Source organism: Lampris incognitus, chromosome 3 (assembly GCF_029633865.1).
Source record: "Lampris incognitus isolate fLamInc1 chromosome 3, fLamInc1.hap2, whole genome shotgun sequence".
Lineage (NCBI taxonomy): Eukaryota > Metazoa > Chordata > Actinopteri > Lampriformes > Lampridae > Lampris > Lampris incognitus.
The window spans coordinates 114,956,485-115,076,484 of record NC_079213.1 but is presented as its reverse complement, the minus strand read 5'-3'; the positions used below and the strand labels follow the sequence as shown (position 1 = coordinate 115,076,484).

Below are 120,000 nucleotides of genomic sequence, written 5' to 3'. Positions count from 1 at the left end.
TATTCTACTGTTGTCATCAACCATCTGCTTACTGCCTGCAACAGGCTCAATGCCAGCAGCTCACAGACTGTAGTTACATGTTAGTTACGTATATATGACATGTAGACCTGCTGCCACTGCTGCAGACACTCAACCACTTGGCCACGCCCGCCTGGATGGAGCAGATCTGCTCACACTGAGCACGCTCAGTCTCCCTCAGCTGCGACATGAAGGCAGTCAGCTGATCCTTCCACTGGTCCATCAGCTGCATGATCTCACTCAGGTCTTCAGAATCCTGCAACCCCATACAGGCAAGGCTTATACAGCTTAATAGCAATTCCAGACCCCTGAATTGCTATTCAGCCATCCATCCATTATCCCAACCACTAATCCTGCTCGCAGGGATGCTGCAGCCTATCCCAGCAGTCATTGGGCGGCAGGCGGGGAGACATCCTGGATGGCAGCCAGCTCATCACAGGGCTCCCACACACACACACACACACACACACACACACACACACACACACACACACACACACACACACACACACACACACACACACACACACACACACCTAGGGACAATTTAGTACGGCCGATTCACCTGACCTACATATCTTTGGACTGTGGGAGGAAACCCACAGACAAGGGGAGAACATGTAAACTCCACACAGAGGACGACCCGGGACGACCCCCAAGGTTGGACTACCCCGGGGCTCGAACCCAGAACCTTCTTGCTGTGAGGTGACCGTGCTAACCACTGCACCACTGTTCCGCCCCCAAACAGACCACAATAACAAAAATAATAACGGCCTTGTATGAAATAGACACTGCTGTCACAGCCATTTTAAATCATGTAGTATGTCTTGTGTCTCTTTCTTGTGTGTGCCTGTCTGCTTGTCATGTCATTAAAACAACTACTTTCTTCAACTCTGACAAATGTTCACTACCATTTGGCAAAAAAACTCTTGTGGAATAGACAGCCGGTCTATTTGTGAAAATGACTCCAATATCCCCAAACAGTTCATCCGCAAGTTTTACTTTGGCATTTAGGCTGAATATAGTAGTTCTTGGATTTACAGAATAGAATACAGAATACACTTTATTTGTCATTTGTACATACAGTGGGGAGAACAAGTATTTGATACACTGCCGATTTTGCAGGGTTTCCCACTTACAAAGCATGTAGAGGTCTGTCATTTTTATCATAGGTACACTTCAACTGTGAGAGACGGAATCTAAAACAAAAATCCAGAAAATCACATTGTATGATTTTTAAGTAATTAATTTGCTTTTTATTGCATGACATAAGTATTTGATACATCAGAAAAACAGAACTTAATATTTGGTAAAGAAACCTTTGTTTGCAATTACAGCGATCAGACGTTTCCTGTAGTTCTTGACCCGGTTTGCACACACTGCAGCAGGGATTTTGGCCCACTCCTCCATACAGATCTTCTCCAGATCCTTCAGATTTCGGGGCTGACGCTGGCAACACGGACTTTCATCTCCCTCCAAAGATTTTCTATTGGGTTCAGGTCTGGAGACTGGCTAGGCCACTCCAGGACCTTGAGATGCTTCTTACAGAGCCACTCCTTAGTTGCCCTGGCTGTGTGTTTCGGGTCGTTGTCATGCTGGAAGACCCAGCCACGACCCATCTTCAGTGCTCTTATTGAGGGAAGGAAGGAAGGAGGTTGTTGGCCAAGATCTCGCGATACATGGCCCCATCCATCCTCCCCTCAATACGGTGCAGTCGTCCTGTCCCCTTTGCAGAAAAGCCTCCCCAAAGAATGATGTTTCCACCTCCATGCTTCACGGTTGGGATGGTGTTGTTGGGGTTGTACTCATCCTTCTTCTCCCTCCAAACACGGCGAGTGGAGTTTATACCAAAAAGCTCTATTTTGGTCTCATCAGACAACATGACCTTCTCCCATTCCTCCTCTGGATCATCCAGATGGTCATGGGCAAACTTCAGACGGGCCTGGACATGCGCTGGCTTGAGCAGGGGGACCTTGCATGCGCTGCAGGATCTTAATCCATGATGGCGTCATGTGTTACTAATGGTTTTCTTTGAGACTGTGGTCCCAGCTCTCTTCAGGTCATTGACCAGGTCCTGCCATGTAGTTCTGGGCTGATCCCTCACCTTTCTCATGATCATTGATGCCCCACGAGGTGAGATCTTGCATGGAGCCCCAGACCGAGGGAGATTGACCGTCATCTTGAACTTCTTCCATTTTCTAATAATTGCGCCAACAGTTGTTGCCTTCTCACCAAGCTGCTTGCCTATTGTCCTGTAGCCCATCCCAGCCTTGAGCAGGTCTACAATTTTGTCCCTGATGTCCTTAGACATCTCTCTGGTCTTGGCCATTGTGGAGAGGTTGGAGTCTGATTGATTGAGTGTGTGGACAGGTGTCTTTTATACAGGTAACGAGTTCAAACAGGTACAGTTAATACAGGTAATGAGTGGAGGACAGGAGGGCTTCTTAAAGAAAAACTAACAGGTCTTTGAGAGCCGGAATTCTTACCGGTTGGTAGGTGATCAAATACTTATTTCATGCAATAAAATGCAAATTAATTATTTAAAAATCATACAATGTGATTTTCTGGGTTTTTGTTTTAGATTCTGTCTCTCACAGTTGAAGTGTACCTATGATAAAAATTACAGACCTCTACATGCTTTGTAAGTGGGAAAACCTGCAAAATCGGCAGTGTATCAAATACTTGTTCTCCCCACTGTACATACAATGAAATCCACTCTCTGCGTTTAACCCATCCTAGCTGTGTAGCTAAGAGCAGTGGGCAGCCGCCGTGCAGCGCCCGGGGAATGATTTACCCTTGGTTTGCCCTTTCCAGGTACTGACCGCTGGGTAGACTGTGCCCGGGGATTTGAATTCAGAGTTACCTCCTCCTAGGCTTTGACTAAACAGGTATCAACTCACAAGGCAGCAGGTGGATTTGAAATCCGAGTTCCCTTCTCCTATCCCAATGTGTTGGCTGGACAGGGCAAGTACCATACAGGCATGCAGGAGGACCAGATCTATCACTAGGGACGTCATCCTTAGCCAAAGGGCCCTTGCTGAGATAAGGTGCTACCCCGCTACAGCCTGCGGTTGCAGTTTAGCGTCTTACCCAGGACAGGGTAAGATGCTAGTTTGTTGATTAATAATTTGTTATTAATCAACAAACTGTCTCTTCATAAAGTATATTCTTATCAGCGTTGAGTGACATAGTGATATTCTGGGTAAACTTGATTCAGTTTCCTAAATTTTCTTTTTTTGTGTGTCAACTGAAAATGAGGTCAGAGCAGCAGGATATGTCAGTCACTAGTGATCGGTTTGGAAAAATCTTCCCCTAAAAAGACGCAAAAACAGATAACGAGGAGGCATTTTAGACTGTAAAATAGAGTGGTGGTGAAATGGCCATTCAGTCTGAATATCAGGCTGCCAGCCAACAGCAGATTTACAGCATCAACAACACAGATCATGTCTTTTCAGAGCTGTGAGTGAATGTAAATTGTGTGTGTGTGTGTGTGTGTGTGTGTGTGTGTGTGTGTGTGTGTGTGTGTGTGTGTGTGTGTGTGTGTGTGTGTGTGGACCTGGGCAGACAGTAGGACTGTAAGGTGTTCTGCTGTCTTGGTCCAGGTCTTCTCGCTGATATGGAGTCTGTTCACCAACTGCAGTTTCTTCAGACTGATCACCTGAAAACAGCCAGACATGGTCACCCAGCTGCTGTCTCTGAGCAGCAAACACAACACACATGTATATATAATACCTCTCTCTCACCCTTATTTTGGTTGGCGTGTGTCTTCCTCAAGCTCCAGTCCTCTACAAGAGGCCTGGGAGTTTGAGGGTTCTGCACTGTATCTTAGCTATTCCTAGGACCGCACTCTTCTAGACAGAGACTTAGACTCAGGCGGCTTTGATTGTAATGACCTCATATGCATGTCTCATATGGACGGTTAAAGCACTTGGAACTTGCTTACTTGTGTCTTTACTCACACAAACACACTGCACGTTACACTCGGCTCTAGCCAGTTTACTCTTGGAGTGTTTTGTTGTTCTCCTTTGACGGCTCTGTAGCTCTACATATTTGCAGGCATTTGTCAAGTGTCAGATTCTCTTGCCTGAGTAATCTCTCCCTCAGTGCAGAGCTGTTTGTGCCAGACACCGTTTGATCTCTTATTAATGAGTCTCTGATGTCTCCAAAAGTACAACTGCTGGCCAACACTCAAGATGCTGGGTATATTGGGAGAAGGATGCTGAATATGGAGCTGCCAGGGAAGAGGAAAAGAGGGAGGTTTATGGATGTGGTGAGGGAGGACGTGCAGGTGGCTGGTGTGACAGAGGAAGCTGCAGAGGACAGGAAGAGATGGAGATGTGTGTCTTGCTGCATGACCCACGTTCTCTTGTGATTCAGTTCACGGACAGATGTGCTGACATTTTCCTTAAGAAGTCGCTGGTATAGTTCAGAATTCATTATTCCATCAATGATGGCAAGCAGTCCTGGCCCAGATGCAGAAAAACAGGCCCAAACCATGACACTACCACCACCAACACCATGTTTCACAGATGGGGTAAGGTTCTTATGCTGGAATGCAGTGTTTTCCTTTCTCCAAGCATAACGCTTCTCATTTAAACCACAAAGTTCTATTTTGGTCTCATCCATCCACAAAATATTTTTTTCCAGCAGCCTTCTGGCTTGTCCACGTGATCTTTACCAAACTGCAGATGGGCAGCAATGTTCTTTTTGCAGAGCAGTGGCTTTCTCCTTGCAACCCTGCCATGCACACCACTGTTGTTCAGTGTTCTCCTGATGGTGGACTCATGAACATTAACATTAGCCAATGTGAGAGAGGCCTTTAGTTGCTTAGAAGTTACCCTGGGTTCCTTTGTGACCTGGCCGACTATTACACGCCTTGCTCTTGGCGTGATCTTTGATGGTTGACCACTCCTGGGGAGGGTAACAATGGTCTTGAATTTCCTCCATTTGTACACAATCTGTCTGACTGTGGACTGGCGGAGTCCAAACTCTTTAGAGATGGTTTTGTAACCTTTTCCAGCCTGATGAGCATCAACAACGCTTTTTCTGAGGGCCTCAGAAATCTCCTTTGTTCTTGCCACAATACACCTCCATAAACATGTGTTGTGAAGACCAGACTTTGATAGATCCTTGTTCTTTAAATAAAACAGGGCGCCCACTCACACCTGATTGTCATCCCATTGATTGAAAACACCTGACTCTAATTTCACCTTCAGATTAACTGCTATTCCTAGAGGTTCACATACTTTTGCCACTCACAGATATGTAATATTGGATCATTTTCCTCAATAAATAAATGACCAAGTTTAATATTTTTGTCTCATTTGTTTAATTGGGTTCTCTTTATCTACTTTTAGGACTTGTGTGAAAATCTGATGTTTTAGGTCATATCTATGCAGAAATATAGAAAATTCTAAAGGGTTCACAAACTTTCAAGCACGCCTGTAAATATGTCATTGTTTTAAGTTCTTCTCTTGATGATAACATGGAAATAACATAGAAACTGAATCATTGAAAGTAGTTGTTAACTTTACTGTCATGTCAGATGCTTCTGTCAAATCCATAGACTTGTTAATTGATAAGCAAATCTCAACCACACCATCCAATTTTCCCCAACCAACTCATCTCTGAGGTTGGCTCAGATCATACAGCCCATAATGTAATCCTGAATATAGTGTATGGCTCTACAGTCTGAGAAATGAAGATGACCCCTGACCTTCAGAGTGAGGCTGTAGGTGACTTTCTTCCAGAGATCTCTCTCATTGGTCAGCCTCCCAACCTGAGCCTCCAGACGGTGTCGCTGCATCTCGTACAGTTGGTGGTACTCCTGGACCAGCCTGGACACAAAACCTGGTCAGACCTGGAGCCACTGCCTAGCCAACTGGTTAAAAAATAGTTCAATCTTTTAATATCATAACATCTTCTAATACATATATTGTTTATAATATTTTTCTCTGGTGTACCTTTCAGGGAAGTAGTTTAGGATTGATAGAAAATAAATATATGAAACAAAACTTCGATTATGTCTCGATTGTACATCATCAAAAGTCAGATAAGTCTTTACCATCTTGGGCAGGAGAGATCCCATGACACATATCTATTCTAAAAATGAAAACCACACTTTAAAAAGCATCCATGCAGATACATTTTTAGTGGACTCTTCTCATTTATTTGCTATGAATTTGTTATGAATGATATTTTCACTGAAAACAATTTACCGCTATGGGAAGATAATTTTAATTTCTTTCAACAGAATCATTTTTTTCTTGACGTTGGTTAAGTCACCTACCTTTGTCCACCTTATTTCAAAATACTCTAGAAATTTCCAAAAAAAACAGTAAGCCTACATTTGAAAAGTTTGCAATTATCTTTTTTTCAGACTCTAAACTAAATATAAGAAGTTGAGATTGATGTTTTTGGCATTGACGTGCAGGTTTGGCTTGACCAGGATGATGCAGTATTAATGATTCTATCAAGTCCTAAACAAAACAGCTGACTGGAGAAAAGACTTGTGGACCATCACAGAGAGAACATGGCCGCCGCGTTCACTGTGGACCAATACCAGTTTTGGACAGTGGGACTGAGCCATGGGTTTGGACTCACTGAGTGTTCTTCTGGGCCTGATCCACAGACCGAACCAGCTGCTCCTGAACCTGCCCAGCCTTCACCGAGACAAAGTCATTATGGTCTCTGATCTCAGACAGCTTGCTGAGAACACACACACACACACACACACACACACACACACACACACACACACACACACCTTTTCACTTATATCTGGCTTTTATTCAGTTTGTCATTTAGTAAATTCAGGGAATCACTTTCCTAAATTGCAACAAGTGAAATTCTTTCACAGCAAAAATGTTTTTATATTAACCTTGAAAGACAAAAGCTCCTTCCATGCTGTTATTTCAACTTAAATTTGCAAATGATTACCCCTGGCTGACCCCTGATGACCCTGACCTACGTGTTGAGCTGCTGAATGAAGTGTTTCAGGTGGATGATCTCCTCAGTGAGCCTGCGGTCCAGTGCTCTCTGGGCCAGGCCTTCTGCATGCAAATTCTTCAGCTGCCGGGGGATTCGGTCCAACAGAGCCATGTATTGCTGTCTGGACCATCAAACAGGGATACAAGGGACCGCATGAGAAGATGAACTAGTAATGTGGCTTCTCCACAGCTATCGGGAATTTAGAAACTTCCAGTAGAAGCAGGGAGATTGATGATGGTAATACTTCTGATTAGTTGACTAGATATGGTACTCATGGTTATTATTCATGACAGTGACGGCTGGTTTACAGCCCCCCCCCCACACACACACACATACATGACATGTGCAGAAACTTCACTTGTTGTACTGGCAGGCCAGAAAATCATCAGCAGTCTTTTAAGTTCAAGAATTTTAGAATCAAGTAAGACTAGCTAGTAGAAATTAGTTGATGTCCAAAGTGTCTGATAGAATATATCCAGTACAGAGGTCATGTTAATAGCACCCACAAAGTTTAAAACGTGTACAGAAACTTTAATTTCAGTTTTTTCACATCAGCCACTTACCAAACAAACATGCAAATGTTTCAGCTTGTTGGGTTTCATCACAGCTTATAGTTCCCCGGTTTAAACTTTGTGAGTGCTGCCTTATCCTTCCTGTAAGGACCTGGCACTGTTTGACCTTGCTGCTTTGGGACCATTCAAAAGAGATACTGGGAGAATTATTACTGTCCCAGTACAACTGAAGCAGAAGCAATGCGGGTTCTGTGTGGAGGTGTTGGCTCTGACCTGAGCTTGGCCAGCAGTGCTCCTCTCTCGGCACACTCCACGCTGACCTGTCGGATCACCTCATGAAAGACAATGTTGTAAATGTTCTGCTCCACCTGCAGCAACTCCACCAGACCCTGCATCTGAAGAGACAACTGGTTAAGCTCAATAACCAGTAGGACCAGTTTAGACATAACTGGTTAAGCTCTCTAAACCAGTAGGACTCATTTATACATTACTTGATAACCTCTCTCTTGTTATAGAGGACCAGCTCCAGAGCCAGTAGGACCAGTTTAGGCATAACTGGTTAACCTCTATAACCACTAGCACCGGTTTAGAGATAACTGATTAATAATGTAAAATTGACTTTGCAGTAATTTATTCAACAATAAATTAACAGCGAAGCCATTTCTTTCTGTGGAAAAATTAAGTACACCCTTGGCTCTAATAGCTGATATTGTCCCCTTTGGCATAAAAAACCTCAAGGAGGTGTTTCTTATAACTGTCTACCAGTCTCTGACATCGACTAGGAGAAAGTTTTGCCTACTCCGCCATGCAGAGCTGTGTGTTTATGATCCTGACTGCTTGTGGGTAGAAGCTGTTTAGCATTCTGCTGGATTTAGCACAGATGCTCCTGCACCTCTTTTCAGACAGCAGGAGGGACAACAGGGTGTGAGAAGGATGGTGGAGATCCTTATTGATGGTGGAGGCTCTGTGAACACAGCATTGATGGTAAATCTCCAACAGGAAGGGGAGAGGGACACCAGTGATCTTGCTAGCTGTCTTCACTATCCTGTTCAGCTGGTGTTGTTCTGTCGCTTTGCAGTTACCGTACCAGGAAGTGAGACCATAGGTTAGAATGCTTTCAGTAGTGCCCCTGTAGAAAGTGGTGAGGGCTGGAATGGGGAGATGTGCCCTTTTAAGGCTCCAGAGGGGATGGAGCCGTGGCCTTTTTAACAATGGCCAAGGTGTGACTGGCTGAGGTCAGGTCGTCCAGCAGGTGCACTCCCAGCAACTTAATGTTACTGACCCTCTCCACAGTGGCGCTATTGATGGTCAGCAGCATATGATGGTGCCTGCTGGCCCTCCTGAAGTCAGTCACCATCTCTTTTGTTTTATTTATATATAGAGAGACTGTGGGATTCGCACCACGCCATTAGCAGCTCCACCTCCATCCTGTATGCAGATTCATCATCATTGCTGACGCGAACCACTACTGTTGTATCATCTGCAAACTTGATGATGTGGTTGGTGTCAAATTTGGCAGTACAGTCACGGGTTAGCAGGGTGAACGAGAGGGGGCTAAGGACACAGCCCTGGGGTGAACCTGTGCTCACTAAGATGGAATTTGATGTGTGGCTGCCCACCCTGACTGTCTGCTGCCTCCATGTCGGGAAGTCGAGGACCCAGTCACAGGTGCCAGAGTCCACGTCCAGCAACCTCAGCTCTTCCACCAGTTGATGTGGTACAATGGTGTTAAATGCCAAGCTGAAATCGATGAAGATGATCCTGGCATAGGTGTTCTTCCCTTCCAATTGTGACAAAGTGACCTGGAGTGTGGTAGATATTGTGTCTTCTGTGGCTCGGTTGGCTCTATTTGCAAACTGGGGGATCTAGGTTTGCAGTGAGGCAGGCCTTGATGTGTAGCATGACACAACGCTCAAAGCATTTGATAACTATGGGAATGAGGACCACAGGGCAGAAGTCATCCATGCAGGCTGGGTTTCACTTTTTGGGCAGGGGAATGATTGTGGTACTTTTGAGGCAGGTGGGCAGTACTGCTTGAGTTTATTGTGCCCCACCAGGCTTTCCATGCCAGAGATGCCAATGGATTCACATACAAATTCTTTGAGTGAATCTCAGCTTGGGGTCATCAGAGGAACTGCAGTGGGGCTCGGCAGCTTTAAAGACTGATCTGCAGTTATAAATCTCTAGGATTTGATACAGTCTGGTTTATTTCACAGTATGTGTTACCCGTTCCATATTTACCTCCGAACAAATCCAATTCAGCTCAGTCAGAACAATCAGTTTACCTGACAGAGGTCAGTGTGTATTACTGTAGTACTATCAGACAGGTCAGTTTACCTGACAGAGGTCAGTGTGTATTACTGTAGTACTATCAGACAGGTCAGTTTACCTGACAGAGGTCAGTGTGTATTAGTGTAGTACTATCAGACAGGTCAGTTTACCTGACAGAGGTCAGTGTGTATTACTGTAGTACTATCAGACAGGTCAGTTTACTGACAGAGGTCAGTGTGTATTAGTGTAGTACTATCAGACAGGTCAGTTTACCTGACAGAGGTCGGTGAGTTGGTCAGAATGCTGTTTGACTCCGGCTTTCTCCAGCATGTCGTCCATCACTGTCATCAACTGTACTGCCTCCTGACGACCACTGGGCTTCCTAGACACACGCATGCACACACAAACACACACACACACTTAGACAAAGTCACATCAAAATTTCCCAAACCAAATATCATCCAGATGAGATGTTTCACACCACATATTCCACATTCAGGCTCTGAGATTTTAAAGCTCTGAACTCACAGCGAAGGGAAAACTCGGAATCTCTGGTCGTCATCCATCAGCTGAACCGTGAACTTACTGAGGGGAGCAAAAGATGAGGGAGGAGAAACATTTGATTTCATTCCAGAAAGTTGAATCAGTGCATCCGGACACAAAGTTTAGTTGGAGAAACATTTCTTCACTCGTACACACTGTCAGTCTCAGCTGACTGCAGGTATGCCCATCCTGGGGAGTCACTTCGTCACATCTCAGTGACTTTGTGACTCATCATGTCTCTCATCACTCAGATGAGAGATGAAACATTTCTCCCACTAAACGTTGTGTCCAGATGAACTGATTCAACTTTCTGGGATCTCCTTACCTGGATTATTGAGCATGCATCAAGACATTTTGATTTCATTCATCTGACAGCATTAAAACCACAGGTATCATGCAGACAATATGTTTGAGAAGCAACTCAGACATGTGAGATAGGAGAGAAGATCCAGGACTCACTTGTCATACAGTGCCAGGCTCTTCAGTCCTCTGTTTCTCACCAGGTGATATTCTGCTGGAATCAGACTCTCTACCAGACCCCCCCTCTGAATACAGACAACAAACACACCGGGAAACAGACAGAACCAGGCCCACACTGTATCATTCCCCCAATATAAACCAGCGGGTATGGTGCTGACAGGTGAGGCAACCTGCTCGTAAACCCCAGCTGATCAAAAACAAAGTGTTACAGAAGACAACGCCACACTCATGGAGTTGGACTTTTTACACTCATGACAACAATCCAGTCAGACAGGAGTGTATGAAGTGTACGACAATAATCCAGTCAGACTGGAGTGTACGAAGTGTACGACAATAATCCAGTCAGACTGGAGTGTACGAAGTGTACGACAATAATCCAGTCAGACAGGACTGTATGAAGTGTACAACAATAATCCAGTCAGACAGGAGTGCATGAAGTGTACGACAATAATCCAGTCAGACTGGAGTGTACGAAGTGTACAACAATAACCCAGTCAGACAGGAGTGTTATGATGTGTACAACAATAATCCAGTCAGACAGGAGTGTATGAAGTGAAGAAGGGAAATGGTAAATGGATCTGCCTGTTTCATGCAGTCGTTGCCCTGCTCTGACAGGGGTGGGAGGGACTTCCTCCTCCTCTGGGTTGCCATGGCGTCACAAAGGAAGGAGATGTCCCTGCACCAACACACACAAACACACACAAACACACACACACACACACACACACACACACACACACACACACACACACACACACACACACAAGCCGTTCATCAAACAATTATTATCTAATCAACAATTTTTACTTAAATATTTTCATTTGTGATGTTACGTGTGTCACTGTCAGAAGCTGAACTTGGGGCAGAGTCATGTTTGCACCATGTAGTGACATCTGACACCACAGCAAACCAAAACAGTCTCAACAGTCTCTAAACGGACTGTGAGACTTTCAGCTGCTCACTGAACAAACTGCCCGAACCTCAACGCTGACGTGACACGCCACAGTAAAAGTATGATTTCATAACCTGACTTTGCCATTTTCCATGACCTGAATGATATTTGCAGGACATGAGTAAGTGAAAGCCACTTTATTTTGTCCTTCTATTCTTACAATGAACTGTATTCTTACAACAAAATTTGTTCCGCCCACAATTATGAGGATGAGTGTCCTCGTCCTCATACTTGTGGACGTTACTTGATATGTACAACTTGAAACTTTTCACCCGTTTGCTGGTAGGTGCAGGTGAAAGTGTGTGGACAGTTGTGTGCATGTCGTTGACATTTATCCATGGTAAATCTTGCAGGCATCGGCAAAAATAAGCCATTGTCAATAGGACACACCAACACACAGGAAGCTGGTGTGACCACTGCAGTAGAAACTGGAAGTCAGTGGACTACAGTTATGCACAGAGTCAATTGGCTGTGTCTGCGGGTGGGAAGCCGGATGTGGGTGTGTGTCCTGGTCGCTGCACTAGCGCCTCCTCTGGTTGGTCAGGGCGCCTGTTCGGGGGGGGACTGGGGGGAATATCGTGATCCTCCCACGCGCTACGTCTCTGGTGAAACTCCTCACTGTCAGGTGAAAAGAAGCGGCTGGTGACTCCACATGTATGGGAGGAGACATGTGGTAGTCTGCAGCCCTCCTGGATCAGCAGAGGGGGTGGAGCAGAGACCAGGACGGCTCAGAAGAGTGGGGTAATTGGCCAGACACAATTGGAGAGAAAAAGGTGAAAAAAAATTGTTCACTGCATGCAACCATGCTATTGTATAGGAACAGTGGGCACTTGCAACACCCAGGGATCAATTCCACTTCTTCCTTCCATTGCCTTGCTCAGGGGCACAGGCAGGAGTATTAACCCTAACATACCTGTCTTTTTGATGGTGGGAGGAAACCGGAGCAACTGGAGGAAACCCACGCAGACACAGGGAGAACATGCAAACTCCACACAGAAAGGACCTGGGACAGTCTGGGGTTCAAACCCAGGACCTTCTTGCTGTGAGACAACAGTGCTGCTAATCACTGGGCCACTGTGCTGCCCTCGACATGATCAATTTGATCATTTTCCAGGTGTTTTCCATGGCTGGAACACTATGCACTATATTTCCAGGATTTCCAGGACATGTGGGAACTGAATATTCTAAATGAACAGAGGCGCACTTAAGGCGCTGGACTCAATAACCAAAGTCCAACTATGAAGCTGTGTCCTTGTTATGTCATGTTCTATAACACACTTTCGAACTCCGTATGAGCAATTTCACATTGTTATTTTAGTTTTCATTATTACATTGAACATATTTAAATTGTCCCGTACAATCTTGTCTGTCACCATACCTGCCCGCTCCTCTCAGCGATGGGGGCTGTTCCAGGAAATGCTTGTATTTGTGGCGGCCATGCGCATGATGCCATACAGTGTCTGGACGTCTGACCCCTGAACCCTTCAGAAAACAAGTTGCACTTTTAAACAGGATTCAACCCTAAAGAAACCCACAATCAAAACAAAACTATTTAAAAAGGACAAACAACATGCCCAAATTCTCATCTGGACACAGGTCTATAAAGCTTTTGTTTGCCCCCCCTTTTCCTTCCCAATTGTACTTGGCCAATTACCTCACTATTCCAAGCCGTCCCGGTCTCTGCTCCACCCCCTATGCTGATCCGGGGAGGGCTGCAGGCTGCCACATGCTTCCTCCGATACATGTGGAGTCACCAGCTGCTTCTATTCACCTAACAGTGAGGAGTTTCACCAGGAGGACATAGCGCATGGGAAGATCACGCTATTCCCCCCAGTTCCCTCTCCTTCCCTGAACAGGCGCCCTGACTGACCAGAGGAGGTGCTAGTGCAGCGACCAGGACACATACCTGCATCCAGCTTCCCACCTGCAGACACGGCCAATAGTGTCTGTAGGGACGCCCAACCAAGCCGGAGGTAACACAGGTATTTGAACCAGCGATCCCCATGTTGGTAGGCAACAGAATAGGCCACTACACTACCCAAATGCCCCAGTAAAGCTTTTAAACAGAAAACAGAGCAGTTCTTCGGTGACTTCAGTTGAAGTTATTGACATCCTGACCAGGTCTTCTTTAAGCCAGTCTTAAAGAAGATCTGGAGACATTTATATTCCTCTGGTACTACCTGAAACTGTAAACTATCTGTTCTGAAGGCCTCAGTAATGGCCAGAAACAGAACCTGGCTATGGTGTGGACTAGCCCAGTGGAGGTACCTTGCTGTGTTTGTGATGAACTGGTCCCAACTGGTCACTGGTGCGGAGCGTGGAGGCAAGACTGACCAGCAGCTCCTCTGGAACCAGGTCTGTCTGAGCAGGAGGCAGCTCAAGAAGCTCCGCTGCCAAGAAAAACCATTTTACACTCCATCTGTGCTTATGACAGAAGTCTGCAGAGTTCTACTTCTTAATGACTTTGAGGTAATGAGCTGCCTGTTCTGTTGTTTGAGATGAAGCCTCAAACCCGCTGCAGAAGTAGATGAGACGCAGGACAGTTACATCACTTTTCTTTACACCAGCCCAATAAATGTCAAAATCTTAGAGTAGAATAAAATTACTTTTACTTTCTGAAGGGAACTTCATATGTAGTTGCCGGTTTGAAGCGGGGAAACAAATTATGTTAATAAAACTATGTAATATCAAAGAAGGTTGAATCAGTTCATCTGGACACAACGTTTATTGAGAGAAACGTCATCCTCATCTAAGTGACCTCTTCAGTCTCACCTGACTGCAGGTGTCCCCACCCTTATAAACAATACAGTGACTGCAGGTACCCCACCCTTATAAACAATACAGTGACTGCAGGTACCCCACCCTTATAAACAACACAGTGACTGCAGGTGTCCCACCCTTATAAACAACACAGTGACTGCAGGTGTCCCCACCCTTATAAACAACACAGTGACTGCAGGTGTCCCACCCTTATAAACAACACAGTGACTGCAGGTGTCCCCACCCTTATAAACAATACAGTGACTGCAGGTGTCCCCACCCTTATAAACAACACAGTGACTGCAGGTGTCCCACCCTTATAAACAACACAGTGACTGCAGGTGTCCCACCCTTATAAACAACACAGTGACTGCAGGTGTCCCACCCTTATTAACAACACAGTGACTGCAGGTGTCCCCACCCTTATTAACAATACAGTGACTGCAGGTGTCCCACCCTTATAAACAACACAGTGACTGCAGGTACCCCCACCCTTATAAACAACACAGTGACTGCAGGTGTCCCACCCTTATAAACAACACAGTGACTGCAGGTACCCCACCCTTATAAACAACACAGTGACTGCAGGTGTCCCACCCTTATAAACAACACAGTGACTGCAGGTGTCCCCACCCTTATAAACAACACAGTGACTGCAGGTGTCCCACCCTTATAAACAATACAGTGACTGCAGGTGTCCCACCCTTATAAACAATACAGTGACTGCAGGTACCCCACCCTTATAAACAATACAGTGACTGCAGGTGTCTCCACCCTTATAAACAACACAGTGACTGCAGGTGTCCCACCCTTATAAACAATACAGTGACTGCAGGTACCCCACCCTTATAAACAACACAGTGACTGCAGGTGTCCCCACCCTTATAAACAATACAGTGACTGCAGGTGTCTCCACCCTTATAAACAACACAGTGACTGCAGGTGTCCCCACCCTTATAAACAATACAGTGACTGCAGGTGTCTCCACCCTTATAAACAATACAGTGACTGCAGGTGTCTCCACCCTTATAAACAACACAGTGACTGCAGGTACCCCACCCTTATAAACAACACAGTGACTGCAGGTGTCTCCACCCTTATAAACAACACAGTGACTGCAGGTGTCCCACCCTTATAAACAATACAGTGACTGCAGGTACCCCCACCCTTATAAACAATACAGTGACTGCAGGTGTCTCCACCCTTATAAACAATACAGGGACTGCAGGTACCCCACCCTTATAAACAACACAGTGACTGCAGGTACCCCACCCTTATAAACAATACAGTGACTGCAGGTACCCCCACCCTTATAAACAATAGAGTGGTGTAACGACCCAAACCAACCACCAGTTTCATATGCAGATATGGGTGGGACCATTAACTAGAGTTACAATGGTCCTGTGTACTATTCACAGAGGATTTGGGAATGGTTGCAATCACATCATTGTAAGATGGTGACAGATGTACTCTTAAGCCCCCTCTCGGTTCAGGGATGGTTGTTCCCTCTTCACACAGATGGCCTCTTTGACTTCCCATTCAAGCCAGCATTCCTCCCTATCAGGGATGGTCACATCTTCATCCTTGAAAGAGTGACCACTGGTCTGTAGATGGTGTAGACTGTGGAGTCCTGGTCTGTAGATGGTGTAGGCTGTAGAGTCCTGGTCTGTAGATGGTGTAGACTGTAGAGTCCTGGTCTGTAGATGGTGTAGACTGTAGAGTCCTGGTCTGTAGATGGTGTAGACTGTGGAGTCCTGGTCTGACATGTTATCTCTCCTGTGTTGTGTCATCCTCTTGGCCAGCATCTGTTTAGTTTCCCCGATGTACAAGTCACGGAAATCCTCCTGGCACTTCACAGCTACACTATATTGCTCTGTGCTGGAGACCCGGTCCTTGGGGTGGACCAGTTTCTGGTGCAGGGTGTTTTGGAGTTTGAGAGCAACTGGGACACGGAGTTTGGAAAATATGTGTCTCAACAGTTCCCGACACCCCCACCACTTACAGAATCACCACTGGTTTATGCTTAGACAGCTGTTGTCCTTCTCCTCTCTCCTGTTGTGTTGTTGTTAAGCCCACTGAGGCAAATTTGTAATTTGTGATATTGAGCTATACAAATAAAATTGATTTGATTTGATTCGATTGGCTGGTGCACTGTTTGGGGTCTTCCTGGCTTTGACAAACACCCAGTTAGGATAACCACACTTAACCAGGGCCTGATTAATGTGGGATTTCTCCCCTTCCCCGGCAGCTGTGTCGGTGGGGATGTTGTCCTAGTTTGTGCTCCAGCGGATGATGAGAGTCAAACTTTATCGGGGGGGGGGGGGTTGCTAAGAGTAACTCATAACTCTGTTGCCATCTTACAATGCTGTGATTGCAACCATTCCCAAATCCTACACATGGCCATTGAAGCACTAGTTAATGGTCATGCCTATTTGCATATCAGAATCATAATCATGTTTATTGGCCATGTAGGTTTGCACATACATCGAATTTGACTCCAGTGTGGCTCTCTCAGTGTACTTAACAGAGAATAACAACACGGGAACACAACAATCTTCACATATATACACACTTTAATGGACTGTGTTGTACTTGAATGGACTGTGTTGTTAACTGCGTTTGTTTTGGGGGTTTTTTTGTTCTCTGTTTTTATGTTTTTAGTGGTATCGTTTTTAGGGAATTTTTGGATGTGTATTTTTGTCTGCTCTGTTGCACTGCTGTGGGCTGGGAGAAACAGCATTTCATTTTTTGTTATGTGCGCAGGTACATAGTGAAAATGACAATAAACTAAATCTTGAATCTTGAACCTTGAAGGATCGACTTATATAGGCGAAATAAGAGGTGATAAAGTACAATGGTGCAGAGAATATATCAGAGATGCTGAAATGCTGATATGAACCTGGTCGTTGGTTTGGGTCGTTATGCCACTGTATGTTTATAAGGGTGGGGGTACCTGCAGTCACTATGTTGTTTATAAGGGTGGGGACACCTGCAGTCACTATGTTGTTTATAAGGGTGGGTACACCTGCAGTCACTATGTTGTTTATAAGGGTGGGGACACCTGCAGTCACTGTGTTGTTTATAATGGTGGGGACACCTGCAGTCACTGTGTTGTTTATAAGGGTGGGGTACCTGCAGTCACTGTGTTGTTTATAAGGGTGGGGACGCCTGTAGTCACTGTGTTGTTTATAAGGGTGGGGACACCTGCAGTCACTATGTTGTTTATAAGGGTGGGGACACCTGTAGTCACTGTATTGTTTATAAGGGTGGGGGTACCTGCAGTCACTATGTTGTTTATAAGGGTGGGGACACCTGCAGTCACTATGTTGTTTATAATGGTGGGGTACCTGCAGTCACTGTGTTGTTTATAAGGGTGGGGACACCTGCAGTCACTGTGTTGTTTATAAGGGTGGGGACACCTGCAGTCACTGTGTTGTTTATAAGGGTGGGGACACCTGCAGTCACTATGTTGTTTATAAGGGTGGGGACACCTGCAGTCACTGTATTGTTTATAAGGGTGGGGACACCTGCAGTCACTGTATTGTTTATAAGGGTGGGGACACCTGCAGTCACTATGTTGTTTATAAGGGTGGGGACACCTGCAGTCACTGTATTGTTTATAAGGGTGGGGACACCTGCAGTCACCGTGTTGTTTATAAGGGTGGGGACACCTGCAGTCACTGTATTGTTTATAAGGGTGGGGACACCTGCAGTCACCGTGTTGTTTATAAGGGTGGGGACACCTGCAGTCACTGTGTTGTTTATAAGGGTGGAGACACCTGCAGTGAGGTGAGACACTGTATTGTTTATAAGGGTGGGGACACCTGCAGTCACTGTGTTGTTTATAAGGGTGGGGACACCTGCAGTCAGGTGAGACACTGTATTGTTTATAAGGGTGGGGACACCTGCAGTCAGATGGGACACTGTATTGTTTATAAGGGTGGGGACACCTGCAGTCAGATGGGACACTGTATTGTTTATAAGGGTGGAGACACCTGCAGTGAGGTGAGACACTGTATTGTTTATAAGGGTGGGGACACCTGCAGTCAGATGGGACACTGTATTGTTTATAAGGGTGGGGACACCTGCAGTCAGATGGGACACTGTATTGTTTATAAGGGTGGGGACACCTGCAGTCAGGTGAGACACTGTATTGTTTATAAGGGTGGGGACACCTGCAGTCAGGTGAGACACGGTATTGTTTATAAGGGTGGGGACACCTGCAGTCAGGTGAGACTGAAGAGGTCACTCAGATGATGGTGATGAAACGTTTGGGTCAGTAAACATTGTGTCCAGATGACCTGGTTCATACTATTGAGAATGCATAAACACAAACTACGTAATGCATTTATAATAACAAATTACAATTAGTATATGCAATAATACTGATACATGAATACTATCATAAAGTAAAATATTATATTAATATACAGTAGTGTACTGTTGATATTCTGAAAGTAATATACTAATGCTAAGGTACTATGATATATCATACTATTGAATCCCAGCAGTTCATGAATACTTCATAAAGTATAACACACTGACAAACATCACCCATCTCGGGGACGAGGTGGCAGCGGGGGGGGGGGGTTGCACCTCCCCTGCTGGGGCGAGTTTGACTGGAGGCGCTGGTCGGACTGCTGGAACGTGAGTTTAGGGGGTTCGGTGGGTTGTGATCTCTGCTTCTACGCTGGGTTCTGCTGGTATTTTCTGGCACGTTCGGTTTCGTTTCGCAGTGTTTGCTGGTCGTATGGATGACGTCAGCGTGTCTCCTTACCTCTGCGTTCCGGCCGAAGCGTCCGGACGGGTCTGGCCCTCCTCCTCGGTACCGCTTGCGCTGAGCTGGATGTCATGGTAGAAATAAGCGGGCTGGACTCTGACCCGTCCCGTCCACCGCCGCCACACTGCGACCCGGAGCTGCCTGACTTTCAACCGCAGCAGTCCCCCGACCGCTCGAACTCATAAACTGTTCTAATACGTCACGACGACGTCACGACGACGTCACGACGACGCGCTCCAGGCTGTTCGTATGTAAACACCTTCCTTTACCATTACGCTGTCCCCACCTTGACCTCGTTACGTTTTGTTTTCTCGTCTCGTTGCCACGGAAACGCGCTGCGTAGCCAAGTGGCAGTGCGCATGCTCGCGGCTTTCAGCCACTTTCTCGTTTCACTTCCCGCCTCCTCCTCCTCTTCCTCCTCTTCCTCCTCCCTCTCCTCCTTCCGGCTTGCTCCCTTGTCCCCAGGGGTCGCAGCTGATGTGTGGTGTTACGGAGCAATGGCGCCTACCTACCGTAAAGCCGCGTTATCACAGGGCACTGCAACATGTGCTGCCAGCGCTCGACAATATTGTAACGTGCGTGGATAAGAAGACACGCTGGCCGCTGATTGCCGGGTCTGACCCTTTAGTCTGGCGGTTAGCGATGCCTCCTGCGGTGCGGGAGATACGGGTTCGCGTCCCGGCCGCGGCACTTTCTGTGATTGCGTTGTCCCCCGAATTCGCTATGATATATTCTCCCCGCTTCTGCTTTTATGAAGAAAAAGATTTTTGTTAAGATAATGGATGAATATATATATATATATATATATATATATATATATATAGTCTCTGGTAATTCAGATTAGTTACATCCTGATATAGGGGTTAGGCTCATATTGCGTCACATGTCACGTGACTGTGCCGCCGGCGTCACTGCGCGGTGCTGAACGTGTTGTAAACAGCCGGACTGCCAGAACCGGTTCCAAGGTTTGCTTCTACAGAACCGCTGTGGCGGTCCATACTTCACAGGGGTTCGTTTCTGCGCTGTTTCCGTGGTTGGGATCGGATCCTTTGCGCCGTCAGGCCAGAACTTTGTGAAACGTATTTGGCGAACAGGTTTCTCCCAGCTGCGCGGTTTGGTCTCCCTCCGTCTGTCCGGTACTCGCTTAAAAGGGCGGTTGCTAAGGCGTAGCTGTCCTCCAACATGGCAGAGCTGCTCGTTGGCAAGGAGAGGTCACGTGGTTGAGAATGACCTATACAGAGGAAGGGGTTCATTATATAGCACGTCACCAGACATAACCCGTGGTCTTGTGAAACGTCTGCACTTGCTGACGTTGCTCTGGGCGAGCGAGCAAGGCCCCATCGGATTACTTGAATGCAGACACTTAAACTGACGGCCCACTCTGCTGCAGGCACAGGTCCCTAAAGTAAAGACTTCTGTGTTGTGACAACACTACCATAGGTTAAACTCGTGTTGTTTTCCTTCATTATCCACTGCCCACCTGGAGGATGCACAGCATTAGAACAACCAGGAGGCAGGAGCTGTGGCTCAGCCAAGGAGCCCAGCAATGACTCATAAATCAGACAAGTTCCATGTCATATAGCCATTTTATACACAATATGGAAGTCAACATGTACACCCATAACAAACAAAACTTAGTGGATTAAGAGCATTACTCCTGCAAATGAATAAACATCTCCAGGACACTCAAATGATGAAATGCGACACAATGTCGCAACAAACCAGGGTTATTATTTGTACTTCCCTGTTGTAAAATACAAGTCCAATATGAATTTAACACATTTCCAAGCGTAGTGCAACAGAATTTAAATAGTACTGATACACAGCTCAGTACACAGGTAAACAAGAAAGTGTGGGAAAGTGACTGCATTTCACGTTATGCTCCAGAATTGCAATAAAAAAATGTTCTCAAACCTAGAAAATATAGAAATTAAATGCATGACACAAAAGATCCCTTTATTTTACAGTTGTTCTTCTATTTCCCGTATTTACATTCTATACAGGGAAGGCACCTTGTTGGCGAGCTTATGGTGGCTGGGTCCTGGCCCATGTGGCCTGGTCAGGCCCAGCCCAAAAAAAGCAACATGGAGCCACAACCCCATGGACCCAACACCCACAGAGATAAGCATCGGGGTCGGGTGCAATGCAAGCCTGGCAGCAGGCAAAGGTGTCACTTGGATGAGTGATGAAACGTATCTGTCAATAAACGGATCCAGGTGAACTGATTCAACCTTCTTTCATTTGAACTGTTAGAGCTTCTCACATAAATTCTCATGACTATCCAAGATAATGAAACCTTAAGTTTATTCAAAATTCACCTAAACTCTAATCTGCATATACTACTCTGTATATGAGTAACTTCAATTGATTAGTTCATTATACTGCCTATTTAACCCAGCCATTAAGGATGCACAAGCCAGTACATACTTAGTGCCGGTCCCAAGCCCGGATAAATGGGGAGGGTTGTGTCAGGAAGGGCATCCGGCGTAAAACCTTTGCCAAATCAAATATGCGGATCACAAATCAGATTTCCATATCGGATCGGTCAAGGCCCAGGTTACGAATGACCACTACCTGTACTCTTGGCCAGCAGGGTGCCATTGGAAACTATGCTACTGTTGGGCAAATGAGAAGGAGAGGGGGTAAGCATGTCCAGAGGCAGTGAGAGGAGGAAGGGTAGGAGTGTGGAGGTAAGAGTTGGAACTTTGAATGTTGGCACTATGACTGGTAAAGGGAGAGAGCTGGCTGACATGATGGAAAGAAGAAAGGTAGGCATACTGTGTGTGCAAGAGACCAGATGGAAGGGGAGTAAGGCCAGGAGTATCGGAGGAGGGTTCAAACTCTTCTACCATGTGTTGAGAAGGTGGAAGGAGTACTTTAAGGGGACGATGAATGAGGAAAATGAGAGAGAGAGAAGGTTGGATGATGTGGGGATAGTGAACCAGGAAGTGCGGTGGATTAGCAAGGAGGAAGTGAGGGCAGCTATGAAGAGGATGAAGAGTGGAAAGGCAGTTGGTCCAGCTGACATACCTGTGGAGGTATGGAGATGTTTAGGAGAGATGGCAGTGGGGTTTTTAACTAGATTGTTTAACACAATCTTGGAAAGTGAGAGGATGTTTGAGGAGTGGAGAAGAAGCATACTGGTACCGATTTTCAAGAACAAGGGTGATGTGCAGAACTGTAGCAACTACAGAGGTATAAAGTTGATCAGCCACAGCATGAAGATATGGGAAAGAGTAATAGAAGCTAGGTTAAGAGGAGGAGAGGTGGTGATCAGCGAGCTGCAGTATGGTTTCATGCCATGAAAGAGCACCACAGATGTGATGTTTGCTTTGAGAATGTTGATGGAGAAGTATAGAGAAGGTCAGAAGGAGGTACATTGTGTCTTTGTGGATTTAGAGAAAGCATAGGACAGGGTGCTGAGAGAGGAGGTGTGGTATTGTATGAGGAAGTCGGGAGTTGCAGAGAAGTATGTAGGAGTGGTGCAGGATATGTATGAGGGAAGTGTGACAATGGTGAGGTGTGTGGTTGGAATGACAGATGGGGTCAAGGTGGAGGTGGGATTACATCAAGGATCGGCTCTGAGCCCTTTCTTGTTTGCAATGGTGATGGACAGGTTGATGGACAAGATCGGGCAGGAGTCTCCATGGACTATGATGTTCGCAGATGACATTGTGATCTGTAGTGAGAGTAGGGTGCAGGTGGAGGAGAGCCTGGAGAGGTGGAGGTATGTACTGGAGAGAAGAGGAATGAAAGTCAGTAGGAGCAAGACAGAATACATATACGTGAATGAGAGGGAGGACAGTGGAATGGTGAGGATGCAAGGAGTGGAGGTGATGAAGGGATATGAGTTTAAATACTTGGGGTCAACTGTCCAAAGTAACGGGGAGTGCAGAAGAGAGGTGAAGAAGAGAGTGCAGGCAGGGTGGAGTGGGTGGAGAAGAGTGTCAGGAGTGATGTGTGACAGAAGGGTACCAGCAAGAGGTAAAGGGAAGGTTTACAGGATGGTAGTGAGACCAGCTATGTTGTATGGTTTGGAGACAGTGGTGCTGATGAAAAGACAGGAGGAGGAGCTGGAGGTGGCAGAGATGAAGATGATAAGATTTTCACTGGGAGTGATGAAGAAGGACAGGATTAGGAACGCGTATATCAGAGAGACAGCTCAGGTTGGACGGTTTGGAGACAAAGCAAGAGAGACAAGATTGAGATGGCTTGCACATGTGTGGAGAGATGCTGGGTATACTGGGAGAAGGATGCTAAATATGGAGTTGCTAGGGGAAGAGGAGAAGAGGAAGGCCAAAGAGGAGGTTTATGGAGGTTTATGGCTGTGGTGACCCCTAATGGGGGCAGCCGAAGCTAGTAGTAGTAGTAGATTGTACTGCCTGCTTAATTTGTTCAAAGTTTGGACACAGTTGAAGTAGGTAGCCAATGTACATCAACTAGCAAGCTATTGCCAATAATTTCTGGTGAAACGTTAGTGAATAAATTGTTAAAATTACATAGCACTTGGTGTCAATCTGGGATGGCGGCTGTATTTCACTATCTCTGACAGCTTAAGTTTGCTAAGGAGTACAACAAATGAACACTTCCAAGTCGGAGAAATGGGAAGTCTTCCTATCTCCTTGATTTCTCCCACATGACATGAGTGCAGCATTAGCAGCAGAATGAAATTGGCTAGTCTACATACTGGATGTCATATGCAAGGGGTCCATTGATAGCAAAACCAATATAGAAGGAAACTTTCTCGGTACTAAAGCCACTTCTTATTCCGCCAAGAAAAGCTGGACGTACCGGGATTTTTTGGTTCCCGTAGTTTGCAAACACCTCTCCTAACTCAACGATTCCATTGACCCGATGAAGGCGGCTGATGATTTCCTTTTCCTTAAAAATGTCTCCACTTTGCCAAAGCTGTGCCAAGGTATTTCGAGATATCTTGGCAAAACACTCATCAAGTTTGGGTTTGGGAACAAGTCTCCCAAGCTCAGAGTCTTTTCCTAAGTAGAAGTGGGCAACTGTGCTCCTCTTTTGAAACAACATCGACAGACGCTTTCGGGAGGACTTTCGAATTGCATTCACATACGTTCTAATTTCTGTGTCTTCCTGAGTCGGATCTGGCCAGAAGAACAGCAGGGCTAAGTAGTATGGGTCTGGGAAGGAATAGTGTATTCCAATTTCTTGAAGGGTTCCAGAAAGAAGAGCAGTGAGTTCTTTGTAGGTCTTCACATATTTGGACTTTGGTTTCAACATGTAGAGAATGACGTTTGACAAAATGTAGTTTATTTTGTCCTTTGTCTTTTGTTTTGGGTTGCTGTGCTGTTGGTTTTGAAGTAAGAATGCATAGCATTGAGTGATTTTCTCCATGTCCGCAGCAGCCCTGTCTAAACACTGAAATATGCCTGCAAATGTATCTGCGTGTCTCTCCTCCAGAAATGCTCGATGTCCCTCAATATCCATCCTTAAATTCAGTTTAGGGTTGCTCGCTCGCTCCATTTTCGTTTCCTCGGTGGAAGTGCAAAAAAGGTTGATATACTTTTTAAAGTGAGAACAGATCGTCCAGTGATTCTTTGAATCAAATTCTCCTGAGTTGTTTCCTTTCATGTATGTAAAGTAACAGTCAAAGAACTCAAATATTTCTTTGGCTTCAGTTTTCAAGCTGAGGAGAAATCGTTCGTGTTCCTTGATGATCTCTACATATCTGTTGTTGATTTCATTTTGTTCTATGTACACACTGGTAATGGGGATCTTTTGCTTTAGAAAACTTCGCAGGTACATCTTTCTCATATCGCCCTCCTCAAAGAATGGCAATCTGCCCAACATTTCAATGACCAGGAAGATAATCTCCAGTGTCCCCACGTAGCCATAAACATGGTAGGATGATTTTGTGGGATAGTCCACTGAGTCTTCATCACCATCTTCCTCCTCTGGTTCATCCTCTGTATGGGCCAGCTCTTGGGCTCGCTGAAAAGCTTTGATGGCATAAACGGCTAACTTGATGTTTGTGTCCAAGTCATTTGGATTGCATGACGTCTTCTTTTCACTCTGCATGTTAGATTTCAAATTACTTTTGTACACCTGTCCAATAGTATCAAGTGTGTACGGGTTTTCTTTGAGCTTTTTGGCTTTTTCAGCCCATTTTAGAGCCTCTTGAAAATCCTGCTCATTGATGTATAAATATCTTGCCAGTGCTTGAGGAATAGATGCACTTGTAACAAACTGGGAAGATGCTTTGACAAAGATTTCTTGGATAGTTTGTCTTCCTTGCTGGTTGTGGATTTTCACTATAAGAGGAGAAAACATCTCTCTTTCTTCCCCGTCTTTCTTGCGCTGCCTTTCAATCAACATCCGCTGGATTGAGAGCATCAGTGTATCTCTCACAACTCCAATTTTGAAGAAAAGGTTGCACTGAAGCATGTCGATGGCTATCTCACTGACTTTCAGGTGGTAAATTTTCTCAAACTCGTCCAGACATGCAGAGGCTATGGAGTGATGAAGGATTCTGATTCCTTTGTATCCCCCATATTCCTCTATTGTGTCTATGATAAGAAAGTTGGAATATGGTTTCATTCTGTCCATTATGTTATCCTCTCGCCAGCGAATCATTTTCATTCCCAAAAAATCCTCTGAGAGCGAGATGGAGATTTCAGACTCAGCAACGTAGGTGTTCAATAAGGCCAGGAAGGCAAAGAGTTGAGCATTCTTTGTGGTCATGTCTAAGTTCTCCAGTGTGTTATGAACCAGACCATCAATGTATCTTTTGTCAAAGTTGCTCTTCATGATCATGAAGCTGTAGAAGTTTTCAGGCTTTTCATGAGTCTTTTTGAGTTCTTGAAGTTTCTCCTCGAATTCATTTTGCTCGTTTTGTGTTAGTGACATGGTAATGTACTGACAATGTGTTGGACTATGTTGCCGATACTGTTCCTTTGGGCTATGAGACCGAACACAGTTCAGAATGATAACTTGATAGTTTGGTGCATCATCACCAGTTCTGTTTGAGCAATCCTCTACAACGGCCTTACGAATACAGTTCACAAGATACTGAGCATTCTCAGTTTCCTTTGAATCGTCGACTAACAGCAGAACTGGAGTTGGTTTGTCACTTTCAAGCATCATCAGTTTTCGAACTTGAATGGCCACTTCAGTTTTTGAGAGTGTGTTGTCTTTCAAGACTGCACATCTGAAGTCTTGACGAAGGTCCCACATGACATGCATCGCCAAGGTGGTTCCACCACAGCCTGGATGATGGAAGAGGTTGAGCAGCACACACACCATTTTGGGGTCCTTAGGTTGTGATTTGATCATCTTCTTGAGATTATCATATTTGTCTCGTTTGATGAATGGCTTTCCTTTAGGTTTGTCACAAAAATAGAAGTTCCACCACTTAACTTTACCTCCTCGAAAAAATTCCTCCTCAACTTTGAGTTTGAAGTCATGGAAATCAGTGCTGTTTTCATCATAGATGTTCTCACATTGATTTATACACAAAATGTCGAGAGCTGTTATGAAATCTTCATCTTTTCTCTTCAAAATAACAACACTGGAGTCAGGAGAGGGAAGCAGCCTCCCAGCTGAATGATTGAATGGTCCAAGTGCCATTATAGTTCCATTAATCTCACTGAGGGTCAGCTCATAAACTGACTGCCTGGTAATGTCACATTCACACTTTGCCTGAATCAAGTCCCTCCATTGCTCATACGAACTCTGAGATTCACAAATACTAATGATGCTCTCCTCCTCTCGATTTTTGTAGAAAGCCTTGTAGGTGTCGAAGACTGGGTCTTTCTCATTTAGAACAGGTGAAAGCAGAAGAAATATGATGAGAGTTCTGCCGTGCAGAAGAACTTCAGGTTTGCAAATGAATGAAATCAACTGTTCCACATCTTTGCAGGCGGTCCTAAACCAGTTCTTATAGTCCAACTCTCTTTGTGAGTCGCTGTCCAGGTCATGTCTCCCGTTGCAGAATACCCAACTGGTCTGTTTATAAAGGTTAAGGTTCTTAATCACCACATCGGTCTGTCCCTGATACTGAGCTGGCATATGGAGATTGGCCACCCGACACTCTCTGTAGGAATGGCAAAGTCCACCAGGGACAGCAGAGTTCGGGTCAAAGTCCAACACACAGAATAATTTCAGTTTATTCAAAAACTGGAGGTATTCCAATTGTTGTAGACTACTTTTGTTTACAACTAGAATGAATCTATCGTAGTTGTCAAGAGAGTTTCCCCCACAAGTTAACAGGTTCTTCAGTTTGTCTCCTTGGTTCGCTTCTCTCCTCTGAACTTCTTTTGACTGACGTTGCAGACTCAGTTGACCTGTGTTAAAAGAAAGAAATAGATGGCATGGAAAACACTACAATAATAATAATAATAATAATAATAATAATAATAATAATAATAACAATAGATTAAGAAGAAATGAAACTTTTCTGTGTGATTTCATGGTACGTTTTTCTGGTTGGGTTATTTCAGATATGCATGGCTCAAATAAGAAACAATCATAATTCAACATTTTTAAAATATTGTATCTAATAAAAGCTACGCTGTGAATTCAGATCAAGCTGTGAGAAAAGTCTCATCAAATGTCTTTTACAACATTTAAAAAAAAATACTTTCAGTTAGAGGTTGGGGGTATATAGCAGCAGAGGTTTGTCGATTTTTAGATTAAAATACAACAAAAATATTTGGAGGGGTTTCTTGATTAGTTGGGCAGAGATATGAAGATTATGGTCCAAAAGCCTCCTTTGAACACTCGTGTTCTTACCCATTTTACTTGTCAGGTGGCAAACCAGATCACGCCGATATATCTTCTCCAGAACAACCAGTGTGACCTGGAGCGCCTCCTCGTTGCCATAGTGGTCAATCATTAAATCAACAACGTCCATGGAGTCCCTGTCCTCCAGCTTACTCTGAGCTATGGATTCACGCTGATTCAGACTTAAATGTCTTAAGTGGAACCGGAATGTCTTCAGCTCATTTTTCCCGAGTTGTTCCAGAGTATTCTGCAGTAATGTGGCTGACGTTAACAGGGCTGTTATCTGCAGAAACACACAAGTTGGAAAAAGTCATTTTTCAAATCTCTCGTAGCTTGAGAAAACTCCCTGAATTATACGGCATTTAGTTACTTAACTAAACAAAGAAAGGGTATCCAAACAGCTGGGTGGCGATAAACCCCATTCACGCGTACTGCTGAACCCATAAACCTTCCCTCACGTTTCCGTGTCGGGCTCATGAGTGAACACCATCCGGAGTCAATATTCCATTCGAGCTGTTTCAGCAACTTGCCAACTCAAGACCGAGGAACATTTATGGAAACATTACCAAATGAGGATGGTTTGGCTGTCTGTAACTCACTGTAGCAATCAACTGAAAGCTCACCGCCAGGGGTGGGCAATCTGATCCACAAAGGGCCGGTGTGGGTGCAGGTTTTTGTTCCAACCAAGCAGTTACACACCTGATCCCACTAATCAACTAGCAGAGTGTCTCTGAATGTTCTCATTCATCCAGGTCATGTTTATCCAAATGAGTTGAATCAAGTGCAACTGGACTTGGTATATATCGTTGAAGACGTTTCGCCTCTCATCCAAGAGGCTTCCTCAGTTCGTGCCTTTCAGACTAGACCAAGCTAGTCTGACTGGCTGCTGATGAAATTCTGAGTCTCAACAGCAGCCAGTCAGACTAGCTTGGTCTAGTCAGAAAGGCACGAACTGAGGAAGCCTCTTGGATGAGAGGCGAAACGTCTTCACGGATATATACCAAGTCCAGTTGCACTTGATTCAACTCCTTTGGATAACCAGCAAAGTCTTTGCTGAGGAACTTGATTAGGAGACACAGGTGTGTAACTGCTTGGGTGGAACAAAAACCATCACCCACACCGGCCCTTCCTGGATCAGACTGCCTACCCCTGCGTCACTGCCATCAGACCAGCCTTGATTGTCGTATTAAAACGCTTTTACATAAGCAAGAGAAGTAGTCATAATGTATCTGTGACTTGTTCACGAGGGAAATTATTCTGTAAGGAGAGATTTATTTGTAGGCCAGTAAAAATAAAGAGCATATTAAAAAATGTCTGGAAAACCTGGGGCGTCCGCGTAGCATAGCGGTCTATTCCATTGCCTACCAACAGGGGGATTCGAACTGGAATCCCCATGTTACCTCCGGCTTGGTCGGGCGTTCCTACAGACACAATTGGCCTTTGACTGCGGGTGGGAAGCCGGATGTGGGTATGTGTCCTGGTCGCTGCACTAGCGCCTCCTCTGGTCGGTCGGGGCACCTGTTCAGGGGAGAGGAGGAACTGGGGGGAATAGCGTGATCCTCCCATGCGCTACGACCCCCTGGTGAAACTCCTCACTGTCAGGTGAAAAGAAGCAGCTGGCGCCTCCACATGTATCGGAGGAGGCATGTGGTAGTCTGCAGCCCTCCCCGGATCAGCAGAGGGGGTGGAGCAGAGACCGGGACGGTTTGGAAGAGTAGGGTAATTGGCCAAGTACAATTAGGGAGAGAAAGGGGGGGGGAATCCCCCTCCCAAAAAAAAGTTGAAAAAAAAAGTCTGGAAAATGGACCGACGGAGAAACAAGAGAACAAATCCAAATCAACAGGATGGAATCAGCAGTCTGTTGTGTGGTACCGTTACATCAAGAACTGAGACTTTTGACAGTTACCTTATAAAAACAAAAAAGGTTTGCGTTGGTGATGCAGTAGATCACAACACAAAAGAATTCCGATATGAGCATGAAACAAGACGAGACATGGAACGAGACAAGACATGGAACGAGACAAGACATGAAATGAGACAAGACATGGAACGAGACAAGACATGGAATGAGACAAGACATGGAACGAGACAAGACATGGAATGAGACAAGACATGGAACGAGACAAGACATGGAACGAGACAAGACATGGAACGAGACAAGACATGGAACGAGACGAGACATGGAACGAGACGAGATATGGAACGAGACGAGACATGGAACGGGACGAGACATGGAACGAGACAAGACATGGAACGAGACAAGACATGGAACGAGACAAGACATGGAACGAGACGAGACATGGAACGAGACGAGACATGGAACGAGACAAGATATGGAACGAGACGAGGCATGGAACGAGACAAGACATGGAACGAGACGAGACATGGAACGAGACGAGACATGGAACGAGACGAGACATGGAACGAGATGAGACATGGAACGAGACGAGACATGGAACGAGACGAGACATGGAACTAGACAAGAAATGGAACGAGACGAGACATGGAACGAGACAAGACATGGAACGAGACGAGACATGGAACGAGACGAGACATGGAACGAGACAAGACATGGAACTAGACAAGACATGGAACGAGACGAGACATGGAACTAGACAAGAAATGGAACGAGACGAGACATGGAACGAGACAAGACATGGAACTAGACAAGACATGGAACTAGACAAGACATGGAATGAGACGAGACATGGAACGAGACAAGACATGGAACGAGACTAGACATGGAACTAGACAAGACATGGAACGAGACGAGACATGGAACGAGACGAGACGTCGAACGAGACGAGACATGGAACTAGACAAGACATGGAACGAGACGAGACATGGAACTAGACAAGAAATGGAACGAGACGAGACATGGAACGAGACAAGACATGGAACGAGACGAGACATGGAACGAGACAAGACATGGAACTAGACAAGACATGGAACGAGACGAGACATGGAACGAGACGAGACATGGAACGAGACGAGACATTGAACGAGACTAGACATGGAACTAGACAAGACATGGAACTAGACAAGACATGGAACGAGATGAGACATGGAACGAGACAAGACATGGAACGAGACTAGACATGGAACTAGACAAGACATGGAACTAGAGAAGACATGGAACGAGACGAGACATGGAACGAGACGAGACATGGAACTAGACAAGACATGGAACGAGACGAGACATGGAACTAGACAAGAAATGGAACGAGACGAGACATGGAACGAGACAAGACATGGAACGAGACGAGACATGGAACGAGACGAGACATGGAACGAGACGAGACATGGAACGAGACGAGACATGGAATGAGACGAGACATGGAACGAGACGAGACATGGAACTAGACAAGACATGGAACTAGATGAGACATGGAAGGAGATGAGACATGGAACGAGACGAGACATGGAACGAGACTAGACATGGAACTAGACCAGACATGGAACTAGACAAGACATGGAACGAGACGAGACATGGAACGAGACGAGACATGGAACTAGACGAGACATGGAACTAGACAAGACATGGAACGAGACGAGACATGGAACTAGACAAGACATTGAACGAGACGAGGCATGGAACGAGACGAGACATGGAATGAGACAAGACATGGAACTAGACGAGACATGGAACTAGACAAGACATGGAACGAGATGAGACATGGAACGAGACGAGACATGGAACGAGACGAGACTGCCACGTCATGTGTGGGTAGACACTGTGTGAATATCTCAGACAGAAGCTGTGTGTGTGAGCAGGGGACGGACAGTCTTCCGGCAGTGTTACAGAACGGGTGTCTGGAAGTGGCTGTCAGCCAGGAAACTTCTACCTCGTCAGCCTGCGTTGGCTCTGTTTGGGAATTCTTTGGCTTCTTCGATTTCTCCTGGGGAGATTTCTCCATTGGAAGTTGAACCTTTTTGGATTCAGGTTGAATGACTTCAGCTCTCGCCACCGGCTGCGGTTGTCTGCTTGTTAAAGCCTGAGATGGACTGGGGTCACATTTCAGAGCTTTTTGGGGACCTTCTTGGTTGGCGCTTTTCTGTAGCACAGGCTCTGGTTTACTGTTCAACTTGCGAAGGTCATCCAGAATCTTCATCGCCGGGCCGCTCTTCACACCAAGATCCAACAAATCCTTCTTCTCAAAGCAAACCAGGCAATCCCCGGACACATCTTCCTTCTGAAAGCATTCTGCATATTTGCTGTATATGTTCACATGCTGCAGCAACCACTGACAAACCTGCTCCTTTGTCCATTTTTCTACATAATCTGGAAACTGGGGTTTATGTTTTGAGCCTTGTTTCAGCTTTTCCAGATGAAACGTGATTTTGACTGCAGGTCCACATTTTATGTCCAAGTCCAAGATATCTTTCTTCTGAAAGAGGACAAGATATTCCCCTGATATTTCCTCATCCCTGATCTTGTCTGCGTCTGTTTGATGTACTTTGACCTCCGTCATCAACCACTGATGGACTTCCTCTATGGTCCAGTCTTTAACCGGCTTCCTTGTTGAGTGGCTCATTGTCGGTCAGCTCAGACTGAAAAACAGAATAAAGCACAGTGAATAATTAACTGGTAAAATTAGAGTTAGAAAGACAGATTTTAATAAGTAGGAGACCAAGTGTGGTTGTAACACATTTTACTGTAGGCCTTGCTCTACTAAAACAACAGACAGAGCACATCTGACTGTTAGACAAACGCTTCATACATCTGTCTGCTGCAAAATGTGTGGTGAAAAACCAATGTACACATCTCACGTTTTAGGATTAATGAGAAAAGACAAGGTGTATTTGTGGAACTTGTACTACTGGCTTGGATAGATGTAATACTAGCCTGGAATGCTCAAGGCAGTATTAGATGATGTAACTGAAATGCGGTTGGGAAGAGTAGAAGGGACACGGGGAGAACATGCAAACCCCACACAGGACGACCCGGGACGACCCCCAAGGTTGGACTACCCTGGGGCTCGAACCCAGGACCTTCTTGCTGTGAGGTGACCGCGCTAACCACTGCGCCACCGTGCCCCGCCCACTATCATCGATGATCACCTTCAATTGGATGTTAACACTGAGGCTATTGTGAAGGAGGTGGGGGGGGGCAAGAGATAATTCACCTTTCTGCGCAAACTAAATTCCTTTTCTGTCCGTCCTGTCGTCCTCTGTCACCTTTATCCGTCTTTTATCGAGAGTCTTGTGAGTGTTTCTTCTACCTGCTGGTTTCACGGCCTCACGGTAAGACAGAAACAGCCTGGACAGCTTTGTTAACATCTGTTCTGGGATCACCGCAGTGAAACACGGAGACCTGAAGTCTCCTTCCAGCCCAGCAACAAGCCCTCCGGAAAGCAGCAGGCAGGTGTCATGGCTTCTTCTGGACGTGTCCTAGCAGGCGAATGTTCTCTGGTGCCTCCAGGGCGTCGTCCCGTTTGACCTGCTGCTAGAACATGGCCCTCACTCGGAATCCTTCACACCTGTCGCAGCTCCATCACTACAGCGCCACAGTGTTGTTGTTGTTGTTTTTATCAGATTGTTTTATTTACCAACCACTCTTCTGCCCACCAGGTTATCAGGTATAGATTATGACGAGTTGATGACTTAATTGATTATGGCTAATGACTATTGCAAACTGTTCTCTTCTCTAACATGTCTTTTCTCTCTCTCTGAATGATGTCTCCTCCTTTCTCTTTCTCTGTGTGTGAATGGTGTCATGTGAGTCTCTCCTGCATGCACGTGCAGTCGGTTCTCCTCCCAGGTCTCCGTGGTGATGGTGGTCGCCATTTGGATGCTGCCTACCCTTCCTGTCCTCACATAAGTTTTTCTTATTACATGATGATGCTGGTCGCGTGGCTTGGGTCCTGGACTGTTCCGTTGGCATGTGGACACTGCTTGGCATCCTGTGCATCATGTTCTTCATAAATGTGATGTCCATTATAATTCTGTTATCCTCTTTCAATGTTGTATTGTGTAAATTGTGTGAACACAACATCCATTGCACACTGTCCATCTTGGGAGAGAGATCCTCCTCTGCTGCTCTCCCTGAGGTTTCTCCCTAGTTTTTCTCCCTGTTAAAGGTTTTTAGGGAGTTGTTCCTCATCCGATGAGAGGGTCTAAGGACAGGATGTTGTGTTGCTGTTAAGCCCCCTGAGGCACATTTGTACTTTGTGATATTGGGCTGTACAAGTAAAATTGATTGATTTGATTTGATGTATCTCATTGTCTCCCTGGTTGCACACTATGGTAGATCTTATTCCACAGTCAGTTCCCTGGGGTGTTGTTATCTGAGACTGTCCTCCACCAAAAAAACGACCCCACAGGTCGTTTGTACAAGCAGCTTACTCCGACCTATAGTTACGTTTTAAAGTTAAGCGACCTCTAGCGGTCGTGCTGCCAGTAGCAACTTTAGTTACTATACCAGACGGCGAAACAACGTAAAGGCGCACTGACTACTGGTTGTTCTCGCGTTGTTTTCGTCACCAGTTCCCGACGACTCACCTTTGTCAGCCTGTCTACGAGGCGATGTAAAAAGGAGGTCAACAAGTAGACAAAACCCCACAATGCACAGAGGCGAAGTCATTCAGGAAACGCCCCTGTGGGTGGTGTTAGGACCTATGTACTGCTGGGAGGTGAGCAGGCTGACGCGGTGCTGGTGCGGCTGGGCTTGCAGGATTACTTGTTGTTTGTGTTGTTTGCATGTCACTGTGTTTTGTTTTCACACGAATCTCCAAACAAGGCCCCCTAGCGCGATTAATCAAGCTGTCTGTTAAAATAAAGAAACACACACACGCAGACACACCCACGCAGACCCACAGCCTGGGTTTCCTTGGCTGTCCGCGGTGCCCCAGGCGTGGCCGGTAGTTCCGGTGGGTGCCTGGCGTTGGACGCCGAGCGGAACCGCGGTTCGAGCTACGCTGTGTTTCCTCCCCCTAACAGCGACTAGGAGTCTCGATACGCGGGAGAGCAACAGCCGGAAGCAGCCACAGCTTTCCACCTCCCGAGTTACGGGACGTTTTCAACAGGAAATATTCACCAACCGTCCAAACAGGAAGTGCTGCTCACCGGTCGGTGCTGCGCGTCTCCCCGCGTCTCTCAGACGGTTCTGTCCGTCACCGGTCCAGCAGAACCACGCCGCAAACATGCTGATGTGACGGGCACCGCGCTAGTCTCCGCAACGTCACCCCTGTACAACGATGACGGGCGGAGGGCCTTCCTCACTACAACAGGCGGAGTTTGGTGTGTGACCTGGAGGAGGGCGGGCAGAAGGAGCGCTGCGCTCCAGCCAGGCGCGCAGCCAGCCAGGCAGCCGGCCAGGCGCGCAGCAAACTCCGTCAGGGCAGTAAACTCCGTCAGGGCAATACTCTCCGTCAGGGCAGCATCCGACTCGTCAATGAAACTACACACAAACCTGCTGGCTCAATGGATCCAAACACAAATACACCTCGTCAATGAATGAAATCACAAGTGCACACGTTAACATAACACAGCACAGGAGTCAGTTTTTCGTCTTCTTCTTCTTTTGGTTTTATTTATTGCCACATCACATAAGGGTAAGAAGAGAGTGGGATGAGACGAACAAAACATGCACAAAATATATCAAAACTCTCTGAGAAGACAGATGAAACAACTGCTGCCCCCGCCACACACACACACACACACACACACACACACACACACACACACACACACACACACTGCAGTGGTGAACAAGCGTCAGGTGTGCGGGGGATTGTTTGAAAGCAGGGTGAAAGTTTAAAGGTTGGAGGTAAAGCCCCTCTGGTGTTCCCTCCTGCTTCTTATACAGGACATTCTCCTCGGACTTCTTGAAGTCCTCATTGGTGACCTTCATGTGCCGCTCCCACAGGGCCATCAGGCCGGCCTCTGTGCAGATTGCCTTGATATCAGCTCCTGATAGGTCGTCCTTGGCCAGGATGAGGTCATCAAGGGTTACATCGTCAGCCACTGTCATTCGGCTGGTGTGAATCTGGAAGATCCTCCTCTTGGTCTTCTCATCCGGAAGGGGAAATTCAATCTAATCTTACAGTCAGTTCTCCCAGGTCTGATGAGAACTGGATCCAGGGTCTCTATCCGGTTGATGGCCATGATAACCTTGACATCTTCCCTCGAATGGAAGCCGTTCAGCTGGTTGAGAAGCTCCAGCATGGTCTTCTGGATCTCCCTTTCACACCAGAATTAGAGTCATACCTCTTGGTCCCAATGGCGTGACTCTCGTCACTCATATAGCCATGTCTCCACTTCCACCAACTCCCGTGTGGGTACTCTTGAGGAGATCAGTGATGCCAGCCATGCCAGCACAGGAGTCAGTGGAAGTGGATACAGGGATATGAGGGACATCCTCAATAACAGCATTTGATCTCACACAACTGGTATGTTACCTTGTTATACAGCATCACATTACAAATCCACAGTTATCAAGCAGCAGGGGTCAAATTGGGATTGTTATGTGGGTGGGTCTCTGTGGTTTCAGGGTTGCATGGGTGCACTTGTGTGCGCACAAGACTACAAAATCTGGTCGATATCATACTGTTAATAAAATATAACAAGGTGAGGTCAGCCCTCTGCTCTGAACACTAAAGCACTAATCAAAGTCATTCTAGACACTGTTTGCAGTGTGCAAAACTACAGATGACCCTAAAATCTTCCTGTAAGTGCACTCTCCTGTGTATCGACAGTGTTGTTGCCAATAAAGAAGAGAATAATAACAACACAAAGTAATATGAACAGAACAGTCTGTGTAATAGTTACACTAATCTGGGATTAATTTACATTTTACAAATATACACTGGCTGCCAACACCTTTTCAAATGTCCAAACCTTTCCATGATTGTTGGGAAACCAGCAGCAAAGTATCTTGCATTAATAGCATTTTGTCAAATCCAAACATTGCTTGAGCAGAATATCAGAGCAATTTACATTCTATTATCCAACCTGTCAGTTTGTGACCTGTTTTTCTCCGTACCTCACCATCCACCTTCGCCACATACCGGCCTCCAGCCTGACCTGATTAACGGGATGGTTCATATCAATTTACAGTCACACAGTTAGCCTGGCTGCTGATGCTACTGCCACAGCTAGCTAGCTAGCTAGCTAAAAGAAGCTGTCCGAGGACACGACGCGTTTACTTTGATTTAAACCGAAAAAAACTTGATGATAACCAGGGTCGCTGGTTTGTAGTTAATTAAGTTTACAGCAGTTTGCTAAAACAACATTGCTGATAGAGGAAACACCCCCCCCAATTCTATCCGGCCAATTACCCCGCTCTCTGAGCCGTCCCGGTGTCTGCTCCGCCCCCTCTGCTGATCCGGGGAGGGCTGCAGACTACCACATGCCTCCTCCCATACACGTGGAGTCACCAGCCGCTTCTTTCCACCTGACAGTGAGGAGTTTCACCAGGGGGCCGTAGCGCGTGGGACGCTTACGCTATTCCCCCCAGTTCCCCCCCCCTCCCCAAACAGGCGCCCAGACCGACCAGGGGAGGCGCTAGTGCAGGGACCAGGACACATACCCACATCCGGGATGGTAGAGGCTAGTTCCCATCGATGCAGAGAACGGAGAACTGAGCATGCGCAAGTACTCGTTGCCTCCGTTGTTTGGGTAGGTTAAGGTTAGGGTTAGGGCGGGGTTAGGGTTAAAGTTAGCTAATCAGATGCAGACTTACTCATGGAAGTGGAGTCGGCAAAGTCTGGTGGGCTCCTACCTGGACTCGCATACCTCAGCACAGCACGGGGAGTTAATCCCATAGTAGAAAAGCTCCCACACAGCCTACAGGAGAGGTGGATCACCCAAGGCTCTAAGTACAAAGACCATCGCGTCTCTTTTCCAACCTTCAGCTTCTTTGCGAGGTTCGTCTGCAACCAAGCAATGATCAGAAATGATCCAAGCTTTGCATTCTCCTCATCCTGCAGCTCAAGTTATGCAAAAACAGAGAAGCTGGCAAGTTCCGTAACAGGGAAACTGTGTCGGTAAAGAAAACTGAGGTGTCGGCCACAACTCCAGCTTCACAGCCTGAAACCGAAGAACCAGACAAACAATGTCCTCGCCACCACAAGCCACACCCCTTGTCAAAGTGTCGTGGATTCAGAAGCAAACACATAGATGAAAGGAAAGCCTACCTAAGAGAAGCGTTTATCTGCTTCCGATGCTGCGCATCCACCAGACACATTGCAAAGGACTGTAAGGCTGCTGTCAAATGCAGGGAGTGTGATAGTGTCAGTCATGTCTCCGCTTTGCGCCAAGGACCCGCCCCTTGGTCAACCGAAGTGTTTGAAACTGAGCAATATCATGGTGGGTAGTCAGAAAGTGAATCCCCTGAAGTCACAACCAAGCGCACAGAGATATGTGGTGATGCTCCCAGGCCCAGATCATGCTCCAAAATCTGCCTAGTGAGGGTTTACCCCTCCGGCCGTCCCGCTAAGGCAGAGAAAGTTTATGCAGTGCTAGATGACCAGAGCAACCGGTCTCTGGCAAAGTCACAGTTCTTTGACCTATTTGGCATTAGCGGCAACCCATCTCCCTACACTCTGAGGACATGCTCAGGCATAGTTAAAGACGGCTGGGAGGAAGGCAAGCAACTTCACAGTGGAATCATTTGACGGTAAAACACAGGTAGTACTACCCACTCTCTTAGAATGCAGTTCAATGCCAGATGACCGAACTGAAATCCCCACACCAGAGATGACACAGTACTTTCCTCATCTCATTCCAGTTGCAGACAAGATGCTGCCTCCAGATCCTAGTGCTCCAATCCTTCTCTTGCTTGGAAGGGATGTTCTAAGTGTGCATGAGGTACGTCAACAGTACAATGGGCCTAACAACACACCATACGCACAGTGCCTAGACTTAGGCTGGGTTACTGTAAGAGAGATTTGCCTTGATGGAGTCCACCTACCATCCGATGTTAATGTGTACAAGACCAGTGTGCTTCCCAATGGTCGTGCTTCATACCTTACTCCATGCACTAACAGTGTTTACATCAAAGAACGCTCCAGTGCTCCATCTCAACAGTACCTTCCCATCCCCGGTCATACAGAGAGCTCAAGAGTCTTCAGCATGGATGCAGACAACCTGGGAGAAAACGTCTTCCAAACGACCACGGATGATGACAAACTTGCCCCATCCATAGAGGACAGAATCTTCCTTAAAACCATGGACAGAGAGGTGTACATGGATAAGGAAAACTATTGGGTAGCACCCCTGCCCTTTCGTTTACCCCGCAGGCCACTTCCAAACAAAAGGGATCAGGCAGTTCAGAGACTCACCTCCCCACAGTGCACACTCCAGAAAAAGCCAGAAGAAGTGGAACCCTTTTGAGCTTGTGGAACCAGATCGAGACGGTGAGATTCGACCCCTGGTGACAACACTCACAACCAAGACCACAGAGTGACCCCTCGGGTCACACAGATTTCAGCGCTTCTCAAACTGGAAGTCTCTCTTGAGAGGTATTACAACACTTACTCACATAGCAAGGTCATTCTCCAAAAGGTCACACATAGATGACTGCAAAGGCTGGCACAGCTGTAGAAAGCCTTACGCCACAGAACTTTCACAAGCCAAGACATATATCATAAAAGTTGTATGGCAAGAGACATATAAGCGTTCAAGACTCTGACACAGGAGGGGAAGGTTTCACGGCAAAGCCTTGTAAAGAAATTGGACCCCTTCATTGACAAGGAGGGGTTGATGAGAGTTGGCGGTAGTATCCGCTCAGCTGACATCTCAGACCAGGAAAAGCATCTGATGATACTTCCAGCCTGTCACCATGTGTCCACTCTACTAGTCTGTCACTACCACAGCCATGTAGCCCATCAAGGCCGCCATTTTACTGAAGGCGCACTGCGTACTGCTGGACTTTGGATTGTCGGAGGCAAAAGGCTTGTCTCCAGCACAGTCTACAAATGTACCACACGCAGGAAGTTGAGAGGGAGGTTTGAGGACCTGAAAATGGCAGAGCTACCTGTGGATCGAGTTGCCATGGATCCACCATTCACCCATGTAGGTGTCGATGTATTCGGCCCATGGAAAGTCGTGTCATGCCGAACAAGAAGAATCAGCACTGAAAGCAAACGATGGGCTGTCATGTTTAGTTGTTTGAACCCCAGAGCAGTTCATCTGGAAGTGATAGAGTCCATGTCAACTTCAAGTTTCGTTACTGGCTTGAGATGCTTCTTGTCTATTCAGGCCAATCAAGCACCCTCGGTGTGACAGAGGTACAAACTTCATTGGAGCTTGCAATGAACTACAAATCAACACAGAAGGCTCAGAGATCAAGAGCTACTTACAAGATCAGGGCTGCACATGGACATTCAATGCACCCCATTCATCCTACATGGGAGGAGCGTGGGAGAGAATGATTGGTATTGCTCGATGCATCCTTGATTCACGCCTGCTGAAGAACAGCGCAACATGCCTCACACATGAGGTCTTGACCACTCTTATGGACGAGGTTATGGCTATCATGAACGCCAGACCCTTGGTTCCAGTCTCAACCGACGCGGAGATGCCTGAAATTCTCTCGTCTGCAATGCTTTTAACCCAAAAAGCCAGAGTAACACCAGCTCCTCTGGAAGACTTCAAGATGGATCACCTCTGCAAAACCCAGTGGCGACAGGTTCAGAGCCTAGCAGATTCTTTCTGGAAGAGATGGAGGCAAGAGTACTTGGTGACGCTGCAACCAAGGTGGAAGTGGACTGATGAGAGACCCAATCTTAAGGAAAGGGATGTGGTCCTGCTGAAGGACAATCAGGTGAAACGCAACGAGGGGCCAGTTGGACTCATTGTACAAGCCATACCAAGTGCCGACAACAGGGTTCATATGGTCATGGTGAAAATCATTAAGGAATGTACTGTGAAAAAATATCTTAGGCCCATTAATGACTTAGTTTTGCTATTACCTGATGAAGTACAGAAGGACTAAGGGAAAATAGTGGTATAATAGTACCAGGTGGGGAGTGTTCTGACCCCAGCTAGGTGTTACATTACTGTACTGAATACATGATCTTTTGTATATTAACTAGATTCTCTTCCAGGTGATCCAAAGGAGTTGAATCAAGTGCAACTGGACTTGGTATATATCAATGCACCCCATTCATCCCACATGGGACTTGGTATATATCATACCATATACGTGAAAAGAGCCACTCATATCTACGGCTCTGTTAGCGACGGGCGTTGGTAAACATCAGGACACAAAGAGCCATGGACATCTATAGCTCTGACAACGACTCCTAGAGGATAAATTCTGAGTTTCATCACCAGCCAGTCAGACTAGCTTGGTCTAGTCAGAAAGGCACGAATTGAGGAAGCCTCTTGGATGAGAGGCAAAACGTCTTCACGGATATATACCAAGTCCAGTTGCACTTGATTCAACTCCTTTGGATAACCATGACGACCTGGATGAATGAGAACATTCACAGACATCTTCCAGGTGAGAGATGCACACAAAAAACTCAACTTAGAACAAGATTCCTTCCTGCTCTCTATAACTGCATTAGAACTGAAGACGACAGAACTGCCCATGCTTTGTTATGACGTTGGGTGTTACAGTGCTGCGCCCTATTGGTTGTTTTAGGTATTGTTAGTTTCACCAAATCAGAGTCCATTTTGTTTATCTTCCGTTTGGCTCGTTGTGAAGCAGCAAGCAGTGTGTGAAATGCAGTCTGTTTTTCTTCGTTTGAACCTTGGAGTAGATATGTCTGTAAGTTTCAGCACTTACATATTAGATCCGAAACGTAATTTTGTAAGTTATATATTTCTAGAAGACGTTTCTTCTTGTCTTGATGTTGCTAGCTAACCTATTTTAGTTAACTTAGGAGCTCATTCAAGCTGACAGCTCCCTACCCAGCATCTAGCTAATTGACATACGTTCCCATGTTTGCGAAGTTCACATGATAGTGTGACGTGGTCAAATAATGGACTCCTCGGCCAACCTTTAAGAGTCAACCAGCAAGCTTTTAATGACCATAAGACAAGCCTTTGTTTGTATTTTCAGTTTTACAGTGTTGACACCAGTAAAGCCACACTCTGTTGAAGACGGGTTTATTGGATTCTTTTTGTTAGCTATCTGTCTAGCCTTGCTCAGACGCAATTGCGAGGACAGAATATGTAGTATTGGTAAATACTACTCTTCTGTAGTATTGGTACATATAACACACCTACACATCTCACAGCCGCACGTTGGGTGTGAGATGGAAGAGAAAGAAGTATTCTGGAGTGAGTTGGATGAAGTGGTGGAGAGGGTACCCAAGGAGGAGAGAGTGGTGACTGGAGCGGACTTCAATGGACAAGGGAACAGAGGTGATGAGGAGGTGATGGGAAGGTATGGTGTCAAGGAGAGAAATGTGGAAGGACAGATGGTGGTGGATTTTGTGAAAAGGATGGAAATGGCTGTGGTGAATACATATTTCAAGAAGAGGGAGGAACACAGGGTGACATACAAGAGTGGCGGAAAGTGACTGAATGAATGAATGAATGATTTATTTCGGTCATACATTTTTGTTCATATGCGACACAGAAAAAAAAAAACATCATCGCACATATTTAGAATACAGTTACTAAAGGAAGGGGAAAAAGAAAAAAAATTATACCAAGTTGTAATCCTTAATTAGTTTACATTTTAAAGATTTTCTGAAACTCAGCAGTGCACACAGGTGGACTATATCTTATGTAGGAGGCACGTCTGAAAACAGATGGGAGACTGCAAGGTGGTGACAGGGGAGAACGTAGCTAGGCAGCATCGGATGGTGGTCTGTAGGATGACTTTGAAGACCAAGAAGAGGAAGAGAGTGAAGACACAGCCGAAGATCAAATGGTGGAAGTTGAAGAAGGAAGACTAATGTGTGGAGTTCAGGCAGGAGGTAAGACAGGCACTGGGTGGTAGTGAAGAGTTGCCAGATGGCTGGACAACCACTGCAGAAATAGTGAGGGAGACAGCTAGGAAGGTACTTGGTGTGTCATCAGGACAGAGGAAGGAAGACAAGGAGACTTGGTGGTGGAATGAGGAAGTACAGCAAAGTATACAGAGGAAGATGTTGGCTAAGAAGAAGTGGGATAGTGAGAGAGATGAAGAAAGTAGACAGGAGTACAAGCAGATGCAGCGTAAAGTGAAGAGAGAGGTGGCAAAGGAAAAGGTGTATGGTGAGTTGTATGATAGGTTAGACACTAAGGAAGGAGAAAAGGACTTGTACCGATTGGCTAAACCGAGGGACTGAGCTGGGAAGGATGTGCAGCAAGTTAGGGTGATGAAGGATAGAGATGGAAATGTGCTGACAAGCGAGGAGAGTGTGCTGAGAAGGTGGAAGGAGTACTTTGAGGGGCTGATGAATGAAGAAAATGAGAGAGAGAGAAGGGTGGATGATGTGGGGATAGTGAATCAGGAAGTGCGGTGGATTAGCAAGGAGGAAGTGAGGGCAGCTATGAAGAGGATGAAGAGTGGAAAGGCAGTTGGTCCTGATGACATACCTGTGGAGGCATGGAGGTGTTTAGGAGAGATGGCAGTGGGGTTTTTAACTAGACTGTTTAACACAATCTTGGAAAGTGAGAGGATGCCTGAGGAGTGGAGAAGAAGCATACTGGTACCGATTTTCAAGAACAAGGGTGATGTGCAGAGCTGTAACAACTACAGAGGTATAAAGTTGATCAGCCACAGCATGAAGATATGGGAAAGAGTAATAGAAGCTAGGTTAGGAGGAGGAGAGGTGGTGAGTAGCGAGGAGCAGTACGGTTTCATGCCAGGAAAGAGCACCACAGTGCCACTCTTGCTGGTACCCTTTTGTCGCCTCCTCCGCTCGCTACAATATTACATATTACAATATTACACAAATGTTTTTTTAAACTACATCCATATTTGCTGCATATCTAAACGAGACAGTATGTAAAATGTTATAAAATTCAAAAAGCCATATCCCTTCATGATTATCTATGTACCTTAATTCCCGATCGACCGCTTGTGTAGGTCATGTGACTTGTTGATTGCCGAGGTCACGTGTTTTCCTGTCAACTGCAGAGGTGCCCTGCGGCGTCTCCACGTGGGTTGTCGTGTGGCGACGACAAAACGATGATTTAAACTTGCTTTTTTAAAAATTAAACAAAACAGCAAGAACAAAACATAGACAGAGGCACAAGAAGAGTGAAAAATATTAAAAACATACAATAAGGGGAGTAAAAAAGCTGGGAGCATTATTTTACAGACACAAATTATGACCTACACTAAGAGATTCACATACAATAAATGTACCAGCCTTAGCATTTTCTTTTTTTTTGTATTTTTGAAAAAGAAAAATATTTGTGGGATAAATGTGTTTTTCAGCCTGTCATCACAACAAAAGAATCAGATCGTTCAAAAAGATAACATCACTGTACCATATGTGGTCTCATATTGGACTTGTATTGTTGACAGAAAAATCAAACTCTGGAAAAAAGTTTGGTCCTTACCATATAAATATCTTGCAACGAATAAGGCGAGAGACGTATCATTAAAGTTGTGGCATAAATATGTTTTCTTGCTTCCAGATTTCAAAAGGACACCGACACCAGCTCCACTCCTGAAACAACTGTACGCTTGTTTTGGACATGTTTCTATACAGAACAGTTCTGGTCAGATGTTCTGGTCTTCATGCAGATGTGCTTTGATGAGTTTTCTTTCTCCTTTAAGGACATCCTTTATGGGATTTTTGATACACGAAGGAGGAGGATGGCAAACATTTTATAATACATTTTATCTTTATATTTGCCAAATTCTATATTCATAAATGTAAATGCAGTAACTGAAGACCTTTCTTTCCTGCTTTTCAAAAATGACCTTTCAAAATATTTAGAAAGCATTAAGCATTCAACAAAAAAAAGAGAAAAATTTAAACTTGCTTTCTTCCACTGTCTTTATTGAAGAAACGAGTATTACAACAACACACGTTCAACCAACACTGAGACAAGAACACAACAGGCACCGTTATAAAGTAAGGATGGTTAATATAACGGAGTATGACTGCATTTACAGCACCACATTACAGCCCACGAGTTATCAAGACACAGGCTAAACGAAACACGACAAAATAGATAAATACAAAGCCCAGAGGTAGGCGTGCAACTCAGAAAGTTCTGGTAGCCCACTAACCGTACAGGCATACTACTCAGAAAGTTCTGGTAGCCCACTAACCATACAGGCATACTACTCAGAAAGTTCTGGTAGCACACTAACCGTACAGGCATACTACTCAGAAAGTTCTGGTAGCACACTAACCGTACAGGCATACTACTCAGAAAGTTCTGGTAGCACACTAAGTTCTGGTAGCACACTAACCGTACAGGCATACTACTCAGAAAGTTCTGGTAGCACACTAACCGTACAGGCATACTACTCAGAAAGTTCTGGTAGCACACTAAGTTCTGGTAGCACACTAACCGTACAGGCATACTACTCAGAAAGTTCTGGTAGCACACTAACCGTACAGGCATACAACTCAGAAAGTTCTGGTAGCACACTAAGTTCTGGTAGCACACTAACCATATAGGCATACTACTCAGAAAGTTCTGGTAGCACACCAAGTTCTGGTAGCACACTAACCGTACAGGCATACTACTCAGAAAGTTCTGGTAGCACACTAAGTTCTGGTAGCACAATAACCGTACAGGCATGCAACTCAGAAAGTTCTGGTAGCACACTAACCGTACAGGCATACAACTCAGAATGTTCTGGTAGCACACTAACCGTACAGGCATACAACTCAGAAAGTTCTGGTAGCACATTAACTGTACAGGCATACAACTCACAAAGTTCTGGTAGCACACTAACCGTACAGGCATACAACTCAGAAAGTTCTGGTAGCACACTAACCGTACAGGCATACAACTCAGAAAGTTCTGGTAGCACACTAACCGTACAGGCATACAACTCAGAAAGTTCTGGTAGCACACTAACCGTACAGGCATACGACTCAGAATGTTCTGGTAGCACACTAACCGTACAGGCATACAACTCAGAAAGTTCTGGTAGCACACTAAGTTCTGGTAGCACACTAACCGTACAGGCATACGACTCAGAATGTTCTGGTAGCACACTAACCGTACAGGCATACTACTCAGAAAGTTCTGGTAGCACACTAACCGTACAGGCATACTACTCAGAAAGTTCTGGTAGCACACTAACCGTACAGGCATACTACTCAGAAAGTTCTGGTAGCACACTAAGTTCTAGTAGCACACTAACCGTACAAGCATACTACTCAGAAAGTTCTGGTAGCACACTAAGTTCTGGTAGCACACTAACCGTACAGGCATACTACTCAGAAAGTTCTGGTAGCACACTAAGTTCTGGTAGCACACTAACCGTATGAGCGCAGTTCTTCTAGTTCGTGAGTCCGGACGGTCTCGAACGCTTTCTGACGTCATCACAAACCACGGATTTAAACTGGCTTCCTCTCAAACAAGCTTTGCTATTGCGTCAGACACAGATCTTCTGTCAGCCAATCGGACGCTCTGTTTTATCGCACGGATACTGTCCGCCAATCACAGGGCACGTTGCAGGGTTCGCGTGTCGGACTGTGATTGATAGGTTTTATAACTAATACAACTTTAGCCACAGGATTCTCTCATTTACATGAAGGTGAGACGTCCGTCTGTCTGTCTGTCTTTATACTTTTACTAAACGCTGGGTTAAGTTGCGGTGGAGCGCTTCTCTCTCTCTGTGTGTGTGTGTGTGTGTGTGTGTGTTCGCCGCTGGGTTAGTTTGTGTGGCGGCCGTGTGTCGTAACGTCGTCCGTCGCTGAGCCGGGATTCACTGAGCGCCAACTGACGAACGCAGCACAGACAGCGGAGAGGCTAATTAGTACTGCGAAACACCGCTCCCGCACGTCAGTACTGCAAGCAACACCACCACCGACGTGTTCACTGGCATGTACGGACAGACACACTCACGGACGGACAGACACACTCACAGACAGACAGACAGACACACTCACGGACGGACAGACGGACAGCCTGACGCACAGACAGACAAGACAGACAGACACACTGACAGACAGACAGACACACGGACAGACAGACAGACAGACAGACAGACAGACAGACAGCCACATGGACAGACACACAGACAGACAGACAGACAGACAGACAGACACACAGACAGACAGACAGACACACTCACGGACGGACAGACACACTGACAGACAGACAGCCTGACGCACAGACAGACAGCCACACGGACAGCCAGACAGACACACTCACGGACGGACAGACACACAGACAGACAGACAGCCACGGGCAGACAGGCAGACAGACAGCCAGACAGACACACTCACGGACGGACAGACAGACACACTCACGGACGGACAGACAGACAGACACACTGACAGACAGACACACTCACGGACGGACAGACAGCCTGACGCACAGACAGACAGACACACTCACAGACAGACAGACACACTCACAGACAGCCAGACAGACAGCCTGACGCATAGCCAGACAGACAGACAGCCACATGGACAGACAGACAGCCTGATGCACACAGACAGCCACATGGACAGACAGACAGACAGACAGCCTGACGCACAGCCAGACAGAAAGCCAGGCACACTGACAGACACACTGACAGACAGACAGCCTGACGCACACAGACAGCCACACGGACAGACAGCCACACGGACAGAGACAGCCAGCCAGACAGACAGACAGACAGACACACTGACAGCCACACGGACAGACAGACAGACAGCCTGATGCACACGGACAGCCACACGGACAGACAGACACACGGACAGACAGACAACCTGACGCACAGACAGACAGACAGACAGCCTGACGCACACGGACAGACAGACACACGGCCTGACAGACAGCCTGACGCACAGCCAGACAGACACACTAACAGACAGACAGCTTGACGCACAGCCAGACAGACAGACAGCCACATGGACATACAGACACACGGACATACAGACACACGGACAGACAGACACACGGCCTGACAGACACACGGAAAGACAGACAGCCTGACGCACAGCCAGACAGACACACTAACAGACAGACAGCTTGACGCACACAGACAGCCTGACGCACAGCCAGACAGACAGACAGCCACATGGACATACAGACACACGGACAGACAGCCAGACACACTGACAGACAGACAGCCTGACGCACAGCCAGACAGACGGACAGCTGGATAGATAGACAGACAGACTTTACTGATCCCTGAGGGAAACAGTTTCGCACCACAGTAGGAACAGTACGCATTACCAGAGCAAAAGCATTAACCACTGCAAGGTATGGTAATAACTACTGCCCAGCCGTAAGGTATGGTAATAACTACTGCCAAGCTGTAAAGTATGGTAATAACTACTGCCCAGCTGTAAGGTATGGTAATAACTACTGCCCAGCTGTAAGGTATGGTAATAACTACTGCCCAGCTGTAAGGTATGGTAATAACTACTGCCAAGCTGTAAGGTATGGTAATAACTACTGCCCAGCTGTAAGGTATGGTAATAACTACTGCCAAGCTGTAAGGTATGGTAATAACTACTGCCGAGCTGTAAGGTATGGTAATAACTACTGTCGAGCCCTAAAGCCCGCAATCTTTCGTTGTAATTTATCACCTTCCAGTGGTATTTTACCAGTATGAACTTCAGATATTGTCATTTGTTAAATCACTGATAATGACAATTTGTTAAATGAAATTTCTCCCAAAACAGAGAGTGAAATATTTGGTATTATTGTTATTATTATTGTTGTTGTTTTTGTTGTTGTTGTTGTTTAGTATGAGTTTAAATACTTGGGGTCAACTGTCCAAAGTAACAGGGAGTGCAGGAGAGAGGTGAAGAAGAGAGTGCAGGCAGGGTGGAGTGGGTGGAGAAGAGTGTCAGGAGTGATTTGTGACAGAAGGGTACCAGAAAGAGTTAAAGGGAAGGTTTACAAGATGGTAGTGAGACCAGCTATGTTGTATGGTTTGGAGACAGTGGTCTGATGAAAAGACAGGAGGAGGAGCTGGAGGTGGCAGAGATGAAGATGATAAGATTTTCATTGGGAGTGATGAAGAAGGACAGCATTAGGAAGGAGTATATTAGAGGGACAGCTCAGGTTGGACGGTTTGGAGACAAAGCAAGAGAGACAAGATGGAGATGGTGTGGACATGTGTGGAGGAGAGATGCTGGGTATACTGGGAGAAGGATGCTGAATATGGAGCTGCCAGGGAAGAGGAGAAGAGGAAGACCAAAGAGGAGGTTTATGGATGTGGTGAGGGAGGACATGCAGGTGGCTGGTGTGACAGAGGAAGATGCAGAGGACAGGAAGAGATGGAAACAGATGATCTGCTGTGGTGACCCCTAACGGGAGCAGCCGAAAGTAGGAGTAGTAGTAGTAGTAGTAGGATTATACTTTACATTACCAAACAGTTGAATGTGATGAACCTCAGCTGGATTCTTACAGTATTTTTGCATATGTACTATGATATACCAAATGTGCATATGTACCAAATTCTCTCTCTCTTTTCCTTTACAGCGGTAATATTTTCCATAGTGCCCAGCACTACTTGTAAAATATCCTCAAAAATATCTGACACTTCAAACAGTGGTGGTCTGGTCAATAGGCACGTTGTTGCGTGGTGGTATAATGTAATGAACAGGAAGCACAAAAGAGCCGTCAAGTAACACTGATAAATAGAAGCAAACATTACTAATATAAGAAATGTGCATGAGTAAAAAACAAAAGGTAAAAATGATGCTTGCAATGAGGTAAAAACAGGTGAAAGATTACATTGCTGAAAAGCATTACAATTACATTAAAGCTAACTTCACGGACACTCGGTAGCAGCAGTACTGTAACCTAAATTCCCAATTGCTCGGCTACTTTGACAGCCTATTGTGCTCACTGACACGTTGTTGTGACTGGGGATCCGAGGTTTGTGTTGCTGATAATGGCTGCGAGCTAGCTGGTCAGCATGCAGAAGGACGTCAGCCGAGCGCTCACGTAATATTGACAGCTAGTTAGAAGGAAGAACAGACGGTTACATCAGACAGCAAAACTCAGTGCAATGGAAACATTGAATAGTTGAGTACACCAGAAGATGTTGTAAAAGCAAAATGATATCCAGACAGTCAGTCAGTCTGTTCCACTCATGGCCAAAGAGACTGATGGGTTAAAAAGTAGATCAGCCCCTTGAGTTATTTAACCGACAAATGGCTTTTGCAGAATAGGATCATCTGCCTGGATGGTGACTTGGGACAGGTGCAGCATACAGACTTGGAGCGGGTACCTGTTACAGTCAGAATGTACTAGTGCTTGGCTTGTTGATGTTCGTTAGCTGGTGTGGATTTCCCCTAATATAACTGTTTGCCTTTACAGCTCTGGTGACCTAGAAGACCCCGCTAACATGCCCCAGACAAATAAGTCAGTGAGTGGCGCTAGCGCACTAGGGCAGCTGTCGGGCCCCGACCAGGGAGAACCACCACCCCAACCTGATGCCAGTGGCCAGTTGGCTGCATCAGATGCCCCAGAGGAGGATTTGGGAGACCCCCACATTGACAAATCCCCCAGTGACCCTAAAAAGTACAGGTAGGATCAGATGTCATTTGTCGAGTCTGACTCAAGAAGGTGGCGGCTTGGCCCGATCCTGACAAAAACCTGACTAATGGACTGGTTTCATTTTCTCGACCTGGAGCTGATATGAGCCAAATTTGAGCCATGTCCATTCAGTCCTGCAGGGGCAGAGTTCAATGTTAATGTTTTTTGTTTTTTTTCACAAGTGTGGGTCAGGAATCTACTTGCCCGAAGTCAATTTTTAATTGCCCCATACAGATGTTTTTATTTGTTATTATTATTATTATCAAATAACAGCAAAGACTATTGTCATGTGTAGTCTTTATTTAAGTAAATGAAACATAAGGGCACAGTGTGTCATAGATGCATAGCAACAAACATTCTTGCAAATCGAAAATGTATGACCATCTCCCCGTCCATCTGTCCGGAGCTTCTCCCAGATGGACTCAGTAAATGTGAGTGATTGAGCGAGTGAGCTTAACCATGTGTGAGTGAGTGAGTGAGTGAAAGAACTGGCTATAGCAAGTGCTTCACATCTAAAAACCTAATGAAACCATACTAACACAAATCTTAATCACACCGACATGTTCGCTGCCCTACTGACGGCCATGTTTGTACAACACGCTCCACATTGGAATTGACAACTGCTGGCCCCTCAATGCTAACGTATAGCAGTTTCCACAGTATTTCAACTGAAGGGTTGCTCCGCCAGTCTGTTTTAATGCGCTTCATGGCACTGAAGCCACGCTCACAGGCAGCGGTGGATGGTGGGAGCATGAGGATCAGCTCAACCACCATCAGCAGGTTGGGCAGGCTCTGCAGCCTGTCAGAGTCTGTTAAAAAGTCTGCCCATACCTTGCTTTGTTGGACCTGGGACAGCGCTTTGATCACCACTTTTGTGTTTGGCCACTCCTGGTGCCTTGCCCTGACCCCTGTCACAGCCCACCCTATCCAGTATGTCAGCAAAGTGGTCTGTGATGATACGGAGATGGTCTGTTCTGTAACTGTCCAGGTCCGCCTCCTCTGTGGGCCACTCCCTCAGGTCCAGCAAACTCTCAGCTGCCTGAAGAATCTTATCACTCCAGGTCCTTGAAACGGCTCCCCATGCTTTTGATGACTGCGTTGGCACTTCAATATGTCAATATAAAATTTAATTTTAAATAGTTTGTCCTGGAGGGCGTTGCTGGGGAGAGGGACGTCTGGAGTGCCCTACTTAGCTTGCTGCCACTGTGACCCGACCCCGGAGAAGCGGCTGATGATGACATGAGATCATTTGTTTTAAAGGCAGGGACAATGTGCAATTTAAACATGTCACACATTGAACACGATGGAGTGAGCCCTTTCATGAACAACAGGCTAATTGAACTATATCAACAAATGCTCTTGTTTTCTCTTTTTCCATTTGCTACCTGTCGAATTTATCCTTGCTCTCCTGGCTGAAGCTCTGGAGCTGCACTGCATGGAACTGGCCCTCTGCAGAGTCCTGAAGAAAGCCTTCAAGCTTCTGTCCAGATGCTGAATGCATGCTTGTGAACATTAAACATTGTCCTCCTAAAGCTTCAGGCTTAGACTGCAAAGAATAACAATGTCACTAATACTAACACTACACTATATACTTGTCACTCAAAACAATACAGAGGAAAAAATCTGACCAGTTTACAACTTTTAGGCGATCCTGTACCAGGACCATAAACAGGAGGTGGCTGTAGTCCTTCAACATCTGGACACACTGCTTGGCTCTCCTGATCATGTCTGCACTGGCAGATCTGGAAAAAGCGCACGCACATCACAGTTGTTCAATAATGAGAATAGAACCCAGTGATGCAAATGCAAATTGAAAAATAGGTGACTCTTTGCCACAACAATGACTTGTCTGGTTTCACTGGTGTTCTCCATATGTGCCAACACCACAGCATAGTCCTTCATGAGGGTCTGAAGAGCTCTGTGGCGGAGTCTGCCAGGACAGACGCGGTATTTGGAAAACACACATTTAAACTTTTCTGAAACTCCCACCCCATACAGAATCACCACTGGTTTACACTTAGACAGCTGTTGTCCTCCTCCTCTCTTCCATCAGCTGGTGCACTGTTTGGGGTCTTCCTGGCTTTGACAAACACCCAGTTAGGGTAACCACACTTAACCAGAACCTGTTTAATGTGGGATTTCTCCTCTTCCCCGGCCCCTGTGTCGGTGGGGACGTTGTCAGCTCGGTGGTCCAGCGTCCTGATGACTCCTAGTTTATGCTCCAGTGGATGATGAGAGTCAAACCTTACGTACTGATCAGTATGTGTTGGTTAATGGTAAACATCAACAATCAAATGTCCCCATCACCAGTTGCAATGTCACAGAGTAAGAAGACTAACCTGTCATGTTCCTCATCCTCCCTGGTGAACCTGATGTGGTGTCCACAGAGTTCCTGTGGTCGGTGAAATGTGCTACATCCTGAGATTTAATGTTAACCCAGGTGTCGTCCACAAATCCTGAACCAATGGCTAGGTGGCGGGAGTGTCAGAAAAGCTGACATGCGTATTTTTCAAACATCGTGTCTCAGTTGCTTTCAAACCCCAAAATACACTGTTCCAGAAGTTGGTCCATCCCAAGGATCAGGTCCCCGGCACAAACAGAGCAATATAGTGTAGCTGTTAAGTGCCAGGAGGATTGCCGTGACTTGTGTGCTGGGGAAATCAAACAGACGCTGGCCAAGAGGATGGGACAACACAGGAGAGCTAACACGTCAGACCAGGACTCCACAATCTACAGCATCTACAGACCAGGACTCCACAGTCTACACCATCTACAGACCAGGACTCCACAGTCTACACCATCTACAGACCAGGACTCCACAGTCTACACCATCTACAGACCAGGACTCCACAGTCTACACCAGCTACAGGCCAGGACTCCACGGTCTACGCCATATACAGACCAGGACTCCACAGTCTACACCATCTACAGGCCAGGACTCCACACTCTACACCATCTACAGGCCAGGACTCCACACTCTACACCATCTACAGGCCAGGACTCCACGGTCTACGCCATCTACAGACCAGGACTCCACAGTCTACACCATCTACAGGCCAGGACACCACAGTCTACACCATCTACAGGCCAGGACTCCACATTCTACAGCATCTACAGACCAGGACTCCACAGTCTACACCATCTACAGACCAGGACTCCACAGTCTACACCATCTACAGACCAGGACTCCACAGTCTACACCATTTACAGGCCAGTGGTCACTCTTTCAAGGATGAGGACGTGACCATCCTTGATAGGGAGGTTTGAACGGGAAGTCACAGAGGCCATCTATGTAAAGAGGGAACGACCATCCCTGAACCGGAGGGGCCAAGAGTTCATCTGTCACCATCTAACAATGCTGTGATTGCAACTATTGCCCAATCCTCTGTGAATAGTACACATGGCCACTGTAACTCTAGTTAATGGTCACACCCATATCTGCATATGAAACTGGTGGTTGGTTTGGGTCGTTATGCCACTGTATTGTTTATAAGAGTGGGACACCTACAGTCAGGTGAGACACTATTGTTTATAAGGGTGGGGACACCTGCAGTCAGGTGAGACACTGTATTGTTTATAAGGGTGGGGACACCTGCAGTCAGCTGAGACACTGTATTGTTTATAAGGGTGGGGACACCTGCAGTCTGGTGAGACACTGTATTGTTTATAAGGGTGGTCAGTTGAGACACTGTATTGTTTATAAGGGTGGAGACACCTGCAGTCAGGTGAGACACTGTATTGTTTATAAGGGTGGGGACACCTGCAGTCAGGCGAGACACTGTATTGTTTATAAGGGTGGGGACACCTGCAGTCAGGCAGGACACTGTATTGTTTATAAGGGTGGGGACACCTGCAGTCAGGTGAGACACTATTGTTTATAAGGGTGGGGACACCTGCAGTCAGGTGAGACACTGTATTGTTTATAAGGGTGGGGACACCTGCAGTCAGGTGAGACACTGTATTGTTTATAAGGGTGGGGACACCTGCAGTCAGGCGAGACACTGTATTGTTTATAAGGGTGGGGACACCTGCAGTCAGGCAGGACACTGTATTGTTTATAAGGGTGGGGACACCTGCAGTCAGGCGAGACACTGTATTGTTTATAAGGGTGGGGACACCTGCAGTCAGGCAGGACACTGTATTGTTTATAAGGGTGGGGACACCTGCAGTCAGGTGAGACTGAAGAGGTCACTCAGATGGTAATGAAAAGTGTCTGTCAGTAAACGTGTCCAAATGAACTGATTCAATTGTCTGTGACTTTCTTACCTCGCTTATTGAGCATGCATCAAGACATATTTGTCTGTGTGTGTCTGTCTCTCATCAGATACATAGAGCTGAGTAATGGGCTCCGCGCTCTCCTCATCTCTGACCTCAGTGGGTCAGATGGCGAGGGGAACAGGAAAGAGGTTGGAGAGGAAGATGGGGATTCAGGTGAAAGGACAGAGGACGATGAGAACAGAGATGGGAAGGAAGACAGTCACTTTGACGAGCTGGAAGAGGAGAACCAGGGGAAGAAGAAGAGAGGGACCTCTGAGAAACAGGTTGATGTGTATGTGTGTGTATGTGTGTGTATGTGTGTATGTATATCTATAAAAAATTTTTATTAAAAGTCTCCCTCTCACCCCTTTTTTGGGTGGTGTGTGTCTTCCTCAAGTTCAGGTCCTCCACCAGAGGCCTGGGAGTTTGAGGATTGTGTGCAGTATCTTAGCTGTTCCTGGGACTGCACTGTTCTGGACAGGGACCTCAGATGTTGTTCCTGAATTCTGCTGGAGCCGCTCTCCCAGATTGGGGGTCACAGCCCCTAGTGCTGCTGTTACCACTGGGGCTACTGTGGATTTCACCTTCCACATCCAATCTAGTTCTTCCCTCAGCCCTTGGTGTTTCTCCAGCTTCTCATGCTCTTTCTTCCTGATTTTGCCGTCACTCGGGATGCTACATCGATCACTACTGCTGTCTTCTGTTCCTTTTCAACCACCAGAATGTCTAGTTGGTTAGCCAGCACCTGCTGTTCAGCTCACACCTAATATTCAGACTGGTCTAAAAAACAATTTGATAGTATTTTTCCATCTTTGCTGAGCAGGAGTTTTGTGTGAAAGAATCAAAGGTCCCGGCTCCTGTCCCAAATATAGGCTGGTTGTATTCAATACACTACTACTACTACTACTACTACTACTACTACTACTACTACTACTTTCGGCTGCTCCCGTTAGGGGTCACCACAGCGGATCATCCATTTCCATCTCTTCCTGCCCTCTGCATCTTCCTCTGTCACACCAGCCACCTGCATGTCCTCCCTCACCACATCCATAAACCTCCTCTTTGGTCTTCCTCTTCTCCTCTTCCCTGGCAGCTCCATATTCAGCATCCTTCTCCCAGTATACCCAGCATCTCTCCTCCACACATGTCCAAACCATCTCAATCTTGTCTCTCTTGCTTTGTCTCCAAACCGTCCAACCTGAGCTGTCCCTCTAATATACTCCTTCCTAATCCTGTCCTTCTTCATCACTCCCAATGAAAGTCTTATCATCTTCATCTCTGCCACCTCCAGCTCCACCTCTTGTCTTTTCATCAGTGCCACTCTCTCCAAACCATACAACATAGCTGGTCTCACAACCATCTTGTAAACCTTCCTTTTAACTCTTGCTGGTACCCTTCTGTCACACATCACTCCTGACACTCTTCTCCACCCACTCCACCCTGCCTGCACTCTCTTCTTCACCTCTCTTCTGCACTCCCCGTTACTTTGAACAGTTGACCCAAGTAAATTAAACTCCTACGCCTTCATCACCTCTACTCCTTGCATCCTCACCATTCCACTGTCCTCCCTCTCATTCACGCATAGGTATTCTGTCTTGCTCCTACTGACTTTCATACCTCTTCTCTCCAGTGCATACCTCCACCTCTCCAGGCTCTCCTCAACCTGCACCCTACTCTCATTACAGATCACAATGTCATCCACAAACATCATAGTCCATGGAGACTCCTGCCTGATCTCATCTGTCAATCTGTCCATCACCATTGCAAACAAGAAAGGTGGTCCTAGGAACAGCTAAGATACTGCACAGAACCCTCAAACTCCCAGGCCTCTGGTAGAGGACCCGAGCCTGAGGAAGACACACACCACCCGAAAAAGTAGTGAGAGGGAGATTTTATATAAATATTAAAAAAAATCTCCCTCTATATATATATTGCAGTGAATTCGGGGGGCAGCCGTGACGCAACCCGGGTCTCCCGCACCACGGGCAACTATGTTAACCAGTCGACTAAAGGGTCCGACCCGTTAGCCAGGGGCTAGCGAGTCTAGTCATCCATGGTCGTTACACTATATATGTAGTATAGTCAATTTTATTTGTATAGCGCAATCGCACAAATTACAAATGTGCCTCACGGAGCTTTACAGTAACACAACATCCTGTCCTTAGACCCTCACGTGGATAAGGAATTGAAATAGGCTAACAAAATTATATGGATATATAAGATATATAAAAATAAAATGTGATGAGGGGGGTATATATAATCACCCTGTCATGCATCAGGTTGTGTGTATTTGTTTATGTGTGTGTGTGTGTGTGGGGGGGGTTATGTATATGTGGGGGGGTTTTCAGTCTGACTGTATTGTGTGTATTGTGTGTTTCAGTCTGCAGCTGCTGTGTGTGTCGGTGTGGGGAGTTTCAGTGACCCAGATGACCTCCCAGGCCTTGCCCACTTCCTGGAACACAGTAAGTTAAGCAGGCAGGGGGTGGTAACTGGTAAATGGACTGCATTTACCACTTTATTCCAAAGTGATTTACAGTTAATGCCTCACACACACCCACAGACACTCGTACTGCGCTGGCAGGGTTGACCTGCAAGCTAACAACTCACACACACCCGTACTGCACTGGCAGGGTCGACCTGCAAGCTAACAACCCACACACACTCGTACCGCGCTGGCAGGGTCAACATGCAGGCTAACAACCCACACACACTCGTACAGCGCTGGCAGGGTCGACCTGCAAGCTAACAACCCACACACACTCATACTGCACTGGCAGGGTCGACATGCAAGCTAACAACCCACACACACTTGTACCGTGCTGGCAGGGTCAACCTGCAAGCTAACAACCCACACACACCCGTGTCGTGCTGGCAGGGTCGACATGCAAGCTAACAACCCACACACACTCGTACTGCGTTGGCAGGGTCAACCTGCAAGCTAACAAGCCACACACACTCGTACCGTGCTGGCAGGGTCAACCTGCAAGCTAACAACGCACACACACTCGTACCGCGCTGGCAGGGTCGACATGCAAGCTAACAACCTACACACTCGTACCGCGCTGGCAGGGTCAACATGCAAGCTAACAACGCACACACACTCGTACCGCGCTGGCAGGGTCAACATGCAAGCTAACAACCCACACACACTCGTACCACGCTGGCAGGGTCAACCTGCAAGCTAACAACCCACACACACTCGTACCGCGCTGGCAGGGTCAACATGCAGGCTAACAACCCACACACACTCGTACAGCGCTGGCAGGGTCGACCTGCAAGCTAACAACCCACACACACTCATACTGCACTGGCAGGGTCGACCTGCAAGCTAACAACCCACACACACTCGTACCGCGCTGGCAGGGTCAACCTGCAAGCTAACAACGCACACACACTCGTACCACGCTGGCAGGGTCAACATGCAGGCTAACAACCCACACACACTCGTACCACGCTGGCAGGGTCAACATGCAAGCTAACAACCCACACACACTCGTACCGCGCTGGCAGGGTCGATATGCAAGCGAACAACCCACACGCACTCATACCGCGCTGGCAGGGTCGACATGCAAGCTAACAACCCACACACACTCGTACCGCGCTGGCAGGGTCAACATGCAAGCTAACAACGCACACACACTCGTACCACGCTGGCAGGGTCAACATGCAAGCTAACAACCCACACACACTCGTACCACGCTGGCAGGGTCGATATGCAAGCGAACAACCCACACGCACTCATACCGCGCTGGCAGGGTTGACCTGCAAGCTAACAACCTGCCCACTGGGAAGTGTTGGGTGTCTTGCTCAGGGACACTTCGACATTCTCCAGGGAGAAGCCGAGGATTGAACTGGCAACCCTCCAGTTGCCAGATGTCCTACTCGACTTCCTGAGTGGGCCTGCAGTGGGGATCATGCAGGGGTGGTGCACAACACATTATATGTGCAAAAAACATTTGTGCATCTAAAAATATACGCTGTTCAGGATATTTTTTTAAACGTTATAATTCTCATTGGGAAGAAAATTGTCACTCTATTTTTCTGCCCCCCTATCTCCCCCCACCACGAATCTCTTTTTTTCTCTCCCTCACATTTATCACTTGGTTTCATGTGAGGTAGGTTTTCACTAAAACACCGTCGTCAGAGGGGCATGTCAGACGTGGTCTGTTTTCAGTGTTTTCAGTGTTTGTGATGTGTCGGCCTTGCTGTTTTGGGTTGTCTGTTAGCTAAACCGTGATTCAGACGAGCTAACTGTAGTTCTGTTGACCCGCTGCTTAGGCATCTATGTTACAATGTCATTGTTAAGCATCCAGTCAGGATATGATGTAAATAATATGTGTAATATGGCGGTCGTTCGTAACCCGGGCCTCAACCGACCCGGTATGGAAATCTGATTTATTAGCCGCATATTTGATTTGGCAAAGCTGTTACACCGGATGCCCTCCCCGGTGCAACCCTCCCCATTTATCCAGGCTTGGGACCAGCACTAAGAATGACCTGGCTGGTGCATTCTCAGTGGCTGGGTTTAATATGTAATGTTAGATACTCAACTCATATTGTGCCGTCAGTACTAGACCTACTTCCAATTTCCGGAACGATGGCGCAGTGGTTAGCGCTGTCGCTTCACAGCAAGAAAGTCCTGAGTTTGAACCCTGGGGTTGTCCAGCCTTGGGGGTCATCCCAGGTCGTCCTCTGTGTGGAGGTTGCATGCTCTCCCTGTGTCTGTGGTGGGTTTTCTCCGGGTGCTCCGGTTTCTCCCACCATCAGAAAGACACGCATGTCAGGGTTAATACTCCTGTCTGTGCCCCTGAGCAAGGCATGGCAAGACGAACTGGAGTTGGTCCCTGGGTGCTGCCCACTGCTCCTCACTACACAGCCAGGGTGGGTTAAATGCAGAGCGTACTTTCCCCACGGGGATCAATGAAGTATCTCAAAATCAAATTTCTAACTTATGACAATGATCCTGTATTGTTCTGTTCACAACAATGTCACACAACAGTTTGTTTCCCATCTGTGACACTATGTGTACTTTTTTACATGCTTACTCTGTCTGTCTGTCTGTCTGTCTGTCTGTCTGTCTGTCTGTTGTCTGTCTGTCTGTCTGTCTGTCTGTGTATGTATCTGTCTGTCTGTCTGTCTGTCTCTGTCTGTCTGCCTATCTGCCTGTCTGTTGTCTGTCTGTCTGTCTGTCTGTCTGTCTGTCTGTGTATGTATCTGCCTGCCTGCCTGTCTGTCTCTGTCTGTCTGCCTATCTGCCTGCCTGCCTGTCTGTCTCTGTCTGTCTGTTTGTCGTCTGCCTGTCTGTCTCTGTCTGTCTGCCTGTCTGTTGTCTGTCTGTCTGCCTGTGTGTGTGTGTCTCCAGTGGTGTTTATGGGAAGTGAGAAATATCCAGCAGAAAACGGTTTTGATGCCTTCCTAAAGAAGTACGGTGGAAGTGATAATGCCTCCACTGACTGTGAGAGAACAATCTTCCAGTTTGATGTGCAGAGGAAGTATTTCCACCAGGCGCTTGACAGGTCAGGCCACCCCCCGAAAACACCAGGAACACCAGTACACACCCCAGCCCCTCCAATCAGCTAATGTTTGAGTAGCAGCAGATGAGCTTTTAGGGGATTTTACAGATCAGTGGTTATCTGGTGAACAAGTGGTTTGGACTCGTCTCCTTGTAAATATTGTACATTTTCGTTTACACAGTTTGCATCAAAAATATTAAGATGTCTTTTCCTGAATGGCATTTAAATTTAGAAGTCGTCACGATTTTGACATCCGATGCCAAACGGCCAGTAGATTGATTTGCCCAGTGAATTCTGCTCATTTGGACATACTTCCCAACCAAACACGGATAGTGCGTAGTGCCATTCAGAACACATTTTCTGTACTCAAATACATGATGGTCTGACTTTTATTGTGAGGTAGCTTTGTTAGGTACTACCTCCTGGTAGCCTGATGGTGAAGAACAGGAGTTTTTTATGTTCTATACCCTACTGATACTGACACACTGTGCCCTAGTGTTTAAGAGCCAATGCTCAACGTTCACATGGAAAAAATCCGCCATTGCCTGTGTGTGTGTGTGTGTGTGTGTGTGTTCCAGGTGGGCTCAGTTTTTCATCTGTCCATTGATGATAGAGGATGCCGTCGACAGAGAGGTGGAGGCGGTGGACAATGGTTAGTCCCTTTTTTGCTAACCACAAACTAATTCCCTCTTCTGGGGACTAATAACCTCAACCCCGAGACATACTGCCAGTTAACTGATTCTTGTACAGTTAATATTTTATCAGTTGTACAGTAATGTTCAGTTACAGTTATATGGTCTAGTTGACAGTCATGTGTTGATTCTTTCTCTCTCTCTCTCACTCACTCAATCTTCAGAGTATCAGTTGGCTCGACCGTCAGACTCCCATCGTAAAGAGATGCTGTTTGGAACACTGGCCAAGCCAGGCCACCCAATGGGCAAGTTCTGCTGGGGTAAGACACCCACACCCACACATACAGACACATGCATACAGACACAGACGCACATATGATCATCACAAACACACATACAAACACGGACACACACATACAGACACATCCGTATACACACATACACAAGAAGAAGAAGAAGAAGCAGAGCTCCATTGAAGTTGATGTTCCCGATGCCTTCCTTTCCTATAGTGCCCCTCCAGAGGTGTTGAGCTCGGCCGACCCTGGCATTGAAGTCTCCTAGGAGAGTAATCTTATCCTCCTTGGGGATTCTTGACAGTGTCTCATCTAAGCAGGCGTAGAAGGTCTCTGTTACTTCCTCTTCAGGGTCTAAAGTAGGTGCATAGGCACTCAACAACTGTTGCCATCTGGCTGTTGGCAAGCACCAGACGGATGGATGGTCATGAGACACTTACTGATCCCCACAGGAAGTTTGGACAGGTGGCTCATGATCTGGTTCCTGATGGTAAATCCAACACCATGGATCCTGGGCTCATCAGCAGCTTTTCCTCTTGAGAAGAAATTGTAACCACCCTTCTCCTCCTTCACTTGTCTTTCGTCTGCCCATCAGGTTTCAGAAAGGGCAATCAAGTCAATATGACATCGCTTCAGTTCTCTAATGATGATCACGGTTCTCCTCTCCGGTCTGTCACTGGTTGCACTATTCATCAGTGTGCGCACATTCCAGGCTCCAAAGTTCATGTTTCTATGTTTCTGACAGCATGTGGTGATCCCTCTTGGTTGGGTAATCCAGTCAGGAGGTTTGAGGCAGGCTATTTTTAGGGCACCCTTTCTAGCACCTTACGCAGGTGGGGTGAGCAAAGTGGATCCTAAAGAGGGCTGCTCAGTCATGGGTGCAGCTACCGAAGGGCTCTTTCTACCTTGTTCCAAGAGCCCAGCGACTGAATCTAGTACCCACTGCCTGATGTGCCAGCTCATGACTAGGGGCATCCAGATCTCACATTCCTGCCCCCGTCGCCACTTGGCGGTCACCATAGGACTTTATCTGGGATGTTAGGGTGGATTCCCAGAAGACAGGCATGGGCGCAAGTCCATGAATACTGGGATGGCATTCAGCGCTTTACCTGTGCCCCCGTCCATAGGGTTAGTGGTTGTGTCAGGAAGGGCATCCGACATAAAACTTTGCCAAATCATTATGCGGATTGACAAGAACATACTGAATCAGTTGAGACGACCACCATTGGTGCTGTGTCCTCACAGGGGATGGATGGAAACTATAAAATCTGCTGTGGCGACCCCTGAGAACAAGCCGAAAGAACGAGAACAGTTAAGGTGGATTCCCTTTATGGAGGACGCCTGTGCGTGACTTTTTTTGATGTGGGGAGACTGATGCACAGAGAGCAACCACACAGTCCTTGACAGATCTGGGTCAGGATCCAGTGGCATGGAGTCCAAGATAACTGAGTGCCCATTTCTGCTGCAGCCTCATCTGCCTTCCCAGCTGTTGTGATGCTTCCCTAAATCAGCCATCATCCTCCGCCTGTTCCGCTGTTCAGGTCTTGGTTGGATTGCTCTTTGTCAGGGACCTTACCACCATGGGTGACCCTACCAGGAACACAACCCCAGACGGCATTGCTCTCAGGATCTCAGGACCATGCAAGCTTCTCCCCCACAACAAGGTGACAATCCTTGGAGAACAAACACACACATGCACACGCGCGCACACAGACACACACACACACACACACACACAGTACTAAAGCCTTACCCATTACTCTGTAAAAGACAAAACTACATGACATGCATACTGATGTCCCCCTGCCTCAGGTAACGCCCATACTCTGAAACATGAGCCCAAGGAGAAGCAGATCAACACCTACCAGCACCTCAGAGACTTCTGGAAGAGATATTACTCTGCACACTACATGACCCTGGCTGTGCAATCCAAAGGTCCCTCACCCAACCTTTCACTGGCCAGTCTTTTTGTGCACAACGCCTACACTTTATATGTGCCTCACATTTTTTTGAAACATTGGTGCAGTTGATTGTATAGTTCTGGACTAAAAAACAAGAGAAATTCGGTTCTAGTCATGCTTCTGGTTCTTGGGGGGAAAAAAAAACGAAAATCCCAAATTTCAAGAAATCCCTGGATGAATTTGTTTTATTGTAGCACACATCCCAGTGCGGTGGAGTCAGTACTACTGACGCTACTGAGCTGTGTGTTTTTTACTGCAGAGACCCTGGACACATTGGAGGAGTGGGTGAGAGAGATCTTCATCAAGGTGCCCAACAAGTATGACTAAATCAAAACACACACACACACACACACACACACACACACACACACACACACACACACACACAATGTCTTATGTGTGGTTTCAAGGTTGGTGTCATGTGCAACAGTTAGTGCAATGAAATACTCTTGAATGTGTCAGTAGTTTAACTTCAGAAACAACAATGTGCATTGTTGTGTTTACAGTTGTATAGTAGTGTATTTTGTGGTGTGTTTAGTGGTTTATTGTGGTGCGTTTTGGTTTATCGTGGTGTAATACTGTTGCTTTTGTCTCTAGTGGGGAGCCGCGGCCTGACTTTTCTCATCTCCAGCAGCCCTTTGACACCCCGGCTTTCAACAAACTCTACAGAGGTAAGAGAAACTATCTAACTTTTAAAAGTTGTTCTTCTTGTCATTTAAATGTTCCTTTACAAGCCACAGCAGACATGGATCCCCCAGCCCACAGCAGTGCAACACAAAGACAAAAGCACATATCAAAAACTACAAGAACACCCATATCCAAACTAACACACATATCTAAAAAGAACAAAAAAAATCCCTGTCCAGGAGAACGAACACCACCCAGGATGACTGTCGGAACTGCCGGTCTGCATGGGCAAGCAGTTAGCTTAGCCTGCCCCACTTCCGCATCCTGTCAGACCGCCCTCGGTGTTTCCTGTTCGTGCGCAGCTCCGGTCAGGGTCGTGGTCCTTGGGCCCACAGGACGCAGCAGACCAAGCTCCCTCAGCCAATCCAACACCAGCTCTCCCAGCCAGACACCTTCGACACACCTCCCCGCACTCCACACGACGGCACTAAAAACACAGTCAAGGCTAGGCGAGGCCGCCGCCAGACCACTTATCCGAACTGCAGGTCTGCATGGGCTAGCAGATAGCTTAGCCTGCCCTGCTTCCACGTCCTGTTAGACCGCCCTTGGCGCTTCCTCTTCAGGAGAAGCTGCTGGTAGGGCCTGGTCCCTGGACCCACAGGATGCAGCAGACCAAACTCTCCCAGCTGATCCAGCACCAGCTCTTTGATTTCTCTGTCTGATATACTTCAGGTTGATCAAATACTTTTTGATCACATTGCTAATCTCGAAATGAGTAACACCTGTGTGTGTGTGTGTGTGTGTGTGTGTGTGTGTGTGTGTGTGTGTGTGTGTCCCAGTGGTCCCTGTGAGGAAGGTGCATGCTCTGACCATCTCCTGGGCAGTGCCCCCTCAGGGCCAACATTACAAGTGAGTCATGAGATGGTTGACTTGATTCTTAACATTTTTTTTTACGATTTTTCCCCTTGTATCCAAGTGTATCCGGCCAATTACCCCACTCTTCCAAGTCGCTGCTCCACCCTCTCTGCCGATCCGGGGAGGGCTGCAGACTACCACATGTCTCCTCCCATACATGTGGAGTCTCCAGCCGCTTCTTTTCACCTGACAGTGAGGAGTTTCACCCGGGGGATGTAGCGCGTGGGAGGATCACGCTATTCCCCCCCAGTCCCCCCCCCCCCGAACAGACGCCCCGACTGCCCAGAGGAGGTGCTAGTGCAGTGACCAGGACACATACCCACATCCGGCTTCCCACTCACAGACACGGCCAATTGTGTCTGTAGGGATGCCCGACCAAGCCGGAGGTAACACGGGGATTCGAACCGGCAATCCCCAAGTTAGTAGGCAACAGAGTAGACTGCTACGCTACCCGGACGTCCTATTATTAACATTTTGATATTTTCCGTTTTTCATCAGAAATGTCCTCAAGTATTAAATCACATGAGAACAGCCTCATCCTGGCTGCTCTCACGTGATCTATGCAGTTTGATGGAGAATATTCCAGTCTGTGTGTTGTAAAGAAGAAGGTGAGAAGTTCCTGAATGGGATGTGTTGTACTCAGTGACTGGGAATAGATGGTGATGATGTACATCTGTCTCTGTCAGAGTCAAGCCACTTCACTACATCTCCTGGCTGATTGGCCATGAGGGCACCGGCAGCATCCTGTCACTGCTCAGGAAGAAGTGAGTGACTCCAACCAGTAGCTTTAAGAGACGGTAAATGTAGTTTGTATGTGAAGAACCTTTGAGAAGCATTATCAGAGAATCTAGTGGGGAAGCTCTGTCTTACCTATCAACTGTATCTGTCTGTCTGTCTGTCTGTCTGTCTGTCTTCTGTCTGTCTGCCCTGTCTAATTGAATCTATCTATCGAATTAGATGTTGGGCCCTGGCTCTGTTCGGAGGGAACAGTGAAACAGGTTTCGATCAAAACACCACCTACTCCATCTTCTCCATCTCCATCACTCTGACCAACGAAGGCTTCCACAACTTCTACCAGGTCAACACACACTCAAACACAGACGCTAGCATGAAAATACACACTCACTCACTTTTCCTGTCTGTGTAACATGCACACAATATCTCTCACCTCCATGTGGTCAAGCTACATCCTCCGTGGTGTGTTTGGACAGTGATCTGCTGTATTCAGTGAGGCGCAGGCAGACAGTAGTTATTGTAGTTATGGACGATGGTGAAGTAATAATACAGGAGAGGCAGTGTCATACTGTGAGATATTGGTACTGCTGTGATGTGGCAGTACATCATTACACATGTACAGCTATCTCACAATTTAGCAGGACCTGCAGTATGTTGTCTTTTATACATTTCTGTATTGTTAAGCGCATTATCTTAAACTAAGACAGAAGGTTTGGGTTTACTTTGATGAATTAATTTTGGTCACTTGCCAGGAAAATTAGTTCCTCGTCACTAAGTGGGCTTCATGCACATATGTGTGACACATCGTTAAATAACTAGTTTAAAATCCGTCTTCTCTGCTGTCCTGAGGTTGACCTGGATCCTCTGGGTTTCCAACCAGTGATTAAAGCAACTTATTTCCCATGCTGCTTGCTTTGTTGTACTGACTTCATTTCTATGTTCAAGTTAATCTTACTCAGGCTGATACTGCAGCGTGTTTAGAATGGTTTTAATGTCAGGCCTAGTTTTAATGTCCTGGGCCTAGTTTTGATGTCCTAGGCCTAGTTTTAATGTCATGTCATAGACCTAGTTTTAATGTCCTAGGAGTTTTAATGTCTTGGGACTAGTTTTAATGTCATGTCCTAGGTTTAATGTCAGAGGCCTAGTTTTAATGTCCTGGGCCTACTTTTAATGTCAGGCCTACTTTTAATGTCCAAGGCCTAGTTTTAATGTCCTGAGCCTAGTTTTAATGTCCTGGACCTAGTTTTAATGTCATGTCCTAGGTTTAATGTCCTGGACCTAGTTTTAATGTCCTGGGCCTACTTTTAATGTCAGGCCTAGTTTTAATGTCCTGGATATAGTTTTAATGTCCTGGGTCTAGTTTTAATGTCCTGGGCCTACTTTTAATGTCAGGCCTAGTTTTAATGTCCTGGATCTAGTTCGAATGTCCTGGGTCTAGTTTTAATGTCCTGGGCCTACTTTTAATGTCAGGCCTAGTTTTAATGTCCTGGATCTAGTTTTAATGTCCTGGGTCTAGTTTTAATGTCAGGCCTAGTTTTAACGTCCGATGCCTAGTTTTAATGTCCTGGGCCTAGTTTTAATGTCCGAGGCCTAGTTTTAATGTCCGAGGCCTAATTTTAATGTCCTGGGCCTAGTTTTAATGTCCTGGGCCTAGTTTTAAGTGGCTCATGTTCCTCTGACGTTGACTCATCCTCTTCACCTCAATTTATCCATACCTTGTGGCGGACACTAGGGGCTATGCCTCTCACCCAGCAGGGCTGTGAGCTGGGGGCGTGGTTTACGTTCCCGGGCTCTCTGGTGCAAGGTTGTTCCTGTTTCAGTTTGGTTTTGGAGCTGAGGAATAAAGTTCAAACTCGCCTTCGTCTCCTGTGTTTTTCCTCATCCTGCCACATTGGTGACCCGAATTGAACATGTTTGGAGCAGAAGAAGAGTGTGAATCCACTTCGGCCACGTCGCCCCAACTCTCACAAAATCATGATTTATTATTGTTGCTGTTGGTAGTAAAACTAGTTGTATGAGTAGTATATTAATACTGTTATTTTCAAAGATTTTTTTTGGTATTTTACCTTTATTAGCCAGTGCAGTTAAGCAGTAGACAGGAAATGAGGGAGAGAGAGAGGGGTATAACATGCAACAAAGGTCGCTGGCTGGATTTGAAGCAGTGACATGGCAATATACTGGCCAAGTGGTATGTGCTCTAACCATATGGCTATGGAGGTGCCCTGAGTAATAGTATTATTATGTCTTCTCCCTGCAGGTGGTTCATTTAGTTTTCCAGTACCTGAAGATGCTGCAGACGCTGGGTCCCCAGCAGAGGTTGGTGTCCATCTCGCTCTCTCTCTCTCTCTCTTCTTCTTCTTTCTCTCGCTCTCTCTCTCTCTCTCTCTCTCTCTCTCTCTCTCTCTCTCTCTCTCTCTCTCTCTCTCTCTCTCTCTCTCTCTCTCTCTCTCTCTCTCTCACACACACACACACTCTTCTACTTTTTTGGGTTGTCCATCATGTCCGATGATAGCTCCTACTTTTTTTTTTGTTATGAATCCTTTGGTGGCTGTAAAGTCCAATGTGGGATGCACACTGTCTTCCCCAGGCAGTGCACACGAAGGCAGAGGGTGATGGTGGATTAACTGCAGCTGTGGATTTGTGTCTCTTGGGCTTTATTGCCATGTGCTTTTCCTCCCTTTTTTTCTCACCCACCTTCACGCCTTCATGACATAGATGGCGCCAATTGGGTCGATCAGTAGCTGCCATCTCTAGTGTGCTAGGGTGGAGCCCACTCTTCTTAAGGGAGACCTTCAGCTGGTCTTTGAACCTCTTTTTTTGTCCACCAACTGAGCGGTGCCATAGCCTCAGCTGGCCATAGAGGACCTTCCAGGGGATGCGGTCCTCTGGCATCCTGATGAGGTGGCCAAGCCATCTGAGTTGGTGATGGAAGATGGTGGCTTCTATGCTTCTGCTGCTGGTGCCTTTTAAGATCTTCATATGTGAGACACGATCCTGCCAGTTCACTTTCAAGATGCACTGGAGGCATTTTATGTGAAAGGCCTCAAGTTGTTGCAGGTGGCGGCTGTAAAGCGTCCATGTCTCACATCCATACAGAAGTGTTGATAGGCACACTGCCTGATAGACTGCAATGTTTGTATTGAGGTGCAGGTTGTTGTTGGTGAAGACCCACACCCTGAGGCAGCCAAAGGAATACGAGGCCTATTGGATCCTGTTCAGGATGTCTTGATATATATGTTGAAGTTACCGGAGAATGCTACCAAGGTATTTAAAGTGTGGTACAAGAGCAAGAGGAGAGTCTGACATGTAAAGGTTGGGAAGTTCTGATGGGAGATCAGATGACCATCAGCAGAGGATTTCTTTTTGGGGATGATAACAGACAAACCCATTCGACTGTGTACCCTCACAGGAGCTATTGCTTCCAGTGTTGCTGGAGTGTGTGCCACAAGCACATAGTTGTCAGCATACTGTAGCTTGAGTATGCACACTGACCTGAGCTTTGCGGTGGCTTGGAACCTTCTGACTTGGAAAAGGTTCCTATCGAGATGGAAATCAATAGTCACCTCACTCTCTGTCTCCATGTCCTTTTGCAGGAGAGTTGTCAGACAGAAGAGAAATATGTTGAAAAGTACTGGTGCAAGCACACAGCCTTATCTCATGCCTGTGCCTACACAAAATGCCTCAGACTTGGTTCCACTCACTACAACTTTAACGGTCATCCTTTCGTGAAATTGACGCAAGATGTTGACAATATTTGTGGGGCAGCCATACCCAGCCGCTGGGGATGCACAAGCCATTGCGTTCTTAGTGCTGGTCCCAAGCCTGGATAAATGGGGAGGGTTGTGTCACAAAGGTTTGCTGGCACAAATCCTTTGCCAAATCAAATATGCCAATCATAAACCAGATTTCCATACGGGATTAGTCGAGGCCCAGGTTACCATCGACCGCCACCAGAACTGTTGGCCAGGAGAATGCCGGTGGAAACTACGCTACTGTTGCACGAAGCGGAAGAGTAGGACTGTGGAGGTGAGAGTCGGAACTTTGAATGTTGGCACTATGACTGCGAACGGGAGAGACCTGGCTGATACGATGGAGAGAAGAAAGGTAGATATACTATATACTGTGTGTGCAAGAGACCAGGTGGAAGGGGAGTAAGGCCAGGAGCATCGGAGGAGGGTTCAAACTGTTCTACCATGGTGTGAATGGGAAGAGAAATGGGGTAGGGGGTAATCCTGAAGGAAGAGTATGTGAAGCGAGTGTCGGACAGAGTGATGAGTATGAAGCTGGAAATCCAAGGTGTGATGAGGAATGTTGTCAGCTCATGTGCCCCGCAAGTTGGGTGTGAGATGTAAGAGGTAGAAGAATTCTGGAGTGAGGTGGATGAATTAGTGGAGAGGGTACCCAAGGAGGAGAGAGTGGTGATTTGAGCGGTCTTCAATGTGCATGTTGGTGAAGGGAGCGGAAGTGATGAGTAGGTGATGGGTAAATATGGTGTCAAGGAGAGGATTATGGAAGGACAGATAGTGGTGGATTTTGTGAGAAGGATGGCGATGGCTGTGGTGAATATATAGTTCAAGAAGAGGAAGGAACACGGGTTGACGTATAAGAGTGGAGGAAGGGGCACACAGGTGGTCTGTATCTTATGCAGGAGGTGCGATCTGAAAGGGATTGTAGACTACATAGTGGTGATAGGGGAGAACGTAGCTAAGCAGCATCGGGTGCTGGTCTGTAAGCTGACTTTTTAGATCAAGAAGAGGAAGAAAGTGAGGGCAGAGCCAAGGATCAAATTGTGGAAGTTGAAGAAGGAAGACTCTAGGGGGGAGTTAAGACAACCATTCGGTGGTAGTGGAGAGTTGCCGGATGGCTGGGCAGTTACTGCAGAAATAGTGAGGGAGACAGCTAGGAAAGTACTTGGTGTGTCATCTAGATCTAGATAGAGGAAGGATGACGAGGAGACTCGATGGAATGAGGAAGTACAACAAAGTATACAGAGGAAGAGGCTGGTGAAGAAGAAGTGGGATATTCACGGAGATGGAAAAAAGTAGACAAGAGAACAAAGAGATGCAGCGTAAGGTGAAGAGAGAGGTGCCGAAGACAAAAGAAAAGGTGTATGGTGAGTTGTATGAGAGGTTGGACACTAGGGAAGGAGAAAAGGACTTGTCTCGATTGGCTAGACAGAGGGACCGAGCTGGGAAGGATGTGCAGCAGGTTAGGGTGATTAGGATAGAGATGGAAATGTGCTGACAAGCGAGGAGAGTGTGCTGAGAAGATGGAAGGAGTACTTTGAGCGGCTGATGAATGAAGAAAATGAGAGAGAGACGATGGACGATAAGGGGATAGTGAATCAGGAAGTATTGTGGATTAGCAAGGAGGAAGTGAGAGGACCTATGAAGAGGATGAAGAGTGGAAAGGCAGTTGGTCCTGATGACATACCTGTGGAGGCATGGAGGTTTTTAGGAGAGATGGCAGTGGGGTTTTTAACTAGATTGTTTAACACAATCTTGGAAAGTGAGAGGATGCCTGAGGAGTGGAGAAGAAGCATACTGGTACCGATTTTCAAGAACAAGGGCGATGTGCAGAACTGTAGCAACTACAGAGGTATAAAGTTGATCAGCCACAGCATGAAGATATGGGAAAGAGTAACAGAAGCTAGGTTAAGAGGAGAGGTGGTGAGTAGTGAGGAGTAGTATGGTTTCATGCCATGAAAGAGCACCACAGATGTGATGTTTGCTTTGAGAATGTTGATGGAGAAGTACAGAGAAGGTCAGGAGGAGTTAGATTGTGTCTTTGTAGATTTAGAGAAAGCATACGACAGGGTGCCGAGAGAGGAGGTGTGGTATTGTATGAGGAAGTCGGGAGTTGCAGAGAAGTATGTAGGGCTGGTGCAGGATATGGATGAGGGCAGTGTCACAGTGGTGAGGTGTGTAGTTGGAATGACAGATGGGGTCAAGGTGGAGGTGGGATTACATCAAGGATCGGCTCTGAGCCCTTTCTTGTTTGCAATGGTGATGGACAGGTTGATGGACGAGATCAGGCAGGAGTCTCCATGGACGATGATGTTTGTGGATGACATTGTGATCTGTAGTGAGAGTAGGGAGCAGGTGGAGAGAGCCTGGAGAGGTGGAGGTATGCACCGAAGAGAAGAGGAATGAAAGTCAGTAGGAGCAAGACTAAATACATATGCGTGAATGAGAGGGAGGACAGTGGAATGGTGAGGATGCAAGGATTGGAGGTGACGAAGGTGAAAGAGTTTAATTTAAATACTTGGGGTCAACTGTTCAAAGTAATGGGGGGTGCAGAAGAGAGGTGAAAAAGAGAGTGCAGGCAGGGTGGAGTGGGTGGAGAAGAGTGTCAGGAGTGATGTGTGACAGAAGGGTACCAGCAAGAGTTAAAGGGAAGGTTTACAAGATGGTTGTGAGACCAGCTATGTTATATGGTTTGGAGACAGTGGCACTGATGATAAGACAGGAGGTGGAGCTGGAGGTGGCAGAGATGAAGATGATAAAATTTTCACTGGGAGTGATGAACAAGGACAGGATTAGGAAGGAGTATATTAGAGGGACAGCTCAGGTTGGACGATTTGGAGACAAAGCAGGAGAGGCAAGATTGAGATGGTTTGGACATGTGTGGAGGAGAGATGCTGGGTATATTGGGAGAAGGATGCTGAATATGGAGCTGCCAGGGAAGAGGAGAAGAGGAAGGCCAAAGAGGAGGTTTATGGATGTGGTGAGGGAGGACATGCAGGTGGCTGGTGTGACAGAGGACGATGCAGAGGACAGGAAGAGATGGAAACAGATGATCTGCTGTTGCGCCCCCTAATGGGAGCAGCTGACAGAAAAAGAGATGAAGAGCAGTTGTGCAGGAGGGCCTCACAAAGGAGGTCACAGGCTACTGTGTTGAAGGCCTTTGAGGGGTTCACGAAGGCAGTGAACAGGTTTTGCTTCTTTTCTTGGTACTTTTCCTGCAGCAGAAGTGGAGTGAAGATCATGATCATGTCCACAATGCATCTGTTTCTCCTGACTGGGAGAATGAAAGGAATCCCTCAGCAATGTTGTCAACCAGCCTGCAGAGCATGACCTCCGTCGGCACTTTGCCAGTCACTGCAACACACACACACACACACACACACACACACACACACACACACACACACACACAGGGTTGTAGACAGTTTATTCAAAACAGTTTATTGATACATTTTGCCTCATCTTGATTCATCGACTGACTTTTTTTTTAGGATCTATGAAGAAATACAGAGGATTGAAGCCAACGAATTTCACTATCAGGAGCAGGTAGTGCGACTAACACACCGAGTTCACCTGTTAACTAACACACTGTATTTAGCTGTTAACTAACACACTGAGTTTACCTGTTAAAGACCCCCTCCAACGAGAATCAGGTTTTTAGGCTTGTTAACATGTCCTTGGGGTGTGAGAAGACAACCATCCATCCATTATCCAAACTGCTTATCCTGCTCTCAGGGTCGCGGGGATGCTGGAGCCTATCCCAGCAGTCATTGGGCGGCAGGTGGGGAGACACCCTGGACAAGCTGCCAGGGCCGACACACACACACACACACACACACACACCTAGGGACAATTTAGTACAGCCCAGTCACCTGACCTATGTGTCTTTGGACTGTGGGAGGAAACCGGAGACCTGGAGGAAACCCACGCATAGTCGCATACCAGCATTGTATATGTCTTAAAACATGACTGGAAGGGGTCTTTGACTAACACACTGGGTTAACCTGTTAACTTACACACCACGTATAGCTGTCAACTAATGAAATGAAAGCCACTACCAACATGGGGCTCGCCGGTTCGAATCCCCGTGTTACCTCCAACTTGGTTGGGTGTCCCTACAGACATAATTTGCTGTGTCTGCAGGTGGGAAGCTGGATATGGGTATGTGTCCTGGTCGCTGCACTAGCGCCTCCTCTGGTCGGTCGGGGTGCCTGTTCAGGGGGGAGGGGGAACTGGGGGAAATAGCGTGATCCTCCCTCGCGCTACATCCCCCTGTCAGGTGAAAAGAAGCGGCTGGCGACTCCACATGTATGGGAGGAGGCATGTGGTAGTCTGCAGCCCTCCCAAGATCAGCAGAGAGAGTGGAGCAGAGACCGGGACGGCTCGGAAGAGTGGGGTAATTGGACGGGTACAATTGGGGAGAGAAAAAAGGAGAAAATAAAAAAAACAAGACAGCCACTTTATTTGCCACATTTGCATATGAAACTTGTCATTGGTTTTGGTCGTGTGTGTGTGCATGTGTGTGTGTGTGTGTGTGTGTGTGTGTGTGTGTGTGTGATGTCTCTCTGACAGACTGATCCCATAGAGTTTGTGGAGAATATCTGTGAGAACATGCAGCTGTTCCCAAAAGAACATTTCCTGACCGGAGACCAGCTCATGTTTGAATACAACCCTCAGGTACCGTCTGCCCACGGCCTCAGTCAGCAAGCTGGCAGAACACTCACACCCGTCGTGACACGCTGCCTAGCCTGTACTCACCTGCTGCCATAACCTGTCGTCACAGGTTACAGATAACCTGTTGTCACATGCTGCCATAACCTGTCATCACAAGTTACAGATAACCTGTAGCCACATGCTGCCATAACCTGTCGTCACCTGCTGCCATAACCTGTCGTCACAGGTTACAGATAACCTGTAGTCACATGCTGCCATAACCTGTTGTCACCTGCTGCCATAACCTGTCGTCACCTGCTGCCATAACCTGTCGTCACAGGTTACAGATAACCTGTTGTCACATGCTGCCATAACCTGTCATCACAGGTTACAGATAACCTGTTGTCACATGCTGCCATAACCTGTCAGTCACAGGTTACAGATAACCTGTTGTCACATGCTGCCATAACCTGTCATCACAGGTTGTAGATAACCCGTTGTCACATGCTACCATAACCTGTAATCACAGGTTGTAGATAACCCGTTGTCACATGCTACCATAACCTGTAATCACAGGTTGTAGATAACCCGTTGTCACATGCTGCCATAACCTGTCATCACAGGTTGTAGATAACCCGTCGTCACATGCTACCATAACCTGTCATCACAGGTTGTAGATAACCCGTTGTCACATGCTGCCATAACCTGTCATCACAGGTTGTAGATAACCCGTCGTCACATGCTACCATAACCTGTAATCACAGGTTGTAGATAACCCGTCGTCACATGCTACCATAACCTGTCATCACAGGTTGTAGATAACCCGTTGTCACATGCTACCATAACCTGTAATCACAGGTTGTAGATAACCTGTTGTCACATGCTGCCATAACCTGTCATCACAGGTTGTAGATAACCCGTTGTCACATGCTACCATAACCTGTAATCACAGGTTGTAGATAACCTGTTGTCACATGCTGCCATAACCTGTCATCACAGGTTGTAGATAACCCGTCGTCACATGCTACCATAACCTGTCATCACAGGTTGTAGATAACCCGTTGTCACATGCTGCCATAACCTGTCATCACAGGTTGTAGATAACCCGTCGTCACATGCTACCATAACCTGTAATCACAGGTTGTAGATAACCCGTCGTCACATGCTACCATAACCTGTAATCACAGGTTGTAGATAACCCGTCGTCACATGCTGCCATAACCTGTAATCACAGGTTGTAGATAACCCGTCGTCACATGCTACCATAACCTGTAATCACAGGTTGTAGATAACCCGTTGTCACATGCTACCATAACCTGTAATCACAGGTTGTAGATAACCCGTTGTCACATGCTACCATAACCTGTAATCACAGGTTGTAGATAACCCGTTGTCACATGCTACCATAACCTGTCGTCACAGGTTACAGATAACCTGTTGTCACATGCTGCCATAACCTGTAGTCAGTCACAGGTTACAGATAACCTGTAGCTACATGCTGTCACACACCAGGAGGCCTACATTGTGGTGTGTACGCTAGTGATGCTTAGAACAGCTGGAAATGGTGGCTAAGAAGACCAACTGACTCTGTGTGTGTGTGTGTGTGTGTGTGTGTGTGTGTGTGTGTGTGTGTGTGTGTGTGTGTGTGTGTGTGTGTGTGTGTTGTGCAGGTGATTGAGGCGGCCCTCTCCCTCCTGACTCCAGATAGGGCCAATCTGCTTCTGCTGTCTCCAGAACACCAGGGCTGCTGTCCCCTCAGGGAGAAGTGGTTCGGTACCAGCTACAGTGTGGAGGGTAGGAAGACACCAGCATACATGTTAATACAAACACACACACACACACACTCATTCATATGCTTTATTTTAGCAGACAGTCTGATAGCGAAGACATCTAAACCATTTAAACCAGATACACAATCAACTTTCAACTTAAGAGACACAATCAAACACAACAACAACTTAGTTTTGTATAGCAGCTTTCATGGAACTCAAGGACGCTTTACACTAGATAACAAAAAGATTAAAACAAAGATCAAGACTACAGACCATAGGTCTTAGTAAAAGGTAGGTTTCGGTAGTCTTTTAATGTTGTCCAGAGAAGCAGCGTTGTGGATCTCTGCTGGAACAGAACCCACAGGGTGGGGGCTGCCACACTAAAGGCGCGAGCTCCAAAAGTCCGCAGGCTGGTGTGGGGGATGGAAAGCAGGCCCGTGTCTGTGGACCACAGATTCCGGGAGGAAATATAGCTATGGTTGAGGAGGTCTGATAGGTCCTGGGGGGTAGGGGCATGGAGGGATTTATAGGTGAGGAGGAGGATTTTAGAGGAAATGCCAGTGAAGGTGGATGAGAGTGGGAGTGATGTGTTATCAGGGCTTGGTGCGGCTGAGCACCCTGGCGCTGAATTCTGCACATACTGAAGCCTGTCTAGGGCTTCGCTAGGTACCCCAGACAGGACTCCATTGCAATAATCCAGACGGGAGGTGATGAAGGCATGGATTAGGGTCTCTGCCGCGGAGTCTGAGAGTATTGGCCCGAGTCTGGAGATGGTTTTGAGGTGAAAGAAAGCAGATTTGGTGACGGACTTGATGTGTGACTGGAATGAGAGGGTGGAGTCCAGAATGACACCAAGGTTGCAGACTTTTGGGTGGGGACACCTGCAGTCAGGTGAGACTGAAGAGGGTACCTTAGATGATGATGAAACGTTTCTGTCAGTAAACAGTGTGTCCAGATGAACTGACTCAACTTTCTGTGATTTTCTTTCCTGGATTATTGAGCAGCATCAAGACAGACGACTGCATTCGTTATCATTTAAAAACTTTTTTTGTTTTGTTTTTTTTTTTCTCCCCCAGATGCTTGAAATGCTAAATAAAACGTCTTCGAATACATTTTGGTGTTTTTTCATATAATTTAAAAACACCATTATAGAATAAAATAACAGGAACTACTTAAATGACAGGTGATTCCAGACATTTGGGTGGTGGTGTACATCACCGGTCTTCTCGTGGTGGCCTCTGAGAAGCTCTGCCGGAGCCATGCAGGGTCAGATGATTTGTTCACAGGCAGAACAGCATGTGTTTAATGGGAAGAAATGTGTTACTGTCCCTCAGTTGGGATCCAAACCAGTTAGCTTCAGGAGGACCACAGCCAACCAGACCCATAGACAGGCAGACAGACCCACAGACAGTCAAACAGACGTACACACAGTCAAACAGACCTACAGACAGTGAACCAGACCCACAGACAGTCAACCAGACAGACCCACAGACAGGCAGACAGACCCACAGACAGTCAAACAGACGTACACACAGTCAACCAGACCCACAGACAGTCAGACAGACCCACAGTCAAACCTACCCAGACGGTCAAACAGACCAACAGTCAAACAGATCTACAGACAGTCAACCAGACCCACAATCAGTCAAACAGACCCACAGACAGTCAACCAGACCCACAGACAGTCAACCAGACCTAAAGACAGTCAAACAAACCTACAGACAGTCAACCAGACCCACGGACAGTCAAACAGACCTGCAGACAGATCCGAGAGACAGTCAAACAAACCTACAGACAGTCAAACAGACCTACAGATAGGCAGACAGACCAAGAGACAGTCAACCAGACCTACACACAGTCAACCAGACCCACAGACAGGCAGAAAAACCGATAGACAAACAAAGAGGCAGACAGATATAACCACAGACGGGCAGAAAAACACCAACAGACAGACTAGACACAGACAGAGAGAACAACTTCATAGTAAAGATGGAAGTGAATAATCAGTGTTTCCTGTGTTTTGTCAGATATTTCCGAGGAATGGCTCCAGTGCTGGAGAGGAGACTTTGAGCTCCACCCTGAACTCCACCTGCCTGCTGAGAACAAATTCATTGGTCAGTCAGTCTGTCATACCAAATGTGAAGTATAACACATATTCAGCCAAGAGTTCCAGAAAACACCTGACACGTCTAATTCAGCCCTGCCTCACAAACCATACATGCACCAACCAGTCACCACCGTCTGATATCACCACGAAGTTCCTCCAGCCAGCAGAGACTGGTCAACACAGTGCAACACACTGACGAGTTAACACTGTCCAACACATGAACCAGCTAGCATAACAGTCAGTTGAATGATCCTACCAGCCAGTCTGCAGTAACATATCGTATGAACCATCCTCTGACAGCTACATGGAAAGCATTTAGAGATGATGAATTAGCCACCATTTCACTTCTATGTGTGTTCAGAGTTGGTATTCATTTAAAGACCACATCCCCTGGGGCATCCGGGTAGCGTAGCAATCTATTCCGTTGCCTACCAACATGGGGATCGCTGGTTCGAATCCCCGTGTTACCTCCAGCTTGGTCGGGCGTCCCTACAGACACAATTGGCAGTGTCTGTAGGTGGGAAGCCGGATGTGGGTATGTGTCCTGGTCGCTGTACTAGCACCTCCTGTGGTCGGTCGGGGCGCCTGTTCGGGGAGGAGGGGGAACTGGGGGCAATAGCGTGATCCTCCCATGTGCTACGTCCCCCTGGTGAAACTCCTCACTGTCAGGTGAAAAGAAGTGGCTGGTGACTCCACATGGATCAGAGGAGGCATGTGGTAGTCTGCAGCCCTCCCTGGATCAGCAGAGGGGGTGGAGCAGCAACCAGGATGGCTCAGAAGAGTGAGGTAATTGGCCAGATACAATTGGGTAGAAAAAAAGGGGGGGGTGATTATTAAAAAAAATGTTGGATTGATAAATTGATTTATTGATCTCTCTTTTTTTTTTTAACCTAATCTGCCCCCTTACAGCAACTGACTTTACCTTGAAAGCGTCAGACTGTCCAGACACCGAGTTCCCTGTCATGATTGTCAGCAGTGACCGCGGCTCTCTCTGGTACAAGAAGGACAACAAGTTTAACATCCCTAAAGGTGGGTGAGACACACCAGTGCTTTGACGATAGCTACAGCCAATCAAGGACTCTGACTGTTCAAAGACACATTGCAACTGGGCTGATAAATCCCATGAAGCTTCCTGGGTTCCTGTGGCAGCTCTTCCAGAAACCAGTAGGCTGTTCTGTCTTGTGTGTGTTCTTGCGTTTATGTGTGCTGCATCACTGTAGTACCAGAATGTTTGTACTATTCTGTTTCAGTGATGCTGTTGTTTTAGCAGGGCTGAGGTGACTGATGTGTGAGGGAAATGCTGCTGTGGGGAGATTCTAATACATCACTTCTGTAGCATAGCAGCCTTTTCTTCTTCTACCAGTTGAACTCTTTATTCATCTGAAAAACTGTACTTTACATGATCAGTCTGTTGCACTGAATGTGTAAACCAGGCACCCTCAACACATCAGATTGGCCTTTCGTTGACATTTGGGTCATTCACTGGTGTTATTGGTCTAGTAGCTAGTGGCAACAGCTCAGGCTAGTCATGGCAACAGCATAAGTGTTGGAAGGCAGTGAGAAAGATAGTGTAGTGGAGCTCAATGTGACAGACAAGGTGTGTTCAGAAACATCAGGGAAATAATACTGATGGAGACAGTAATACTGACATTATTACTTTATCACCATGGCAACATCCAGAGTTGATGCTGATCTTCACCTTCTCCTCCGTCTGACCCTCAGCATGATTCTAAAATGGTTTCCTTTCATTTGTCTTTCAGCCGACGTCCGTTTCATCCTTTCAACTCCGATGATCCAGAACAGTCCTGAGAAGTAAGCTACCAATTACTCCCCTGTCCAAGCAAAATCTCCTAGGGTTCTTCATGGTTTACTATTCAGATGAGAGCCAACTTCTTAAAACACAGTTTATATGACGTATAAGGATTCACTGATTTACCAGTTTTTAACACGGTCCAAGTTCTAAATAGTCAAAGATCCCACAATATACATAACATTTAACGCCCATTATTATTATTACTGGTCTTTCTAATCATAAATCTTACTTAAAAAAACATTATTTGACAACCTTGAAAAAGTAGATATTTACCTGACTGGGTTTTTACCTTTGCTCCCTGGGGCAGCCTGGTTCTGTTTGACCTGTTTGTGAACATCTTGGCTCATAACCTGGCGGAACCGGCCTATGAAGCAGACGTGGCCCAACTGGAGTACAAACTGGTGGCCGGAGACTACAGACTGCTCATCAAGGTCAAAGGATTCAACCACAAACTGCCTGTAAGTGTCCAGTTACTCAAATTCACATATGCAGCCGTAGCCATGCACCTAGGGTAGTCACGCTACCTGTGCAACACAGGAGTTGCTTGTTTGCTGAATGTTTGTCTTTGCTTGATGTTTGTTTACTGTTGCTGCTCAATGTGCACCTTTTCAACTTTTATCACCTTGGAGCTGGGGATGAGTTGTTGCCTCAAGTGAAGGAGCCCAAGTATCTCGAGGTCTTGTTCACGAGTGAGGGTAGGATGGAGCAGGAGATTGACAGGTGGATTGGTGCAGCATCAACAGTAATGCAGACGTTGTACCAGACCGTTGTGGTGAAGAGGGAGCTGAGCCAGAAGGCAAAGCTCTCAATTTACCAGTCGGTCTTCATTCCAACCCTCACCTATGGTCATGAGCTTTGGGTAGTGACCAAAAGGGTGTCTCTGTCCACGTCTGCATCTAGGTTTGTTTTGTCTTCGTTTGATGGCTGGAAGGGCTTGGTCTGCTGCATTCTTTGGGCCCAGGGACCGCAGCCCTGACCAGAGCTGCGCCCGAGGAGGTAACACCAGGGGCGGTCTGACAGGACGCGGAAGTGGGGCAGACTAAGCTAACTGCTAGCCCATGCAGACCGGCAGTTCCGATAACACCGAGGGCGGTCTGGCGGTGGCCTCGCCTAGCGTTGACTATGGTGTTTTTGATGGTGGAGTGTGGGGAGGTGTGTCGAAGGTATCTGGCTGGGAGAGCTGATGTTGGATCAGCTGGGGGAGCCTCATCTGCTGCGTCCAGTGGGCCCAGGGACCACGGCCCTGCTTGGAGCTGCGCCTGAGGGGGAAACACCGAAGGCGGTCTGACAGGATGGCTTGACAGGACCTGGCTCTCCTGCACAGTGCTTGTGGACTTATGGAGGAGAGCCAGGTATTTAATGCCAGCAAGTGGCTGAAACGTTCAGTTTTTTTCCCTATAGTCGGGATTGGATCTGACACAAATATCTGAGCTGGGACTTGTAAAATGTCCATTAGGTGCGTAAAGTCTCTTTAACTGCTCTGAGTCATGTGTCATTCCAGGACAGGTGTCATTTGTTCCAACATGTATAATAAGTGTGTCTGTACCCTGATGATCGAACAACACTTGTGGCAGTGTTTGGACCATGTCACTAACTGAAGCGTAGGGTAGACAAACAGTTTTCAAAACTCTGCTTTGACATCTCTTATTATATGGTCACCTACCAGCAGAGCTGTCTTTGGTTTGGTGTCTTGTCTGGCTTGGTTAACTTCTTTTTCTAATGTCTGGTGCATGTTCTGCTGTCTTTTTGGATGCTGTGACGCTAGCTTTAGAAGCTACAGATCTGTTGTTTACCTCTGGCTGCCTCTGAGAGACGCTCCTCAAGGGCTTAGTAGCTGTATTACGGCCTGTGGCCGCACGGGTCTCAGCGTTAGCGTCTGAGCTAGTGGTGCTAATGCTAGCTGTGGTATTAGCGTTGTGCTCACTGACAAGCAGCTCATCCAGAATAATAAACCTGTTCTCCAGCTGAACCTCTGGTGAGACATTAGCGGAGCTGTGCTTGTTGTCTGACTCTTCTTTTACCCCGGGCAACGTCTGTCCAGAGCTCAAGGTTTGACACTGCGGGGGTAGGACAGGTCTTTGGTCTTGCTCCCTGGTTTAGCCAGTAGCATATATCTAGATCTGATATGGTGTCAGTCTGAAGCGGGTTCGGGCCTGACCAGGAAATAGTGTCTGCATAGTAATCGGCGTGAAGCTCATTATATCCGAAAGCCGCATTGCAGCGTGTTTCATGTCCCTGGTTCTGATCGTCAGCCGGTTCCGGGACATCAGCTGGGGAAGCAGCAAACAGAATATCACTAAGTTTTTCCTCCTCTTGTCAAAGAAGGTTGAATCACTTCATCTGGACACGTTTATTGACAGATACGTTTCATCACTCAACTAAGTGACATCTTCAGTCTAAACTGACTGCAGGTGTCCACACCCTTATAAACAATACAGTGTCCCACCTGACTGCAGGTGTCCCCACCCTTATAAACAATACAGTGTCCCACCTGACTGCAGGTGTCCCCACCCTTATAAACAATACAGTGTCTCACCTGACTGCAGGTGTCCCCACCCTTATAAACAATAGTGTCTCATCTGACTGCAGGTGTCCCCACCCTTATAAACAATACAGTGTCTCACCTGACTGCAGGTGTCCCCACCCTTATAAACAATACAGTGTCCCACCTGACTGCAGGTGTCCCCACCCTTATAAACAATAGTGTCTCACCTGACTGCAGGTGTCCCCACCCTTATAAACAATAGTGTCTCATCTGACTGCAGGTGTCCCCACCCTTATAAACAATACAGTGTCCCACCTGACTGCAGGTGTCCCCACCCTTATAAACAATACAGTGTCTCACCTGACTGCAGGTGTCCCCACCCTTATAAACAATACAGTGTCCCACCTGACTGCAGGTGTCCCCACCCTTATAAACAATAGTGTCTCACCTGACTGCAGGTGTCCCCACCCTTATAAACAATAGTGTCTCATCTGACTGCAGGTACCCCCACCCTTATAAACAATACAGTGTCTCACCTGACTGCAGGTACCCCCACCCTTATAAACAATACAGTGTCCCACCTGACTGCAGGTGTCCCCACCCTTATAAACAATATAGTGTCTCACCTGACTGCAGGTGTCCCCACCCTTATAAACAATACAGTGCCTAACAACCAAAACCAACCACCAGTTTCATATGCAAATATGGGCGTGACCATTAACTAGAGTTACAGTGGTCATGTGTACCATTAACAGAGGATTGGGGAATAGTTGCAATCACAGCATTGTAAGATGGTGACAGATGGACTCCCCCCAATCCCCCGGTTCAGGGATGGTTGTTCCCTCTTCACATAGATGGTCTCTTTGACTCCCTGTTCAAACCAGCGTTCCTCCCCATCAAGGATGGTCACATCCTCATCCTTGAAAGAGTGGCCACTGGCGTGTAGATGGTGTAGACTGTGGAGTCCTGGTCTGTAGATGGTGTAGACTGTGGAGTCCTGGTCTGTAGATGGTGTAGACTGTGGAGTCCTGGCCTGTAGATGGTGTAGACTGTGGAGTCCTGGCATGTAGATGGTGTAGACTGTGGAGTCCTGGTCTGTAGATGGTGTAGAGGAGTCCTGGCCTGTAGATGGTGTAGACTGTGGAGTCCTGGGCTGTAGATGGTGTAGACTGTGGAGTCCTGGTCTGTAGATGGTGTAGACTGTGGAGTCCTGGCCTGTAGATGGTGTAGACTGTGGAGTCCTGGTCTGTAGATGGTGTAGACTGTGGAGTCCTGGTCTGTAGATGGTGTAGACTGTGGAGTCCTGGCCTGTAGATGGTGTAGACTGTGGAGTCCTGGGCTGTAGATGGTGTAGACTGTGGAGTCCTGGTCTGTAGATGGTGTAGACTGTGGAGTCCTGGTCTGATGTGTTATCTCTCCCGTGTTGTGCCATCCTCTTGGCCAGCGTCTGTTTAGTTTCTCCAATGTACAAGTCACGACAACCCTCCTGGTACTTAACAGCTACACTATATTGCTCTGTTTGTGCCGGGGGACCTGATCCTTGGGGTGGACCAACTTCTGGTGCAGCGTGTTTTGGGGTTTGAAAGCATCTGAGACACGGTGTTTGGAAAATACACGTCTCAACTGTTCCGACACTCCCACCCCATACAGAATCACCACTGTTTAAGCTTAGACAGCTGTTGTCCTTCTCCTCTCTTCCATCAGCTGGTGCACTGTTTGGGGTCTTCCTGGCTTTGACCCACACCCAGTTAGGATAACCACACTTAACCAGGGTCTGTTTAATGTGGGATTTCTCCTCTTCCCCGGCTGCTGTGTCGGTGGGGACGTTGTCAGCTCGGTGGTCCAGCGTCCTGATGACTCCTAGTTTGTGCTCCAGTGGATGATAAGAGTCAAACCTTAAGTACTGATCAGTATGTGTTGGTTTACGGTAAACATCAACAATCAAATGTCCCCATCACCAGTTGCAATGTCACAGAGTAAGAAGGCTACCCTGTCATGTTCCACATCCTCCCTGGTGAACCTGATGTGGTGTCCACAGAGTTCATGTGGTCGGTGGATTGTGCTACGTCCTGAGATTTCATTTTAACCCAGGTGTCGTCCACATATCTGAACCAGTGGCTAGGCGGTGTCCCTGGACAAGACATCAGAGCCTTTTTTCCACTTCCTCCATATACAAGTTGGCCACTACAGGTGAGACTGGGGAACCCATGCCTCTGCCTATAGTACTGCCTCCTGTATGTGAACACGTGGACTGAAGTCCACATGTTCATCTGTCACCATCTTACAATGCTGTGATTGCAACCATTCCCAAATCCTCTGTGAACAGTAGTCATGACCACTGTAACTCTAGTTAATGGCCACACCCATATTTGCATATGAAACTGGTGGTTGGTTTGGGTCATTATGCCACTGTATTGTTTATAAGGGTGGGGACATCTGCAGTCAGGTGAGACTGAAGAGGTCACTTAGATGATGATGATGAAAGATTTCTCTCAGTAAACGTGTCCAGATGAACTGATTCAGCCTTTGATTTTCTTAGCTGGATTATTGAGCATGCATAAAGGCTTTCATCCTCTTGTATTTGGTAGAGTATAGGGATTTTTTTCAAGGTCTATGATTTTCTGGCTCACACACACACACACACACACACACACACACACACACACACACACACACACACACACACACACACACACACACACACACGCACGCGTGTGTGTGTTGCTTAGTGCCAACTGTTCTGTGTTCTGGTCTAGCTGCTACTGAACCTGATAGTGGACCACCTGGCGGATTTCAGAGCTGAGCCGGGCGTCTTCAGAATGTTTTCAGAGCAGCTGAAGAAGACTTACTTCAATTTTCTCATCAAACCAGAGCAACTGGGCAAGTAGGTCCTGTTCCCTTGCTTCCTCTCTTCTCATTTCAGTGAGTTTAATCTGTTCACAAATGGTTGGAAATCAGTAAGACTCTTTTACTGGTGTTTCTACTGAATGAATCAGTTTTATGCATCAGATTTCACCACATCTTGCTGTGCTCTACGGGAGTCAGGGTGGTTCTATTTTTTCACAGCAGACTTTTTACTGACAAACTGATGGTGAATCACACTCAGGAGCATGTGTGTATGTACAGTGAAACTAAAGTATCTTCTTTTTCTTCAGGAGGTGAACACTAAATCATATACACAACGCATATGTGCGTCCACTATGCTACACTGGAGCTTTTACATCTCATGTGCCTTGCTTCTGTGCCCTGTGGCAGTGGTTGAGGGAGTGTGTGAGGTTGATTTAAACATTGAAATACTCATAAGCAACTTATCCTGAGCCACTCTCTCTCTCTCTCTCTCTCTCTCTCTCTCTCTCTCTCTCTCTCTCTCTCTCTCTCTCTCTCTCTCTCTCTCTCTCTCTCTCTCTCTCTCTCTGCCTGTGTGTGTGTGTTTCTCTCTCTCAGGGATGTTCGTCTGTTGATTTTAGAACACTGCCGATGGTCTGTGATGCAGAAGTATCAGGCAGTCATGAGAGGTCTGACTATGGATGACCTCATGACCTTTGTCAGGGGGCTGAAGGCAGAGCTGTTCACTGAGGGTCTGGTGCAGGGTAACTTCACCAGTGCGGTGAGACACACACACACACACACACACACACACACACACAGGGAGGCAATGTAGTGACCTCAGGACTGGAGAAATGTGATCCACTCTTTTGGTCTTAGTAAGGACTTGAGCAGCAGTGTTCTGAATCAGCTGCAGCTGTTTGATCGATTTTTTTTATTTTTTATTTTTAGAAAGACCTGCAGAGACACTTACAGTAGTCGAGTCGACTGAAGATAAATGCATGGACAAGTTTTTTTCAAATCCTGCTGAGACATAAATCCTTTAATTCTTGATCTATTCTTCAGGTGATAGTAGGCAGACTTTGTAATTGTCTTAATGTGGCTATCTAAATTCAGATCTGAGTCCATGACTATACCAAGATTTCTGGCTTGGTTTGTGGTTTTTAACATTACCGATTGTAGATGAGTGCTGACATTAAGTCGTTCTTCCTTGGGTCCAAAGACATTTACTTAAGTTTTATCTTTGTTTAATTGAAAAAAATTCTGGGACATCCAATCATTGATTTGTTCAGTGCACTTACTCAGTGTTTGTATGGGATTATAGTCCACTGTGATATGGTTATGTAAATTTGTGTGTCGTCTGCATAATTACGGTGACATATTTTGTTGTTTTCCATAACCTGGACTAGTGGGAGCATATAGATGTTAAACAGAGGGGGCCACAGAATGGAGCCTTGGGGAACTCCACAGGTCATTTTTGTAGGCTCAGATTTGTAATTACCCATAGACACAAAGTAGTTCCCGTCCTATAAGTAGGATTTAAACCAGTTTCGTGCTGTATCAGAAAGCCCCACCCAGTTTTCCAATCAGTCCAGTAATATGTTGTAGTCAACTGTGTCAAATCCAGCACTGAGATCCAATAATACCAGGACTGAGATTCTGCCACTGTCTGTGTTTAATCGGATGTCATTAAAGACCTTAACAAGAGCAGTCTCACACACACACAAACACACACACACACACACACACACACACACACACACACACACACACACACACACAGTGTGTCAGCTTAAAGGTTTGAAAAGCTGTGTTGTATCTACTTATGTGTGTTGTGTAATTAGTTGCCGTCTTCATCTCTCCCTCCATTAGGAGTCTATGGATTTTCTGCAGTATTTCATAGAGTAAGTAAACAGAAAAATTTTCAGTGTTTGAAATTCTTCAAGTTGTGCTTAATTGCCAGATCTTCTGACTTGCAGTATGACTGTCCATGCAACATTAAATCTGATCATATTTACTTTAAAAGATAGCCAGCCGGCCACCCACATAGTCTTTGATAAACAAAATGCAAAGACTTTTTACTGACTGGACAAGCTCATTCTTAAATCCACAGCACTAGTCAATCAGATTCAGAATACTTTCTTGTAGTACCCAACTCTATACATAAGCACGTCAGTAAGGTATGAGGCCCCATCTGTGTCAACACTGTTTTCCTACTCTGTGACCTTCTGATGATCATATAAAATGATCTCCTAACAGAAAAGAAGGATTTATTCACTGGATTAATTAAGGGACTAAAGCTCTTACTTTTCTGGAATGAGCTGTTTATTCGCAACTTATTTTCCATTAAACAAAATTGTCTCAACTCTTTCTCTCCTTCTGCTCTGTGGCAGTAAGCTGCAGTTCCAGCCTCTGTCAGTACAGGTCCCTTTGTTGTTTCGGGTGGTGGAACTCCCTCGAAGACACCACCTGTGTAAAGTCAAGTCTCTCAACAAGGGAGACGCCAACTCGGAGGTCACCGTCTACTACCAGGTACAAAGATCAGTACCAGTCTAACCAGTACAGTTTCCTGTCACTACCAGTCTCAACATTGCACACTCAGATCAGTATACGTCTAACCAGTATACACTTGGACAGTTAGTTATTAGTAACTGTACTAAATAATTTCTGTGTAGCCATCTAGCATTAAAAAGATTAAAACTTGGAGTATGTGTTTGTGTTGACTGGACTCCTTGTTTTTGTTAGGGCAGGTAGGGCCTAGTAGGAGCTGAAGACCCAAAAGCAGACTCGGTAGACAAAAGGGGTGACTTCGTGGATGTTTAATGAAATTGGAAGTCACTGCAAATTATATGTCACTAAATGTAGGCAGCAAAACAAAGTGCAAAATGGAGTCCAGCTGAACAATACAAAAAGGAAAACATAGAGCAAAGGTACAGGCAGGGCCAAGGAAAAACCAGCCACCTGCATGTCCTCCCTCACCACATCCATAAACCTCCTCTTTGGCCTTCCTCTTCTCCTCTTCCCTGGCAGCTCCATATTCGGCATCCTTCTCCCAATATACCCAGCATCTCTCCTCCACACATGTCTAGGCTTTGGTCAATAACAAGAAGACAAAATAGATCCAGGCAGTAGTTACAACAGAACTTCAAAATAAAACAGGAAGGACAACAGACAATGATAAAAGAAATGGGCTGACAGACTGCAACTGTGGGAGACGATGACTGCCGAAAATAACTGACTGAACTACACTCGCAGACATAGTAAAATGACTGACTGGACTGAACTAGCAGACATAGTAAAACAACTGACTGAACTAAACTAGCAGACATGGTAAAATAACTGACTTAACTAAACTAGCAGACATAGTAAAATGACTGACTGGACTGAACTAGCAGACATAGTAAAATAACTGACTGGACTGAAGTAGCAGACATAGTAAAATGACTGACTGAACTGAACTAGCAGACATAGTAAAATGACTGACTGGACTGAACTAGCAGACATAGTAAAATGACTGACTGGACTGAACTAGCAGACATAGTAAAATGACTGACTGGACTGAAGTAGCAGACATAGTAAAATGACTGACTGGACTGAAGTAGCAGACATAGTAAAATGACTGACTGGACTGAACTAGCAGACATAGTAAAATGACTGACTGAACTGAACTAACAGACATAGTAAAATGACTGACTGAACTGAACTAACAGACATAGTAAAATAACTGACTGGACTGAACTGGCAGACATAGTAAAATGACTGACTGGACTGAACTAGCAGACATAGTAAAATAACTGACTGGACTGAAGTAGCAGACATAGTAAAATGACTGACTGAACTGAAGTAGCAGACATAGTAAAATGACTGACTGGACTGAACTAGCAGACATAGTAAAATGACTGACTGGACTGAAGTAGCAGACATAGTAAAATGACTGACTGGACTGAAGTAGCAGACATAGTAAAATGACTGACTGGACTGAACTAGCAGACATAGTAAAATGACTGACTGAACTGAACTAACAGACATAGTAAAATGACTGACTGAACTGAACTAACAGACATAGTAAAATAACTGACTGGACTGAACTGGCAGACATAGTAAAATGACTGACTGGACTGAACTAGCAGACATAGTAAAATGACTGACTGGACTGAAGTAGCAGACATAGTAAAATGACTGACTGAACTGAAGTAGCAGACATAGTAAAATGACTGACTGGACTGAAGTAGCAGACATAGTAAAATGACTGACTGGACTGAAGTAGCAGACATAGTAAAATGACTGACTGGACTGAACTAGCAGACATAGTAAAATGACTGACTGGACTGAACTAGCAGACATAGTAAAATGACTGACTGAACTGAACTAACAGACATAGTAAAATGACTGACTGAACTGAACTAACAGACATAGTAAAATAACTGACTGGACTGAACTGGCAGACATAGTAAAATGACTGACTGGACTGAACTAGCAGACATAGTAAAATAACTGACTGGACTGAAGTAGCAGACATAGTAAAATAACTGACTGGACTGAAGTAGCAGACATAGTAAAATGACTGACTGAACTGAAGTAGCAGACATAGTAAAATGACTGACTGGACTAAACTAGCAGACATAGTAAAATGACTGACTGAACTGAAGTAACAGACATAGTAAAATGACTGACTGAACTGAACTAACAGACATAGTAAAATAACTGACTGGACTGAACTGGCAGACATAGTAAAATGACTGACTGGACTGAACTAGCAGACATAGTAAAATAACTGACTGGACTGAAGTAGCAGACATAGTAAAATGACTGACTGAACTGAAGTAGCAGACATAGTAAAATGACTGACTGGACTGAAGTAGCAGACATAGTAAAATGACTGACTGGACTGAACTAGCAGACATAGTAAAATGACTGACTGAACTGAACTAACAGACATAGTTAAATGACTGACTGAACTGAACTAACAGACATAGTAAAATGACTGACTGAACTGAAGTAACAGACATAGTAAAATGACTGACTGAACTGAACTAACAGACATAGTAAAATGACTGACTGAACTGAACTAGCAGACATAGTAAAATGACTGACTGGATTGAACTAGCAGACATAGTAAAATGACTGACTGGATTGAACTAGCAGACATAGTAAAATGACTGACTGGACTGAAGTAGCAGACATGGTAAAATGACTGACTGGACTGAAGTAGCAGACATGGTAAAATGACTGACTGGACTGAACTAGCAGACATAGTAAAATGACTGACTGGACTGAAGTAGCAGACATAGTAAAATGACTGACTGGACTGAACTAGCAGACATAGTAAAATGACTGACTGAACTGAACTAACAGACATAGTAAAATGACTGACTGGACTGAAGTAGCAGACATAGTAAAATAACTGACTGAACTGAACTAGCAGACATAGTAAAATGACTGACTGGATTGAACTAGCAGACAGTAAAATGACTGACTGGACTGAAGTAGCAGACATAGTAAAATGACTGACTGGATTGAACTGGGAGACACGTGACAGGTTTTATATCTGAACTGTCAGATTTTTAAACTGTTTAGGTTAGAGAATGAATATCAACACATAAGTGTGTCTATGACTACAATTCTTTATCAATGAAATGGATCTGTTGTCATCATCCTGCTTCACAGTCTCACTTGGGAGCTGCCCAGTACAACCACTCTTGTACTGCTGGTTACTGGGAGCTGCCCAGTACAAGAAAGTAACAAGGCCAGCTGTCAGAGGTGGTGTTGTTTTAAGGGGCGTGTTCTGATCCACTGTGTTTGTGTTCCAGTCAGGTCTGAAAAACCTGAGGGAACACGCCATGATGGAGCTGTTAGTGGTGAGTTACTGGTTCTGAACACACACAACTCCCACACACACCAGATATTTACTGAGCTAAGCCATTATGCTGTTCTGGAACCATCAGAAAGAACAGAGACCCGATAAGACTACTTTCTCTGTCTCTCTCCAGATGCACATGGAGGAGCCCTGCTTTGACTTTCTCAGAACAAAGGAGACCCTGGGGTCTGTGCTACATCTCTGTCTCTCAAATATCTTTCTGTCTATCTATAAAGCTATCTATCTTTTTCTACTTGAGTTGGAACTGAGTTAAAATGAAGATTAAGGGGCTTTTCAGATAGAAAGTGACACCTGCCGGCCTGGCTCGCTCCATGTTCCATATCAAGGAGCAGATTTCTCCCTGCCCGCCTGCTTCTCTTGCGTGGTACAGGCATGCAAACTGTTTACCTTTCAGCAGAATTTGCTGTTTTGAATTCAAAATAGGTCACCTATGTCAGCGGTCCCCAACTACAGAGCCACGGACCAGTACCAAGCCACAAAGCATTTGCAACCGGGCCACGAGGGAACGATATTATTTGGCAATGAATAAATAAATAAATTAAAACCCTGAATAATAAACACGTAACATTATAGGCTATTTGTGCGGCAATTACATTGAACTTGGCACACGGTCTGTGTGTGCGGCACCTTTCCTCACCGTCCCTTGTCACGCCCACAACAGGAAGAGGACACTGAGGTTGAACTTGAGTAATGCAACGCACATGAGTTTATCAATCGGTCATCACCCACTTGCCTTCAACCCACTTCCTTTCAAACACTATGCCCAACTTTGATCGAGCTCTGATTCTTGGAGATTTTAATATTCATATATGCTGTCCCACTAAGCCTCTCGCAACTGATTTTATACATCTGACGGAGTGTTTTAATCTTGCTCTGCTTACCACTGGTCCCACTCACAAGCTATGCCACACACTTATTGTTTGGTTTTGCGATCTACAATGTGGATATAACTGATGCTTCTCTGTCGGATCATAGTGCTGTCATATTTAATGTATCTCTGCCTTTCTCTTCTACTAAACCTTATCTCCCTGTACGTTGCTGTCACTATATTAACTCTTTGACTGCCAGTAAGTTCTCTGAGGCTCTCATAGCTGATCCAATACCTGTGCTATTTAGGCTTCTCCCCCATCTCAGTACTGGGGAACTCACTTCCTTGTTTAATACCACCTGCTTTTCAATTCTGAATATGGCTGCTCCCCTTAAATTGAAAAAGCCTAATCCTAAAAAGCCTAAATTGAACTGCTCCCAACTTTTTTATTTTTTTATTTTGATGTACTGTACTAATCCCCTGGGGAAATTATGCTCTGCATTTAACCCATCCTAGCTGTGCAGCTAGCAGCAGGGGACAGCTGCCGTGCAGCACCTGGGGAACAACTCCAGTTCATCTTGCCATGCCTCGGTCAGGGGCACAGACAGGAGTATTAACCCTAACATGCATGTCTTTTTGATGGTGGGGGAAACCGGAGCACCTGGAGAAAACACACCGCAGACATGGGGAGAACATGCAAATTCCACACAGAGGATGACCTGGGCTGACCCCCAAGGTTGGACAAAACTGGGGTTCAAACCCAGGACCTTCTTGCTGTGAGGCGACAGCGCTAACCACTGGGCCACTGTGCTGCCCACACTATCACACTAACCATCCTTACAAAGATTGTTCCCATCATGAAACTGACAACCTGCCCTCATGATATTGTCCCTACTGCCCTCCTGAAGGATGTCTTTGACATAGCTGGGCCCAGCATCCTCTCCATTATCACAGTCCCCTGCCCACCGTTACCATTCCAACCTGTTTCAAGCACGCAGTGATCCAGCCCCCTCCTGAAAAAACCCCAACTTAGACCCTACCTTACCTACTAACTACAGACTTATTTCTAAGCTTCCATTCCTGTCAAAGGTTCTCGAAAAGGTTATTCTCAGTCAATTGTTGCCCTACCTACACCAAAACAACAACTTGGAAAGATATCAGTCAGGATTTAAGGCTTATCACAACACAAAGTCTGTCTTGCTGAAAGTGTACAATGACCTGCTCCTCCATACCGACTCCAGTGACTGTGCCATTCTTAATTCTTCTTGACCTCAGCATGACATTCAATCCTGTGGATCATGACATTTTAATAGACTGTCTCCAGTACGGGATTGGTGTTGATGGCTCTGCCTTGAAATGGTTCGCATCCCATCTCAAAAATAGAAGCTTCTCCATTATCATAGCCAATTTTTCATCTCCCCCAGCTAGTCTCTCCTGAGGGGTCCCACAGGGGTCTGTTGTAGGTCCCATTCTTTTCTCTATATACATGCTTACCCTCGGTCAAGTCATTCAAAAATGCAACATTTCCTTCCACTGTTATGCTGGTGACACTCCGCTTTATCTCCCCCTTAAACCAAATGATCAGTCAAATCTAGTCAGCCTCTTGAACTGCCTTGAGGACTAAAGTGCCGGATGGCACAAAACTTGCTAAAGCTGAATGAAGGCTAATCTGAAGTTCTATTTGCCCCCCTGACGCCGTTAAAGTGTTTACTAACAGTCTTGGCAACCTGTCCACCCTTGTCAAACAACCTTGGTGTGATATTTGATTCCGCCTTCGAGTTTGAAAAGCAAGTTAATGCAGTGGTGAATGCCAATTTTTTTTCCCAGCTTCGTATTATTCCCAAAATCCAGCCGTTTCTCTCTTTTAAAGATCTCGAGAAAGTCATCCACACTTTGATAACCTCCCATTTGGACTACTGCAACTCCATGTATATTGGGATTAGTCAGTTGTCCCTGTGCTGCCTACAACTGGTCCAGAATGCCACAGCCAGTCTCCTGGCAGCCTGTGTGGTTCAGAATTGATTTTAAGAGTCTGCTGTTTGTTTATAAAGCCCTAAATGGGCTGGCCCCTCCCTATTTCGCAGACCTTTTAACCCTCTATTCCACCTCCAGGTCCCTGAGGTCAGCTGACTTGGGGCTCCTGGCTTTCTGACGATCTAAAGTTAAGCTCAGGGGTGACCTCGCCTTTGTGGTTGTGGCCCCTAGACTGTGGAACAACATTCCCCTCCCTATAAGATCTGCCCCCTCCATCGACTCTTTTAAGTCCTGGCTCAAAACTTGTTTTTATTGTCTAGCGTCTGAATCCTCCTGATGTGACTGATTTCCGGCTTATGCCCATATCCATGTGTTGTTTATTCATGCCTAAGAGCTATGTGCCTTGTTGTCTATGTCGGTGTTTCTTGTATTTGTGTTTTAGCTACCTGCGCTGGTCTGTACAGCACTTTGGTCAAATAAATTTGACTTGACTGGCTGGCCGGCCTGCCTTTCAACCGCCCTTCCTTGCTTGCCGACTCGCTCCACATACACAATGAATGGCGCCTGAGCAGTTGTTGCTTGCCATCTGAAAAGCCCTCAAATCAAATTTACTTTTCTGAAAGAAGAACTGCCTTTAAGCTATACAGTGCTATTGAAGCTAGAAATAGCTATTTGACCTCTGGCCTCTTGTCTGTCAGGTACCAGGTGTATCCTTCCTGTAGGAACACCTCAGGGGTCCTGGGCTTCTCTATCACCGTGGAAACACAGGCCTCCAAGTTCAGGTGAATTGTTACCTCCCGTGTTAAAAGAGATAAACAAAGACATTACAGTTGGATTACAATGGACTAACTCACAGTGAATCCTGTCAACATTCAGTCAATAGCAGGTCATGATGTTTCAGTCTATGTAGAGAATTAACGTTCCACCATCCATTTCTGTGTAGAGAATTAACGTTCCACCATCCATTTCTAGGTAGAGAATTAACCTTCCACCATCCATTTCTGTCTATGTAGAGAATTAGCGTTCCACCATCCATTTCTATGTAGAGAATTAACGTTCCACCATCCATTTCTGTGTAGGGGATTAACCTTCCACCATCCATTTCTATGTAGAGAATTACTCTTCCACCATCCATTTCTGTATAGAGAATTAACCTTCCACCATCCATTTCTGTGTAGAGAATTACTCTTCCACCATCCATTTCTGTATAGAGAATTAACCTTCCACCATCCATTTCTGTGTAGAGAATTACTCTTCCGCCATCCATTTCTGTATAGAGAATTAACCTTCCGCCATCCATTTCTGTGTAGGGAATTAACCTTCCACCATCCATTTCTGTATAGAGAATTAACCTTCCACCATCCATTTCTATGTAGAGAATTAACCTTCCACCATCCATTTCTGTATAGAGAATTAACCTTCCACCATCCATTTCTATGTAGAGAATTAACCTTCCACCATCCATTTCTGTATAGAGAATTAACCTTCCACCATCCATTTCTGTATAGAGAATTAACCTTCCGCCATCCATTTCTGTGTAGAGAATTACTCTTCCACCATCCATTTCTATGTAGAGAATTAATGTTCCACCATCCATTTCTGTGTAGGGAATTAACCTTCCACCATCCATTTCTGTATAGAGAATTACTCTTCCACCATCCATTTCTGTATAGAGAATTAACCTTCCACCATCCATTTCTGTGTAGAGAATTACTCTTCCACCATCCATTTCTGTGTAGAGAATTAATGTTCCACCATCCATTTCTGTGTAGGGAATTAACCTTCCAAAATCCATTTCTGTATAGAGAATGAACCTTCCACTATCCATTTCTGTGTAGAGAATTAACCTTCCACCATCCATTTCTGTGTAGAGAATTAACCTTCCACCATCCATTTCTATGTAGAGAATTAACCTTCCACCATCCATTTCTGTATAGAGAATTAACCTTCCGCCATCCATTTCTGTGTAGAGAATTAACCTTCCACCATCCATTTCTGTGTAGAGAATTAACCTTCCACCATCCATTTCTGTGTAGAGAATTAACCTTCCACCATCCATTTCTGTGGCAAAAACACCAAAGTTCAGTATTTCAAAAGATGAAGAAAATACCAGAAAGCTGAATGCATCCACTCATCTCCTGAGGCAGCTGAGCATTTTGAAGTTTAAACATGTTTTTTTTTCTTTTGTTTTGTTTTTTTGATGATTTTTCTCCTCAACTGTACCCGGCCAATTACCCCACTCTTCCAAGCCGTCCCAGCCTCTGCTCAACCCCCTCTGCTGATCCGGGGAGGGCTGCAGACTACCACATGCCTCCTCCCATACATGTGGAGTCACCAGCCGCTTCTTTTCACCTGACAGTGAGACGTTTCACCAGGGGACATAGCACGTTGGACGATCACACTATTCCCCCCAGTTCCCCCCCCCCAAACAGGCGCACCGACTGACCAGAGGAGGCGCTAGTGCAGCAACCAGGACACATAACCACATCTGGCCTCCCAACCGCAGACACGGTCAATTGTGTCTGTAGGGATGCCTAACCAAGCCGGAGGTAACACGGGGATTCGAACCGGCGATCCCTGTGTTGGTAGGCAATGGAATAGACTGCCACGCTACCCGGATGCCCCAAAGTTTAAACATGTTTAAATATGCAGGACTAGTTACAGTCCAAAGTTTAAAAAACAGCATATGATGAAAGGAGAACCAGTAAATCATAAGAACGGGTCAATAATCAAAGGGCCAGTCAACTGTGAAGTAAACGACATGTTGGTGTTCCCCTCCGTTTCCTCCTCTGACCCGACTCCTGTGTGACTCCTCTCAGTACTGACTTTGTGGATGGGAAGATCGAGGAGTTCTTGGTGAATTTTGGGGAGAGGCTGAGGAACCTGAGTGAGGAAGGCTTTAAGAGTCAGGTGACGGCGCTCATCAAATTGAAAGAGTGTGAGGACAGCCACCTGGGAGAGGAAGTGGACAGAAACTGGTTTGAACTCGTGACCCAGCAGTATTTCTTCAACAGGCTGAGCAAGGAGGTACACACACACACACACACGCATGACTGTGGTTTTAGTGGGCTGCTCTCTGGCCCGTCCAGGGTGTTTCTGCGCCTGCCGCCCAATGACTGCTGGGATAGGCTCCAGCATCCCCGTGACCCTGAGAGCAGGATAGGCAGTCTAGATAGTGGATGGATGGATGTCAATGGATTCTGAACTTTTACAGTGATGCTAATCCCTGGTGTGGCTGGAGTCCCACTGGAACATCGCCGCCTCCATTCACTTTCCATGAGCTCACTTACTGCTCGAATGACTTTTGGCGCGAGGCGAGATGGGACAACAAGTTCAAGTTAGAATACAAGTTAAAACTTAGATCCCGCCATGTGGGAAATGCGCATCGCCACAACCAATCAGATGCCATAGAAATGTCCGATGTGAAAATCCTCACATTAGTTTGTCTTTTCCCTACAACATGGAGGTGAAGCTGATTAACTTGTCGGCTGTTCCTCAACTGTACGACTCGACTCTGTCCTGTCATTGAACATAGACACAGAGTCCTGTCATCAAACACAGACACAGAGATCGAACACAGACACAGAGTCCTGCCATTGAACACAGACACTGAGTCCTGCCATTGAACACAGACACTGAGTCCTGCCATTGAACACAGACACAGAGTCCTGCCATTGAACACAGACACAGAGTCCTGTCATTGAACACAGACACAGAGTCCTGCCATTGAACATAGACACAGAGTCCTGTCATCAAACACAGACACAGAGATCGAACACAGACACAGAGTCCTGCCATTGAACACAGACACAGAGTCCTGCCATTGAACACAGACACAGAGTCCTGCCATTGAACACAGACACTGAGTCCTGCCATTGAACACAGACACAGAGTCCTGCCATTGAACACAGACACAGAGTCCTGCCATTGAACACAGACACAGAGTCCTGCCATTGAACACAGACACAGAGTCCTGCCATTGAACACAGACACAGAGTAAAGACACACAACTGGTGAAAAGTGGTAGATGTGTGAAACTATTTGCTGAACCGTCTTATCCACAGACAACACATACCTGTTCTGTTTTCGTTAGTTAGACCTTATGTTGGCTTAATGGACCAACAGGCATGGGCACAGGTCCATGAATACGGGGACAGCATCCGGCGCTTTACCTGTGCCCCGTCCACAGGGTTAGTGGTGGTGTCAGGAAGGGCATCCGATGTAAAATATTGCCGACTCAGTATTCGGCTTGACAAGACCGTACCGGATCGGTCGAGGCCCGGGTTAACAACAACCGCATTGGTGCTACGCCCTCACAGGGTACTGATGGAAACTGTACGATCCACTGTGGCGACCCCTGAGAAGCAGGGAACAAGCCGGAAGAAGAAGCAGATCTTATGTAAGCCATTTTCGTTTACCTAATGCCATTTGACCAAGAATGAAAATATACAGACACACGTCTGTCGGCAAGACGAAACACCAGCATCCATTTCATAATGAACTGACTGCTCAGACTGAACCAGCCGGTATTATTCCGCAGTTCACACTTAAGACAACCAGAACTGGGGTGGTGGAGCAGTGACCGGGGTGGCTCGGAAGAGTGGGGTAATTGGCCAGGTGCAACTGGGGAGAAAAAGGGGGGGGGAGAAAGAACCAGAAGAGGTTTATCAGAATGATTTAGAATAGCAGAGAGAAACATCTATCTGTCTGTCTGACTGTCTCAGAAAAATTACAAAAAACTAGGCAAGTACCTTTATAAGTACTAGATAATATCTCTAGTACATCAGTAGAGAAAAGATTACTGACAAAAAACAATGTGAACGGGTGCTTCAAGGTAGTAGGTATGTCAATGTAAGTAATAAAAGATGAATATCCATCCATCCATCCATCCATTATCCAAGCCACTTATCCTGCTCTCAGGGTGGTGGGGATGCTGGATTCTATCCCAGCAGTCATTGGATTGCAGGCGGGGAGACACCCCACACAGACCACCAGACCATCACAGGGCCCACACATTCACACCTAGGAACAATTAAGTACAGCCGAGTCACCTGACCTACATGGCCATACTTATACTACATACTTATGGTCTTTGTCTGTGTCACCCACCTCGGCTGCTGAGGGGTGGAAATACGACAGTAAATATCATTTACACACGCACGAATGCTTTAACCACCAGGCACTAATACATCTGTATATATGCAGATGACATTAAACTACCCACCAGTAGAAATCATGTACTCAGACCCAAACAAAGGTGTCATAAACATTTTAATATAACTGTAAATAGTATCATAAACATTTTAATATAACTGTAAATATTACCATACACATTTTAATGTAACTATAAATAGTACCATTGTGTCCGCCACACCATAAACATTTTGATATAACTGTAAATAGTACCATAAACATTTTAATGTAACTATAAATAGTACCATAAGCATTTTAATATAACTATAAATAGTATCATAAACATTGTAATATAACTGTAAATAGTATCATAAACATCTTAATTTAACTGTAAATAGTACCATAAACATCTTAGTGTAACTGTAAATAGTATCATAAACATTTTAATATAACTGTAAATAGTATCATAAACATCTTAATGTAACTGTAAATAGTACCATAAACATCTTAGTCTAACTGTAAATAGTATCATAAACATTTTAATATAACTGTAAATAGTACCATAAACATCTTAATGTAACTGTAAATAGTATCATAAACATCTTAATGTAACTGTAAATAGTATCATAAACATTTTAATATAACTGTAGATAGTACCATAAACATTTGAATATAACTGTAAATAGTACCATAAACATCTTAATGTAACTGTAAATAGTATCATAAACATTTGAATATAACTGTAAATAGTACCGTAAACATCTTAATGTAACTGTAAATAGTACCATAAACATCTGAATGTAACTGTAAATAGTACCATAAACATTTGAATATAACTGTAAATAGTACCATACACATCTTAATGTAACTGTAAATAGTAAAATAAACATCTTAATTTAACTGTAAGTATTACCATAAACATCTTAATGTAACTGTAAATAGTACCATAAACATCTTAATGTAACTGTAAATAGTACCAAAAACACCTTAATGTAACTGTAAATAGTATCATAAACATTTGAATATAACTGTAAATAGTACCATAAACATTTGAATATAACTGTAAATAGTACCATAAAAATTTTAATGTAACTGTAAATAGTATCATAAACATTTTAATGTAACTGTAAATGGTATCATAACATTATAATATAACTTTAAATAGTACCATAAACATCTTAATGTAACTAAATAGTACCATTAACATTTTAATGTAACTGTAAATAGTACCATAAACATTTGAATATAACTGTAAATAGTACCATAAACATCTTAATGTAACTGTAAATAGTAAAATAAACATCTTAATTTAACTGTAAGTATTACCATAAACATCTTAATGTAACTGTAAATAGTACCATAAACATCTTAATGTAACTGTAAATAGTACCAAAAACACCTTAATGTAACTGTAAATAGTATCATAAACATTTGAATATAACTGTAAATAGTACCATAAACATTTGAATATAACTGTAAATAGTACCATAAACATTTTAATGTAACTGTAAATAGTATCATAAACATTTTAATGTGACTGTAAATGGTATCATAACATTATAATATAACTTTAAATAGTACCATAAACATCTTAATGTAACTAAATAGTACCATAAACATTTTAATGTAACTGTAAGTAGTATCATAAACATCTTAATATAACTGTAAGTAATACCATAAACATTTTAATATAACTGTAAATAGTATCATAAAACATCTTAATGTAACTGTAAATAGTATCATAAACATCTTAATGTAACTGTAAATAGTATAAACATTTTAATGTAACTGTAAATAGTATCATAAACATCTTCATGTAACTGTAAATAGTATAAACATTTTAATGTAACTGTAAATAGTATCATAACATTATAATATAACTGTAAATAGTATCATAAACATCTTAATGTAACTGTAAATAGTACATAAACATTTTAATGTAACTCTAAATAGTACCATAAACATTATAATATAACTGTAAATAGTATCATAAACATTTTAATATAACTGTAAATAGTATCATAAACATTTTAATGTAACTGTAAATAGTACCATAAACATTTTAATATAACTGTAAATAGTATCATAAACATTTTAATATAACTGTAAATAGTACATGATTTACGGATGAAGTCGTATTTGTGGCCTTTCAGGCGAAGTGTTCAGAGGATTGTTACACTGTAACACTCACTCTTTGAGCCCGTGGGGGGAAAGGAATTTCCTGAACACTACTTCCGGTTATTCTGAATATTTATTGCTAGCTCACTTCCTCTGTAGTACAGCTATTCTTAATTAGCACTAGGTGGTAATTAAGAGTATACAAAATAATCTCTATAATGCTTTGGGCATTTTATTTTATATAATAATTGTATATAATACTGTTCTTCTATAACACTTTGAGTATTTTATTATATATGATAATTGTATATAATACTGTTCTTCTATACTTTGAGTATTTTATTATATGTGATGATTGTATATAATACTGTTCTTCTGTAATACTTCGAGTATTTTATTATATATGATAATTGTATATAATACTGTTCTTCTATAATATTTTGAGTATTTTATTATATGTGATAATTGTTTATAATAGTTCTATAATACTTTGAGTATTTTATTATATATGATAATTGTATATAATACTGTTCTATAATACTTTGAGTATTTTATTATATAGGATGATTGTATATAATACTGTTCTTCTATAATACTTTGAGTATTTTACTATATAGGATGATTGTATATAATACTGTTCGTCTATATCACTTTGAGTATTTTATTATATATGATAATTGTATATAATACTGTTCTTCTATAACACTTTGAGTATTTTATTATATGTGATAATTGTATATAATACTGTTCTTCTATAACACTGAGTATTTTATTCTATATGATGATTGTATATAATACTGTTCTTCTATAATACTTTGAGTATTTTACTATATAGGATGATTGTATATAATACTGTTCGTCTATATCACTTTGAGTATTTTATTATATGTGATAATTGTATATAATACTGTTCTTCGATAACACTTTGAGTATTTTATTCTATATGATAATTGTATATAATACTGTTCTTCTATAATACTTTGAGTATTTTACTATATAGGATGATTGTATATAATACTGTTCTTCTATAACACTTTGAGTATTTTATTATATATGATAATTGTATATAATACTGTTCTTCTATAACACTTTGAGTATTTTATTCTATATGATAATTGTATATAGTACTGCCTGAATGTGAATGTGTAGAACAGAGATGAAAGAACTTTTTCGGGAAAGGGAACTTTTTGTTTTAGCTCTGCTAAACGCGCAGTTCTATGATTCTGGTCTGTGTCTCTGTGGTTCTGGTTCTAGTTTGTGGTTCTGTCTCCAGGTTGAGGCTCTGCAGCAGATCACCAAGGTGGAGCTGGTCTCCTGGTTTATGGAGCACAGAGAGGCCAGCAGGAAACTCAGCGTGCATGTAAGAACACCCCGTGTGTGTGTGTGTGTGTGTGTGTGTGTGCGTGTGTGTTTTTTTTTAGCCAGTGAACCAGAGTCTCTGTGTCCTGTGTCAGGTTGTGGGTTTCGGGGAGGCGGAGAAGGACCTGCTGGACCAGGACCCTGACAGGCTGGGAGACTCACCCTCAGTGTATGGAGAGGTGTCACAGCTCACCTTCCTCCCAGCATCCTCCTTGCTGCAGGATGTCGTCCTCATAACTGACATCCGCTCCTTCACCTCCTCCCTCCCCCTCCACCCCCACCACAAGGTTCTCAGCTAGTCCTCCTCCCAGCGAGGGGGAGCACTTCAGCTGCACCCAGCAGCCTCCTGTTGTGTTGTTCTGTGTCGGGGATGAAGTGCGGGTGTGGTGGTAGAAGTTGTCAGGGTGAAGCGCCGGTCTTCTCTGTAGCTCACGGCTTCATCTCACGCGTGAAGCGAGATAACTCAGGGTTTGGATAAAAAACAAGCAAATAGGACAGATTCTCATGTCTTCCCTTGTATCACAGCTCACGGGTGGTTGTCATGGAGACGGATGGGGTTAAGATGGAGATGCTGAGTTTGTAATATTTGTTCGTTAGAGAAGAAATAATACTGTGAGGTTGAAGAGTGATGATCGTGGCCAGTATAGCTGTCAGCCTTTCACCTGAGGCTTTATGACTTGTGTTGTTCTGAGGTCGGAGGTCATGACTGGCAAGAAGATGTCATGTCACATGTTGTGTGTGTCTAAGAAGTCGCCACACTTTTTCTGTGTCTAAACCAGTAGTTTGTCATGGTGTCTGTTAGAAGGTGTGTATTTATTAAAATGTTCTGTGTTACAGCTGCTGTGGGTGCTTATTTCAGAGCTCATGAAAGAGAGTGATGTCCAATTCTGTCTACCTAATTTATCTGTCTATCTATACCATCACCCCCGCCCCTGGCCTTCAGGCTGCCCCGTCAAGATGTCTGACATCCAAATCAGGTCAGTTTTATTTATATAGCCCGGTATCACAAATTACACATGTGCCTCAGGGGGCTTTACAGCAACACAACTTCCTCTCCTTACACACTCACATCAGATAAGGAACACCTCCCTAAAAACCTTTAACAGGGAGAACAAGTAGGAAGAAACCTCCGGGAGAGCAGCAGAGGAGGATCTCTCTCCCAAGACGCACAACGTGACATGATGTTGTGTTTACACAATTTACACAATACAACATTGAAAGAGGATAACACAATCATAATGGACTTATAAAATATATGACGACTATGATGAGGAGGATGCCAAGCAGCGTCCAGACGCCACCAGAACAGCACAGGACCCGAGCCACGTGACAACCATCACCATGGAGACCTGGGAGGAGGTCAGACTGCACGTGCACACGGGAGACTCACATTACAACATTCACACACACACAGAAGAGAAAGGATAAGACATCAGCCAGCCAGAGAGGGAGAAAAGACGTGAGAGAAGAGAACAGTTTGCAATAGTCAATAAACTATACTCTATAATCTATAGTCTGTAATCTACACGCTATGATCTATACTCTATAATCCACACGCTATAATCTACATAATCTATACGCTATAATCTACACACTATGATCTATATAATCTATACGCTATAATGTACACGCTGTAATCGTGTCGGCAGAACAGTGGTTGGTAAGTTCCCGAGACGGAAACCGACCCACCATGCAGTACAGGTAGATGATAAATGGGCCGCGTTTATATAGCACTTGTCTAGTCTGCAGACCACTCTAAGCACTTTACAATGTGTGCCTCACATTCACCCATTCACACACACAGGCATACACTGTGGAGGCTGCCATGGAACCTGCTCATCAGGAGCAGTTAGAAATTCAGTGTCTTGCTCAAGGACACTTCGACACACTCTCTGGAGGAGTCGAGCATCCAAGCAGTGGCCTTCTGATTACTACACGACTCACCCTACCTCCTGACCCATATCACCTCAATGCATGTCTTGAAGCACTCAACTTAAAGGCAACTAATTGTAGGCTAAGGTAAAAAGATGAGTTTTGAGTTTGGATTTAAAGACTCAACAGACTCTGGTTGTCTGATGGCAGCAGGCAGGTTATTCCACAAGAACGGGGCCCGATAGGAAAAGGCCCTGCTGCCACCAGCTGACTTCTTTTAACTTGGGGTCACACAGGAGCCCTGTATTTTGAGAGCGAAGAGCTCAAGATGGCATGTAAGGTTTAAGGAGATCAGACAGGTAAGATGGGGCAAGCCCATTTAGGATTTTATAAGTCAGCAGAAGCACCTTGTATTCTGATCTAACGTGGATAGGAAGCCAATGAAGGGAGGCAAGAATTGGTGTAATAAGGTCAAATTTCCTAGTTTTAGTTAGGATTCTAGCAGCAGCATTCTGAACCATCTGAAGACTTTTAGTACTAGAATGTGGCAGACCTGAGAACAGAACATTACAGTGATCAAGTCTGGATGAAACAAATGCATGTATTAGAATCTCTGCGTCAGCCATGGAGAGAAAAGACTGAATTTTAGCTATGTTACGTAAGTGAAAAAAGGCAGTCTTGGTGATTTCTTTAATGTGCTTATCAAAGGAAAGGCTGGGATCAAACGTAACTCCAAGATTTTTGGCTGCCACACTTTGTGAAACCACAGAGTTGTGGATTGTTATTGTTACTTGATCAAACTGGTGTCTGGTGTCACATGCAATGTAAAAACCGCAGCAATATACTATTCCAACTATTACTAATAATAATAGCAGCTACTAATAATAATTAATAATCAGACTTTGTGTTATAAGAGTGTCATAATGAAAACTCAAAACGTGTACACGATTAAAGACTGTGATTTTTATTATACTAAACTGAATTTATAATATACAAACACTCAGTAGTTTGTACAATCACTTGGTGCTTCTCCTCCACGTGGGAGTGAGCAGTAAGACAACAGCTTTACATAAACTCTCTATATATTTCCACCGGTATACAGCATAAAAATAAAGCCGAACTGCACCACATCATACATTCTAATTCTATCATTTACAACTCCACTTGAAAAATAACTATATGAAGACATGTAAATATTACCCTATATTTTATCAAGACACGTGGCGAGTTACACTCAAAGATGTGTGCTGTCAACATCATATAACAATTTGGCAGGAGAGAATCTTTCTTTTGTATCTTCATAATATTCAGTAGTAAACCCGCAAACCGTTCCCGTCCATCCCTCCACAGCTACACGTTCTGTTGAAAGTTCTTCATCGACATATCATCATCAGAATATCCACTTCTCTCAAAGATACGTCCACATCACACAACCCCCTACAACCTAACATTCAAATATTATGTTACGTCAAACAACCACACATGTTAGCTCCACACACACACACTCTCACACACACACACACACACACACACACACACACACACACACTGATGGGATGAACACTAAACACATGACGGCTACGTGACTACAACTAGGAGAGGGAAGGGAGGAATCAGGTGTCTTCATTCTGTAGCTCATCTAACAAATACATCCAGAAGATACACCGTCAGTGTGCTGCTGGAGCGTGTCAGCCATCCTACCATCATAGCATCGTACCGTCTCAACCATCCTACCATCATAGCATCGTACCATCTCTACCATCCTACCGTCATAGCATCCTACCATCTCTACCATCCTACCATCATAGCATCGTACCGTCTCAACCATCCTACCGTCATAGCATCCTACCATCTCTACCATCCTACCGTCATAGCATCCTACCATCATAGCATCGTACCATCTCAACCATCCTACCATCATAGCATCGTACCATCTCAACCATCCTACCATCATAGCATTGTACCATCTCAACCATCCTACCATCATAGCATCGTACCATCATAGCATCCTACCATCCTACCATCTCAACCATCCTACCATCATAGCATCGTACCATCTCAACCATCCTACCATCATAGCATCGTACCGTCTCAACATCCTACCATCGTAGCATCGTACCGTCTCAACCATCCTACCATCGTAGCATCGTACCATCATAGCATCCTACCATCTCAACCATCCTACCATCATAGCATCGTACCGTCTCAACCATCCTACCATCGTAGCATCGTACCGTCTCAACCATCCTACCATCGTAGCATCGTACCGTCTCAACCATCCTACCATCGTAGCATCGTACCGTCTCAACCATCCTACCATCATAGCATCGTACCATCTCAACCATCTCAACCATCCTACCATTGAACCAAGAGAGAGGTGCCGAAGACAAAAGAAAAGGTGTATGGTCAGTTGTTTGACAGGTTAGACACTAAGGAAGGAGAAAAGGACTTGTACCAATTGGCTAGACAGAGGGACCGAGCTGGGAAGGATGTGCAGCAGGTTAGGGTGATCAAGGATAGAGATGGAAATGTGCTGACAAGTGAGGAGAGTGTGCTAAGAAGGAGGAAGGAGTACTTTGAGGGGCTGATCAATGAAGAAAATGAGAGAGAGAGCAGGTTGGATGATGTGGGGATAGTGAATCAGGAAGTGCGGTGGATTAGCAAGGAGGAAGTGAGGGCAGCTATGAAGAGGATGAAGGGTGGAAAGGCAGTCTGTCCTGATGACATACCTGTGGAGGCATGGAGATGTTTAGGGGAGATGGCAGTGGGGTTTTAACTAGATTGTTTAACACAATCTTGGAAAGTGAGAGGATGCCCGAGGAGTGGAGAAGAAGCATACTGGTACAGATTGTCAAGAACAAGGGTGATGTGCAGAACTGTAGCAACTACAGAGGTATAAAGTTGATCAGCCACAGCATGAAGATATGGGAAAGAGTTACAGAAGCTAGGTTAAGAGGAGAGGTGGTGAGTAGTGAGGAGTAGTATGGTTTCATGCCATGAAAGAGCACCACAGATGTGATGTTTGCTTTGAGAATGTTGATGGAGAAGTATAGAGAAGGTCAGGAGGAGTTAGATTGTGTCTTTGTAGATTTAGAGGAAGCATATGACAGGGTGCTGAGAGAGGAGATGTGGTATTGTATGAGGAAGTCGGAAGTGGCAGAGAAGTATGTAGGAGTGGTGCAGGATATGTATGAGGGAGGTGTGACAGTGGTGAGGTGTGTAGTTGGAATACCAGATGGGTTCAAGGTGGAGGTGGGATTACATCAAGGATCGGCTCTGAGCCCTTTCTTGTTTGCAGTGGTGATGGACAGGTTGACGGACGAGATCAGGCAGGAGTCTCCGTGGACTATGATGTTCACGGATGACATTGTGATCTGTAGTGAGAGTAGGGAGCAGGTTGATGAGAGCCTGGAGAGGTGGAGGTATGTACTGGAGAGAAGAGGAATGAAAGTCAGTAGGAGCAAGACAGAATACATATGCGTGAATGAGAGGGAGGACAGTGGAATGGTGAGGATGCAAGGAGTGGAGGTGATGAAGGTGTATGAGTTTAAATACTTGGGGTCAACTGTCCAAAGTAACGGGGAGTGCAGAAGAGAGGTGAAGAAGAGTGCAGGCAGGGTGGAGTGGGTGGAGAAGAGTGTCAGGAGTGATGTGTGACAGAAGAGTACCAGCAAGAGTTAAAGGGAAGGTTTACAAGATGGTAGTGAGACCAGCTATGTTATATGGTTTGGAGACAGTGGCACTGATGAAAAGACAGGAGGTGGAGCTGGAGGTGGCAGAGATGAAGATGATAAGATTTTCATTGGGAGTGATGAAGAAGGACAGGATTAGGAACGAGTATATTAGAGGGACAGCTCAGGTTGGACGGTTTGGAGACAAAGCAAGAGAGACAAGATTGAGATGGTGTGGACATGTGTGGAGGAGAGATGCTGGGTATACTGGGAGAAGGATGCTGAATATGGAGCTGCCAGGGAAGAGGAGAAGAGGAAGGCCAAAGAGGAGGTTTATGGATGTGGTGAGGGAGGACATGCAGGTGGCTGGTGTGACAGAGGAAGATGCAGAGGACAGGAAGAGATGGAAACAGATGATCCGCTGTGGCGCCCCCTAACGGGAGCAGCCGAAAGTAGTAGTAGTAGTGGTGGTGGTAGTAGTAGTAGTAGTAGTAGTAGTAGTATTAGCTTGTACATCTGGTTAGCTTTGAGAGAGGCTCCATTAGACAGCAGTGTGATCAGTAAGATGAAATAAAGCCACAGAAACCATCTGTTCACTGCTGGTGTCCAGTGAAAATGGATGGCTGTGTGATGAATGTGTCATCATTGTGCTAGTTTGAGGAGAGGCAGTGCTGTGCTTTCCCTTCTTACCCTGCGTCAAGATCCTTTTTACCTTGTGTCAAGATCTTTTTCACCCCACATCGAGATCCTTTTTACCCCATGTTGAGATCGTTTCTACCCCATGTTGAGGTAATTTTTACTCCTCCACCTGCTTTAGGTGTCAACCTGGGATACTTGGAGGGTGAGGAAGATTAGAAGAAGTACTAACTATTGGCTGTTCACACACACAGACCTAAGCAACGTTAGTGTGTTGAGGAATGATGGACTAATAGAACTATTTTTCTTTTCTTATTTGGATTGAGGGAGGAGACAGAGAGGGGGAGGGACAGAGAAAAATGATGACAGGCGACAGCCAATCAGCAGCATTTCTGAGGAAGCTGATTGGGCTTGTCAGTCAGTCTGGTGGTCTTGGAGCCAGGTGCAACAGGCGCTTCCACATCCACACGCTCCGACATCTTGACACAGATGATGTCCACCAGACGCTCAAAGACCTGACGTACGTTGATATTCTCCTTGGCGCTCGCCTCATAGTATTCAAAACCTACAGGAAACAGCAGGAACAAACACACAAATCACATCCAACAGAAATACAGCAGGAGCTACAGCACCTTCAATAAGAATAAGAAAAACAATATCATTATAACAAACATGTCCACTCATTCTGCTGAATTCCGTGGCATCATCAGTCAATGATTCTGGATTGTATTTTCTATGAGGCGTTTAACTCAATAGCTCAATACCCTACAAGCTGAGTGAGACTACCCTGGACTGACACCATGTACCCAGTAAGATCATGGACCTCATCCTGAATTACTATGGGAACTTCAGGCTCAGAGTCACGTCTTGGAACACAACATCTGACTGGCACCAGTTTGAGAAGGGGATTATAACTCGATGTACCATCTCAGGTACATTCCTCACCCTTGCCATGAATATGGTGGTCAAGGCAGCTGAAACTGAATACAGTGGCCCTCTGTCCAAGTCTGGTGTTTGGCAGCCCCCATCAGAGCCTTTATGGATGACCTCACTGCCACCACATTATCAGTGCCTGGTGGTAGGTGGATCCTCCAGGGCCTGGAGAAGCTCATCTCTTGGGTGAGGATAAGTTTTAAACCAGCCAAATCCAGAGCCATGGTGTTGAAGAGGGGTAAAGTGGTAGACTGGTTTCGCTTCATTTTGGATGGCATTGATTTCATCCATCACTGAGAAATCAGTCAAGAGTCTAGGCAAGGTCTTTGACTGTAGCTTCAGGGATACAGCAGCAATCCAAGAAACCATCAAGGAGGTTGAGACTTGACTCACCACAATAGACAAGTCTGGCCTACCTGGGAGGTTTGTGACTTGGATTTACCAACATGGCATCTTACCTTGAGTTCTCTGGCCTATGCTGGTTTATGAGGTAACCCTGTCGACAGTGGAGACATTGGAGAGGAAGATCAGTAGCTACCTCCGGAGATGGCTGGATCTGCCATGCAGCCTTGGTACTGCCGCACTGTATGGGAGGAGGAACAAACTCCAGCTCCCCGGCAGCAGCCTCGATGAGGAGTTCAGGGTTTCTCGCACAAGAGAGACACTGCTCTATCGAGACTCCAAGGACTCTAGAGGGGCATCAACAGGCATTATTGTGTGGACAGGCAGGAAGTGGAGAGCACAGGGAGGCCTGGAGATAGCAGAGTCTTGGCTGAGGCACAGGGCTTTGGTGGGCATGGTGGCAACTGGACAGGAAGGGCTGGGAGCCATCCCACATCCTCGCTAAGATAAAGACCATGGCAAGGACAGACGCCATCTAGTCCTGGAGGAGGTGCACGCAGGTGTTGAGGAGGAAAGAGCCAGCAGAATGGTGGGCATGTGGCAGCAGGGAGCATGGACATGTGCACTGGAGAGGAATATATCCTAGGCAGATATCTGGCAGGCAGAACCATAGTGGATCAAGTTCATGGTACAAGCTGTGTATGATATTCTGCTTAGCCCAGCAAATCTCCATCTCTGGGGCAAGATTGATTCTATATAATTTCCTTTGTGCCCTGGAAAAAGTTCACCTGAGCACATCCTCAGCAGCTGCCCATCAGCCCTGGGGGAAGGCCGATACCACCGGCGACATGACCAGGTGCTGGAGACAGTTGCAGAGGCCATCTCCAAAGCCATGACCAAGAACAAGCAAGCCCACAGACAGGAACATTTCCTTATCAGGGCTGGTGAGCAGTCTCAGTCACAGTACAGATCAGCAGCTGGTCTCCTCACCTCTGTGTCAGACTGGGAGCTATGAGTCAATTTGGGGGGGGGGGCATCTCAGGTTCCCAGACCACATTATGACAACTTTGTTGAGACCAGACATAGTGCTATGATCAGCATCTTCAAAGCAGGTGCTCTTTATAGAGCTGACAGTTCCCTGGGAGAACCGGATGGAATAGGTAAATGAGTGGAAGTGGTCCAAGTACCAGGAGCTGGTGGATCAGTGCTGGAGGAGAGGCTGGGAGGTGTATTATGAGCCCATTGAAGTGGGGTATAGAGGCTTTGATGGCAACTTACTGTGCAAGGTCTGCACTATACTAGGCATCACTGGGGCTGCAAAAAGGAAAGCCATCAAGTCTACCATGGAGGCTTCAGAGAGGGCCTCCAGATGGCTTTGGCTCAGAAGGAGTGATCTGTGGGCCAGTGCTACTGGGACACAAGCCAGCGCCTGATCAAGCCTGGCTGGGTCGCCTGAGCAAGGGTGTATGATGCTGAAAGACCTGAAACACCCTAGGACCTCAGTTTGGGAGTTTGAAGTTTATATGAACTTTCTATCTTAAAGTGGATGAGCAGATTGGTGTCAAGGTTTTGGGAAGAATAAATACCATTTTCAGTTACACATAGGTTACACATGTTACTGCTGGGTGAACATGTTTTGTTCTTTGGGAGGATTTTCCAGCAGGTTGAATAATTAATGTTTCTGTCCACCAGTGACCAAATATAAGGGCTTAAACATGTGACATTCTTTAAATGGGTGTTTGTAAAGCTACACATGTGTGCATTACACCTCCTTTTGAATGTCCCCTCTGTTAGACCCACGTATGTCTCTGTTTTGTCGTTGTCCTCTCTCGTCACCATAGCTTGGTAGATACCTCCCTTCGTCTGGCATTTTCCCTCGAGGGGGCGTGAGTCCTTCACACAGCAGTTGCATCCGAGGGAGTCCGGTTGTGATGAAGGTGTCGTTGATGTGTTGATGATTCTTGTGCTGTGGGACGATATTGTGTGTTGAATGTTAGGCATGCAGCTGTAACTCAAGTTGACGGTGTTCCTATTGAACATCTTCCTCAGTTGATGGTCTGGGGGTGAAGCACTTATCCAAAAGTTCGAAAAACTGCTTATTGATGTTTGTGGCCACAGTGTCACTGTACGGTGGGTTGTACCTTGGTGTCACTGTAGGGTGGATTGTACCATGGTGTCACTGTAGAGTGGGTTGTACCACGGTATCATTGTAGGGTGGTTGTACCACAGTGTCACTGTAGAGTGGATTGTACCATGGTGTCACTGTAGAGTGGGTTGTACCACGGTATCACTGTAGGGTGGGTTGTACCATGGTGTCACTGTAGATTGGGTTGTACCACGGTATCATTGTAGGGTGGGTTGTACCACGGTATCACTGTAGGGTGGGTTGTACCACGGTGTCACTGTAGAGTGGGTTGTACCATGGTGTCACTGTAGAGTGGGTTGTATCACGGTGTCACTGTAGAGTGGGTTGTACCACGGTATCACTGTAGGGTGGGCTGTACCATGGTATCACTGTAGGGTGGGCTGTACCACGGTGTCACTGTAGAGTGGGTTGTACCACGGTATCACTGTAGGGTGGGCTGTACCACAGTGTCACTGTAGGGCGGGCTGTACCACGGTATCACTGTAGGGGAGGCTGTACCACGGTATCACTGTAGGGGGGGCTGTACCACGGTATCACTGTAGGGGGGGTTGTACCACGGTATCACTGTAGGGTGGGTTGTACCAGCTGATGTTTCATTTTCTGCTACGTTTGTTGGTTTGCTGGCAGTCAGTGTGTAATGGTGGGTTGTACTTGAGCTTAAAATTGTAGCCGCCCATTTGTAATGCATCTTGGTATGGAGGTGTAGCTTCATTGAAGATGGACTCACTAGATGACAATTTTGAGAGTCTGTAAATATATAAAACTTCGTTTAAAGAAACACCCAACGGTAATGAAAGTGCTCAACAAATAAGGAGCAAAATAATCCAGTGAGTCAAGTAAAAGGCTGTCTCATAAAGAATTTACTTGACTCACTGGATTATATATATATATATGTATTCCAGGTTCTCAGCTCTTGTCCAGGAATGTCTTCTTCCAGTAGCCCAGTTTTCATCAGGTTGCCCTGGTTCCCCAACCCCTGATGCGGACCTTGTTGACCTGGACAACATCCAAGCCAGTATGACTCTCTTCATGTTACTGTCACTCATATCTGAGGTATCTGGCTTGTATAGCTTTAGGAGTCCAGTAAGATCCTCTTACAAGATACTTGTCTCAAACGGGGTTTGAATCCCCATCTCCAGCATAGAAAGCTGACGTTCTTACCAACTGAGCTATCCAGCTGACAGCAACATCAGGAAGAAAGAGCATGAGAAGCTGGAGAAATACCAAGGGCTGAAGGAAGAACTAGATCGGATGTGGAAGGTGAAGTCCACAGTAGCCCCAGTGGTAATAGGAGCACTAGGGGCTGTGACCCCCAAACTGGGAGAGTGGCTCCAGCCCTGTCCAGAACAGTGCGGTCCTAGGAACAGCTAAGATACTGCACACAATCCTCAAACTCCCAGACCTCTGGTGGAGGACCGAGCCTGAGGAAGACACACACCACCCGAAACAGGGGTGAGAGGGATATTTTTTAAATGTGTGTGTGTGTGATATCAGGTGAATCAAAGACTAATTGTCCTTAGGTGTGAACGGTGCGTGAAGGACGGATGACCTGTGGATTTTACTGTTGAGGAGGTGCTAGTGCAGCGACCAGGACACATTCCCACATCCGGCTTCCCACCCGCAGACAAAGCCAATTGTGTCTGTAGGGACGCCCGACCAAGTTGGAGGTAAGACAGGGATTCGAACCGGCAATCCCTGTGTTGGTAGGCAAAGGAATAGACCACTACACTACCCAGACGCCCCGGATTTTACTGTTTCTGTTATTGTAAACCGTCTGCAATAAATGACAAGTAAAGCGAATTGACAGACAAACTTTGGTGTCCCAGCTCCTCTACAGACACAGTGTCTGTGAAACAGCTCAGCAGGACGACGCCTCGCTGTGACCGCACAGCCCGCAGCATTTACATTTACTTCTGACTTACATCTGCAGCAAATAGCTGACAGCAAAACACACACACACACACACACACACACAGTGACTCTAGGGACGCTTCTGTTTGTCTGCAGGCTGCAGCAGTTGGCTGCGCTGCCCCCCACAGCAAGAACATCAGTATGTACACCAAACCCCGCAGGAAGGAAAAGAAACACTTGAAATCTTATTCAAGTACATGTGTACTGGAGAGACTCGATGGGTCTGTGTTGTCGTAATGCTGTATAAAATTGTCTAATGTAAAAAATACACAATGCAAAAGCAACCAGCTCCATCACCGCTCCATCACAGCCCGCCATGAACTTCACAACACTGCTGGGCAGGTCGACTTCACCTGCTTCACACATGCAGTCACACCAGGGAGCTGCCCAGTTCAACCACCAGGAGCTCCCAGTACAGCACTGTCATGAACTGGTGGTTACTGACAGCATGTCTGACTGACTGACCCACCCAGTACACAACAGTCTGTGGTTCAACTGGACCTTGTGTGGTGACACAGGTGGTCGATTCCTCATTTAGAAATCCATCCATCCATCCATTATCCAAGCCGCTTATCCCAATCAGGTTCACAGAGATGCTGGAGCCTATCCCAGCAGTCACTGGGCGGCAGGCGGGGAGACACCCTGGACAGACTGCCAGTCCATCACAGGGCCCTATTTCAGCAGCTCATGTAAATTCACTATAAACCTTTACAGCTCTGAACATTGAAATGCGTATTCAGCCATCGCCTTACCTAACTGTTCAGCCAGGAGTTTTCCTTTCTCCAGAGGAACCACCCTCTCCTCGTCCATGTCACACTTGTTCCCCACCATGATCACCTGGGCATTGTCCCAGGAGTATGTCTTAATCTGGGTTGCCCTGAAACACACACACACACGCACACCAACAAAAATTCCTTAGGTGATTTTGATTGGACTCCCCCTCCCTCTGTCTAGCTTACATACACAAACACACGTACACAAAGACACAATTCCGCTTCTGGTGTGGGAAGATTGCAGCGTGAATTCAGGTTTGCGGCGGCCTCACCCAGTACCATCCATGCAGTGTCTTTCCACGTCTGCATCTGAGTTTGTCTTCGTTTGACGGCTGGGAGAGCTGTTGCTGGATCGGCTGAGAGAGCCTGGTCTGCTGCATCCTGTGGGCCCAGGGACCACAGCCTTACCTGGAGCTGTGCCTGAAGAGGAAGCTCTGAGGGCGGTCTGACAGGACACGGAAGCGGGGCAGGCTAAGCTAACTGCTAGCCCATGCAGACAGGCAGGTCTGATAACACTGAGGGTGGTCTGGCGGCGGCCTCGCCTAGCCTTGACTGTGTTTTTAGTGTCGTCGTGTGGAGTGCGGGGAGGTGTGTCGAAGGTGTCTGGCTGGTAGAGCTGGTGTTGGATCAGCTGGGAGAGCCTGGTCTGCTGCGTCCTGTGGGCCCAAGGTCTACAGCCCTGACCGGAGCTGCGCCCAAAGAGGAAACACCAAAGGCGGTCTGACAGGAAGTGGAAGCGGGGCGGGCTAAGCTAACTGCTAGCCCACGCAGACCGGCAGTTCCGACAGTCATCCTGGTTGGCGTTCGTTCTCCTGGACAGTGATATTTTGTTTGTTTGTTTTTTTAGTTTAGACTTATCTGTTAGTTTGGATATGTGTGTTCTTGTAGTTTGGATATGTGTGTTCTTGTAGTTTGGATATGTGTGTTCTTGTAGTGTGGATATGTGTGTTCTTGTGGTTTGGATATGTGTGTTCTTGTAGTTTGGATATGTGTGTTCTTGTAGTTTGGATATGTGTGTTCTTGTAGTGTGGATATGTGTGTTCTTGTAGTTTGGATATGTGTGTTCTTGTAGTTTGGATATGTGTGTTCTTGTAGTTTGGATATGTGTGTTCTTGTAGTTTGGATATGTGTGTTCTTGTAGTTTGGATATGTGTGTTCTTGTAGTGTGGATATGTGTGTTCTTGTAGTTTGGATATGTGTGTTCTTGTAGTTTGGATATGTGTGTTCTTGTAGTTTGGATATGTGTGTTGTTGTAGTTTGGATATGTGTGTTCTTGTAGTTTGGATATGTGTGTTCTTGTAGTGTGGATATGTGTGTTCTTGTAGTGTGGATACGTGTGTTCTTGTAGTGTGGATATGTGTGTTCTTGTGGTTTGGATACGTGTGTTCTTGTAGTGTGGATATGTGTGTTCTTGTAGTTTGGATATGTGTGTTCTTGTAGTTTGGATATGTGTGTTCTTGTAGTTGGATACGTGTGTTCTTGTAGTTTGGATATGTGTGTTCTTGTAGTTGGATACGTGTGTTCTTGTAGTTTGGATATGTGTGTTCTTGTAGTTGGATACGTGTGTTCTTGTAGTGTGGATATGTGTGTTCTTGTAGTTTGGATATGTGTGTTCTTGTAGTTTGGATACGTGTGTTCTTGTAGTGTGGATATGTGTGTTCTTGTAGTGTGGATATGTGTGTTCTTGTAGTGTGGATATGTCTGTTCTTGTAGTTGGATATGTGTGTTCTTGTAGTTTTTGGATGTGTGTTCTTGTAGTTTTCGGATGTGTGTTCTTGTAGTTTGGGATGTGTGTTCTTGTAGTTTGGGATGTGTGTTCTTGTAGTTTGGGATGTATGTTCTTGTAGTTTGGGATGTGTGTTCTTGTAGTTGGATATGTGTGTTCTTGTAGTTTGGGATGTGTGTTCTTGTAGTTTGCGATGTGTGTTCTTGTAGTTTGGGATGTGTGTTCTTGTAGTTTGGGATGTGTGTTCTTGTAGTTGGATATGTGTGTTCTTGTAGTTGGATATGTGTGTTCTTGTAGTTTGGGATGTGTGTTCTTGTAGTTTGGGATGTGTGTTCTTGTAGTTTGGGATGTGTGTTCTTGTAGTTTGGATATGTGTGTTCTTGTAGTTTGGGATATGTGTTCTTGTAGTTTTGGGATGTGTGTTCTTGTAGTTTTGGGATGTGTGTTCTTGTAGTTTGGGATGTGTGTTCTTGTAGTTTGATATGTGTGTTCTTGTAGTTTGGGATGTGTGTTCTTGTAGTTTGGATATGTGTGTTCTTGTAGTTTGGGATGTGTGTTCTTGTAGTTTTGGGATGTGTGTTCTTGTAGTTTTGGGATGTGTGTTCTTGTAGTTTGGGATGTGTGTTCTTGTAGTTTGATATGTGTGTTCTTGTAGTTTGGGATGTGTGTTCTTGTAGTTTGGGATGTGTGTTCTTGTAGTTTGGGATGTGTGTTCTTGTAGTTTTGGGATGTGTGTTCTTGTAGTTTGGGATGTGTGTTCTTGTAGTTTTGGGATGTGTGTTCTTGTAGTTTGGGATGTGTGTTCTTGTAGTTTTGGGATGTGTGTTCTTGTAGTTTGGATATGTGTGTTCTTGTATTTTGGATATGTGTGTTCTTGTATTTTGGATATGTGTGTTCTTGTAGTTTTGGGATGTGTGTTCTTGTAGTTTTGGGATGTGTGTTCTTGTAGTTTTGGGATGTGTTGTAGTCTTTGTGTTGTACTGTTGTGGGAAGGGGAAACAATGTTTCGTTTCATTTCATACACTTGCGCACATGAAACAACGTGTTCCTGGTTGTGACTCTGACATAACTACGTGCACAGACACACACACACAGATCTGCAGCACGAGCAGGTGAGTGGGCGGAGCCTCACCAGTCCTGCACGGCGTTGAAGGAGTCCTCATTGGTGATGTCATACATCAGGATGAAGCCCATGGCTCCCCGGTAGTAAGCTGTGGTGATGGTCCGGTACCGCTCCTGACCCGCTGTGTCCTGGAAACAGCACAACACAACATAAGACACACAACACAACACAAAATGGCACCACACAACACACACTTCACTTTCCAGGTCCTGTTTCATTTGATTTAAATGCAAACAGATGACTCGTCTTAAAGCGGCACCGGGTCACTTTTTGGACTTCAGCAACTTGATCAATCAAACTGCTGCTAAGACGAGCGAGGAGATAGTTTCCTTTTCCAGGACGACTCCCCGAGATATAGGTGTCTGACTAGCTCATCAGACTACTGTGAAGGAAGAGGGGGGATGTTCACAGACCAGTAAAGTAAAGTTAGGTTCTATGAACAAATTCTGTGTGTAAGAGCACAATGACGACATAAAGTGGCCTTCTTTCTTCTTCTAATAAAATCAGGTTTCCATAGCGGATGGGTCAAGAACGGGGTTAGCAACGACTGCCGCCGCCAGTACTGTTGGCCAGCAGGGTGCCAGTGGAATCTGTGCTACTGTTGGGGGAAGGAGAAGGAGAGGGGGGAGGCATGTCCAGAGGCAGCGAGAGAAGAGGAAGGGGAGGAGTGTGGAGGTGAGAGTCGGAACTTTGAATGGTGGCAGTATTACTGGTAGAGGAAGAGAGCTGGCTGACATGATGGAGAGAAGAAAGGTAGGTATACTGTGTGCAAGAGACCAGCTGGAAGGGGAGTAAGGCCAGGAGTATCGGAGGTGGGGTCAAACTCTTCTACCATGGTGTGAATGGGAGGAGAAATGGGGTGGGGGTCATTCTGAAGGAGGAGTATGTCAGGAGTGTGCTGGAGGTGAAGAGAGTGTCAGACAGAGTGATGAGTATGAAGCTGGGAATTGAAGGTTTATTGCTGAATGTTATCAGCACATATGTGAGTTGGACGACGTGGTGGAGAGGGTACCCAAGGAGGAGGGAGAGGGGATTGGAGCGGACTTCAATGGACATGTTGGTGAAGGGAACAGAGGTGATGAGGAGGTGATGGGAAGGTATGGTGTCAAGGAGAGGAATGTGGAAAGACAGATGGTGGTGGATTTTGTGAAAAGGATGGAAATGGCTGTGGTGAATACATATTTCAAGAAGAGGGAGGAGCACAGGGTGACGTACAAGAGTGGAGGGAAGTGCACACAGGTGGGCTATATCTTATGTAGGAGGTGTGATCTGAGGTTAAGAGGAGAGGTGAGGATCAGCAGCAGCAGTATGGTGTCGTGCCATGAAAGAGCACCACAGATGTGATGTTTGCTTTGAGAATGTTGATGGAGAAGTATAGAGGAGGCCAGGAGGAGTCACATTGTGTCTTTGTAGATTTAGAGAAACCATATGACAGGGTGCCGAGAGAGGAGGTGTGGTATTGTATGAGGAAGTCAGGAGTTATGTAGGAGTGGTGCAGGATATATATGAGGGAGGTGTAGCAGTGGTGAGGTGTGTGGTAGGAATGACAGATGGGTTCAAGGTGGAGGTGGGATTACATCAAGGACCGGCTCTGAGCCCTTTCTTGTTTGCAGTGGTGATGGACAGATTGACGGATGAGATCAGGCAGGAGTCTCCACGGACGATGATGTTTGTGGATGACATTGTGATCTGTAGCGACAGTAGGGAGCAGGTGGAGGAGAGCCTGGAGAGGTGGAGGTATGCACCGAAGAGAAGAGGAATGAAAGTCAGTAGGAGCAAGACTGAATACCTATGCGTGAATGAGAGGGAGGACAGTGGAATGGTCAGGATTCAAGGAGTGGAGGTGATGAAGGCATATGAGTTTAAATACTTGGGATCGACTTCAAAGTAACAGGGAGTGCAGAAGAGGTGAAGAAGAGAGTGCAGGTAGTGTGGAGTGGGTGGAGAAGAGTGTCAGGAGTGATTTGTGACAGAAGGGTACCAGCAAGAGTTAAAGGGAAGGTTTACAAGATGGTAGTGAGACCAGCTATGTTATATGGTTTGGAGACAGTGGCACTGATGAAAAGACAGGAGGTGGAGCTGGAGGTGGCAGAGATGAAGATGATAAGATTTTCATTGGGAGTGATGAAGAAGGACAGGATTAGAAGGAGTATATTAGAGGGACAGCTCAGGTTGGACGGTTTGGAGACAAAGCAGGAGAGACAAGATGGAGATGGTTTGGACATGTGTGGAGGAGAGATGCTGGGTATACTGGGAGAAGGATGCTGAATATGGAGCTGCCAGGGAAGAGGAGAAGAGGAAGGCCAAAGAGGAGGTTTATGGATGTGGTGAGGGAGGACATGCAGGTGGCTGGTGTGACAGAGGAAGATGCAGAGGACAGGAAGAGATGGAAACGGATGATCCGCTGTGGCGCCCCCTAACGGCAGCAGCCGAAAGTAGGAGTAGTAGTAGTAGTAGTGGTGGTGGTGGTAGTAGTAGTAGTAGTAGTAGCAGCGGTAGTAGTGGTAGTAGTAGTGGCAGTAGTAGTAGTAGTGGTAGTAGTAGTGGTAGCAGTAGTAGTAGTAGTAGCAGTAGTAGTGGTAGTGGTAGTAGTAGTGGCAGTAGTAGTAGTAGTAGTAGTAGCGGTAGTAGTGGTA

At 45.7% G+C, this 120,000-nt stretch overlaps 4 protein-coding genes and 1 pseudogene across 5 annotated transcripts in view; 1 reads left to right on the top strand and 4 right to left on the bottom strand.

Moving 5' to 3' along the window:
- axdnd1 (axonemal dynein light chain domain containing 1) overlaps nucleotides 1-19,379 on the bottom strand; it is a 34,929-nt gene extending 15,550 nt beyond the window's left edge. Inside the window, exons 1-13 of the mRNA XM_056276938.1 lie at nucleotides 19,304-19,379; nucleotides 14,035-14,156; nucleotides 13,145-13,248; nucleotides 11,397-11,490; nucleotides 10,794-10,879; nucleotides 10,320-10,376; nucleotides 10,065-10,173; nucleotides 7,794-7,915; nucleotides 6,989-7,129; nucleotides 6,622-6,726; nucleotides 5,735-5,855; nucleotides 3,575-3,676; nucleotides 108-274 (exon numbers count right to left, since the gene is read on the bottom strand). Coding sequence (XP_056132913.1) covers nucleotides 108-274; nucleotides 3,575-3,676; nucleotides 5,735-5,855; nucleotides 6,622-6,726; nucleotides 6,989-7,129; nucleotides 7,794-7,915; nucleotides 10,065-10,173; nucleotides 10,320-10,376; nucleotides 10,794-10,879; nucleotides 11,397-11,490; nucleotides 13,145-13,248; nucleotides 14,035-14,156; nucleotides 19,304-19,379 — 1,406 coding nt within the window. The remainder of the gene's footprint in view (nucleotides 1-107; nucleotides 275-3,574; nucleotides 3,677-5,734; nucleotides 5,856-6,621; nucleotides 6,727-6,988; nucleotides 7,130-7,793; nucleotides 7,916-10,064; nucleotides 10,174-10,319; nucleotides 10,377-10,793; nucleotides 10,880-11,396; nucleotides 11,491-13,144; nucleotides 13,249-14,034; nucleotides 14,157-19,303) is intronic.
- A 4,601-nt stretch (nucleotides 19,380-23,980) lies between these two features.
- On the bottom strand, nucleotides 23,981-35,239 carry LOC130110599 (sterile alpha motif domain-containing protein 9). Its single transcript, XM_056277757.1, has 4 exons — nucleotides 35,120-35,239; nucleotides 31,900-32,605; nucleotides 28,064-28,337; nucleotides 23,981-27,615 (listed from the first exon to the last, which is right to left on the bottom strand). The coding sequence occupies exons 2-4, from the start codon at nucleotides 32,587-32,589 to the stop codon at nucleotides 23,981-23,983; spliced, it is 4,599 nt and encodes a 1,532-aa protein (XP_056133732.1). The 5' UTR covers nucleotides 32,590-32,605; nucleotides 35,120-35,239.
- On the bottom strand, nucleotides 35,150-36,297 carry LOC130109974 (26S proteasome regulatory subunit 4-like; annotated as a pseudogene).
- Nucleotides 36,298-46,743: 10,446 nt separating this feature from the next.
- On the top strand, nucleotides 46,744-103,057 carry nrd1b (nardilysin b (N-arginine dibasic convertase)). Of its 2 annotated transcripts, none has more exons than XM_056275917.1 (31): nucleotides 46,744-46,920; nucleotides 50,408-50,617; nucleotides 54,951-55,167; nucleotides 57,264-57,345; nucleotides 60,246-60,399; nucleotides 60,975-61,048; nucleotides 61,253-61,348; nucleotides 63,134-63,256; nucleotides 63,542-63,599; nucleotides 63,880-63,953; nucleotides 64,749-64,818; nucleotides 65,511-65,588; nucleotides 65,782-65,902; nucleotides 67,817-67,875; nucleotides 72,797-72,851; nucleotides 73,878-73,982; nucleotides 75,629-75,752; nucleotides 77,758-77,844; nucleotides 78,747-78,866; nucleotides 79,598-79,649; nucleotides 79,958-80,108; nucleotides 84,892-85,019; nucleotides 85,580-85,742; nucleotides 86,834-86,865; nucleotides 87,355-87,493; nucleotides 90,772-90,819; nucleotides 90,952-91,004; nucleotides 94,320-94,403; nucleotides 96,441-96,648; nucleotides 102,146-102,232; nucleotides 102,327-103,057. In XM_056275917.1, the coding sequence occupies exons 2-31, from the start codon at nucleotides 50,436-50,438 to the stop codon at nucleotides 102,528-102,530; spliced, it is 3,228 nt and encodes a 1,075-aa protein (XP_056131892.1). In that variant the 5' UTR covers nucleotides 46,744-46,920; nucleotides 50,408-50,435; the 3' UTR covers nucleotides 102,531-103,057. The 2 variants fall into 2 exon arrangements, with proteins under 2 accessions (XP_056131892.1, XP_056131891.1); XM_056275916.1 differs by having other exon boundaries at nucleotides 46,744-46,964.
- Nucleotides 103,058-108,698: 5,641 nt separating this feature from the next.
- Nucleotides 108,699-120,000, bottom strand: part of rab3b (RAB3B, member RAS oncogene family) — an 18,406-nt gene continuing 7,104 nt past the window's right edge. The window contains 3 exon segments of the mRNA XM_056276937.1: nucleotides 108,699-108,975; nucleotides 114,495-114,619; nucleotides 117,374-117,492. Of these exon segments, the coding sequence (XP_056132912.1) occupies nucleotides 108,791-108,975; nucleotides 114,495-114,619; nucleotides 117,374-117,492 (429 nt within the window). The 3' untranslated portion in view covers nucleotides 108,699-108,790.

Coding starts and splice junctions, on each gene's coding strand:
- LOC130110599 (XM_056277757.1), bottom strand. CDS start 32,589: ATGAGCCACTCAACAAGGAAGCCGGTTAAAGACTGGACCATAGAGGAA. Junction 28,338..31,899: donor AGCCAACGCAGGCTGACGAG/GTAGAAGTTTCC, acceptor GTGTTTCTGCAG/ATAACAGCCCTGTTAACGTC. Junction 27,616..28,063: donor CCACCTGACAAGTAAAATGG/GTAAGAACACGA, acceptor CTTTTAACACAG/GTCAACTGAGTCTGCAACGT.
- nrd1b (XM_056275917.1), top strand. CDS start 50,436: ATGCCCCAGACAAATAAGTCAGTGAGTGGCGCTAGCGCACTAGGGCAG. Junction 65,903..67,816: donor GCTTCCACAACTTCTACCAG/GTCAACACACAC, acceptor TTCTCCCTGCAG/GTGGTTCATTTAGTTTTCCA. Junction 72,852..73,877: donor AATTTCACTATCAGGAGCAG/GTAGTGCGACTA, acceptor TCTCTCTGACAG/ACTGATCCCATAGAGTTTGT.